The sequence below is a fragment of the Palaemon carinicauda genome, chromosome 23 (genome assembly GCF_036898095.1).
Source record: "Palaemon carinicauda isolate YSFRI2023 chromosome 23, ASM3689809v2, whole genome shotgun sequence".
NCBI lineage: Eukaryota > Metazoa > Arthropoda > Malacostraca > Decapoda > Palaemonidae > Palaemon > Palaemon carinicauda.
In genome coordinates, this window is record NC_090747.1 from 92,128,125 (window position 1) to 92,240,040 (window position 111,916).

Below are 111,916 nucleotides of genomic sequence, written 5' to 3' on the forward strand. Positions count from 1 at the left end.
CTAAAAATACGATTAAAAGAAGAAGAGTGAAGAAAATTCTTCACATATATATTGAAGGGTAGATTGTACAGAATGAAACATTTTGGCCGGAGCTAAGATAAGAGAAATCCTGATAATATATATATATATATATATATATATATATATATATATATATATATATATATATATATATATATATATATATATATTTATATATTTGTTAAAAAATACAAAGCTTAACAAAAACAGAAAATTGTGGAATCTTTGAGAGGGAATTGAATAATAAATGAATCTATTTTAAGAGACATGATAAGCCAGGTAGATTAAACTTAAACTAGAAGCATGAGGGACATAAGAAAATGGGATGTGGTTAATGGTAGACAACTCTATAGATATATCGTTAGCCTAGAAATACAGACAAAGGAATTTCAGGATAACAAAGGCTACAAATAAATTGAGAAATTCTCATAAATTGGATGAAATATTGTGGATTAGTTTTACTATATGAGGAACCTAAACGTACCAGAATTTACACTTTGGAAAGAATGCAACAGAAAAAAAACATAGAACCAATGAAGGGGTAAGTAAAAACTTGAGGGAGAAATGACGCTTGAAGGAAAAGATAAATTTTTGACCACTGATTAATTTAGGTAAAAAGTGAAATAAGAAAATTACTGTAAAGGGAAGGCGGAAAGATGTCAGATACATAAGATCAAATTAAAAGAGTTTGAAGGAATATTTGAGAGGGGATGAAATACAAGAACTTTAACCCTGAACCTGAACCCTAAACCTAAATCTTAACGCTGAACCAGAACCTTAACCTGAGCCTCAAACCTGAATTTGAACCTTAACCCTAAACTTAATGAAGAACCTTAACCCTAAACTTAATCAAGAACCTTAAACCTAAATCCCAACCTTAATCCTAAACCAAAACTTTAACCCTGAATCTAAACCTTAACTTTAAGCATGTACCTTAATCCTCGACAAGAACCTTATCCCTGAATCTGTATCTTAATCCTAAACCTGGACATATTCCTGAACTTAAACGTTAATCCTAAATCGGAACCTTAACCCTAAAACTGAACCCTAATCCTTAACCTGGAGCCTAACCCTCAACACGAAGCCTAACCCTTAACCTGGAGCCTAACCCTCAGCATGAAGCCTAACCCTCAACCTGAACCTTAACCCTAACACAATAATTTAATCCTGAACCTGAACATTAATCGCAAATCTAAACCCTGAATTTGAACCTTAACCCTGAATTGGAACCTGAACAGTAGCCTTAACACTGAACCTTAACTCCGAACATTTACCCTGAACCTGGACTCATTGCGAGCACTTGAAGACGGGAGTATGACCTTCTGCTTTGCTGTAAATAACTTAAACTGACCAGTTTGGTGCACGTGATCTCATCCATGGACCACGATACAAGAGGCAACGATAATTAAATGCTTTTCTCTGTGGCTTTCTCCTGTTTAAGAAAAATTTTTATGATCTAGAAAAATTACATATCTATGATAAAATAATCCACATTTCGCGTTATTTACTCGCTTGCTGCAACTGACAATTAAAAGAGGCTATTAAACTTCTGCTCTCTAATATTACTGCTAAGACCGTTAACCATTAAAATACGTTACAAAATTTAGTATTCTCTTCGATATACGAATGTATAGACGGTTATCTTCTTGCAAGAAAGAAAAGGAAATACACAAGGCACTGAAATTCAAACATCTTAAAAAAAATGGAAATGTTGATAATCAGAGAAACTATAAACTAAGTTACTGTATTTTACAACTTTAGACCAGCTGTGTTATACGATTAGAAAGCTTAAAAATTCATCTATTTTACTCCGTACTTAAGGAATCGGCGCACTAAAGGACCTTGAGACCTTCCATTATATTTACTAACACGTATTTTTAAATGGCGTTCATTGAGTTAACATTGTTTATCGCAATTGTCAAAAGAATTTTACCGCCATGATTAATGACAAGAATGTGTTTTCTAATAAAGTCTTTATAATTAAGAGATTATCACAATCATTAATTAATTTAATGCTGTTTTGGTATGCAATCTCATTTATGGCGTGATCTCAGAAATTCAAAATATATACCGATTTAAAAATGGAGTAATTACTCACAAGTGTCCATAAAATATGCAATTCACAAATAGTGACACTTGTGAATAATTACTCCATTTTTGTATTAGAGAGATCACGCCATAAATGAGATCGCATACCAAAACAGCACCATTAATTGTAATACCTTAACCACAAATAACGTTAATTTCAAGACCTATTGTAGGCTTATCCTCTCGTTTGCATCATGAATGGATTAAAACTCTTTCTGTAAGCTAGTGCATTTACAACAGTCTTCACTAGAAACATTACAGATCATATGTTTTTGTTACACAATATTATTCGTAACTGCCCCTTCAACGGCGCTGTATTCTAATCGCTGCAACATAGTTCCATCAGCGGAATTGAGATTGTCACTGTGATAAGACGTCATATCTGCAACTACAGTAGCATAAAACAAATGTCTACTTCATTTATTTCTCAGTAATGTGCCTTTATTTTGTTAAGAATATTACCAACAAGTTAATTTCATTAACTTAACGTAAATTTCATTATTCTAGAAATATTTATCATAGCTTCATTCAAAAAATATATTTCTCGTGAGATTATCAACTCGAAGAACTTTTTTTTTTTTTTTTTTTTCAAAACTGCATGATTTTAGACCTACGATCCTTAGTAATTTTATAATTGAACAGCTGGTTCTACAAATATATTTTCTAGTTCAGTTCTATCTCGTTCAGCAGTTGTGGTCTCGCTGTCTATAACAACCATTGCACTGTTAACGCCCTCTTCCCCTTTTAGAAATAATGTGCCTTTTCTCTAATCCTTCTTTGTAAACTGCAATTAATACAATCCGGACAGACATATGCCATTCATATATCGTCATCACGTATGTCATTGCAACGTAAGGATTTTGTTTAGGGATTTAGTAGAATTTGGTCCGTTGTTGTAAAACCGGAGTAGCCTGTAAGCCACAAGTCTGGATTGTCGTTATGAAAGTTTTTTTTTTTTTTTAATTAGATTAGGATTTGTTTCAACAATGATAGTTATTATCTAGGATAAGAGAGGCATTTAAGAGAAAAGTCAATCATCATTGTGATTTCCATTACTACATTATCATCATTGCCAAGATTTTAGTCAGAGATGCACAAGTTTCACTTGGCTCTTGAGGGGCCATTTCGTAGGGTAAATTGAATGTCAATTAGAATGCAAATATCAAATTTAAATAGATTTCAGACAAATATCAATATATATAAAATATATCCTAAAAACACGAAACAAAGATGGCCGCAGTGTGAGAATTAGATGGTTGGCGAAACGTTGGTTGGAGCAGACATGAAGGACTGAAATAAATGTCAGTAGTAGAGAGATTCTGTAAATATATATACACACACACACATACTTATTAAATACAATAACCAATACAATGGAACTTACAAGTCAATCAGTGGAGGAATGCTTTGATAGTTTCCCAACGTTTTTACATTTTCACTCTATCTTTTGATACTAAAGAAAACGAAATATCCAAGGATACAAAACCGGTAGTTGAACTTAAATCTCACGACAGCTCCATCTATTGGAAAGTGTTAGAATCTATACCTTTGATACCGTAGAAAACGAAATATCCAAGGATACAAAGCTGGAAGTTTAACTCAAATCTCACGACAGCTCCATCTATTGGCAAGTGTTAAGAATCTATACCTTTGATGCTGAAGAAAACGAAATATCCAAGGATGCAAAACGAAGTTGAACTCAAATCTCACGACAGCTCCATCTACTGGCAAGTGTTAGAATCTATACCTTTGATTCTGTAGAAAACGAAATATCCAAGGATACAAAGCAGGTAGTTGAACTTAGATCTCACGACAGCTCCATCTATTGGAAAGTATTAAGAATCTACACCTTTGATACTGAAGAAAACTAAATATCCAAGGATACAAAACTGGAAGTTGAACTTAAATCACGCGATAGCTCTATCTATTGACAAGTTTTAGAATCCCTACCTTTGCTACTATAGAAAACGGATTACCCAAGGATGCAAAACGAAGTTGAACTTAACTCTCATGACAGCTCCATCTATTGGCATGTTTGTTAGATTCCATACCTTGGATATTATAAAAATTGGATTATCTAAGGATACAAAACGAAGTTGAACTTAAACCTCAAAACAGCTCCGTCCATTGGCGAGTTAGTTTGAATCTATACCTTTGATACTATAGAAAACGGATTACCCCAAGGATACTAAACTGGAAGTTGAACTTTAATCTCACAGCAGCTCCATCAATTGACAAGTTTGTTAGAATTCATACCTCCGATACTATAGAAAATGGATTATCCATACAAAACTGGAAGTTAACTCACTTCTCCCGCCAGCTCCTTCTATTGGCAAGTCTGTTGGAATCCATACCTTTTTGATACTATTGAAAACTGATTATTTAATTATACAAAACGATGATGAACTTAAATCTCATGACAGCTCCATCTACTGGCAAATTTGTTGGAATCCATACCTTTGACACAATAGGAAACCGATTATCCAAGAATACAAAAATGGAAGTTTAACAATCTCACGGCAGCCCCATCTATTACCAAGTTTTTTAGAATCTATACCTTTGACACTATATTAAACTAAATATATTAAGGATGCAAAACGAAGTTGAACTTGAACCTCACGACAGCTCTGTCTATTGGCAAGTTTGTTCAAGACCATAAAATTTTACAATACTCCATGCCAAGAATTACAAAGAAAAAAAATCACTGGCATGAAACTCATCTATTGCCAAACGACCTCAAGTTTGGCAAGAACTCTTGAACCTTCGTAGAGCTCAATCTATGGAAAACACTACTTTTCTAATGGAAGACTAAATTTTGTTTGCAAGAATTCCTTTATACCAAGAAATTGGTTTTATGGTATAATCAGTTCCCCGTGATATCACAGCACCAACTCAAACATTTGACCCCTGTGCAGCAACATTCAGATGGGGGTGACCAGAAAGATTTAACTTTGAACTTTCATTTAACAATTCTAAAATATTCTTCCCTACCTGTGTAGATATCAGAAGGCAAAATATAATGGGATAAACTTACATAAAAAATCAGTGTAATCCAATGCCCTTTTATTTTTTTTTATTTTAGTTAATTCCGCTCTTAAACCTAGCTGAATAGCATTATCAATAATGGTGAAATATCCTATCCATAGCTAACGACACTTACACTTGTAGAACGTCAAAACTACACTTACCCAACCGTTCAACAGCACACAACTTTACTGTAATCACATGAAAACTACTTTTAACCATGGCCAGCCTAGGTCCCAAGATCACTGCTATTTGATTTTCTGTACTTCGTTTAACTTATCTCTCCGGTATTATCCAGACTAAAGTCTATACTCTAAATCAGTTTCAAACTACCACTATTACACCCATGATAAAATAGCCTTCAACCTAAAGTCATCCGGATAGAGTAAATTGCAAAATCTAACATCGCTACTGGTTCCAACAGTTAACTCATTGGTGATAAAACTTGAGAACTACAATATCTTAAAGTTCATACTTTCTTGAGATTTACTTGGGTTGCTAAAACTTACCAGCTGGTCATCTATTCCGTAGTTTTCATTTTGTTAAAATTTGTCAAATTTAAAGACTGGTACCCAACACTTCACCGTTGCAGTATTAATTAAATCCTAATCACTGGCCACTTCAAAGATTTCAGTCTTTTGAATTCATAGGAAGTTTCCCTTGGCTTTTAACGGGGCATTTGATAGGAAAAGATTTATAAGTGCAAATAAGGATTAAATTTTTTATTTCAACAGCAATGTAAAAGTTTTGGAAAAAAAAAACGTGACACCATTGAGAATTACAAGGTTAGACAGCTATTGTACAGACGTCAATCAATGAAGTCCGTCAGACTTACGACACCAAAGTTATAAAACTATTAGTTAAAAGGAGATTCTGAATTTGATAATGAGCCAGAACCCCACTAAAACAGTAAATAAAGACAGTAAATAATGCAATGCAACTACAAAGCGTCAGTACAAAGCTGCTTTGGTAGTTATTTGAAAGGCTTAATTAAACCTTGTGTTACAAGAAAAAGTTCAAACTAACCTCACAGCATCTATTGACAAAGCGTGCAACTACACTATACCCCATGTCATGAATAAAAACCCTTTACTAGACATAACAGCCCGATATTTTCAGGCCCTTTAATATACTGACTCTGAGGAAAGGTAACCTATGCTCATCAGTAATGTCACTAACTATTTAATTCGGTTAATTAAAATTTGGAAATCAAATTACCTGAAATTACACCAGAAATTAGGCTATGTAGCAGTTCAGGTAGGGGGTTGTGTGGACGAGTCATTGTATGACCATGAAAAAATAGTAAACAGATTTTGTAGATTTGAGAACAAAACCCTCAGAAGAATATTGGAAGTTAAATGGACAGGATTAAAAATTAAATTACTCTAGTGCCATATGTGGACGAGATAATGGTAAGGGGCAGATGGGTGGTTTGGGTATGCTCTTCGCAGAGTTGACCAAACTTCAATGGGCTCCACAAGGAAATGGAAGAGTTGGAAGCCCCAGACCTACATGGCTGAGGACTATAGAGCGTGAAGTAGCAGATGACGAATGGAGAAATATTTACTTAAAAGCTCAAGATAGACAGACTGGCGAAATCAGAGGTCCTTTACGTCAATCGCTATAAGAGAGTAGGTGAATGGTGTGTTCTGAAGTAAAACTTTCTTGTCAAACAAGTACTCCTCGAATCTAAGCAAGGGCAAAATCTTCCTCATCTAAGGAAGAATAAAGTTGCGAGTTTCAGAATTTCTTGCTACCATAACAGGTACCATCAGTCTTCCTGTATCACAATCCATTCCATCACGATGCATCATGTCCTTAAAAAGAAAGTATGCAAAATTGAAGACAGTGATTATTTAGCAAATGTTTAAGCTCTTTAAATTATTCGATTGACCACTGTAAAGCCAGATATCCTTAAAAAATTTAGCCAGCTTCAACTATTAAACCTCACTGAATAGACTTGTCAAATTCAGTCGAAATTTCCATAGCCATGATAACTGTAGTTCCCATAGAATAACTTTAAAATGAAAAATATTTCCATTAACCAAAAATTTGTTAGAAATACCCAAAATACAAAAAAGAAAAAAAAAAAGCCAGTCCAAAGATTAATGACCAGCCTAGGGATACTTAACACCCAACATTGGCTATTTTGGTGCTAGAAGTACTGTGAAGTATCTCACTGGGCGTGTTTACCATAAGAATAAAATACAAGACGCCAAGATAGAGTAAATATATTAAGATAACTAAAAAATTAAGTTTATTAATTAGTACCTTTAAGTCACCCATTCCTTAAATTTCCAACAGTCTTAAACTTCGAGGAACACAAAGAATGAAAACCTTCCTCTTATTTGTGAATATACACCCAGGTAATTAGTAGTGAAAAGGTAACTTGGTAATTAAAGGTTTCAACACTAATAGCAATCACATGTTACAATTAAAAGGCTTCGTTCATAATCTATAACGTTTAGTTTTCACGACCGTACTTTACATTAAAAGAATTAGCGATGTTAATCCAATGACATACTACTCACTTCGCCACTTATCAAAATTTGGTCTAAATTCTTGCAAGTTATCCTAAACTCTTCAATGACCATGTGATAGAACAGGTTGTCTTTAAATTTAAAGAGAAATGTAGTGTGTTTACAAGAATATTCTACCGAAATCTCAATAACTAGAAAAACTAAATGCATTAACAGTTGTGAGATCGCTAGATGGCTAGCGGCAAATAGTTTTAGAGCAGACATCAATTGTTTAAAAAAAATACAGAAAACTAATTATCCTAACAATAGTTAAGAAAAGATAATTTAAAAAAAAAAAGTTCACACGGTACCAGCACCTCATTATCACAGTAAAGAATCTGGATTTATATAAAACACTAAAACGCATTATTTACAATGGAACTTACAAGTCTTTCAGTGGAGGGCGGTTCTCGCAAAGAGCGGTAACATATTTACAATTTTTGTCTATACCTCTGATGCTATAGAAAACGAAATATCCAAGGATACGAAACTGGAAGTTAAACTTAAACATCATGACAGTGCCATCTATTGACAAGTTTGTTGAAAACAATGAAATGTAGACAATACTTTTGACAACTATTAACGTTAGCATTGTTATTATCAATATTATCACCATCATAATTTTTATCATCGAAACTATTATCATCATCTCACTGAAATGGCAGATAAAGATTGTACAGATATATTTGTAAAATATTAAAAATTATTATTATTATTATCATTATTATTATTATTATTATTATTATTATTATTATTATTATTATTATTATTATCATTATTATTATTATTATTATTAAAATTATTATTATTATTATTATTATTATTATTATTATTTTTAATATTATTATTATTATTATTATTATTATTATTATTATATTTTGCATAATTATAAACAGTTTTACAAATCATCACTGCAAATCACTTATTTGTATTATTACTTATCATCATCATGTGCACTAATTCACATTGAAAAAAGTTGTCAAACTAAATTTTGATACATAATAATAATCTTCCCTCTCTAATTTATTTGGGCTAGCTCTGTGAAATCTCCATTTAATAATAATAAAAGAGTTGTATAATGAAATAAGGAAACAAGCTTTCATCAGAAACCCCGAATAATAAGGAAATGAAAAAGGCCTGGTCAAATAAACAGGAACCTTAGGGGTTGATTCACGCTATCGGTCCGGTCCGGTCACTCTCCAGTCTCGGTTCGCTCTCGCTTCGGTCTAGGTACCGGGGTGTTCACACTTTCGGTCCAACCAGAGTCTTGTCAAAATATGAATATATGGAAAAAGCATAACTGTATTGGAATATTGTTCAGTGATACTAGGAAATGTATTTACGCAATGAACATTAGCCTGTTATAGTAAAAATTATTTTTTTCTATCATGACTGCAGCGAGAGCTGACCGATAGTGTGAATCATACCTAAGGATGACGTTACATTCTCTTTTAAATGGGTGAGCTTGAGCAACTGAGTATTGCCTTAATCTAAGTATGAAAGGTCAATCTGTGTGGTGACACATATAGCCTAGTCTGCACAGTGACGTCACAAGCAGGCAAGTGTGTTACCATCTACCTATATACAGTAGCTGCAATGAGAAGGAAACAGATATCAGGAAGTAGTGATGGAAGATTATTTTGGCGAAGATATTATCTATAAAGAAACACTAAAAGAAATAATGATATGAACTGAGAGAGAGAGAGAGAGAGAGAGAGAGAGAGAGAGAGAGAGAGAGAGAGAGAGAGAGAGAGATCCTGGAAAATATAGCTCTATATTGAGGAGATAGGGTCAATTTTATATCATAGATTTCTTTATTACTAATCAGTTTCACGTAAGATATTTTGTACAATTATATACAGTTTTATAAGCATAACATGTAACCTCTGCAATTATTTTCCTCTTTTCCCTCAACATTCCTCTCTACATTCAACATCAGTGAGTGGACTAGGGCTCTCCTTGCGGGTCTGTCTGATAATTTGCTTTGGGTGCTTTATACTAAAGACGATGAACAGTCTTGCTAAGAATAAAATAAATGACACTAAATGGAAGCTATTTCAGTTTATGACTTACTTGACGTTACATAGCTCCCTGAAACATATCCTACACACTTTACTTTACTTTAAGGGCTGCTTTTCTAGTCCTATACTGCAGGGGAATCCTATTCTCTAAACGACCTTTTGTAATTCATTCTATCGTATATATTCCAAGGCATTCAGCATTTCACGCCGCATATTTCTCGTTTATTGTTAAATCCACATTATCAAACCCCTAAGACGACTAGAAATATTTAACTAAAGGCGTCTTTATACAATGTAGCCACAATTTAAACTGCAAGTAGTATTTTTCTATGCATTTGCTAGTTAATTGCAGTACAAATATGTTTAGTCCTTGTTTGTATTATTACTAGCATCATCATTATGTGTACTAATTCACATTGAAAACAGTTGTCAAACTAAATTTTGATATATAATAATAATCTTCCCTCTCTAATTTATTCGGGCTAGCTCTGTGAAATCTCCTTTTAATAATAATAAAAGAGTTGTATAATGAAATAAGAAAACAAGCTTTTCTCAGAAAACCTGAATAATAAGGAATTGAAAAAGGCCTGGTCAGATAAACTGGAACCCTAGGTGTGGTGAAAAATATGATGGATAAAAAGTGGACTGTATACTTAAAGTTGTTACTGACTCAAAAGCCGCCACAAATGTCTTTTCGTAACAACTGTCACTATTCCCTTTACGGCTTCTCAGGAATAACGAGAGATTTCTCTCTCCAATAAACTTAATTATTAGTGTAACCGATATTCAAAAGCACCACAGTCATATAACTCTCAACAATAGGGCTACACTAAGTCCTTTCACTTACTGAGCTGTCATTGTTAACAGGAACTCAAATCATAAGTTTCAACAAAGTACAACGAGACACAAGTTTTTACTTTTCCCTCTCTCTCTATCGCGAGTACTCACGGGTAGACTTTCCGACCTTAGAGGACCGCAGTTTGTAGTCTCGTTTTCTATAAGTACAAAATTCTTAATATGAACACCTTGATGTTAAATAAGTATCAGATCAATTCTTAATTACCAACTGTACATTAAACCATAAATCAATAAAGGATATCGAAACGCACTTGTTACTTTACAGTCAATTAGTTTAATAACTAAAAGTTGAACATAAATGCGTGATTAAGCAAAGACAAACTCAAGGGGGTTTACAAGTCAATGGCACTTCACAAAATTACGACAAGTCCCAAAAGTAAGAGTAGATCACTACTTACGATCTTATACACACACACACACACAACCACCACCTCGACAACACGATAACAGATCGGCTCAAGTTTGAGCCCTGAGGCTCATGAGCAAAAGCTGTCTCCTTCGTCGTGCATTCGTGTTTTATACGAGGAAAAGAGACAAGTTATACAATTACAATAGATACAAGACTGCTTACAAGATTTACATTAACACAAAAAACCTTTTAGTAAATTCAAAGATTGATGTCAAAAATAAATTCAAGACACATAGTGTGCAATCTCAAACATATTCTTTAAACATAATTAACTGGTTGGTGGTGTGTGACAAATTCAATCATGATCAACGTCATAACCATATAGTGCACATACATACGCACACACACCTAAGCAGGGGCGTAAAAAGGGTGATCTAAATGTGCGAACAAATCATCCTTGTTGGTCTTCTGACCCTTGACCTCTCCTAATGGGTACTCTGGAGCAAGGCAAAACAAGATATTACACTTACAAGTTCTACTCTCCTAATCCTCTAATGGAGAGGCATTAATCAAGGTATTATTACGTTCTCAACTACTACGGCACATAGTACAACATATGAATTCAATTACTGTATCTGAGCGTTACTGTTATGTAAAACCATTTCGCTGTGCTTAATCGCACTCCAAACACTACATGCTAAAATCATAGTACACACAAATAATCAATTAATGTAAGAGTGTCATTCTCGAGTTAGATGTGGTTCTTTTAACTCTTATCATAACATGCAAAAGAACGAACATATTTCTACAAAATATGAAAACATGCAAATTTTGGTCTCATGAATAAAGACAACTGCAATAACATAATTTCGTTTGTCATTTACCTTATAAACGACACTTCCCAATAATAATCAGCCAATAATTCTTAAAAAGCATGCAATAATAACAACCTTACGCTAAGAGGTAGATTATAGTTATACAGAGGAATACACAAAACATTATATTAAATTGTTGTGAGAAGAATTCTTCACACCCTCCCCCGCAAAAGAAAGGGAAGAGCCTTACAACAAATTCATTGGGTTTTCACAAAGTTCCATCTCGAATCAGCTGTTTCCTTTGTTCATCGGCTTTAACAGCAGCTCTTCTCCTAGGCCGCCGATCAAGCCTCATCTGCAATGGTGGAGCTTCTCTCAAGTCATCCTTCGTGGTACTCTCCGACTCACCTCGAATGTCCTGGGGTTCGGCCTCACCTTTTTCATCTTCTTGGTTGTCTGTTGTCGATCTCTCATTCACATTACATTCAAGTGGAATGACATGATTCAGTGGTCTCACAAAATTCCCGCTTGCTGTTTTTATCTCAACAGTCCTTATAACATCATCAGGTCCTGCATGGAGTTGCTTGATGATTCCTAAAGGGTACTTGTGTCTCTTACAATTCTCATTAACTATAAGAACCAAATCTCCTACATTTAAAGGACAGATATTTGAAGACTCGACGTTCCTGTGTCTTTCCCTAAGAGAAGACATATAATCGTGTAGCCATAATTTCTCAAACTTCCTTATTGTTTCACACAATTTGGCATAGTTCTCCTTCAAATCGACGTTCTCATTGTAAGGTAAGTCGACGAGTTTGTTCAAGGGAGGAGCTATTGCAATATTTCTGCCGTATAGGAGTTTTGCAGGAGTGAGTGCGTCATCAGCGTTATCTTCATTGACATATGTTAGGGGCCTGTTATTGACGATGTTTTCAGCTTCAGCTACGATGGTGTTGAGTTCTGTGAATGAGATCCTTTTCCTAAACAAGGCCTTTTGCAAACAGCTTTTCACTACCCCGATCAGTCTCTCGTAGAACCCTCCTTTCCATGGGGCTCTGGGAGTAATGAATTTCCACTCTAAATTACTGTCGGTAAGGTAATTCCTTACCTCTGGCTCTTCACTGATATCTCTCAAAAACTTGCTAGCTGCAACAAAGTTCGGTGCATTGTCACTTATTAAGAGCCTTGGAAGTCCGTGTTTGGCTGCGAATTGCCTAAAGACCAGAATGAATTCTTGCGCATTCATGGACTTGCACACATACAAGGCAACTGCTCTTGAAGTAGCGCACGTAAATAACAAGACATACGCTTTCTCATTTTCAGCTTCACTCTCAGATACATTAATGTTTCCTGTATAGTCCACGCCAACACAGGAAAATGGCACTGCATGTTTCACTCGCTCTGGTGGTAAGGGGGGAAATCCTGGTACACTTAGGGGTTGATTCTGCACCTTCTTACACAGAAGACATGCTTTCAGAATCTTCTTCACGGATTGGCGAATTTTCCCTGCCCAGAACTGCTGTCGTAGAATGATTACTAATGTATTTGTGTTGCAGTGTAGGTTAAGTACGTGGTAATGTATCACTATAAGTGGCCATAAGGGGTGTCGACTGGCGACATACACTGGATGTTTAGCAGATACTGACAAATCTGCATTTTGAATTCTTCCTTGACACCTAATGACACCACTTTCATCTACATAAAGACCTAACTGTCTGATAAGATTCCTTAACTCAGAGGGAACACTAGGATGTTCTTGTAACCCATTGTTCAATGCATGATACAGTGTTGGGAATGCTTGACGTTGCATAATCCTGATTAGCACAAGTAGATTATTACTTTCCTGGAATTTCTCAGGAAATATTCTTCTTCCAAACCTAATTAATCTGCCTACAATTCTCAATGCATGTTTCAATGAAGAGAATTCTGCACAATTAAACGTAATCACATCATCATCGGGAACTCTCAAACTTGGTTCTGCTAGTATTTCATTTACGTTAACCAATTCTCTGAAAACTACATCTTCTTGTTCTGGGAATTTATTTTGGTCAATGATCCAGGTGGGACCATGAAACCACAAAACTGACTTACCCAAAAGAGACATTGAAATACCTCGTGTAACCAAATCAGCAGGATTTTCCTCGGTACATACATAAAACAGTCTGATGTTATAATTGGATTTCAAGTCCTTGATTACCTTTACTCTATTAATTACAAAGACTTCCTTGGATCTTTCATAAAAAACCCAACTCAAAGCAACCTTGGAATCACTCCAAACAGTACAATCTGAAATCTTATCCCCAAAAATCTCTAACAAATGAACAGCTAGGCGTGTGCCTACAGTTAAAGCAAGTAATTCTTGGCGGGGAATAGTGAGCGGAGGGCTCGGGGCCACTCGAGACTTGCTAATTAGCAAATGACTCGTTTGTTTACTGCTAACAACATATGCGCAGGCACTATAAGCCACCTGAGAGGCATCAACAAACACATGCAAGTTAAAACTTCCTTCCTCAAAGCAAGATCTAGGGACTCTGATCTCCTCAGTGGTTTTGAGTTGGCCTAATAATTCGTCAAACTCCTTCTTCAAATCAATCCTCAGATCGCCATCCCAAGTAGTTTTTAGTTCCCATAACTTCTTTACAAATAGTTTCCCCTTAATTGTCACAGGATTTAACACTCCTAAAGGATCAAAGATGGTTGAAAGGAGAGACACAACCTTTCTCTTCGTCAAGGTACAAATATTTCCCAAATTACTGAGATAGGTAACAATCTGAATGGGGACTTTTACTCTTAATGAATCATCACTGGTGTCCCACAGAAGACCAAGTAGTTTTACTGCGTTCAAATCCACAGTATCAGGTGTATGTCTATCATTAAATGAGCTCAAATTACTTGCCCATTCCCCCAAGGGCATATTGGCTCCCAACATAATTTGATTTACTTTATGACTCTCGAGTTCTAAATCATCACAATTCTCATAAGTTTTCATGAAGTTATCCACATAAAAGGACTTCATTACTGAACTTGCGATGGGATCTGAGTGATTCTTCAAATGGTGCTGTATTGTCTGATTCAGCAAAAAGGGTGAGCAAGTAGCTCCAAACAATAAGACCTTAAATCTAAAATTCTTAACATGCTTAAACTCTCTATCAGCAAACCATAAGAATCTTGTGAAATCCCTGTGGCTTTCATTAATTCCTATTCTAAGGAAAGCCTTACTTATGTCCGCTACTACTGCATATTTATTCTGACGAAATTCTACTAGCATATCCGTCAGTTTCATTGCCAGATTAGGTCCAGCATGCAAACAATCATTAAGGGACTTGGCTTGTTGTGACTCCTTACTGCTTGCATTAAAAACTATCCTAATCGGAGTCGTAGCAGATTCCTTAAAAACTGGATGGTGAGGTAAATAATGGTTAATGCCATCAATTGGATGAAAAGAGTCATCCTCAACTTCTATTTCCTCAATAAATCCTAACTTGACATACTCGTCTAAAACGGATTGATATTGATCAAACAATTCTGGTTTAGACTGAAAGGCTTTCTTAAGTGAATATAATTGACCCAATGCCTTCCTATAACCTGTAGGGGGCCTGGCATCATTCCTAAATGGCAAATCAACAGTATATTTGTTACCATCCTTCACAATAGTCTCACTGAAATGTTCGATCGTTGCTTGATCGCTATAAGTACGTGCATCATCACCAATGCCAATTGCATCTAATGACCATAATCTAGAAATATCATCATCATCAAGGGGATTCACAGGCGCAGAGATTTTTGAACAAACTATGCTCTGCGTACTTATTAAAGATTTCATACTTGATTCAACACTGATAACATTACATGCCCATTTTGGCATGGGACCAAAAATAACAGCACCAGCAGTACTATTAATCACACCTATATCATCATAACTGGATTGACAATATACAAATGCATTATAATAATCAGCACCAGCAATCAATCCTATGTTACTTAGAGTATCTGATTCAATATCCATATCTGCTAATTTAACACCTCGTTCTTGCAATCGCAGATATACTTTATGTAGTCCAGGGGTATATATGGAAGTATTAACATGATCACAAACAACTGCATTTAACTTAATACGTTTAGTACCCGTTTGAACCTTTACTCGTACTACATCAAACAGTTTAGTTTCAACCTTATCTCCAAATGGAATTAATGTTAGTCCCACTCGTTTTATCGGTACTAAGTTCAATTGCTCAACAACCTCTGGATTAATAAATGTTCTTTGGGATCCGCTGTCTAGAAATGCTCGAACCGAGAGTTGATTCTCTCCATTAGTCAAATGAAATGTTGCTGTGGGTAAGGCTGTCGGTCGAAGGGATACAATACTGTTAACAGTTACTCGATTACTATTAGCATTATTCTGAGGATTACCATGATTACTAGCGGTAGCCGCTTGCTGAGTAGTGTTCGAACTAGTTTGTGATTGAACAGTTACTTCAGAGTTATTATCCACTCTACTAGGATCTGATCTAGTTCCTGATTGTTTCCTAGACGAATTTACGTTAACACTAGTAGGATTAGGCATCAATCTGACACATAGGAATGTGTGATGTTTACCGTTACAGTTAAAACAATTGGACCTACTAGTACACTCAAATGAACGATGGCCCTTTCTCAAACAACCAAAACATAATTGCAGTTCATAAATGCGCGCTCTTCTAGAATCTAATGTGGCATATTTCGTACAGAGCTTGCCGCTGTGTTCGCCTTGACAAAAACAACACAAAGTGTGTTTCTTAGGAGTGGCTTGTACATTAGTTCTGAAAGCACTATTAGGCGAATGAGTCTTATGTTCGTTTTTCGGACCTTTGTTGCGATAAGGGCTGCCCTTAACAGAATTTGATGACCCTGAGGGAGGATCACACGTCTCATCTCCACCTAGAATCGCTATTAACATTTTGATACCGTCTCTCACTTCATCAATACTAAGAATGTTACTACGATACGTATGATACAAGTATTTCTTGGTTTTGGCTGATAAGCAACGGATTACAATTTCCTTCTCATAAGGATCACCACCGGGTTGACCTGTTAAAGTAACTAACTGTTGAGAGACATTATTCCATGCATTAAGGAAATCGGTCAGCTGATCTGCGTCATGTTGCGGACGTGGTAAATCCAACAACCGTCTCCTTAAACTCTGTTCTAATTTCGCAGCATTGGAAAAACGGTCTTGAAGTTGGTCTAATGCCACGGCATAATTAGCCGGAGTTATAGCTAAACCCGCAATGGCTTCACGTGCCCTACCTCTAAGATAACCATTTAGCATAGTAAACTTTACGACATCGTTCATATCTTTCCTATCATGAACAACTGCTTTAAAGATAGTCCAAAAGGGAAGCCATTGTTCAACCTTTCCGTCGAACTCAGGTATAGGAATTTTAGGCATCGCTGGTTGTGGAATAACAGGAGGAGGCTCCTCTTCCCTATTGGTAAGTTCAACTGCTGAGTGTCGAGCGCAAGTGAGGAAATTCTCAGTTCTGGCTACAGTGTCCATTAAAACCTGTCCGTTAAGCTCTTTATAGTATTCATTAGCGGTTGACCGTAACACATAGGAAGCTTCGTTAAGTGCCGCTACCTGTAGCTGTATGCTCTTAGTAGAAGACTGTCCGAAATTTGGTACCTCACTCAAAAGTCGTTCAACTTGTCTTATAGCATTATCATACAAAATGAATGCGTGACTACAATCGTCTGCAGACATCGTGATAAAATATTCAATTCAAAATCACTTACAAAACTCAATAATAATGTCAATAATGACAAGGTAAATCTTCAAAACGTCAGAGTAGACAACACTGCTTGCTACATAAACGCACAAAGGCAAACACTAAAGTCAACAACTAAGTTCTACAAAAATAATTGAGAATTCATAAAAAATTCAATTTGCAATGAGACGGAAAAATTACCCGTCGTCTCGTTACACCTGAGTACTTTCTCGTGACATGAACCACATCTACTTCAAAACAAAATGAGAATGACACTCACCTGGTTGCCGACCTGTTATTTCGGGATGTCGTGTAGGTGTGTGTGTGGTAACTCAGAAAACTATGTGCCAAAATAAACTCTTCATAAGGGGACAAATGCTTAAAAGATTCGTCAAACAAGTCTGATAAAGATCGATCTGATTCTAAATTACAAAAATCAAAATTATGTGTTCAGTATTCTGAGTACTAAAAACATCGGTAACTAATAATCTTACATTGATCCTTACACGCGTAATTCAGCGTAATTAATCTGCGTGAAATCATCCGGTTCGAAGGACCAAAAAAGGGAAAAAAGTGTGGTGAAAAATATGATGGATAAAAAGTGGACTGTATACTTAAAGTTGTTACTGACTCAAAAGCCGCCACAAATGTCTTTTCGTAACAACTGTCACTATTCCCTTTACGGCTTCTCAGGAATAACGAGAGATTTCTCTCTCCAATAAACTTAATTATTAGTGTAACCGATATTCAAAAGCACCACAGTCATATAACTCTCAACAATAGGGCTACACTAAGTCCTTTCACTTACTGAGCTGTCATTGTTAACAGGAACTCAAATCATAAGTTTCAACAAAGTACAACGAGACACAAGTTTTTACTTTTCCCTCTCTCTCTATCGCGAGTACTCACGGGTAGACTTTCCGACCTTAGAGGACCGCAGTTTGTAGTCTCGTTTTCTATAAGTACAAAATTCTTAATATGAACACCTTGATGTTAAATAAGTATCAGATCAATTCTTAATTACCAACTGTACATTAAACCATAAATCAATAAAGGATATCGAAACGCACTTGTTACTTTACAGTCAATTAGTTTAATAACTAAAAGTTGAACATAAATGCGTGATTAAGCAAAGACAAACTCAAGGGGGTTTACAAGTCAATGGCACTTCACAAAATTACGACAAGTCCCAAAAGTAAGAGTAGATCACTACTTACGATCTTATACACACACACACACACAACCACCACCTCGACAACACGATAACAGATCGGCTCAAGTTTGAGCCCTGAGGCTCATGAGCAAAAGCTGTCTCCTTCGTCGTGCATTCGTGTTTTATACGAGGAAAAGAGACAAGTTATACAATTACAATAGATACAAGACTGCTTACAAGATTTACATTAACACAAAAAACCTTTTAGTAAATTCAAAGATTGATGTCAAAAATAAATTCAAGACACATAGTGTGCAATCTCAAACATATTCTTTAAACATAATTAACTGGTTGGTGGTGTGTGACAAATTCAATCATGATCAACGTCATAACCATATAGTGCACATACATACGCACACACACCTAAGCAGGGGCGTAAAAAGGGTGATCTAAATGTGCGAACAAATCATCCTTGTTGGTCTTCTGACCCTTGACCTCTCCTAATGGGTACTCTGGAGCAAGGCAAAACAAGATATTACACTTACAAGTTCTACTCTCCTAATCCTCTAATGGAGAGGCATTAATCAAGGTATTATTACGTTCTCAACTACTACGGCACATAGTACAACATATGAATTCAATTACTGTATCTGAGCGTTACTGTTATGTAAAACCATTTCGCTGTGCTTAATCGCACTCCAAACACTACATGCTAAAATCATAGTACACACAAATAATCAATTAATGTAAGAGTGTCATTCTCGAGTTAGATGTGGTTCTTTTAACTCTTATCATAACATGCAAAAGAACGAACATATTTCTACAAAATATGAAAACATGCAAATTTTGGTCTCATGAATAAAGACAACTGCAATAACATAATTTCGTTTGTCATTTACCTTATAAACGACACTTCCCAATAATAATCAGCCAATAATTCTTAAAAAGCATGCAATAATAACAACCTTACGCTAAGAGGTAGATTATAGTTATACAGAGGAATACACAAAACATTATATTAAATTGTTGTGAGAAGAATTCTTCACACTAGGGGTTGATTCACGCTATCGGTCCGGTCCGGTCACTCTCCAGTCTCGGTTCGGTCTAGGTACCGGGGTGTTCACACTTTCGGTCCAACCAGAGTCTTGTCAAAATTATAGATATAGTGAAAAAGCATAATTGTATAGGAATATTGTTCAATGATACTAGGAAATGTATTTACGCAGTGAACATTACCCTGTTATAGTAAAAATTATTTTTTTCTATCATGACTGGAGCGAGACTGGAGCGAGAGCTGACCGATAACGTGAATCATACCTAAGGATGACGGTATATTCTCTTTTAAATGGGTGAGCTTGAGCAACTGAGTATTGCCTTAATCTAAGTATGAAAGGTCAATCTGTGTGGTGACACATATAGCCTAGTCTGCGCAGTGACGTCACACGCAGGCAAGCGGGTTACCATCTACCTATATACAGTAGCTACAATGAGAAGGAATCAGATATCAGGAAATAGTGAAGGAAGATTATTTTATCGAAGATATTATCTATAAAGAAACACTAAGAGAAATAAAGAAATGAACTGAGAGAGAGAGAGAGAGAGAGAGAGAGAGAGAGAGAGAGAGAGAGAGAGAGAGAGAGAGAGAGAGAGAGAGAGAGAGATCCTGGAAAAATATAGCTTTATATTGAGGAGATAGGGTCAATTTTATATCATAGATTTCTTTATTACTTATCAGTTTCACGTAAGATATTTTGTACAATTATATACAGTTTTATAAGCATAATATGTAACCTCTGTCATTATTTTCATCTTTTCCCTCAATATTCCTCTACATTCAACATCAGTGAGTGAACTAAGGCTCTTCTTTCTGTTTTGTCTGATAATTTGATCTGGGTACCTCATACTAAAGACGATGAATAATCTTGCTAAAAAGATAATAAATAACACTAACTTAAATCTTTGGAAGCTATTTCAGTTTATGACTTACTTGACGTTACATAGCTCCCTGAAACATATCCTACACACTTTACTTTACTTTAAGGGCTGCTTTTCTAGTCCTATACTGCTGGGGAATCCTATTCTCTACATGACCTTTTGTAATTAATTTTATCGTATACATTCCAAGGCATTTAGCACTTCACGCCGCATATTTCTCGTTTATTGTTAAATCCACATTATAGAACCCCTTAGACGACTAGAAATATTTAACTAAAGACGTCTTTTTGTAATGTAGCCACAATTAAAACTGCAAGGAGTATTTTTCTACGTAATTGTTAGTTAATTGCAGTACATTTATATTTTCTAGTTATTGCAATTTTCATGCCAGTTCACGGTCACATTATCCTCCTTGCCTTCCATGTCCAAATCCATCATTATCTTTAAACAGAAGAATAGTTAAACTAAATTTCTCGTGCAAGTTCGTGATCATATGATTCTGATTTAGTTTCGGTTACACAAGACGCCTTTTAAACAAAATATGAATCCCAGCATTCTTAATTTGGCTTACATTAAAAAACTTAGCAAAGTAATCTCTTTTCCGCCATATTATCTTCTTCAGCCGGTATACAAAATGAGCAGGCACCGGGTGAAAAAAACAAAAACAATTCGAGTGAATATTAAATGAAGTTGAAGATTGTGCTTAACATTTCAAACACTGCTATGAGTAATTTACAAGACAAAAACTTTCCCCTATGAAAGCTGTGGAATGATCTAGATATATTTCACTTGCATATTTGACATCAGCTGTTGTTCAAAATACGTAGATGCAAAGCGTTCTAGCTTATCTTCTGATCAACAAAGGAAAGAGACTTGACCATTGTGTTCCAGTTTTTGCTCGCTAACAATCCTCTGTAGTCTTACACAACTCTTAGACAAAAGCTATGTAGCATACTTAACTCGTTTTCTTTGTTTTCTTGCCACAGTAAAGTAAATATTACTTATCTTATAGAATAACCCGTCTTTTTTTCCACTGTCATTTCACAATACATTCACCAGAAACTACGTCACCATTTCATAGAATATATCCATAGAAGATTGTTTCTAATTAGTTTAATCACGTTTGGAATATCTGCAAAGACAAAAAACTTGGGGGAGTTTTGTCTATGGATGTTCAAAGGACAAACTTAGTTTCGACGGGATTTATAACAATTGTTTTCCATAGACGGAGATTAGTAGGATATAGATCATGTACTATATATATTATTTGATACCGTACGGCTTCCACTATCTAGATGAAATCTAGTAAAATATACATATCTGAGTCATCATATTGAAGATAAATAGGCTGCTTCGATCCATTGACCTAGACCTACAATGCCTCTCTGCGTTATAACCTGCACTATAGACCTTGGCTTGTATAAGGCGTGTCCCCCTTTATCATACATACAGTAGCTATACTGCTTGTTAATACAGTATTCATCCTATCAATTCATACGACTAGGCCTACTATTTTTTTAATAACATCAGGCTTTGTCTTTAGGAGTTGTAAGATGGATGCACAAAGTGCCTGGTTCAAGAGTAAAGTTCTTAGCTGTGTCTCTTGACGCTATTTCTGACGGTAACGGGAAACCTTTCATGTTTCTTAAACACCTGTGGCATTTGTCTTATGCTCTCTGATGGAGCCGTTGGGCAGAGACTAGGTCATAGGTTTTACTTTTCTTGCGAATGGATTTTATTCCACATTTATACAAATTTAGTTTAATATATGGTTAATTTTGATTTAGTTTCAATTAATGATCTTTCATTTGTTCCATACAATTTCCGGCTACTTAATACGAAATAAAGTTTTTGACTTTTACTATGAAAGTTTGCTGCTAAAATTTCATGAACTTGTTTTTATAATAGTTTGTGGTCATTATAAAGTATCTTACTTTATAAAATGTGCATACATCGGTTACTGACATGATAAATGCTAAGGAATGTTTCATTTTGAATGGTTTATGTTGATAGTGTCCATAAAGCAAAATCATTTTTTACGTCATTTTAAAAGTAAATAGTTGCAATTTATTGGAATTTATTAAAGTAAACAAAGCAATATTATCAAAAAATTCAGGTGATTAGTTAGCGTTACAGGAACATACTTTTTCGTGGATAAATATTTCATAGATATTACCAGACATTTAAATTAAACTTCTCTTTGCAAAGCTTCAGTAAATGTCAAATGAAATACAAGTTGATGCCATATATGTTAAATATTGAGAATTCAAAACAAGGAAAACATTTGAAATTGTTTTCGGATTCGGTTTTAAAGAAAATTTGCTTATGAGTGCATTTCTACCTTCGCCAACTTCGTTGCGAAGATTATGTTTATTTGTTTGTGTCTGTCTATGTGTTTAGGATTCGCATAACTCAAAAACTATTTGACCAAATTTCATAAAATTTGGTGGGATGATTGGCCAAGAACAATTTTATTAGATTTTGGGAGTGATTGGGCCAAGAGTCAAGGCCAATGTCACGAAAAGGTGAAAAACGTCTTTTTGCCATATCGTGATCAATTTTCATCTGATTTGCATGAAACTAGTGCCAAAATGTGCATAATTTCATCGCCAATCTTTTGATATACAACATGATATAGGAGAGGGGGTATGCTATCTACTGAGTACCCGCTCTAGTTTTAGTCTGTGCACGGTCAGTTTGATTGTTTGATATTTATTTTCTTATCATTTCTAATATAAATTGGTTTATTATATTTTAGTATATTCCAAAACAAAGTATTAAAATAGATACTCAAAATCCAGTTACGGATTTTTCCTTAAACTGAAAATGTCTAAATTTTGCAGTGAGAACAAAAAATATTCGCAAATCTATGATAACCATGCAAACGTTTGCCAAATAGAAATGTAGTGCATTTCTATTTATGATAACTGTTACACTTAAAAGTATATACATACTACAATGGCTGCATTTGTAGTTGCTGTATATATATAAATCATATTATTATTATTATTATTATTATTATTATTATTTGCTAAGCTACAACCCTAGCTGGAAAAGCAAAATGCTATAAGCCCAGGGGCCCCAACAGGGAAAATAGCCCAGTAAGGAAAGGAAAGAAGGAAAAATGAAATATTTTAAGAAGAGTAACATTAAAATAAATATTTCCTATATAAAATATGAAAACTTTAACAAAACAAGAGGAAGAGAAATTAAATAGAATAGTGTGCCTGATTGTACCCTCAAGCAAGAGAACTCTAACCCAAGACAGTGGAAGACCATGGTACAGAGGCTATGGCACTACCCAAGACTAGAGAACAATGGTTTGATTTTGGAGTGTCCTTCTCCTAGAAGAGCTGCTTACCATAGCTAAAGAGTCTCTTCTACCCTTACTAAGAGGAAAGTAGCCACAGAACAAATACAGTGCAGTAGTTAACCCCTTGAGCGAAGAAGAATTGTTTAGTAACCTCAGTGTTGTCAGGTGTGTGAGGACAGAGGAGAATCTGTTAAGAATAGGCCAGACTATTCGGCGTATGTGTAGGCAAAGAGAAAGAACCGAACCAAAGAGAAGGATCCAACGTAGTACTGTCTGGCCAGTCAAAGGACCCCATAACTCTCTGGCGGTAGTATTTCAACGGGCGGCTGGTGCCTTGGCCAACCTACTACTGTTCTACGCACTATTCTAGTTCCGTGCAGGTATCCAATTGTGACCATAGTATACTTTTAATACACAGCTAATAAAGTCTAGCAGAATTGCTGTCAACGACATTATTATGACAACTATCTAAAAGGGACAATATAAATATCTGCGCATATTGCACCAATTCTCTTAAATCCACTGACTGACACAAACACGAGAAACTTTCTAGTGTGTTTTAGTAATATCCAAACGTTCCTAATCCACTCTTATCATATTCATCACATCATATCACCCGAAGCTTCCCAAAATAGCAGGGTTGTAGTGGCCGATGTGTTAACGTCCCTGACTAGTGAACGCCGGACTGGGGTTCGAGTCCCACTCAAATTCGTTAGTTCCTTTGGTCGCTGCAACCTCACGAACCTTGTGAGCTAAGGATTGGGGTTTGGGGGAGCCTATATGTCTATCTGCTGAGTCATAAGCAGTCATTGCCTGTCCCTCTTTAGTCCTAGCTTGGGTGGGGAGGGGTTTGGGGGCTGATCATATGTATATATGGTCAGTCTCTAGGGAATTGCCCTATTGATAGGTCAATGGCATTGTCCCTTGCCTCTGCTCATTCATGAGCGGCCTTTTAAACCTGTAAACATCCAAATAGATTCCATAATCAATCAAATCTGGGGTCTTGAAAACTAGGAAATGCAACATACAGGAGGTCACCTTTAACAGAAGCTCAACCCCACATTTCTGCAAAAGGAGGCAGAATTGTGGGAAACGGGTAAATGCGAGGCAAATGGTAAAATGCATATATAAAAATTACATTGATGCAGCGGGCCTGGTAATTATGGGAGAGGGGATGTGAGAATGGTAACCTGATCTACGTTTACTTAAAGAATTCTTCATGAAATATCTGTTAAGCATATCTGTCTTTAAAGTCTGTATCGAAGTGCACCCTATTTCTTATGATTTTTTTTATGACTTTTCAACACCATTAATTTGCAGAGACAAAACCTTTCCTTAATCGTTTAATGTTTATTTGTGTTTTCTTGTATATCTCATACAATTCTTAACCATTCTATGATGCAATCATAGAATCATATAATAACATTGACTTGCAATCTACGGTGCTCAAATGAGTAACGTGGAAAATTCACACGATACTAAAGTGCAATGTAAGTGCAAGGGAAGAGCTAGCAAAGTGGATTTGCTAGACCTCTTATGAATTTGTTATGCAAGATATTTCTGGGCTACCTATAACGTATTGATCAGTCTAAACAATACGCCCACACTTACCAGACTTGCCAATTTTTACGATTGATCAGAAATACTTTGAGAATGCTCCTGCTCTCATCAGTTTTCTATCATTAATCGTATTAATATAACCTCCCATGCTAGCAGTGTAACAAATTATGGTGTTATCATGACGATTAAGGTGGTAAATAAACCAATTTGAAGTAATCATTATCTACACCCATGGAAGCAAAGGGTCATGGTTAGATTTCACTAGTCGTCTCTATCTTGTGCTTTTAATTCAATACTTCTCCATTTGTCATCTCCTACTTCACGATTCATAGTCCTCAGTCATGTAGGCCTGGGTCTTCCAACTCTTCTGGTGCCTTGTGGAGCCCAGTTAAACGTTTGGTGAATTAATATTTCTTAGGGAGTGCAAAGAGCATGCCCCTCGCCATGATTTCATCCACATATGCCAGTCGAGTAATCTCTCTTACAGTTTCATTTCTAATCCTGTCCTGTTATTTAACTCCCAATATCCTTCTGAGGGCTTTGTTCTTAAATCTACTAAATCTGTTGGAGATTGTTTCATTGTCATACCATGACCAATGTCCATACAGGAATACCGATCTCACTAAACTGATATATAGTCTGATTTTCATATGTAATTTCAGGCAATTTGATTTCCAAATTTTACTTAACCTTGCCATTGTTATGAATTGCTTTTTTCAATATTTCATTAAACTCTAATTCTAAAGACCCTATATTGGAGATCATAGTTTCTAAATACTTAAATGATTCTTCCTCATCAATCCTTTCTCCTTCCAATGATATTTCATCTTCCATTGCAAATTCCGTTCTCACCATCTCTGTCTTTCTTTTATTTATCTTGAGCCCATTCTCCTGTGATATTTTATGCATTCTGGTGAGCAAGCATGGTAAATCCAGTGGTAGGCCTACTCTTCTAATAAAAACAGCATCATCAGCATACTCGAGGTCAACTAATTTCCTATCACCAATCCAGTCCAATCCTTCTCCCCTATCTGTACCTGTTCTACGCATTAGAAAATCCATGAGGAGGATAAACAACATGCGGATGTTATTTCAAAAATACTAAATACTAGTACTAGGGAGTGTAAGTATCCTAAATATGAGAAAGTGCCTATAGTTACACTATCTTTAAAAGGCGCTCTCAATAATCAGGACTCGAGTACATACATATATATTTTGAATCTATCTTTCATGTTGAAATATATTATGTAATTCTTGAACGACTGAGTGCTAGCAAACATACAATCATATTCTGTGGAGACAGCTGTGTGTTCTGTTGTAAACGATTTGCTGGAAATGATTGATGAGGGAAATTGTGGCATTACGGTTTTATTTGATCTCATTGCAGCTTTTGACACACTTGTGCATGAATTAGGTAATTTACGTTACATTAGTTTTAGTGATGAATATTTTGAGTGCATAAAAGACTACTTGATTGACAGAAACTATAATGTACGAATTGGAAATTCTTATTTTTCGTATGAACCATGAAGAAAAGGAGTGATAAAAGAGTGTACCAGACCAAATACTATTATTACTATTATTATTATTATTATTATTATTATTATTATTATTATTATTATTACTATTAATATTGTTATTGTTATTATTATTATTATTATTATTATTATTATTATTATTATTATTATTATTATTAAATGCTTATCTACAACCCTAGTTGGAAAAGCAGGATGCTATAAGCCCAGGGGCCCCAAAAGGGAAAATAGCCCAGTGAGGAAAGGAAATAAGGAAAAATAAAATATTTTAATAGTAACATTAAAATAAACATTTCCCATATAAACTATAAAAACTTTTAACAAAATAAGAGGAAGAGAAGCTAGATAGAACAGTGTGCCCGAGTGTACCCTCAAGCAAGTGAACTCTAACCCAAGACAGTGGAAGACCACAGTACAGAGGCTATGGCATTATCCAAGACTAGAGAACAATGGTTTGATTTTGGAGTGTCCTTCTCCTAGAAGAGCTGCTTAGCATATTTGTATCTATAATGTTGGTCTATCAAATGTATTATAGATATATAAAATACACTTCAAGCTACAACTTTACTTTTCCATAAATGATATTGATGATGCAGTCGATCATTTAAACCACGTTCTTAATAGTATTTGGGAATGGGTGACATTCGAACAATTAAAACCGAAAAACTGCCCCAAAAAACTTTGTTTACATACAAATAAATATTCATGATAATTTGGCCCCGATATCTAATAGGATTCCTAACCTGTGTGTATTATTAGCCTTTTTTTTTGTCTCTAAATGCTTAAATAGATATAAGAATAACTGAATATCATCTCAGAAACATTTCTTTTGTAAATAAACATCTGGATGTATATTCTGTTAAGAAACTTGTGATTATATCTGTTATTTAAAAAATGGATTACTACAACTCGTGTTTATTATAATTTACCCAAAGTAAAACGTAAGAAGTTACAAAATATAATCAAGAGGAAGAATTACCCTGAATGCTACTAATTGAACTACATTGTAAGTAGTAAGTTGGCCAGGCCACCAGCCACCCGTTGAGATACTACCACTCGAGAGTTACGGCATCTTTTGACTGGCCAGACAGTGCTACGTTGGATCCGTCCCTCTGGTCACGGTTCATCTTATCTTTGCCTACACATACACTGAATAGCCTGGTCTATTCTTTACATATTCTCCCCTGTCCTCATACACCTGATAACATAGATTACCAAACAATTCTTCTTCACCCAAGGGGTTATTGCACTGTAATTGTTCAGTGGTCACTTTCCTCTTGCTAAGGGTAGAAGAGACTCTTTAGCTATGGTAAGCAGCTCTTCTAGGAGAACAACACTCCAAAATCAAAAGCATTGTTCTATAGTCTTGTGTAGTGCCATAGCCTCTGTACTATGTACTTCCACTGTCCTAGGTTAGAGTTCTCTTGCTTGAGGGTACACTCGGACACACTATTCTATCTAATTTCTCTTCCTCTTGTTTGTTAAAGTTTAAATAGGAGATATTTATTATATTGGTGTTACTGTTCTTAAAATATTTTATTTTCCTTTTTTCCTTTCCTCACTGGGCTATTTTCCCTGTTGGAGCCCCTGGGCTTATAGCATCCTTCTTTTCCAACTAGGGTTGTAGCTTAGCAAGTAATAATAATAATAATAATAATAATAATAATTAAACTTAAAATAAATTTTAAGATATATGCATTAACATCGGATTATCAGAACTGGACATCCAAAAAATTTGTGACAATTGCTACAGGCCGTGCAGCCAACAAAATGTGTCAGCGTAAGAGTAATTACGGTTACCAAGATGCTCCTCGATTGTTGATTCTAGTTTTCAAATATGCAAACCTCAGACTTCATAACAAGCTCCCACTTTACATCAGAAAGATTGATGATATCAAATCTTTTTAAAAATTTAGACTTTTATGTCTTTCAAAGTGCTACAATAACATGAATTTGACAGTCTACGCTGACTATATTTTTACTTTCAAGGCAGTTTTCCTGGTTCTGTCACACACGGAAAAGGTCTGCGCCCAGCGGGACCTTTAAGATTTAGTTATCGTATATATCATTTAAGTAATTAAAGAATCATATACGCTATATGTTTCTTTAGATACTTGAAGACCGTATACAACAAACAAATTCCGTAGGTCCTGTGTAGCGCTGAGTTGTCCGTGTATGCCAGGACTAGGAAAACAATTTTCAAAAGTAAAGTAAGTATATATCGATTGCACAAGCCTTGCGAAACTTTTAAGGTCGTTTTCAAGGCAAGCATTTTCTCCTAGTTTTGTTATTATATTCAATTGCGCGTGATTAGTTTGAAGTAACTTAGGTTAATTCAAGAGGTTGATTCTGTTGACGTTGTTGTTCGTAAAACTTAAAATAACATACACCGAAGAGAGAGAGAGAGAGAGAGAGAGAGAGAGAGAGAGAGAGAGAGAGAGAGAGAGAGAGAGAGAGAGAGAGAGAGAGAGAGAGAGAGAGCTATCGGACACCAAGTAATGAGGGCTAAACATTCTAAATACTTCGATAGTTACAGCTCAGAGCTTTTAGCCGTATCTCCTATATCCACTCAAATAACATTTCAGAAAAACTCATGGCAGGAAACAGAAATGTTTTTTTTTATTATAGTTTAATATATGACATATGGACATATTCTTTATTCATTTCTAGGTATTACGCCAACACACACACACACACACACACACACTCACACACACACACACACACACACACACACACACACACACACACACACACACACACACACACAAGGATTTAACACACTCTCGAATGCAAACCTGAATCCGTGAGAAGGTAGGCCAAAGGTTGTGAATGCACCTACATTCAGTCATCCATCTACGGACAGTTTCACAAAACTCGGTTGTATTTCATCGAACATAATACATTATTGTTTCTTCATGATTAACATTTTACCTTTAATGACCACATTTATAGGGTGTAACACTTTATCGGGGATACTATTCTAAAATTTTTCTCTCTTGTTTTTAGAGTTTTTTTTTAAGGTAAAATTATATCTATATATGCATTTTACTAAGTATTTATTTGCGATGAAGTGTCATTTTCGAAGAAAACATGCGTTTTTCTATAGGAAAAAAAACTTTTGTAGAAGGAAAGTTTTCTCCACCCGTATCTATAATAACCCCGTTTTTATCGATTATATGTTACTGTTCTTAAAATATTTTGTTCTAATTGTTTACTTCTTTCTTGTAGTTTATTTCTTTCCTTTCTTTACTGGGCTATTTTGCACTGTTGGAGCCCTTGAGATTATATACTTCTGTTTTTCCAATTAGAGTTATAGCTAAGCTAATGATAATAATAATAATAATAATAATAATAATAATAATAATAATAATAATAATAATAATAATAATAATAATAATAATAATAATAATATAGGTTGTAACGCTTTATCAGCTGGCCAACGGGATTATCTTTAAAGCTCCCGCTTACTCGTGACTTTGACGTCATTCTTGTCACAACTCAGTGTTTACCAAAAGTATAAGTACCACAAAAAGCTCAAAAGTTGAATAAAACACCCTATAAAAGGAAAACTTATCATCCAAGAAGAGCATCTTTGTATTATTCCGATGTTCTTTTGTTTTTATCAGCGTTAAGTTGCGAAGTATTTTTGTTGAATTCTTGAGTCTATACTTTAAGACGAATGATTCAGGACCAGGAAGGGCAGAAGCAATCATGTCTTCGTCGTCGGCTTTACAGGTGATTGTGGAATGAATTATTATTCAAATGTTATGCATGATCAAATCATTAATCACAATGAAGTTATGAATTGTCAGAAGGATGAAAAACTATTATGTTAAATGTATATAAATGTGTCTCTTCTATGTCCGGGCGCTCGGCTATTCCTGGACTGTTATCTTTTTGCTCTATTTTTTTGTTTTTATTTTTATTTGGGTTTATCAGAATTGTGTCAGCGGTGCCATTTTATACACACGGATGAGTGATGATTGTAAATTGAGATTTCTCGATACGAATGTAATATTATTATGACGTAACGTTACCTTACGTGAGGACTCTACTGCCGTAAGCTATCGTTGGCCAAGGCAGGTTAGGTTAGCCAAAAATACTTGCTAATGCCACACCCCCTTAGGGTCTATTTTAAGGAAAGAACTGTTTGCGAACTAATTTTACGTAAATAATTCTCAAGGTTAACCTCTAAAATCCTTGTCACTGCTAATTCTCTGCATATCGTTTAACCTTGAATAAATCACAATTGTATAATTCTTGTCTATCGTTTAGTGGTAGGTTATAAATATAAGCGTATCTCAGTTACGATGTCAATGATTGTGACATGACCATTATTTGTCCCAGTTCACTTGTGATACTATATTTCTATGAACTATGAAATTATAGAAATCATGCTAAAAATCTGGTAGCCTAACATCAAAATGCTAATTTGGTAAAAATGTTTGAATTGGAATTATTTATTAGGAGCTCTTTTACTTTTGTCTGCACCCCAGGTTTTACGGTATATACCATTTAGTTTTTGGTATCAAAATTGGGAGCCTGTGTATATCGGCGGCCAGTTCCTTCCGCGTGCATATAAAAATGTACACCAACTAACGTAAACTCCCCACCCCTAACCTAACCTACAAGCTGTGTCATTACCTACTTATTTAATGGGGAGCTAACGCCCCCCTGCGACCCCTCTTACACTGCCGTATTCTTAGTCGGCTGTTGTCATACATATATTACAGGTGGCCACAGTCATACATACACCCCTAAAATTGTAATATTCTGAGCCAGTAAAAATTGGTACGCAGAATTACAGTAGCAGATATGTTAACACTAATACTGCCCGGATATACAGTACGGTGTTTCGTAACTTCTAGACGGTGTTTTCAGAATCACTTTCTTAAACCTAACTTTTGTTGCAAATGAAATATTTCCCTTTAAAAGTTATTTTTAATTACCGATTTTCTCCTATTAGAACCAGACCACCATGGCAATCCTTATCTAAATGACCAATCAGTCCCTTCATTAACACTTGACATATTTTGGGATGGGGAAGTCGTCTACCTTCACTGTGGCACTGACTCATCTTCAATTTTATATTGTTTTCAATTCTTGTGTTTTGGTAGGCTGTTTCCATATAGCTGATCTGAGGTCATTGCTGTGTTAAGGGAAAAAACATTTGGAAGTGCCACAAGAAATTTTGTTTATTCTTATTTCAAAGACCAAGGATTGGTGGTGGTGTTCCTATTGTTATGTTTACAACTTGCTTTAAAAAAAAAGAAAAAAAGATTGAGCCTTAGAAGATATTTTAGTCCTTTTCATGGATCACTTTCTCTGCCACAACTTGAGGCAATCAGGCAGTATTGGATAACCTGGGATTCACACTCCCAACATTAGGGTAAGATACTTAGGTTAAGGTATAGGAACAGCATCCTATGAAGGTTGCCAAGGGATGAATAACCTCCCCCGTGGTAGGCAAGGACATGGCTTCTTAATTAAGTTAGGTTAAGTGGGGAGCCTTAGGTTAGGTCATAACCTGTGTTTTCGTTCTTGACAAAATATGGTTTTTCAGGCAGGAAATTTGTGTACTTCTTGAACTGCAAGTGGCTTCAATGCCCTAGTAATAAGGATAAATGGGAAATTGATGCAATTATTGTGATGAAACTGTTAATTTGGAAAAAATATTAAATATAGGAAAGTGATTTGGTAAGAGCATCGAGTACCTCTGTATACAATTTTAATCAGATCAAGGAGCAAGGTTGTAACCCAAAATGCTCATAAGCCAAAACAATTCAACCACAGGAAATAAAGGAAATTCACTCGATGCATTCTCCATGTTTAAAGGCTTGTAATGGTAACATTCCAAATGAATACAAATTAATAATTCACTATAAAAGGAAGAAATAACACTGTTAAACAATTTAACTGACATGGAAATTAGATGATAAATACTACATGGCAACTTTCCCTCCTTGTCGGATGGGAAGCAATGAAGGTAGTTCACGTCATTTCTCTTGCAAGCATGATGGTACACTTACATGCAGTGTTTGCTGTAGTGATGGAGGGCTGGATTGATGCTACCCATTTTGTAGAGCCTGTGCGAGCGAGCAGTTAGGTTCTAACTGAGATGAGGTGAATGCACCGAAACTATATTAAACAGACATCGAGCTTAAATACCAGGATTTTCTAGCAAGGAGGTCACAAAATTTAAGTGAAATTAAACATGAGCTATCAGGTTTATACAAGTTGGTTTATTAATAGTGCAGGGAAGAGCGAGTGATAAGATAAAAAAAAAAAAAAACGTTATAGTGTACGAGCGTGTATGGAACACGTGCAGTATGAGCCTCTTGGATTGGCACACTGAGGCAATTATTGCCCTCTGAATGCTGATTGTGAGTGCAATACAGTAATCCCGTGGATATTACACGTATTTCAGCTGGTCTTGCTAGCGGGCTTAATATGTACGGTAGTACAGTATGTATGTATTACATAACTCATTGTACCCATAGTTAACCTACCTGTAAAGGCACAATTTCTCTGAATTTCAAATCTTAATCATCCCAATACTGTTATTTTTATTTTCCTTCTTCAAAAGCTTTCGACCATTTCCCCTAATGGCTATCGTCAGTGCCCTCCTCTATAAGAAAATGATGATGATAAAGATGCTTCCAAGAACCCCCACACAATTTTGTTTTAGTCTTACTTTACACCTAGTTCAAAAATTAATTGCACACAAAAAAGGTAATATGTACTGTACCTGTTGGTGGTATTAATATTTACTGAATTGATACTGGTGTTGACCAATTAAAACACAAGAGCCTTAAAAAAGCAGTACAGTCCCACTTAGTTTCATAACTATAGGGCTAGGGAATGATATTAGACATAGCAGCTGAAATAAAAATTGTAATATTCTGAGCCAGTAAAAATTGGTACGCAGAATTACAGTAGCAGATATGTTAACACTAATACTGCCCGGATATACAGTACGGTGTTTCGTAACTTCTAGACGGTGTTTTCAGAATCACTTTCTTAAACCTAACTTTTGTTGCAAATGAAATATTTCCCTTTAAAAGTTATTTTTAATTACCGATTTTCTCCTATTAGAACCAGACCACCATGGCAATCCTTATCTAAATGACCAATCAGTCCCTTCATTAACACTTGACATATTTTGGGATGGGGAAGTCGTCTACCTTCACTGTGGCACTGACTCATCTTCAATTTTATATTGTTTTCAATTCTTGTGTTTTGGTAGGCTGTTTCCATATAGCTGATCTGAGGTCATTGCTGTGTTAAGGGAAAAAAACATTTGGAAGTGCCACAAGAAATTTTGTTTATTCTTATTTCAAAGACCAAGGATTGGTGGTGGTGTTCCTATTGTTATGTTTACAACTTGCTTTAAAAAAAAAGAAAAAAAGATTGAGCCTTAGAAGATATTTTAGTCCTTTTCATGGATCACTTTCTCTGCCACAACTTGAGGCAATCAGGCAGTATTGGATAACCTGGGATTCACACTCCCAACATTAGGGTAAGATACTTAGGTTAAGGTATAGGAACAGCATCCTATGAAGGTTGCCAAGGGATGAATAACCTCCCCCGTGGTAGGCAAGGACATGGCTTCTTAATTAAGTTAGGTTAAGTGGGGAGCCTTAGGTTAGGTCATAACCTGTGTTTTCGTTCTTGACAAAATATGGTTTTTCAGGCAGGAAATTTGTGTACTTCTTGAACTGCAAGTGGCTTCAATGCCCTAGTAATAAGGATAAATGGGAAATTGATGCAATTATTGTGATGAAACTGTTAATTTGGAAAAAATATTAAATATAGGAAAGTGATTTGGTAAGAGCATCGAGTACCTCTGTATACAATTTTAATCAGATCAAGGAGCAAGGTTGTAACCCAAAATGCTCATAAGCCAAAACAATTCAACCACAGGAAATAAAGGAAATTCACTCGATGCATTCTCCATGTTTAAAGGCTTGTAATGGTAACATTCCAAATGAATACAAATTAATAATTCACTATAAAAGGAAGAAATAACACTGTTAAACAATTTAACTGACATGGAAATTAGATGATAAATACTACATGGCAACTTTCCCTCCTTGTCGGATGGGAAGCAATGAAGGTAGTTCACGTCATTTCTCTTGCAAGCATGATGGTACACTTACATGCAGTGTTTGCTGTAGTGATGGAGGGCTGGATTGATGCTACCCATTTTGTAGAGCCTGTGCGAGCGAGCAGTTAGGTTCTAACTGAGATGAGGTGAATGCACCGAAACTATATTAAACAGACATCGAGCTTAAATACCAGGATTTTCTAGCAAGGAGGTCACAAAATTTAAGTGAAATTAAACATGAGCTATCAGGTTTATACAAGTTGGTTTATTAATAGTGCAGGGAAGAGCGAGTGATAAGATAAAAAAAAAAAAAAACGTTATAGTGTACGAGCGTGTATGGAACACGTGCAGTATGAGCCTCTTGGATTGGCACACTGAGGCAATTATTGCCCTCTGAATGCTGATTGTGAGTGCAATACAGTAATCCCGTGGATATTACACGTATTTCAGCTGGTCTTGCTAGCGGGCTTAATATGTACGGTAGTACAGTATGTATGTATTACATAACTCATTGTACCCATAGTTAACCTACCTGTAAAGGCACAATTTCTCTGAATTTCAAATCTTAATCATCCCAATACTGTTATTTTTATTTTCCTTCTTCAAAAGCTTTCGACCATTTCCCCTAATGGCTATCGTCAGTGCCCTCCTCTATAAGAAAATGATGATGATAAAGATGCTTCCAAGAACCCCCACACAATTTTGTTTTAGTCTTACTTTACACCTAGTTCAAAAATTAATTGCACACAAAAAAGGTAATATGTACTGTACCTGTTGGTGGTATTAATATTTACTGAATTGATACTGGTGTTGACCAATTAAAACACAAGAGCCTTAAAAAAGCAGTACAGTCCCACTTAGTTTCATAACTATAGGGCTAGGGAATGATATTAGACATAGCAGCTGAAATAAAAAGTTGTTCCGTAACCGAAATACAAACCACGCTATTTACAAAGGGTATTACTTTTAGCGTAGCTGAAATGGCGAGCCATTAGAATTTAACGAGGGTGTATTACCCCGCGCTAGTTAGCGGGGGGGTAGGGGAGTGGTAGCTAGCTACCCCTCCTCCCCCTCACACACAGGTGAATACTCACTTTCACTTTTGGCTCGGACTGTGACAGACGTCTCTGTCTTGGTCCTCGCTTGGCAGCCATTGTTTGTTTTGTCTTTACTTAATCGCTTACTTTTCATTTACTCAATATATATGTAAACATGTTTTCATGTTTGTATATATATTTGAGTATAGAAATGAGTAAGTTTCCTTTTCAGATTTGTGTGTGTAGTGTACGATATCTACGTGGAGGCCTCGGCAGTTAGGCCACCACGGCGTAATTTTATGGGTGGCGATCGAGTTTGACTTATGTCTTTCTCTCTCTCTCTCTCTTGAGGTCGTTCACCCTTTTACTACGTGTTACTACGGCCTTGTAGCCTAGCTTCCTTTCCGTGGGGGGGGGTTTCTACGCCGTACGTTTGTCTCAATTAGTTATGAATCTAATTGTAGTTGTTTTTTGTTTTTCAGCTTGTAGAACGATTCCTTTCGGGGTTTTCGTTCTTTCTTTAGTGTTCATTCATATTTAAAATTTCATAATTACATAGTTACATAATTATAATTGTTATAATTCTGTTTTGGTTACAGCTCTCCTTCCACGAGTGTAAGTGGTTGTGAGGGCACGTGCCTGTTGTGTAATTCTTGTTCCTTTCCCTCGGCATTCCTCTTCGGAGCCTTCCCGGGGGAATGAATGTGTACTAATATTATTTGTTTTATTTTTTTTACAGTTACCGATCTAGTTCGTTTCTGTAATATAGCAACGGTGTGAGCTGTCTGGTTGAGTCCTGGGGATTCGGCTGTTGCTGCCTACCCCTTGTATTTTCGTCAGGGGCGTGTCTCCTTCTACTGGTAGTACTCCCGTGACGACGGACAGCTCTCCAGTTCATTTTAGAACTCTCAGGAGGCTTGCCTCCTTGGGCGGGTAACTTTCCTTCCGAGGGAAGTTTTTCCTGTCCAGGCTTGAGTTTTTCTCCTTTTGGGGGGTTCTTCTCTTGCCTTTTTTTCGTGCGACTATGCTCTTGGTGCTGAGCGGTCGCACCTGCAGTTTCGCTCAAGGGGCTGGGCAACTGCAGGAGCTCCTCTTCGGAGGATTGCTCCTTTTAGGTCACTGGCTGACCAGTCTCTTCCACGAAGTGTTTCTCTTTCGTTCGCGAGAGAGTACACTCATAGAGACTCCTCTTCGGAGGTTTCTCCTGTTGCTGTTGCTGTTGGCCTCCCTCGCCGTAAGGCCCACCGTCCGCCTCGTCGTAAGGGCCTCTCATCTCCCTATAAGGGTGCTTGAGGCGCCTTTTTAGATCTCCGTTTGCAGCCTACAACTCCTTTTTCTCGATCTTCCGCCTTGGTGCAGATGGACAGCAGTCTGATCTCGTCTTCCGACGGGCAACGGTCTTCCCGACGGACAACGGTCTTCCCGACGGACATCAGTCTCCCGGCGGACAACGATCCCTTCGGGGCAAAGGGTTGCCCCCACGGGGGTTCTTCCCTTGCGTGTCAGGGTTTCCCTGCGCGCCCTTCTGCTGTGTTCTCTCCTGCTCCTGCTCAGTGTGAGCACACAGCCGCTCTCCTGTTCGTCAGCGCTTTCAAGATGATCATCCCTGCGGTTCCTGTTGGTTCCTGTTACGCGCCCTGTGCGCCCACGTTCGCCCTTGCGATCTAGAACTTCGGTTCAGGTCGGGGTCAAGGACTTCTTCTTTGCGCAGGCTTCCACGCGTAGCCTTCTGCTCGTCAGCGATCATCAGCTCGTCAGCGATCATCAGCTCGCCAGCGATCATCAGCTCGTCAGCGATCATCAGCTCGCCAGCGATCATCAGCTCGCCAGCGATCATCAGCTCGCCAGCGATCATCAGCTCGCCAGCGATCTCCGGGTCGCCCACGTGTGTTACAGCCGGCACGCCAACGTTCTCCAACACTTCTGAAGGAACATGGTTCGCCAGCTACTAGCTCACCTGCGCATGCTGATCGCCATCGCGCGACCCTCAACTGCGGATGCTGATCGCCATCGCGCGACCCTCAACTGCGGATGCTGATCGCCATCGCGCGACCCTCAACTGCGGATGCTGATCGCCATCGCGCGACCCTCAACTGCGGATGCTGATCGCCATCGCGCGACCCTCAACTGCGGATGCTGATCGCCATCGCGCGACCCTCAACTGCGGATGCTGATCGCCATCGCGCGACCCTCAACTGCGGATGCTGATCGCCATCGCGCGACCCTCAACTGCGGATGCTGATCGCCATCGCGCGACCCTCAACTGCGGATGCTGATCGCCATCGCGCGACCCTCAACTGCGGATGCTGATCGCCATCGCGCGACCCTCAACTGCGGATGCTGATCGCCATCGCGCGACCCTCAACTGCGGATGCTGATCGCCATCGCGCGACCCTCAACTGCGGATGCTGATCGCCATCGCGCGACCCTCAACTGCGGATGCTGATCGCCATCGCGCGACCCTCAACTGCGGATGCTGATCGCCATCGCGCGACCCTCAACTGCGGATGCTGATCGCCATCGCGCGACCCTCAACTGCGGATGCTGATCGCCATCGCGCGACCCTCAACTGCGGATGCTGATCGCCATCGCGCGACCCTCAACTGCGGATGCTGATCGCCATCGCGCGACCCTCAACTGCGGATGCTGATCGCCATCGCGCGACCCTCAACTGCGGATGCTGATCGCCATCGCGCGACCGCACACCTGCGGATGCTGATCGCCATCGCGCGACCCTCAACTGCGTATGCCGTTCGCCATCGCGCGATCGCCCACCTGCAGATGCTGTTCGCCATTGCACGACCGCCGACCTGCGCATGCTGATCGCCAGCGCGCGACCCTGGCATGCTGATCACCATCACGCGACCCTGCGCATACTGATCACCATCGCACGACCCGGCGCATGCTGATCACTGCTCGCGATCGCTCACCTTCGCATACTGCTCGCCAACGCACGATCGCTCACCTGCGCATACTGCTCGACCATCGCGTCGGCATAACACAACTCGCCAGCTCACCACCGATCGCTTGTTGATCCATATCGCCAGCGGTCTTCCTCGCCCACGTGGCAGCGCGTTTCCTCGCCATCGCGCTAACGCTTGCGTTCGCCGCCTCGGACTCGCTCTCATCCACCTGCCCACCCTCACGACCGCTCGCCTGCGCGCCCGCTCGCCCGTGCAACCGCGCGACTGCTCGCCCGTGCAACCGCGCGACCGCTCGCCCGTGCAACCGCGCGACCACTCGCCTGCGCGCCCACACGCCCACGTGCCTGCACGTCTACGCTCATGCTCTCCAATGTTCGCCCACGCGCGAACCAACGGTTTTTCCATCGCGCGGACGGATGGTGTTCCGTCGCGCGAACCTACAGTGTTTCTTCGCACAAATGTCTGCTTATTTCTTGCAGTATCCATTGCTCGTCTATGGGTTATTGCTCGCCGACCACCAGGAATTCCCGTTGCGCGAGCTCCAGGGCAATTGCAACCACGATTCCCAATGGGGTTTTCGCAGCATGACCAGCCTGGCGAGTTCTTCTGGAGCGTATTTCCAGAACGCTGCCTCACCCCGTAAACACAGAGCATGGCACTTGCAAGAATAGGAGAAACTTAAGGGAGATCTGAGCAACACTCCTCTATTCCTGAACCTGGGTTAGCCCTTCCCCGTCATTCCCTGGAAGGATTTTTGGCGGGGGGGCTTTCCGTTCGAGATTTCTCCATCGGACAAGGGGTGACTGCTTACCTCTTCCTCTGGGAGCTTACCAGGTTCTTTCCCTCCTCGGTTATGGCCCGAGGTTTGGTTCAAGGAAGCTACATGAAGATCAAGGGTACTTTCCTCCTCTCGAGCTCAGGCACCTTGGCCTTTCGTCGTTAAGTATCTAACTTGCGGACAAGCTCGATGTTGTACCATCTGGACGCGCTGACTGAGGGCTTCTTTCGGGTGTCTCATCTGTGGAGGTCGACGACCTCAGACACCCTTCCATCCTTGAGAAGAGTTTGTTTGTGCCCAAGGACAGAGACTTAGACAGCTGCTGTGCGGAGTAAATCGACTTCCGGTTTCACTCCTCCAAGGCGCTTTCTTCCAGACTCTGCAGGGCTCCAGCGCCCTTTTCTTTCAACCACGTCGGCCTAAGTTATCGGCTACGACAACTGGGACAAGGTGTCCAATTGCAGTTTCCTCCTGTCAGGAACAGATGGCACGGGAGACTCCCCCGGGGGGCCATAGTCCTAAAAGGAGTTCACGAACTCTAGGATTGCAGGTTTTTTCGCTGGGAGGATGCTTAAGGTTACTCATCCGAATGACTGCTTCCCGATGCCCATTCCCGCACAATCTCTGTGAGTAGCCAAGGATATCGCGCCTGCCGTCTCTGTCAGCGAATTCAGTGTCTCTGAACCTCTATGCCATAGCGTCAGCAGAGTTGCCCGGTTGGGGCAGAATGATCCATACCTTAGGCGAAGGTCTTCCTTAGGATCATCGACGGCTTCACCCCCGGCCCCCTCAGTCGATCCTTTCTTGTAAGGAAGGATCTGAGAGGGGATGTCCATAGTCGACCTCTCAGCCCTGATCAAGTTTGTCGAACAAACTTCGGCCAGCGTAGACCAGCAGAATCGATCAGACTGGTAACGAGGCGACAGGACTCCTTAAACCCTGGATCGGAAGGACGGGTACTTTCAGTTTCCATTCCATCCATCTTCCAGGGTGCTCGTCGAATTCAGCCTAGACTGCAAGTATTCCTGCTTATGATGCAGTGTGGCTATCCCGCCATGGCATAGCAGGTTTGTTTCCCCAGAGAACTCTCCCTGCCTTCCTCTTGGCCGCTCAGGTGCAGGCTTCCGCCTCCTCTGCTGTTTGGAGGGCTGGTCAACTCCGGTAGGCTCGGGTTTCGACCTTCTTCAGCGCCGGGACAAGCTTCCGGATGCTTACCATGAGTGTGGGCTCATGGTATTTTGCTTGGAGCCTTCTCTTCCTCTGCCTCAACATCTGGAGTATCTGGCCATGATATTGAGTCAACCGCCTTACCATATTGGAAACCCCGCTTCTCGTCCGTCCAGCGAGGTTAAGCAACGTCGGTACTTGGATGGGTGACCACCTGGGGACGCCAGATTCTGTTACCACATCCTCCGAGCCTTCCTTTCGGTTGACTGTGGCAAGACTGAGGAGAGTCGCAGTGCCTGTTCTCAGTCAAGCAGAGCTTTCAGCCCTACCTTGGAACGTTTCCTAGTTCTTCTTTCCTCATTGACCCGTCTATAGTCCGAACGGTCGCCTCAGGATAAGTTCCATGTGGGGCGATCCAAGTTCCGGTGGCTTCAGGCAATGTTTAAAAGGACTCCCTGGCCCTATGGGACCAGCGGAACTATTAGACCTGCAATGGGTGTTGACCTATGGAGCCTCTTGATGGTAGTGGATATTCTCGTCCTTTCCCCACATTCTTGATGCGGTTCCCGGACTCGTCAGAGGAAAAGGGGGGGGGGGCATGTTCCGGTCCAGGCCTATGGTCAAGACCTGAAGGATACCTCTCCATCATTCAGGCAGGCTTAGGGGCCTTAGTCTGGCCCCTCTTCAGATCCTACAGCTCCTGCCGAGTCGCCCCGTTGCACGTCGACTTCATTCTAACCAGCAGGGGACGCATTTTCACACCTTCACATCTTGCAGTAGAGATACCGGGATGATTGAGATTCTCTCAATACCACCATCGGCTCTCTCATTCCAGGCAGGGGAATGTTTCTCTCAGACTATCCGAGCAGAGCCTCATAGAGAGAGTGTACCTGAGGGTCTTTGACCTTGGGTAACCAGCAAGTGCTGGTCTGGGGGACCTGAACGCGACAGCTTGGAACCTCAAGCTTCCGCTATTCTTCCCCCCAGTCTCAGACCCCGAGACTCGGCAAGATGCATTCCGGTGATGGTGGGACAACTTCGACGCCTGCGTCTTCCCTCCTTTTTGTCTGTGGACAATGGGTCTCAACAAGACCAGGTTGTCTGTCAACCTTTCAATGGGAGAGCTCCACTGGGACTATGTGCAGAACGGTTTCTGGACCCTCTGCTTCCCCTGACGGAACTCCCGGGAGAGCTTCTCCCACGGCGCAGACTACTCAAGCAACCACACTGCGACATCTCTCCCGAACCGGGGCGTCGCTTCGGCTTCATGCCTGGAGACACTACGCTTCCTCCTCTAGAAGAGACAACCCGGAGGTCGCGTCATCTGCGATAGTCATCCACAGGGGTCTCCCAGGCAAAGTGAAGAGTCTTAGGGGGTTGGTGCCGTGGGAGATATACCTCTTCCCTTGAGGCCTCTTCTCCAGCAATAACGGTCTTATTGCCTTTCGGCGGGAGGAAACTCCTTTCCGCTCTCGGCAATGAAGCCTGTCGCTCAGCCTTTCCCTGACCTTCAGGCTTAAAGGAATAACTTTTTCCTGCCCGCTGGATCTATCCTCTCTCAGCGAAGCTACGATCGTCCCTGCCCTAGTTGGAGGAAGACCTCCAACTTGGAGCATGGCTCGGACTTTTAGTCCTTTAAGAGATCTTCTCAAGACCCTTTTACGACAGGCCTCGGATTGTATTCCGCCTTGGGTCTTCTGCTCACTCTGGCCACGGCCAGTGTGTAAGCAATCTTCTTGGTCTCTTACTACTCCCCCCTTTCTAAGGAAGAGGGGAAGGCAACATTCAGGCTTGCTCCTGAGTTGTTGGCTAGACTCAGAATCTGAGGGTCCCGGCCCTTCGGTCCGATTCATTCAAGATTTTGAGTCTCCATTCTGTTTCTGGTGTCCCAAGACCTTCTCTTTCTTGCCAGTAAAGGAATCGAGAGGTTAGCGCTGGGAACAGCTGCAGTTTGTCCTCAGTTGCAGCCGATTTGGGAGCACAAGGAGGACATGGGGGGAGAGTCACCAGTATACCTCTTCAGCCCGGACTCAAGGACATTCATCTCGACCTGTCTTCAGACCCTCCCCCGTCACGTCGCCCTACAGCACGATGTTGGATACATCGCAACGTCCCTCGCCTTCGAGTAATACTACTCTGTGACGCAGGTGCTACAAGCTGGAGTCTGGAAGCGTCTGATGACCTTCGCAGCCCGCTTCCTGCAGGGCGTGACCCACAGGAGTCTCGATACGTTTTCTATCGCTCTGTGGTGGCTACACAACAGCTGGTCTAACCTCAGGCTCCTTTTTGGACAGGTAGCAGAAGGTTGAGGGCATTGTTATCAGGTTTTAGTCTGCATGAACGAAAGAAGTATGTCTGGCCCTTACTTCTTTCTTCATCATCCCCTCTACGGGGAAGCAGCATCCTGGTCTCTGCATAGCTGACCTCGAACCTCTGCAGGTAAACCATGCTTCCTTGTGTTCCGAGTATTGAGTCAATACTGTCGCGTCCCCCATACCCTGACGAGGTGGTATTGGGAACGTCCTAACCCAGAGTTCCTTCTGGAACTCCAGGTCAACTGCCTAGGACGGGTCACACTTCTTCCTTCACACACAAGCTTACGTAGGCCACATGGTTCCTTGCGGAGCAAGGAACTTGTGAGGTGCAGGGACTCCTTTTCTCAAGTGCGACTCACTCGGATTCTGAGTCCCCGGATAAAGCCAAAGCCAGTATGGCTGGGGACTTTCCACCCTTCCTAAGGGATAAGTCACCCTTTGTAAATAGCGTGGTTTGTATTTCGGTTACGGAATAAATGACAAATTCGAAGATAATTTGTATTTTTCCTAACCATACAAACCTTAGCTATTTACACATATTTGCCCGCCAGCCCTGTCCCCCAAGACAAGTCCTACCTCTAAGTGAAAGTGAGTATTCACCTGTGTGTGAGGGGGAGGAGGGGTAGCTAGCTACCACTCCCCTACCCCCCCGCTAACTAGCGCGGGGTAATACACCCTCGTTAAATTCTAATGGCTCGCCATTTCAGCTACGCTAAAAGTAATACCCTTTGTAAATAGCTAAGGTTTGTATGGTTAGGAAAAATACAAATTATCTTCGAATTTGTCATATTTGAAACTTGACAAGCTGGCATAAAAATATCTCAGGGCTAAAGTAGGCATGTACTCTACTAGTTTTGTAATTAAAGCAATGGTCTGATAAAATTCGGTGGCAGCAATTGTATATTAAATGGGAGACATAGTCTGCCGCAGCTTAGAAACCAGGACTTTCAATTCTGTTTTCTATGGAATAGTAAACCATGTCTGTTGTTGTGCTGGATCCGGTTAGTGTTCAAACAAAATTAGAAGGCTATATCATAACTTAAAGTATTCCCACCTAACCTGACTTAGGGCTCCAAGTCCTAACCTGGCTGAGAAAAAAGTTATAATGTACTGGAGGTCCTTGGGCCATGGTGGTCTCGAGTTATGATGATTTACCGTCACGAATAGGCTACCACAAGGTATTTAAAATAGTCTTTGTAACTCAAGAGGTGCTTTGTTTGATTGGTACGGTGAACTACTTGTAGATGCCGAGAGCAACTAACACTGCGGAATAGTGCATTACGAGTCGCTTTAGCTTTAGCGTAAATTCACCATCTCTATGATACGCATTTAGGATTTCAAGCAGCTTTTTTTTTTTTTTTTTTTATACTGTGCATTATGTCTGGAAAGTGTAAGGGGGACTTCTAGTGGCAGATAGCAAGCCAGCCACAGAAATACTGTAAAGATGAGGAATTGTTATATTCTACTGTATCACTTATTGGGGATAAGTAGGGTATATGTGTAGGTACACTACAGTACTGTATAGAACCCAGCCACTGAGGTTGGGGGGGGGGGGGGCAGCCTCCACTTGGTGCCGGTCAGAGGTAGATGGAGAAAGCTGACCAGAAACATCTACCCCACATAGAAGGGGGAAAAGATGTAGACAAAGAAGAAGACACTACAATACTGTATAGGGTACAGGTATTTGTAAGTATAGGGTATAGTAATTTATGAATGGTAAGAGATTGTTTTCTCTTTTTTTTTCTTAGTGTATTATACATATAGAGTATGTACATACAGTAGGTTGTGTACTGTCTATAAATCTCAATTACGACGAAAATTGACTTCCAACATATCATAAGAACAAATCTCATTTTTAACGCAAGGACTTCCTTTATGTACTTACATTACTCAAAGTTGCCGGTGTTGTAACTTTCATGAGTCCTTCAAAGTCCTCTGAAGGCCTACTGTAGTTGATAGAAAAAACTTTTGAATTATCTTAAGTTTTGTAAAATTACCTTTCTCTCTTGAGATGTACCCCACATGGCACTGAATTGTGCACAAGGCTTATAAAACTGTATAAGGTAAAAAATTATTGGATAAACTATCATTTTGTAGGGTGAAGAACAATGAAAATGTTGCCACAAACAATCTAGATCACTGATTGGGTAGAAAAAAAATCTTGGATGAACCAGAAGTTGTATTGGTTTATTCTGAAATGCCTTCAACCTAACTCAAAATGAGTACATTAACAATCCATCTATCAAGAATTAGAACTGCAGGATAGATGGATACCTGTAAGGAGGACCTCAGCAACATTAAACAAATTTTGTGCAACAGAAATGTTATTTAAAAATGTGAATAATTAACTGTTTAAGATAAATTGTTCTTACATGTCTAAAAACCATGGTCGTATAATACTGTACATAGTCTTTAGAGTACCTTATCTTTGATCAAGCGACTTGGTGAACTTTTGACATCTTTTATGTCACTTTACATTCCGGAGAATGGAAGGTTTCCTTAGCCTGTTCCTGAGTTTGTGGCCCACGATATCAGGTTCAAGTCTGTTTTCATCTCCTCTTGGGAGGCATCCAGAGGGGATCTGAAAGACTGGCTTCTCTGTCCTGCAGGGACTCCATAGTGCTATCCTAAGAGGACTTTGCACTTCATGCCTGATCTTCAAAGACTTTTCTTAGCACTGGGAGGAGAAAGAGGAAAGGTGTCAAAGATTATAGTTTCTTCTAGCTTTGTGAGACCACTAGTTGCCCCTATATCTCAATCAGTGAAGAGTTAAAGGTCAAACTCGGGCAAGGGCTCCTTAGATTAGGTATATTGGGTCCTCCTTAGCACTCATAAACAATCCTCTACCTCCCACTATCTGCAGGAGTACAGTATACCCAAAGGTCCTAGGGTACCTTGACCCTTGTTTCTGTGGTTGTTACTCAACAGGCTATGTAACCAGCCAAGCTCTCTCTTGAGACGATGCATCTCGTCTACGATAGCGGTTTCGACATAACCCTGGAATGAAAAGTAGACTGACTGGCCTTCTTCCCTTTTTTCTTCCTCGTCTCTTGGGATTGCAGGAGTCATGGCCACTTTAGCCAGAGTGGATGGCGGCAGATGCTAATAACCGAGCAACCTTTCTTTTCTGACAAGATCTTTGGAGATGTTCAGTAGTATCTACCCCCATTCTCCCCAGTTAAGAGGAGGATGGATATTATGTATCTAAACTCCGTTCTTAGAAGGGTATACATGCAAACAACATATCCTATACAAAGATGTAGGGTGTCACGTGACCAATTACCTTTTCTCTCAGTAGGGACCTAACCTTATGTCTATATTATCTCCATGCTCAAACTGTTAGGTTGGCAAGTCATTACCATCATTACTAAAGAGGACCAGGGGCTCTGGCATTTTCTGTGAAAGTTAAAACAGCCAGAATTTGGTTCATTTGGATTTTCTCCCCATTAAAATGAGTCTCCTATTAAAGGGCAATGAATTTTTCAAGTAATTTGTTTATTTCCTAACTATAGAAACTTGAGTCCTTAAAGTACTCTTTCCACCTTAAGATCCAGCCGAAGGGTCAGAATGAGTGTATAACTGATTGACGGGGGGAGCTGGGCTTCCATGCTACCTGTTGGTAGTTATAATTACTGTACCTTATTGAAGTTTCAAAGGCCCTTCCATCTTTTTTGAATTCATAATCCTATTAAAGCACTTAGGTATATATACTGTACAGTACTGTACAGTAGTTAGGAAAGTTACAAATTATTTTAAACATTTGTGATTTTTTAAATGTAGTAAGGTACTGCATTCAGTAACACAAATTGTCTTATGCTTTTAACTAAATACGTGATTTTTATTTATCTTTCAGAAAGCGATTGATCTTGTAACAAAGGCAACAGAAGAAGACAAAAACAAGAACTATTCTGAAGCATTGCGTCTCTATGAATCGGCCGTGGAGTATTTCCTCCATGCGATGAAATGTAAGTTTTGAAGGAATTTTTTTTCGTACAACTACTGTATATGCTTTGCTTTAAGTAGTTAGTCTTTTGCTTGTTGAGAGTTGGTAAAATTCGTACAGTATATTTTATTTTCCGCATTGGGGCCCCTGGGCTTAAAGCATCCTGCTTTTCAAACTAGGGTTGTAGCTTAGCAAGTAATAATAGTAGAAATAATAATAATAGGGAAAAACTGTCTTATATAAAGATATCCTCCATTCAGTACTGTATTTATTGAATTGCAAGTTATCATCTCTACTTGATTTGTTAGTTTTGCACAAGGAGACCACTACATTAAATACCCTTGTGATGAGTACAGCATTGTTAACAGAAAAACTTGATGTTAGTTTTCATAATAGCGGAAAAAGAAAGACAAGTTAATGATTAGAATAGAGATTAGTTGTCTTTTATGAGTGGATAATGATTTTTCATGGGAAGAAGAAAATGTTTATTGTACCTTGGATTGCACAATGAATTTTGCATTTATATGGAATGTGAAACTCGGGAAGTGTGAGCAGAGTAGCCTAGCGTGGCCTGTCAATTTTCCACAAGGCATATTATTGGCTGTTAGAGGAGACACGACCAATCAAAACACATTGATCAGTATCCTGGTAGCTGATTGGCTGTCAGACCACAGGATCACTCTAAAGTATCCCAAGTTATCGAGTATGCTTGTATGCATATGTATGACACATTGCTATGCAGCCCTATGATGCCAGCTAAATTTTCAGCACCATCTAAGGTTTCAAGACTTCACATATGCTTACGCACTAAAAAAGTTCTCTAAGCTCACTTGTGCATATAATGTCAAATAGCCTATTAGTTTAATTTGGAAATGATGGCCAATATTGTGTGGGGATGTTTTATTTTTAGGGAATAGCCTGATACAAAGGTAGTTTTAACTATTACCCAGCATTCTCGCCTCAAAGATTTCCAGTGTTAAAAAATTGAGCAATTAGTCAACTTCAATCAGTAACTATAATTATACCTAGATCACAGGAGGGCCTAGATTATGTGATTTTTGAAAATCGATAGTGTACTGTATTTCAAGGGTCATAAGTGTAACTGATAATGTGAAACCAATCTAAATGTTGTTATTTTCTAAAACAAATTAATATTCCTTTTCTGCACATCCAGCCTTTCATAGCACGGATAATGGTTTTTATCACTTGTACATGAATCTTCAAACACTGGTTATCAAATTCTTTAATATTAAAGATATTATTTTTATCTCCTCTATTAGATGAAGTCCCAAATGAGCGTTCCAAGGAAAGCATCAGAGCAAAATGTAAGCAGTACCTTGACCGGGCCGAAAAGCTCAAGGATTACATGGAAAAGAACAAAGATAAAAAGAAGCCCGTAAAAGCAGGGGAGGGACATTCAGGGTAGGTATCTCAGGAGTCTATTGTATGTTTCACATGCACTGGCAATGATTCTACATACAGTTTTTGAAAGAAATTAAGTCGCAAAGGAATATTGTATTAAGCTAGTACAAGTACAGTTATGGAAAGCTCATCAACGAGTTGAATTTTGATTTTCTCTGTATTCAGTATTATGTACTTTTAATCATTTGCTTACATTTATAAACAGGAAAAAGAGTGGAAAGGACTCGGATTCAGATGACGACTCAGATCCTGCCAGAAAAAGGATGGAATCCAAAATGGAAGGTGCTATTGTTGCAGAAAAGCCTAATGTAAGCTGGGATGATGTGGCAGGCTTGGAAGGAGCGAAGGCAGCTCTGAAGGAAGCGGTGATATTGCCTATCAAATTCCCACACATGTTCACAGGCAAGAGACAAGCATGGAGAGGCATTTTGCTATTTGGGGTTAGTACCTTTTTGTAACTTTACAATTCATTGGAGCCATCCACAAACATCAAGTTTTTATGCTTTGTTATGAACAGTATAATAATTGTAATATATTAGAATGGCCAACAATCTTCTTTGGGATAAGTCTAATATTTTTTTTTTTTTTTTAAATTTAGAAGAAAATTAGATTACCAACCAATCCACTCACTTTTTATCATTTCTTTCTACAGCCTCCAGGAACTGGTAAAACATACCTAGCTAAAGCTGTTGCTACCGAGGCAAACAACTCTACTTTCTTCAGTGTTAGTTCAGCGGATCTAGTTTCAAAATGGCTGGGAGAATCAGAACAGCATGTGAAAACATTGTTTGCAATGGCTCGTGAACACAAACCATCCATTATCTTCATTGATGAAGTCGATTCTCTATGTTCCTCAAGATCAGAACAAGAGTCGGAATCTGCCAGACGTATCAAGACAGAATTTCTTGTACAGATGCAGGGTAAGTTTTCTGTCCAAATTTGCTTTACAAATACATTAATGGTTTATTGCTAGTTAATCATTGAGTGGAGCTATAATACCAGCTAGTTTATTTCAATATTTCTTGTTTTGCAAGACAAAGTGTATAAAAAGTAAACACTATAGTTACTATATCATCATTTTTATTTTTAGTTGGCTAACATTTTGGGGGATATTTGCAAATTAGAGTACATTAGTACCTCGGTTTACGAGTATCTTTGTAAACAAGCAAATTGGTATACGAGCTTGCAAATTAAAATTGGTTTGCAAGCATTGTATTGGTCCCTGAGCAAAAAGTTTGTGCTGTATAGGTGTTTTTTGTTTATGTCTAAATATTAAGGAGACTAGTATGAAACCAGTCAAATGGTGCCCATACACCACGCAAGCAGTGTTCACACTGTGTTCACTTGATTTTTACCACATTTTCATGCCATTTTAAGGATAAGGCAAAAGCACTTCTAAATTAAACTACAACTAAGTGTCCGTAAGGTGTAAATTAAGTGATTCAGCGAGAGTGAACATCATTCAAGAGAGAGAATTGATATTTACTCTCCTCCTCTTCCTCCTCCTTTCTTATGTAAGGGGTTATAAATTATTTAATAATGACCATTACAAAATCTTTAAGAAATAATTGTATATATGTATTTATGGACTTTTAGTTTTAGAATGCATCAAGTGAATTTCCTTTATTTCATAAGTGAAAATTTGTTTTAGAATATGAGTATTTTAGGTTGCGAGCTCTCCCCCACCTTTGAATGAATTAAAACACTTAAACCGGGGTACTATTGTGGATGGTGATTTTAATTCAAAATTTTATTTCTGTTTGGTGTTCTCTGTGCAGGTGTTGGTAATCAAAACGATGGAATTCTGGTTCTTGGAGCAACCAACATACCTTGGGTGCTAGATTCTGCCATCAGGAGACGATTTGAGAAACGTATTTATATTCCACTCCCTGAAGCAAATGCTCGTACAAGTATGTTTAAGCTGAACCTTGGAGACACACCTCACAGTCTTAACGAAGATGATTTTAGGGTACTAGGTTCCAAAACAGATGGGTAAGTAAAAACTTGCATTGCCATTTAGAAAATTAAAAGCAAATTTGGTTCTACGGTGATAGGAGCACTTAATAGGTTTCACTTTGGTCAGTTCATTTAACCATATTAAAGTACAATATATTAGTGCTTTATCAGCAGTTGTTAGTTTGCCAGTGTTTTATATGAAAAAAATATTGTTTTGATTTAGTGTATATGCAGGATTAAAAGGTACTTTTCTGTTCAGGTACTCTGGTGCAGATATCAGCATAGTTGTAAGAGATGCTTTAATGCAGCCAGTCAGAAAAGTCCAAACGGCCACTCATTTCAAGTACATTCGTGGACCTAGTCGTGAAGACCCTAATAGATTTATTGAGGATTTACTTACGCCTTGCTCTCCTGGTGAACCTGGTGCCTTTGAAATGACCTGGGAGCAAGTTCCAGGAGATAAGCTGTTTGAGCCAGTAGTATCTATGGTAAGTGCACTGCTCTTATATCCAATACATTAGAAGTGTGACAAGTGATGAAGGAAGCTTAGAGTTATATTCTAACCAAGTTGAAATATCTTTATTTTAAGAAAATTTAATTTCTCATTGTCGCTTGTTGCTATAGAGCAAGGGATCAATCGAAAGTTTTCTACTTTAAAGTGAAAATACATTAGGTTACTCTATTATGAAATTTTGCATCGTATATCTTTGTTGTTAATTTTTTTCCTAACTTGTAATTTCCTTGATGGTCATGCATTTTCAAGTTACAGTATTGGGTTCTGTTAATGAAAAGTTTAGTGTGTAACCGGGGGTGCTTTATGATAGTTTACTATGCTATACATTAGTTATTTTCTGGCAAAGAGTAATAAGGTTGATTTATTATAGGTTGGATTGGCTTTTAAATATTAGGCCCGAGGCCAGGTAATGGGACCAGCGAGTCATTCAGCACAGTAATGAATATTTAAATTGATTAAAATTTTGACAATTAAAAAAAAACATGTTTACTGCTTGCAATTCACTTTCAAAATGAAAAAAAAAAAAATATAAAGAAGAAAGAATTAAATTTCATTAAAAAGATTTATTTTATGTTGATACCTAAAAAGAGCATTTATGGGTATAGCAACATCATCTAAAATATTGGCAACAAATTTACCATCAAGATGGTACAGTGTGTTTCAATACGAATGCAAACCTTTGTCCATTTAAATAGGAGTATTGTACTTCAGCTTCTAATGACCCAAATGGGAGAAAAAATGCATCCTATGGCCTTGCAGTATCGGTAGTGCGAGGGAGAATGGGGGACTTGGCCATTCTACCGCAAGGCTCGACTTTCCATGCTAGTCTCGACCGTTGCCTTGGTCAGACAGCCATTTTCTATGACCCGAGCTGACATTGTTTTGTGTTGTGTGCTTTCTTATCACCTCTGTTTTTGTTCTGCAGCTGCTTTATGTTCTTGTTCATTGAGTAATCCCTGCGTGATGGTGCATAAGTGCCCGGCTGTAACCATCACTGTTGTGGCGTGTGCATGAGTCGCCACGAGGTCTGTGTACAACAGTATTCCTTCTTGTCCACGTGGCAAGAGTGTAAGGACTGGCCAGAAGATCAATGGGCATGGTACAACAAGAGGAGGAAAAAGGCGAAGAGAGATTGATTGTCTTTGAAGATGAAAGCGGGTTTGGCTGATGGCTGACCCAATCCCTTCATTGCCAGAATCAGCTCCATGTGTGTGTGTCTTCCCTACCTTCTCTGGTTAGGGCACAGGTTTGGCTAATACTCCCCACGCACCCACGCATACTGGGCAAAGTGAGGTAACCCAGAAGTCCCTGTGAGTGGCGGTGCCCTCTTTTTCTAATCAGGTTTGCACTTCAACTTGCAAGGAGGCACTCCTCAAGCTATTCAGGTCGTCCTTTGGCCTCCAAGACTCTCCTGCTTGAAATCCTTTCTGGATCTCCTCAGATGAGATGTTTCAGAAGATGATACGTTGTCTGGAGATGGAGCAGTGTGTTCATGGACAAGACTCTTAAAAAAAGCAGTAAAGATGAATATGGTTCTCCAGGTCAGAGCCATCATCATCTCGACGTCACAGGCTACCAATGTTGAAGCTGCTGCCATGCCGAACCTTCAGGCCACATCTTGGCTGGACCACTGCTTAGGAGCAATGGTACTCATTGCCCCTTCTTGGGATCTGTTAAAGCCTGAGAACAAAAAGGACTTTACCAACCTAGTTCTTTCAGGGGCAAAAGTTTTTGGCTCCAGTCAGCCAACCAGTGGACCAACTAGGTCCTCTAAAGGAGAGACTGTGGCAACGAAGTTTGCTCAGCAGATGAGCCAGCGAGAGGCTTTATCCTTAAGGAATGCTTCAATTCATAAGAGTTCAGCCCTCTTCCATCCAAGGGAAGTGGAAGAGACTGGAGAAATGGAGGAAACAAACACAGGATTAATTTTCAATGAGCTGTCTCCTTCAAGGGTGTAAAGCTCAAATTCACAAAATTAATAACACCTTTGAAGTCGGCTCTAAAGAAGCTATCATTAATTCCAAGGACTAAATAGACGTCTCGTCCTACTTCCTCCTCTTATAGAAACCCCAATCTGAGTCGACCCTTTCAACTCCAAGGTAGATGAGGAGTCAGACGATAATAGGACTTTCAGCCTTTGCTCGGTGCCATGGTGGGGGAGATACCTATCAAGCCGTTGGGCAAGGTGGTACAGTAACTTTATTGGGCTAAATAATGGACAGTAAATGTCCTGCGAGATGGATACTACATACCATTCATTGGCTCTCATCCTCTCCTCACTCAGACTCCAACAATGTTATTGCCATGCCATCCAAAGTTGGAGAAACACCTTGCCCTCCTATCATAGGTGGACAAATTGTTAGAAAAGGGTACACTACAGGTCCTACTGAACGTATCGCCAGGCTTTTACAGTCACACGTTCCTTGTCGAAGAGGCAACTGGGCCATGAGACCAGGCGTCAACTTATTCCCCTTCACTGTGTATGTTGTACATACTCTGTTCAAAATGGAGACGGCGAGCACCGTACGAGCAGCAATCAGGAGTAACAACCTGAGAGATGCGTACTTTCAAATACCAGTCTATCAGTATTCAAGTTGGTTCCTCCGCTTTGTCCTCGGTTGAAGGTTTTTCAGTTCAAAGTCTTGTGCTATACTGTACTGTCAATCACACTCTGTGTTCACTGGCATGCTCACACTAGTGTCAGCTGTGGTATGTGCTAAGGTACCTAGAAGATTGGTTGATCTTGTCCTCCTCCTGAAGAAAGCTCCTTCAACATCAGACAAACTACTCACCTTTTTCCATGATGTAGGGATCATAGTAAACCTAGATTAGTCCAACTTCTCACCTAAGCAGGGGAGGAAGTACCTGGAAATCCTGACAGATACTTCAATAGTTAAGAGTTTTTCCATCTGACAATCGCATCAGCAATCTCAGAGTAGCATTACCTTTCATGTCCCAACAACAACCCAACAAATATTGCTGGCTAGGCAGTGGCAACAACTTCTTGGACACCTCTTGTCCATGGAGAATCTAGTTTCACACGGGCATTTCCCACTAGAGGACCGTTCAGTGGTGTCTGAACAGGTACTGGACAGCAGCCACCGACACCCCTCATTTCCTGGTACTAGTGGACTAAGAGGTTTGGGATCATTTAACCTGGTGGCTAAAGGATAAGAAATGCATCGAAGAGTAGATGTTTTCATTCTTCAGTTTTCCAACGCTGAATTATGTCGTCATAAAGGTTTTCGAGCTGTCTCGTGTGAATTAACCTCAAAGACCTTGCATTAAAATTTCTGGATTTATATTCTAAGATTTTTAGTGTTTAGTTGTTGTGGTAGCTTTTGAATCTGATGCTGTACTGCAATCAAAGTTGTTCTCTTCTTAGATCTAGGGGAAGCGTTTGAGTCTACACATGTTCTCTAAACTGGGGATGTTTTAAAGGTGCCAGTGCAGATTCTAACCCCCTGTGTTGTGCTCAATATCAAGTTCCTTCAGCATTGATGGACACAGAATAGCAAATCTGATAGCCATAGTCAGGCTTGGATCTACAAATTGAGTCATATAAAATTAAGTTTTTTTATCAGCTCCCCAATCAAATCTTGATGCTACTTTCGGAATGTCTAAGGACTTGTTCACTTTTACCTTTAGATTGTGGATATGACTTGAACAATTCAGGTTTACATTGTCATACCTAAGCAAGAGTTGGAATTTTCTCAGTATTGCATTTGAAATTTTTCAATTCTGGAGACACTACTCACTTCATGATAAATTCAAATGCAGCTATAATTTTGACATGTTATAATCATGAACATGATTGTAAAGATCAGATAAGTTAATCGAAAGGAAGCTAATTCTGACTGAAATGATACTGCAGATATCTTTTAGGACTGTCGGCTGAAATGCAGGCAGTAGATTGGTACTGTCTGCTCCATTCCTTCAAGCCTAAGAAGGATATTTTTGGGATATATAAGATGTAATTTTGGAATGTAATCTTTCTTTACAGACTCCACAAAGTTACAGGTAAATGTAACTACAGTACCACAAAACATTGATTTTACTGTATTCTCTCTGTTCATGCATTGCAAAGAATACAATCATGAGTAATATAATGCTTTTGTTATTGATGTATTATTATTAGATGAGAGATGTCCCCTTTTTTATTTCATTTGTTTGATGTCGGCTACCCCCTAAAATTGGGGGAAGTGCCTTGGTATGTATTATTAGATGTGTAATACTTGGAGCCCTATCTCTTGAGCTATTTTCTCGAGGGATAGATGATAAAGAATCTCCAAACTTTATAACTATATTTATTTATTTTTTTTTTTTTGTAAATATGAAAAACTATTACTGTACCATGTAAGATGGTTTGATTACTCGGTAGAATTACAGTTTAATAATTTTTGTTCTTCTTTGTTTTACTTTTTCTCAGAGTGATATGCTACGATCCTTGGCCGATTCCAAGCCCTCTGTAAATGATGAGGACTTGGATAAACTACGTAAATTTACTGAAGATTTTGGACAAGAGGGATAAATGTTCTGAAGGTCATCTTTATGGTAATACAGTATGAATAAGATAGTATGCAAATTGCAGATTATGTCCATAGTGAGAAACTTTGAGCTGGTATTAAAACTCGTCACCTTTATTTTGAAATCAGTGATGTCATTTTATCCCACAGTATGGTTTATTTCAGCACTGTAGGGAAGCTTGAATGAATGACCTAGAAATGTGTTGGGGTTGTGATATCTTAGTAGTCGTGTTGTTTGTTGAATTTTGACTGAATCCAAATCTTTCACACAGTTTAAAACAACACAAAATTATGAAAACTAAACCTTATTAATTTTTCTTGCCTGCCTATTTTGTAGTCACTTGATCTGTAACATTAAATGAAACAAAATGGATTAGCAGTTTTGAAAATTTCTCAGGTTTTCGAATGTAGATATTTAAGAATCTTTTTAAAAGAAAATTTTCAATGTTGACTGCATGTAGCACATTTTCATGTGTTGTGTCTCAAGGAGACCTAATGTGCTTAACATTTTGTATGACAAACCTTCTTTAATACAAAGCACTCACACAAGCTTCACAAGCTTTATTACCAATCAATTCGGCAGTTTTCGGGTGAGGGAGGAAATAATATCACCTCAAATCATATAAAACGTTTGTCTGCTATTTTAGTGGTGTATTCGCTTTGATTTGCGTAATTTTTTGTATTTTATATACAGGTACTGTATTTCCCTAGCGAAAGTTCGCAATATTTGATATATGAGAAGTGATTACGATACTGTATACAGTTTTACCTTACATTTTTTTATAATGCTTTAAATTTAGCTTATCAACTTCATCTTCATTGTAAAGTAAAATTAATTTTGGAAAAAACTCCAAGTGTTTTGGTAGGTTACATGTTTTGTTGTTTAGTGTTTTGTGTGTTTATGCCTATATCAAGTGATTTCATAATGTACATACATGAAACTGGTTTTGTTCATCGTCATTTCAGAGTGGTTGGGATAAAATAATGAAAGGGATTAGATTGTCAATCATTCATTGTCAATTTTCGTAGACATTTTATGCCTTTGCAATGAACTGTACAAGAACTGCTTTGGTTTGGTCAGGGTACCACGATTCTTCTCATATATAATGCCATATGCTGTATTTTGGCTTTTCTGTTATATATCTGATAAATTTGTTACCTATATAGAAAGCAGTAAACAATCATTGGCAATAATTGCAGATTCTTTAGTTTGTGGGTTACTTATCTTTTTCTATGAATATTTAATAATTTAAAAATATTTTCGATATCCAATTAAAAGATAAAAGTGGTCAAGTTACATTATCATAATTAAGTAGACTTATTGCTTGTTAAAAGAAACAAGTGTTGGACAAGAATGGATGAAATACATCATGGAAAGTTACATTTATTAGTTTAACTTCAGAGCTGTAAAACTAACATTTAATGTGGTAATGAAATAAAATTTTTATATACAAAATTTACAATAGCACTCTAAAAAATACTCTGAATCATTGATAAGGAAACATGATTTGAAATTGGTTATAATGTTTTAATTATTAATTGTGTTTAGCTCGGTTTATTGATGCCTGTGTCCTCTAAATCAGTGTGATAAATTTAGCATTCATCCTAAAGAAATATTTTACTTAGTAACTTTCTCATCCTCTCAGTGAACTAACCATTTTGGTTTGTACATGCAGTATTGAAAAGTCAAACATTTTTTTATATCTACTTATATATCCTCTTTTCATTGGTTTCAACTGTGTAAATAAAGACATTCATTTTTGAAAACTAGGCATTGCTTTCATATATAGATTGTTTCATTATGGCCTCACAGTCTGAATATAAATTACCTTAACTCATTTCTTGTTTTACTGGCCATAGCAAAGTATCAGATTAAATGGTTTGATTTAGCAGACTATTTTAATGATACAAAATTGTTGCATTTTTTTAATTAAAACTTCCAGTGGGAAAATTGCCATAAGTTGAATTTGATGAAGGTGATTAGTGATCCTGTAAACTTTGTGCGAATGTGTGAACCGTTCATTATTGGGTGAATGAAAACATGACGGAAGTAAGATACCATTTCTTGGTTATATGTTTAATGAAAATTTTAGCTTTGAAGATGCTAAAGCGTATAGAAAGCTTAAGTAAAAGCATGTTAAGCTAAGCTCTGCCTGATATTTGTATTTGATCAAGTAAAACTGGACAAAGAATTTTAAAATGAAGAAAAAGAGGTTTGCATTCCTTCTTCAGTGTACATAGCTTGATATATTCCCTAAGATGCTGGGTTTCATTGCTTTAAAAATATTGTCATAATGGGAGAAACCAGGTATTGCTTCATGTTTAAGGCATATGAAATGTACTTAACATTATTCTGTAATTACCTAAGTTTTTTTCAAGGTCCATACATTAAATATTCTGGCCACCAAATTTATAGTCCTAGAATAAATGAGAAACTCAAACTCTGTACTCTGAAAAATTATTCTATAATAATATTTGCCCGATAAATGTTTAAGAAGCGATAGAAGTACTGGAGTTGATAATTTTGGTTTGCATTGAAATGTCTAATTGTAAGTTGCTATTATTTTTTCATACTTGATAGATAAGGAAGTGTATTTCAGCCCATTGACAGAAAAAGGTTGAAGTTTTTCAAGGATAAACTTTAAATCTGGATTTTTAATAAGTAACTTTTGTATTTCCAGTTTATTTTTATTTTACTGAAGCTGAAAACTAATGAACACATGGTGGTAAATCTTTTTGTCCTTTTTGCAATTTAAAAGTTAAGTAAAACATTTGTGCATGAAGTCCATATATTAAAATGTGGGGGAGAAATAGCGTTACTCTCCATCTTCACCCTCTGAGGCGGCAAAGAATATTCATACGATACTTTGCTACACACAAGAAGTAAATCTGGATACGTGCTTATTGCTTAGTATTGAAATTGGAAAAATGCTTGTAATGGTATTCCTGATTAATTACATAGAATTTATTTATGCATTCTCTATAGATAAAAAAACTGTTACCCAAACCTTTTGCCCAGATCGCAGTATTTTACATCAATAATTTACATACTTAAGAAAAGTGGATCACAGAAGTACCAAGGTGAACTGTTACAAGATTTAGATTTTGTTCCCAGGAAGACTGTTAACCCAGAACTCCAGGATGCAGCTAATGAAGTGTCTTACCCTTTAAAGGTACCAATATATGACTTTCAATCTGATACACTGCCCTTGGAATCATTCTATTTCTAATTGCTCTCTGGTAGTCTATTCCCTTAACTTGTGTCAAATATTAGTTTGTTGTATTGGTTCCACTCTGTACCACATTATTCCAATGTTGTCTCAATATATGATTTTCAATCTTTGATACACTGCCCTTTGAATCATTCAATTTCTAATTGCTCTCTGGTAGTCTATTCCCTTAAATTGTGTTAAATATTTGTTTGTTGTATTGGTTCCACTCTGTACCACATTATTCCAATGTTGGCTCAAACAAAATATAGTAAGAAACATAAAAGTGCTAATTTCCATCGATTGAATATCACAATATCATAAAATTTTATTTACATTTTATTTAAGATTGAAATATAAATATTTTCTTTTTTAAATACTCTTGATGAAGGAAGTTGTTCGTTTTAAGGAAGGATGTGTATGTAACACTAGTGCAATTGTAGAGAAGGTAAGACTATTTAATTTTGCTTGCTTTCTACAGTAATTAGATTATATTTTGAAAGTCTGCAGTACACTGCAAACTGTTCCAACTGAATTGGAACAAGTCAAAGTTTTCTTGAAGGGATTTAGCAGTCTTTAGTATATTCAGAGGAGGATTTTGTGGTTTATTGCCAGGGTTGTCGAGAATGATTTTTCTCAAGGTAATTTGAAGGGCGATGATGCATTTTTCCGGGAAATTAAACGATTATCAAGTGGAATAGTTTTTGTAATAACCGATGGAAAAAAATCGTACTAGTCTCCAAAACAAGTTCAAAATATTTTCCAGTAATTTTTTTTTTCCTTTTTTTTTTTTTTTTCAGTAGAACAGGCCAGTCTCTTCTGTATGATGTTATTTCATTTTGCTTTCCTTTACAGTACATGTGAAATAATATTATAGATAAATTTTGATATGTACTGTGTTGAATTTTTTTTGTACAGTAATTGCTTGTTTTTTTTTATATTGATGAATTTTTATATAAAGATTATTTAATGTTTGGCCTTTATCTCTATATTATGGGACTTGAATGATTATCCACTTACTGTACTGTACTTATATGGAAGAAAAGCAGATAACTAACTATATCAACTACAGTATATTGCTTTTGGATCTGTTATCAGGTGCTAATTTACAATCAGATTGCCAGAATTAAGTTAAATGGTTGCATTGTAGGTTAGGAATACAGTAAATTGGCTGACATTATAAAAAGAATACAGTATTGTATTTGCTGTGTATATTGGCCTTAGTAGGAGCTGAACCTTTCAACACAAGATAATTGTTAAGAGTATGTTTAAAAAGATGATAATAACTGTCGATCATTTCGTATTCAAGACCACTCTTTGGTGTTGCTCACTTTAGATACAAGAAAATTAATAGCTTTGTAGATCGGTTCTGATTTCAAAAGAAAATGGCCTGAAGCCTTAGTTAGAAGTTTAATGATAATTTTCCAATCACTGCCAGTAGAGCTTGAGAATACAGGTTGCTCTGAGTTAAATGAGTGGGATAAATGATAGCGTACTTTTGCAGTCTCAGTATTTGATTGTAGTCACATTTTTAGTATCAGTTTTGAGGAAATTATGGGAAGGTATCATGCTAAAGTTTTAGACAAAAGGTTTTAATTAGTCAAGATATTGACTGTAGTAAGTCAAACTAAATGAAATAGTTCATTAACAAGAAAAAGTTTCATTAAAATACTAATCAAGATCTTGAGCTAAATTTGGGTTTGGAAAATGATTCAAGGTACCATGACAGCTAGGTTTAAGATATATATTGGATTTCAATATTAAATTTCATTAAGGGAACAATGAATCAGTCCGGTAATGGAAATACTTATCCTTTTTTTGCCTCTTCACCTGATTTGTAGATACATGTACCATATTAAAAATTTTAAATGTCAAGTGACATTTAGGTGGATATTTTGTTAGTAAGAATTTGAAAATTAACTAAAGTAATGTCAAAACTTAGCTCAGACTTATTTTATAAGTTTGTAGTGATATTTTTTAAATTTCACAATATTATCCCGCTCTTTCTCAGGAATGATTTTTTCTGACAATCCAATACCAGATAAAATACCTAACTCTTTCTTGGGCTCTTTGTTATTTATTGATTAGAGAATTACCATTTATGCACTTGAACAATTGATAAGGGTTTCGTTCCTTACGAATGAAATTTGAAAATTGCCTCTTGATACATTTTAAATTATACTTGATGGTCCTTAGATAATAATGGCCTTTAAATAGAGCGAGAGGCTCAGTTGATAAATTTTGCGGACTCGGAAGAAGGATTTCGGTGAAATTAAGAGGTGGAGATGCTTCTAGATATGGTACATGTAAGATTTCATTTTGTTAGTGATGGTTTTTCATTATATAAATAAAATTTCATAGTCTATGCTGTGGTACAATATTTGCTAATTATTATATTTTGTTCTTTTATTGAAGTTATGTGTATGGTAGGTATTATCTCTTGTGCCTGATAGGAAAAAATTAGATTATACTTTATATTGCTTTAAAAAAACAGCTAAGGGTTTTTAAATATTTCTATAGAAACTAGTTATAAAATGTTCCTTCCTGTTGATAAAATGTATGGATTTTTTTTATTTGCATTTTTAATGAACTTTTCATGCTTATTGGAGGGAATATAAAATTTGAACATGTATGAATCATTCTTATAGTAACAGATTCTCATTTGGAAGTCGTTTTATCAAAGTTACAGATTTCAGTGTGATACTCCATTCCTGCTCATGTATGATCTAGTTTAAAGTCGCTGAGAACAGTTTTAGTACATCTGGAATGTAGCAAGATGTCAAATTGAAGTTGCATCAGTATTATACAAGTCTGTCTTTCACAAAATGTTCCAAGTTTGATGTTTTATATTCTTCCGTTATCACTTTTGTTGTCAATATGGCAAAGTCTGTTTAGTTCTTAAGAATTCTTACCAGAAGCACTTTTAAGTACAGGTATCGAGACTAACCCAAGCTTTATTGCATGCTGTTATAGTTAGAGCAGTTGGTAGGCTTCCTTAGGATACTTTTATTGTGCAGTAAATTGTATTTGGAACACACCCACTTATCACATCACACTTATTTCAGTTTTATGCCTATTCCTTGAGTACAAGACTTTTTCCTTTTTCATGTTACAAGTTTGGGTTTAGAGCTTTGTTTAAAAGGTAAACCACTAGTCTGTTATTTGAACTAGTTACTTGGAGTGAAATTGTTTTACATGATGTAGCAAGACTAACCAACTATTCAAAACTTGTGAAATTTGCAAAAATAAAGGACTTTTTCCTGGAATCATAGATAGTCGAAGTCCTCAAGGGATAATTACAGTCAATCTCTTAAAAGTCTTAATGTCAAAGTTTTAGGAAATATTTTATTGACATACTGTATTTAGTTTCATAAGGGATTGGTGAAAGGTTAATATGCCATATTGCCCACGATGTAGTGCTTTGAGATACCATTCATGTTTCATGTAGGTCTTTGCTAGTTTAGCGCAAAAGTAACTGCTGCCTTATTATAGCAGTTGCACAGAAAAAATCTCAAGTTACCAAGAAACTTTGTTAACTACTTGGTTGCTGGACAACCCAAATTTACCTTTGGTTTTTAAAGCAGTTTATCAAACCAAGTGTGTTACTGCATTTTTTTTTTTTGTCAGAATAACCAATGATTCTCAGAAATTTTTATTGAAAGGTGTAAAATTTGAAAATAATGATGGTAAAATTTATTGTTTGTTTGTTTATTAATTAGCCAGTGTGATTCTCAGAAAAACTTACTCTGAGTCTAAACTTTGGAAGAGAGACATATGTCATAGATTTATTTACTTATAGTTAATGTCTTTACAGTTTAATGTGTTTAGTGATTCTTAACATTGTATAAAGCCAGTTTTTGTGCTTCTTCCCTGTATTGGTGATATATTAGTTACTCATACTAGGGGAAAATAATCAAAGTTTGTATAATTTAGTTTCGCCAAACCATTTTATTTTTTAGTTTTCATTCACATGTTTATTTTTTTTTTCAAGGCCAGCCCAGCTTTCGGCCATCATTTGGTCCATGGGGTGGACCTCTTTGTTGTTCATGAAGAGTTTTAGTTTTCTTTGAAGCTGGGTCAGCAGTGTGGTGTTTAGATACATATAATTCTTGAATAACTTTTTGCATCATTTAATTCTTGGGGCTTATCATTTAGTAGTTTTAAACGTCTGTGGTATGCATAAATTTTTCCTTTTTATCAAAGGATCAATAGTTCTCTTCAATTCATTTGATCCTTTCCAAAAGCTATCAAGCTTTAATCACCTATTTCTATTTTTGTATTAGGCCAGCCACTTCCCCCCCCCCCCCCTTCTAATGAAATGACTTAATTGTCAATTGGGCTGATTATTTTGTTACAAAAAATGGTGAAAGTTTGCACTGTGATGAAATTATTATATGATAGCAAGTAATATATACCTACAGTATATTGAATAGAATACCTTTTTCAAGGGTTTTTCTCCTTTTGATAGAAAAATACCATAGTTTTTGTCTGTAGGTTGTACTTGGTTTGGCTTGTTTTCATACATTGTCATTTTATTGGCCTCACAACAACTGTTAAAATTTTAGCTTACACTATTAGCTAATACGAAGATTATACTGACTGATATAGTTGTTTTTGACTTTCTCATGAACATCATGCTCAGGCCTCGGCCCTCTGAAGCTCTCATATGTTCATCCTCATTATCATCACATACAGTATATGTCAATTTAATAGATAATGATTATGTAATAAATGATATATTATATATATATACAATAATCCAATCATAGTTTTATTTTGACTCCAGGTGTATTGTATAAATTGAAAACTGCCGTGATTAAACAGCACCCTTTTTATGTTATTACACTGAGATTGACACAGTACTGTATCAACTGTCGGATACAGTAGTCTGAATGGAACTCTGATCATGATTTGAATGGAATATTGCTTGTCCCTGCAGTGTACTAACCTTTATTAGGTTCAATACTGTACCCAACACTAAAAATATCCTGTTTCCTTCTTTTCGATAGGCTTGGGCCTCTAGTAACATACAGTACAGTATTGAGACAATCTAGCAATTAATGAGAGTAACATCTGCTGCAGATACTTTGTCTTTTCAGTTCTCTTGTCACTCTGTGTTTAGTCAGCATTTTTAGCCCCTCCTTATAGTGTTTTTGTGTGTAATTTAGTTTGTTGCATTAATAAGGAATGTCTTTATCTAGATTTGTTAGTAATTCCGGTGACAGTTGGTCAAGGGTGTTAGTGCTGGACGATTATGTTCCTCATTCTCTGTCTTGTGCCTAAGGCAATACAGTACAAGTATTATGATGTAGACAATCGTGAAGAATGGGATCGCTTACTGTTCCTCTTGTCAAGAGGTGGTTAAAGTAAAAGGAAAACTGATGATTAGTTGTTCCTACAAAAATACAATCCTTCGTTCTTTACTTTGGAGTTAGATTCAGCGCCAGCTGGTGTTACGGCCATAAAATTTTAACGAGGTGTCAACAACCTTACTGGTTGTTACCAGTGGTAGCAGGGAGAAGCACCACCCCCACCACTCACTACCAAGTCCCTTATGATTTCAGTCTTGTAGAGAGCAGATGTTTCTCTCATCTTTATTCACTATCTATATTAACTTTGCAAGAGTATATGTTATTTTGTGCACGACATGAAGGGTCCTGGCTTTTTGGGCCGGTCTTGCGGTCCCTTCAGGTCAGCAATGGAGACAGTTTTGCCTTCTAGCAGAGGGTATTCCTCCTAGTGGAGGCAAAACAAGTAGTCTTTTGATTTTCTCCGCCTAAGGGTAGAATCCTCAGCGTCGGAGAAGTAGCAACTTTTGCCTCTCTCTCTTGTACAGCATGTTCCTGCACGGAGGCCTCTCTAAGCCCAGTGTGTCAGGAGTCCTCTTCCTAGCGGGATCGGGTACATGGAAGATGATTGGGTAAGAGTGATAGCCTTTGTAGGGCAACCCTCTGGGTAAGGAAGTCTTCCCAATTTCTCCTAGCGTAGCAGCAAAGTCCTCCATCCCCCTCGCAGGAATTCCTCAACTCGACACTGCGTCTCCGCTGCCATCCCCAGAACTTAAGGGTCACCCAGAAGGATAGGCATTGGAGATGTTGAGTGAAAGGGCACTGCAGGTAGCGATACTGTTCCTGCTGAGGTTGGCTCTAGCCTACCCCTTCCTGAGCTGACAGAACAGAAGGGAGTCCCCTCTGCTCATTCTTGTGCCCGCAGTTCGTCTTCTGAGGAACAGGAGGTTTATGCTTAGTACTATCATTGTACGTGCACCCATCGGGGCAAGCGTGCACACTGAGCTTGCTTGGCAAGAGGATACTCACTATTCTCACCCCTCCAAGCATTGCGTCCCTCCGGCCTTTGGCGGACACCACCGCAGGTTTGACAGGTCTTGCTCACTTGACTGGTCTTTCGCTCAAGCGGCTCAGAAATGCCACCGTGATTTGTTGCCAGTGCATGTCATCTCTTCGGAGCGGAGCTCCTTGTAGCTTACAGGTGTTCATGTACATGATACTACTGCGGCCCAGGGTGCATTCCATCTCGCTGTTGTGGCCTTACGAGACTCCCCAGGTCTCCTTTACGTGCAGCTTGCTGTTTGTACGCGTCAGGCGAGTCTCCTGCAGATTCACGGTGAGCTCGAGAGGGTGACAGCTGTGCACGCACTTCGTTATGATTGAGGGGTATAAGTGTGCTACCTTGTTTGTGACCAGTAAGCTTTGTATCGCTGGTAGAGCGACACACAAGCTTCTTCTTCTCAAACACGCACCTCCTTATGAGGGAGGGTGAGGGAGGGGCGTAAGTCTCTGGCTTGTGCGCTAGCTATACGTGAATGTTAGGCAAACAAATTATCGAGCCTACATTCACCATTTATTTTTGTACTGCCTTGTTTGCAAGTAGCCAGTTCGCATTGCTGGTAGAGCGAACAGAAAGCTCTGTGTCGCCAGTAAAGTGAATGCATGTAGTTCTTGTTTGCAAATAGTAGCCTACACCTTGCGTTGCCTATAAGGGGTGCGCACGTGTGTAGCGTGCACTCATTTAGTTGCTCTTGGGTAGTCTCGGAAGTCTGGTGGTTGCAGGAGATCGTGACAGTGATTTAATCTTTAACCACACCCTCTGACCCAAATGTTGCTGCAGTTAGGTCTGAGATTTCCAACTCTTTCTTTAGGAGTGACAAAGTTTCCCAAGGGCTGTAGGCTTAAGTACGTGAATGTTGCTTTATGGGCCACCGAGCCTTGTGAGCCTTGCTGGACCAGAGGTGTACGAGGTTTGGGAAGCCCATCAGTTCTCCTCCAGAGGACACTTCTTCCCAAGGTCCCATAAGGGAATAGAGATCTCAGAGAGATCTTATATCTTATCAAGTTCAGTCCGGTACCGCTGCTAAGCCCTGTCAAGCTAAGCAGAGGATGTTAAGGACTCCGGGCTGGGTAGCTTCATACAAACTTTCCAGAGTTCTTGGATGTCCCAAGTCTGCAGAAGTAAATTCTTTAAGTAGTGGCTGTTGTAGTGGCTTGTCCCACCAGTGAAATTCTCCCCGGCCTCTATCCTCTATGGCCTTGCCCAATAATGACAATGACCCACTCCAGATTGGGCCTGGTACAAAATAGATGTGGATTCCATGGAGGATAAGTCAGATTTTTCAGCAGGTGGTCTTCCAGCCCTTAGAATCAGGTTTCTGTAGAGGGTGAATCTGGGTCAACCTTCCTGCAGGCGGTGGATGAATACACTCGCTAAGTTCCACCCCTTACTCCAAAGGGGAGAGACACGGTCATAGTCTGTCTAGGGTATGCTCTTAGAACCAATAGATAAAGTTGGCTGCCAGGTCCTTTGCTAAGGTTGACTTGCAGATCTCAGCGAGGTATGCCTCCCTGAGGGCAGCGAGATCGACCAGTCTATTTCCTCCTTCATCTTTTATTTAAAGGAAGTACTATAACAGCCTGAATAACTTCCCCATGCAACTAATTCGGCATTACCAGTCTTGTCCCAAGACTCTACAATGGAATACTGGTGGTGCAATTGGTGGTTGTCTCCGCCGCCAATACAGTGAATATGAAAATAATTGCGATAGTAGTTCTACAAGCCTTCTGCTTTAGTCGACACGGAAAGACCTGTCAGACCCTGAAAAGCGCTGTGTCCAAACATCGTCCTTATAAGTAGCAAGGCCAATGGAGTTTTACTCATAAGGCTAGTAACCAATGGACCAACTAGGTCCTGCAGAGACGAATCACCGTTGTCTCAAAATTCGAGACAAGACGTGTCGTACCGGGTCTCCTCTTCAGCACCTGCCCAGCCTAAGCTTTCTCTAGTGATGAGACATGCACATTTGGCCAACAAGGGGGAAGAGCAGTGTTCCTGCTAAAGGGAGCAATTCTCCCATGGTACCTCCAGAAGCACGGGTGGCACTGGGAGTGCCACAGGGTAGAGTTCTGTGTGGTCAGTGTCCTCCGTTTGAGGTACATCGCCCTATCTTTCAGCTTACCTCCTCCTTTATTTGTCCATCAACGACATCTAGGTCCTTCGTAATGGGTTCAACGAAGGAGAAGTCCAGACTATGTTAGAAGCAGGCACTCTCCAAGAGGTCCTCTATGAGTCCCTAGGCTTTTCCTGTTGACTCCTAGTAGAGAAATCATCTGGAGGCAGGAGACCAGTCATAGACCTCTCAGCATTAATCAGGTTTACCATTCAAACTCCACCCAAGACGGAGACCGCATCCACGGTCAGACAGGCAGGCAGACATACCAGGGGGCTTCATGGTCACGTTGGACCTAAAAGAAGCATACTCGCAGATCCTATTCCATTCTGCTTCAAGGAAGTACCTAAGAGTCCTCCTGCGAGACAGGATACACTGTACTAGTTCTAAGTGCTGTGCTTCAGCCTTTCGACAACACCTAGGAGTTCAGAAGAGTGTACACTTTAGTTTCAGCCTGGATCCTTCACTATCTGGATGACCGACTGATCGTGTCAGTCTCAGTAGAGACCTTTCTTCTCTACCAAGACAGACTTATCATGTTTTACTACGATCGGGAGGGGTTGTCGCGGTAAGCTATGAGAAGTCGTCCCTGTACCCAAAACAAAGTCTGGTATATTTAGGAATACAGATAGATACCCGACTAAGGTAGGCTTCCTATCGCAAGCAGAATCAAAAGACTCAAGGAAGTGACATTCTTTTCTTAGGTAAGGCTTGTTGCGAGCCAACCTGTCAGCGTCGTCTCCACATTCGGTCACATCACCGGCAGCCGAAGACCTTATGGTCTTTAGATTCTTCTTCTTCTTCTTCTACATGGTTGAAACACTGGGCTCTAAGCTTTAGCAGCCTGTAATGGTCTTGGAGCAGAGACCCTCCAGAAACGTAGATTACAGTAGGGCTAGAGCATATGAAAGACTTGATTTGGTGGAGGCTTGACTCCAAACTTCTTTCTCTTCCTCCATATTTGAGAAGGCATCAAAAGAAAGGGTGGGGGCACTCGCTTGCAACAGCACATAGCCTTGGGGCTATGGTCCAATTCAGATTAGCAGTTCCACATAAACTTCCTGAAGAGGAAAGCTGCTTTTTTAACCCTAATACTTGTCAACAGATCCTTTCAGGTCACTTGGTAGTGTTAAAAATCATCAACACAACCATAGTGGTGTATCTAAACAAGAAGGTTCTTTTCATGGCACCTCTCATCTAGCTCTCGAGATTCTGCAATGGACAGAAGACAGAGAATCTTACTGTTGAGCCGGGTTCATACCAGGCAAAATGATCAGCCTGGCAGATAGTCTGAGCAGATCTCAGTTAGATGGTTCCGGGTAATCTTTGGATCCTCGGATAGCAAAAAAAATCCCTACTTGATGGGGTTCGCCACTGATGACTGGTTCGCGACGTTCCTCAACTGGAACGGCTGGTGTACCATTCGTCAGCGACCAGGCCCGCAGACCCCGGTCCAGGACACATCCTGGCATACTTGGGGCAATCTGGACGTCTATGCATTAACCTGTTCTGCCTCATGATGAAACGCTTATCAAGGCGAGATAGTTTCTCAACGTGTCGATGATGGAAACAGCCTTTACAACAACATGCAGAATGGTACCCAGACTGTCTGCTGCGTAGGCGAGGAAGCTCCCACACTTACATGTTTGGTTACTCCAACCCCACGTGAGTTTTACCTCATGACAAATGTATCCTATGACTTCATGCCTGGAGGTTATCCAGGCCATCCACTTTCTCAGAGTCCATTGCCTAACAGCAGGTGCAAAAGGTTACTATAACTGTAGACGTGAACAAAGGAGAAGGCCTTTAGTTGCAAAGGAGAGGCTAATGAGGAAAAGCTCGATTGATGAGCTATCTCTGTTTCAATTGTCAAGCAATAAATGCTTTAATCTCGAGTTAAAATAAACAGTAATAAGAATGGTGAAGTAAAATTTTCTTAGCTGCCTTGCTATAAAGATGGCACCCACAGTCCCTCCCTCCATTCATATTCTAATGACCTCCCCCCATTAAAATGTTGATCCTTGCTCCATACGTCAAACCCATGATGAGAAAAATTGCTTCCTTATTGGAATTTACTTAATATCAAAGTTTATAAAGTACAGTAATCTGTATTTTTTATAATTATGCAAACCCGATTCTTTTAATAGGAATATGATTTTAGTGTAGCTGGAACTCTGCTGTTAAAATGAAACAATATGTGGGTAGCTACTAGCAGATGGTAGGAAGCCAGCGCACCGAGTACCCACTTTGACGTTTACCTAGAAACTGCGGGGTGGATGAGTCGGAAAGTAACTTTAAAGACTCAGGTTTGAATACTTAAGAAAACTACAAAATACTTTTAAAATTTGGCATTCGTTCTTACACGAATACAAACCCTCAACCTTTAATAGGAAACTAATCCTTAGAAAGAAAGAAGTTCCAAACCAAACTGGCTAGTTTGAAATCCCAGGAAGTCATGCACTTGTACCTGAACCGGTCCAAGAATGTTGACTCCAATCCATCTCCTACCAACCTGATTAAAGATACTTCCTAAGTTATCGACTAGGTTTCGGTCAGGGGAGAGAGTCACAAAGGAACCCATGTCTTTTCTAGGATATAAAGTCTGAAATATATTGTTAATGGAAAGTGATGGATTTACATTTCTGTCCATCCTCCCTTTCATAAAGATGAGGGACCACCCACATACTGTATATACAGAGCAGTTGCTTAGTATGGCAGCTTACCTGTATCAAGTCCGAGTCAGCGAATAACAGCATGACCGCTACACCACAAGTGATTGGAAATAAAAGAGGAAAAATGGCAGGACATTTTTACCTCTTGTCATAGGCTAACTTTCCTGTGAAAGAGATAGGTACACACACAACCTGCTGAGCAGCTACCACAGGTCCCAGTGAGAAAGTGTTCTCCCTTAGGCAGTGGGTTGATTAGGTTGTCTGGCATTTCCATACTACTGCCTTCAACACTTGCCCACTGACAGGTTATTCTTGAAAGCTACTATCACACCAACCCCTCATACATGCACATTTCAGCCAGTTCTTTCAGGTTTTCTGTGTGTGGATAGGATAGGATTAGAAAATTTAGGCATCAGAAGATGCGCTTTCCTTACAATTTTCTGAAGTCAGAAGGAGATGATGTTGCTTAAGATTTTTTTATTACACCTGCCTTAACTAGTAAACGGATTTTGAGCGAAGCGAAAAATCTATTTTTGGGTGAGATAGCCATGGCGTCCTGATGGAAGGTTCCTGTTTGGTAGCTTCCTTGGGTATAAGACTACTAAGATATTCCCAGAGAATTTAACCACAGGTTATCACAGAATTCTAACTTCTGGAGCGAGTATCTCAAAGGTTTCCCTTTAAGACATCGTAATACAACAGGGGACACGCATGTCTGGTCGTGCCACATAGCTATCTCCACCCCGAACAGAGTTAACGCTTCGGTGTGTAAGGGCTGAGAATAGCTGGGAGCCGTTCCACAGCTAATCTCACTCGTGGCTACTACTGATACTCGAGACGTAAACAAACGGACGCCATTGCTCTAATGACGTCACGCGCGTCTTTATCCTGGCGCCAGTTGCTGCCCATCACCATGATACAATTGTGTAGGGTGGGAACAAACTGAACGAAGTAGTAGGGAGGGTCCATCAGGACGCCATGGCTATCTCACCCAAAAATAGATTTTTCGCTTCGCTCAAAATCCGTTTTTTGGGCTCAAGCCATGGCGTCCTGATGGAAGAGTACCAGAGAATCAATGTATCGTGGTAGATTTTCCCCCAGAGTTAAGTGCCTAGGCATTGACAAAACAGCAAAGTAATCTTAGGTAAGAACCATAGGAACGAAGTATCCTGCCCCCCATTGGTAGGAAGTTCCCATGGGCTATGCCGACGTCAAAGTGGTATTGAAGGGCTATTCATCTTGACAGAAGAGCTTTTAAGAGCTTAGAGATGAAGCAGAATGTTTGATATTTGTATAGGAACATTCTGAAGTAGGCCAGTGGTGGTTGGGCACTGTGTGTAGAGTTCATCTCCTGATTATCAGAAGTAAGTATTCGTGTAGGAACCTTACTGAGACAAGGTGAATATAATTTAAGAATAGACATCTTAAATTCTTCATGACCATAAGAAAGGAGGAATAAATAAAACTATGACAGTATGTATTTCATAGTAAGTAGGAGCTGAAAGAGACGCACAAGTAATAAAATAGAAATTTTATTTCACAATGCAGAAATTAAATAATTTACAGCAAAAGTAAAGTTCATTTACAGTAATAATAATGTACATAGAAATAAAGGCTTGCTCTTGAATCTGAAAGGGAATTTCAGGATTAGTAGGTACTCGTTCTCGAGGAACGCAAGTCTTTAAATAACACATCATGCTCAAGGCATGCGGCACTTGTGTGACACTATGACATTTCACCTGGGATAAGAACAGTTATAAAAGCACTAAGTGTTTTTAGACATCACTATGAATCACTCGAGGGTCAACATAGGCACCCGAAGAGTTAGAGTCCCAAGTAACTCACTGTTCTACGCAGAGTTAGGTGCAGGTTTCATAACACTACCTGCGGCTACCACAAAATGTTTGATTTCGTGCACTTGTTTCGCATAATGTTTAAAGAAAACTCGCGAGGACTTCCAGCCCGTAAAGTTCTTAAGGCTCTCGAAGTCCATGCTCTGAAAGAAGTTCAGAGAAGATGCCACTTTTCTAGGATCATGACCAGCGGGTGTACTGTTCGGATCCGCTCTGCGAATGAAGTAGGTGATTTTCGCTCTTAATTGTTTCAGTGACAGGTCGCTGCCCGATGTTTCTCCTTTGAAGAGTTGGCCTCCACCAAAGTTTGAAGTTCTGCGAAGATAGACCTTGAGACTCTCTACTGGACATAGAGAGACATCCTCCTTCAGGGGGCATATTCTCCAAGGGCCCCATCTTTTGGTGGGTAATTCATTTTTGGCGAGAAACGTCGGATCGGGGGAGAGGGTCACTTCTCCTGAATCAGCAAACAGGATGTGTCCCTCTTCTCTTGATAATGCCACTATTTCGCTGACTCGAGCTCCCGAGGCGAGAGCAAATAAAAATATAACTTTCTGAGTCAGATCCTTGAGGGGGCATGAATCATTGTCCAAGTTGGAGGCGAAATGGAGCACCTTGTCTAGTGACCAGGAGATCGGTTTCGGAGGGGGTGCTGGGCGTAGGCGAGCACATGCTTTCGGCAGTTTGTTAAAGATGTCGTTGGACAGATCAATTTGGAAAGCATATAGAATTGGTCTAGTCAAAGCCGATTTGCAGGTTGAAATCGTATTGGCTGCTAATCCTTGTCCATGAAGGTGAATGAAGAAGGACATACAGAAATCAATGGTGATTTCTTTAGGATTTTTTGCTTTAACAAAGGAGACCCATTTCCTCCAGGATGATTCGTATTGCCGTCTCGTGGATTCGGTCTTGTATTCCTCTAGGAAGTCTAGACTTTTCTTCGAGATCCCAAACCTCTTCTTTGCGGCAAGGGAGAGAAAATCATGAGATGAAGGTCCTTGATTTTCGATGATGAAGCGAAGACAGTCGACTTCTGTACTTGTTGAGAGAGAACTGGGCCCGGGAGAGGGATCAGCTTGGGCTGCAGCTCCAGGACCAGGGGGTACCAGTTGCTCCGGGGCCACTTGGGAGCCACTAGGGCCGCTGTCCCTTTGAAGGTTCTCAGTTTGGAGAGGACTTTCAACAGAAGGTTGGTGGGAGGGAACAGGTATATCTTCGACCATCTGTTCCAGTCCAGTGACATGGCGTCCACCGCTTCTGCTTTGGGGTCCTCGTACGGGGCTACGTACAGAGGAAGTTGATTGTTGTCGCTCGTTGCAAAGAGATCTATCTGAAGTTCTGGGACTTGATGAGAGATGAAGGAGAATGATCTTGCGTCTAGAGACCATTCCGACTCTATCGGGTTTGTCCGAGATAGAGCATCCGCTGTCACGTTGCGGAATCCTTGTAGGTGAACTGCAGACAGGTGCCACTTCTTCTTCTCCGCCAGACGGAAGATTGGGAGAAGCACCTGATTTATCTGGGGCGATCTTGAGCCCTGGCGATTGAGACAACGAACTACCACCGAGTTGTCTAGGGTTAGACGGATGTGGATCGAGGGCGGCGGGGATAGCTTCTTCAGAGTAAGAAGGACCGCCATGGCCTCCAAGATGTTTATGTGGAACGTCTTGAATAGTGGAGACCAGGTCCCTTGAGCTTGTTTCAGGTGGGAGTGACCTCCCCAGCCCTCCAGTGAGGCATCCGTGTGGATGTTGAGTGATGGAGGAGGGTGTTGGAGAGGAATGGACCTTTTCAGGGCCATTGCTTCCGACCACGGCTTTAGGAGGCGTCGAAGTCTGTTTGGAAGCCGTCTCTTGAGGTCTCTTCGAGCGATGGATGCCGATCGTCTCCAGACTCCCGCGGCATCCTTTAGCTGTGCACGAAGCACTGGGTTTGTCACTGAGGCGAATTGTAGAGAGCCTAGAACTCGTTCCTGCTGTCGTCTTGAAATGCGTTTGGATTTCAGTAGTCGCTTGACAGACCCTGCTATTTCCTTCCTTTTCTTCTGGGGGATGGAAAGGCGGTGTGACTGAAGATTCCAGTGGATTCCCAGCCACTGAAACTTCTGAGCCGGAGAGAGGCGAGATTTCTTCTCGTTGATCTTGAATCCCAGGTGTTCTAGGTACTGGGTAACTTCGTCGCAAGACTTTGTACACTCTTCGGGCGATGGAGCCCAGACTAGCCAGTCGTCGAGGTAGGCCATCACCTGGACGTTTCTTAAGCGGAGCTGTTGTACTATGGCATCCGCCAGTTTTGTGAAGATCCGAGGGGCCACATTGAGGCCGAATGGCATGGCCCGGAAGGCGTAGCTTTTCCTTTGGAGTCGAAATCCTAGGTAGGAGGAAGCGTGATGGTTCATTGGAATGTGCCAATAGGCATCCGCCAGGTCTATAGAGACCGTGTAGGAACCTTGAGGCAGAAGGGTCCTTATTTGTTGAAGCGTCAGCATCTTGAATTTGTTGTTCTCTATGAACTTGTTGAGGGGGGATAAGTCCAGAATGACTCTGAGCTTGTCTGAGTCCTTTTTGGGAACGCAAAACAGTCTCCCTTGGAACCTGGTGGACTTTACCTTCCTTATCACCTTCTTGTTCAAGAGGTCTAGAACATATTCTTCCAGAATGGGGGTTGATGGTTGAAAGAACCGCTGGAAGATTGGGGGTGGTTGCACCCAACTCCAGCCTAGACCGTTCTTGATGATGCTGTGTGCCCAAGGATCGAAGGTCCAACGATCCTGGAATTGGCGGAGTCTTCCTCCCACCGGAAGCACTTCATTGCTTCTGGTGTCCCGAGGACTTGTTGCCTCGGCCGCTAGCTCCCTTTCCTCCTCTACCTCTGGAGGGACGACGAGAGGCGTCTCTGCTTGCACCCCTGGACGAGCCTCTACCTCTGGCATGAAAGGTAGTGGATGGCTGCTCAAAGGCAGGGGTGAAGACCGGTGACTGTGACAACACCGGTTGGGGGACCAATTGAAAGGTCTGTTGTGGTTGGGCAACCACTTGGGAGGTAGCGGGTCCCGGAAACTGACGTCGTTGTTGACGTTGCTGGGGTTTCGGCTTCTGAGGTTTCCTCTTAGGCTGAGGTCCATCGTCCTGAGAGGTTTTCCTTTTTCTGGACATGCCCCACTTGTGGAGAAGGTTCCTATTCTCCGTGGCGGCTCTGTCAGTTATTTCCTTGACAAGGTCAGAAGGAAACAGGTGCTTTCCCCAGATGTTGGAGGAAATCAGCCTCCGGGGTTCGTGTTTCACGGTGGCACCGACAAACACGAATTCACGACAGGCTCTACGAGCCTTTATGAAATGGTACAAATCCTTCATTACCGTGAGTAAGTGGGATTTGGCCAGTACCATGTAGTGATCAGGTACTGCTGTGTCACAGGCCATTACTTCAAGTTGGACTTGATGAGAAAGCGATGCTGCAAGCCTCTCCTTCGTGTCTTGTTCCCGGCGAAGGAGGTGATCGTTGAGCTTAGGGAGGTCTTCATTAAACTGACGTCCGGCGACGTCAGGATCGAGCCTACCCACGACGAAAGTATGTTGGACATCTTTCCATTGCCTAGTGTCAGGGGGTGTCACGATGGAGAAGGGTCTGCACTCCTCCAGTGCAGGGCAGGGTTTTCCTTCTTCCGCCGCTTTAAGGCATGCAGCTAAGGCCTTTTCCAAAAATGGAAGAATCGCAGTGTCAGGTGCGACATAAGTAGGATGCTTCTTGCTCAAGGCAGGAAGCTTAGAGCAGGTAAAGCCCCTGCTCTTAAATGCGGAGGCTAGCATAGCCTGGGCCTTTGCGAGATCGAACACTATCTCTTCTTTAGGTTCGGTCTCCTCCTTCGAGGCAGGTTCGGAACGAAGTCGGACGTAACAGTCCGGGTAGGCCTCGAAGCTTGGGAAGAACTCCACATCTTCCAACGGGACCGTGCCGATCTTGTCACTAACAAAGATCCTGCCGGTCGCAATAACCATATGCTCTGCATACCTCCACGGGTTGGCATGAGAGCAAGCTGGGAGATCCTTGACCGAGATCTTCTTCGTGTCTCTGGATCCAATCATAGACCTGATGGACTCCTGGTTCTCCTTCAGTCTGTCGTCCATGACAGCTCTAATCAGTCGGATCAGTTCTTGGGTAGAAGAGGAAGGATCCGGGGTCGAGGAGGTAGACGGAAGGGACAATTCCGTCGGTGTAGGAGTAGGCGGAGGGATGGACGAGGGAGTAGCTCCAATCTCCGACTCGGTGTATTCCACCTTGTCTTCGTCCTCTTCGGCTCCTTGAGCCATAAGCGTCTTCTCCGTGTCTTCCGAGACGTCAGAGATCTGTTCATCATCCTCGGAATCCAAACGACACTCGTGCATGGACTGAGCCATGACCACATCAGGTTCCACCGTAATTTGGACAGTGGGGATTGCTTCCTTTGGAACCACTGAGTCAGGGGAGGCCTTAGGGAACAACAGGGACCTCAGTTCTTCGGTGGCCAGGTACGGTCCAGTAGCATTTCTCTGAAAGCCACGCACCCACTTGCGCAGTTTCTCACGAGCAATGTCTCTAACCTCCGCTGAGGGAGGGTTATGGAAGGCCTCAACTAGGTAGGCCTGGCAGACCGTACATTCCAGTGGATTCCAGAACTTCCAATCCCCTTTCTTGTCTGAGCAAGGGGCGTGAGTCCTGCACGCCGTATGTCCGTAAAACTGCGAGCGTTTCACAGCACAGTAGGCGAAATCGCACTTCATCTGCTCCTCCTGTGGAAGAAAGAGAAAATGAGTATGGGGGAGTCATAGGAATGGCTCTTAAATTAAGTTAATATTAATCATTAATTTTAACTTAAGGAAGGTGTGATGCATAGAGAATGAAACAGTAAAGGAGAACACGCTCCATGCATCTCGCCCGGCTGGTTACCATAGGCTTGGTCCTGGGATAATCCAAATGACCGAGATCATTGGATATAGTTTCCTAGGATTCCCATTATATTGGAACTCCATGGAAAGCCAAGGACAAGGTTGGGATCGAATTCATTCGGTTCCCAGATAAGAGCCAGAAGGTCTCATTAAGGGTAACTGCTTCTGGCAACCAGCCGCGCTAAGATGCACATAGCATGCTGGAAATAGAAGAATGCAAAGAGACAGCATGATCACTAATAGAGCAGTACTAGGTACTGATCTCAGAAGCAAAGCAGCTTATCTATTTGCAAGGTAGGGCTATCTAGTCTTATGATAGCTACAGAGAGGGGGTGCAAGTATTCTTGACGCCTCCGGGGCATCCGGCAAGCCGCCGGCACGCCGGAGCTCGCTCCAGCATAGATTCTGGCACTAGAACAGACAATTTTCAAAGTCAGTTAGATACCAGTATGGCGGCCGCCGGCACAACGGCGGCACGCCGGCAGGGAGCGGCAGCTCCGGCAGCCGGAGGATGCCGGATTGGTGACTGGGGTAAGGATGGTACAGGTAGTATCGGGTTGCCGGCAGTATATGCCGGCACTCCGGAGATCGACCGGCAAGCGGACGAATAGATAGGAGTAGGAGAGCCGCCGGTAGTAGCCGGCGGCAGCCGGCAGTCCCTCGGTACACGGGGGGCTGGCGGCAAGGGTAGGGAAGTCACCAAGAGGGAGGCAGGTATTGCCGGCAGTAGAGGCGGCAAGAGACCGGCACCCGGATAGAAAGAGAGACAGGGGGAGGGAGGAAGGGATGCAGGAAGTACCGTCAGGGTTCCAGACATCCCTCCCCCTCCCTGAGGGGGTGTACCCATGATAGAGACAGGCTCTAGCATCCATAAGCAGGGGTCACTAGGGACCGGGGAGCAGGTAGCCCAAGGGAGGACTAGGGAACACCCAAGAGGGGGGGAGACTCCCCTATGCAGAGCTACACTAGTAACTAACCTTATAGGACACTATGAAGGTATATGTACCAGAGCGGACAGCACAGGGAAGCTCGGGAAGCCCTACTCATCCACCCTAAGGAGGATTTGTAGGACAGGGGACAGATGAGTATAAACTAACCTAAGCATAGGCTAGGCTATACAAGAGATAGGTGGGGAGGGAGAAGAGAGAGGTCTTCCCAGGAAGGGTTTCTGTACCAGAGTGGCCACTAAGGGAAGGGAGGACACTCCCTAACCTAAGATTAGGCTGATCGGCTAAAACGGTACCAGAGTACAGTTTCAGCATGGAACAGAGAAACCTTCCTAACCCGACCTAGATCAGGGCTAAAAGTCCTGAACTAGGCAAGGAAGAAGACGTATCGCTATCGCAGGAAAGTCATAGACTATCCTAGCCATAGAGGTAGGCTAGCCTAACCTCACTCTCAGACGCAATCCTAAAGGGGGTTCATTCCTTTAGGGAGGACTGAGAGGCGATATATATACTCTATTAGACAATTAATCCCTTTACTCAGAAAAGGGATCAAGGCTAAATAGAGGGAATGCCAAGGCAGGGGATGAAGGAAGCATATAGGGGTCCTAAGGTTAGGTTAGGCTAGAAAGAATCACTGACTAGCCTATCCCCTATATGGTCCCTGAAGGCGAAAACATTTGCATCACTAGTCAAAAGTATTGTAAAATAATAATGCCACTATCTTCATAACTTAGTCTAGGATCACTGATAAATCATGCATGAACACTTGTATATAGGCTCCTGGCCTGGGGGCTATAGTAGCCGACTGGTATGAGGTCAATCGATGACCGATAAAAAAGCGTCTAAACACGATATAAAAGTTCCTAGCTATGAAGACTAAATAAACTAATGTATTCGATTAGTATATAATGCCGGAAGCGTTGTTGTGGCTAACTAAATAAGACATGCAAAACAACAACGACGCCATAAAATGGCGGGTCCGGTAGAGGCACAGCTCTGCCACAAAACATCAATTATTTCGCGAAATAATATTTACTTTACGGCCAGAGCTTAATTAAACAATACTGGAACCTTGTACTCAACTTTCCAGAAGAAGGCGAGGCTGAAGGTAACGACATAGCGAAGATGCAAAACGATAAAGTTCACACAAGGGAAAATCCGTCTCAGTAGGGCAGCTACTAAACAAAGGATAAAGACGCGCGTGACGTCATTAGAGCAATGGCGTCCGTTTGTTTACGTCTCGAGTATCAGTAGTAGCCACGAGTGAGATTAGCTGTGGAACGGCTCCCAGCTATTCTCAGCCCTTACACACCGAAGCGTTAACTCTGTTCGGGGTGGAGATAGCTATGTGGCACGACCAGACATGCGTGTCCCCTGTTGTATTACGATGTCTTAAAGGGAAACCTTTGAGATACTCGCTCCAGAAGTTAGAATTCTGTGATAACCTGTGGTTAAATTCTCTGGGAATATCTTAGTAGTCTTATACCCAAGGAAGCTACCAAACAGGAACCTTCCATCAGGACGCCATGGCTTGAGCCCAAAAAATAGGTTTTGAAGCTGCAGTCTGAAGGACAGAGTTCGCTTCAGGTAGCATCTTGGTGCCCTCACGTGATAAAGAAGCAAACCATCCAGATCATTGGTCACATCTTAAGTTAGGAGATGGAGAATGTCTCCAAGTTTTGGCAACAAACTCATGGCTAAGGACATTCCTCCATCCCTCAGTGCGACTTATAATACATGAGATGCCATGGAGTTAGCCTACTCACTTTGCTGATGCTAGGGCAAGCAAGAAAACAGTCGTGTAGGATATTTGTCCGACAATTGCCTCAATGGTTCATAAATGGCCCTTTTCAGAGATCTGAGGACTGGTTACATTCCAGGCGAGAGGTTTAAGTTTTCTTAAGATGACAAGACTGGTGAAATTTCTTCAAGAGCATGGACAATTCCTGTTATGAAGAAAGGTCTAAGCCTTTCTAAAGTCTAAAGACCTGGCTCAAGACTGAGCAATTGCCATTCACTGTCAAGACTGAGAGTTTTCTTGGTAAGAAAGTAAATAAGTAAGTCAGCTATTACCCCTTCTAAGATACAAATCACAGGTAGAACTGCTGCAGAGGTTTTGCCAAGATATCCAGACGTTTGTACAATGCCTTGTGTAAAGTCTTTCTCTTCTTAGGCTCATGGCCATTTGAGAGCCGCCACGGTTAATGAGGTTCAGGGTAGTCAATACTGTCCCCTGTTGACTATCCTTTGAATCGGGCAAAATGGCAATAAAGCATGTGTCCAGGTTGTATGGGACAACCTGTTGAAAAGCCTCCTTTAGTGCTGCTGACTGGTCTTGGACTGCTGAGCAAAAGACCAAATTTTTTGTTTAGCCATGGGGTGAACATATCTATTGACAGGAGATGCCAAAGTCAAAAGGCTCCTCATTACTAGAGAATGAAAGGACCATTCTGCTCCTAATAGTGTACTAGTTCCTGGTGACTGAACTTATTGGCTATTACATTCTATAAGCCTGGGATAAATCTTGTTGACAGCTCTTCTGCCTTGTCTAAGCCAGTTTCTCCAACATGCAGAGATACTGTAAAACTGTACTTCCTTGCTTGTTCACATACACCATGGGTGTTGTTGCTTATCAGCGCCACCATTAGGCCTATCAGACTGATGAAATGTTTGCAGTGTGAGGAGTGTTGCCTTTCATCTACAGGAGGTTAATGTGCAGTTGTTCCGTAACTGGAATACAAACCAACACTATTTATAGGGGTATTAATTTCAGCAAAGCTGAAAGATCGAGTCATTAGAATTTAACAAGGGTTAACTACCCATTCCGCTAGTTAGGGGGGTTAAGGGGGTAGCTAGCTACCCTTCTCACTCACACACCTGTGATTGTCCTTCACTTTGCTTGAAGGTAGGACTTTGATGGACAAGTATGTATCAATAGCTACAGGTTTGTATCCTTAGGAAAAATACAAATCACTTCCAAATTTGTCACTTGTTCTGTAACTGAAATACAAACCAACACTATTTATAGGGGTTAACTCGCCCATTAGGAGGGTGGATGTCCCTGCCAATCTGGCTTTTGGCCTTAGCTGGGGTTTCCATATTGTGTATGTTAGTGCACAAATAAGGAGACCATAACACCTTGCTAAACCTTGCTAAGCTTGGTCTGCGCCCTACATAGGCTGTACAAATTATTCCGAGTCTGTAGGAAATAACCGAGTTGACCAATAACACCTTGCCAGGGTATGGGGATGCAAAAGTATTGGAACAATACTAGGTTACACAAGGGAGCAATGGTTTACCTGCACCAGTTAAGGCCAGTTTATGCAGAGGACCCAGGATGCTGATTTCCCCGAGAGAGGGGAGGATAAAGAAAGGAAAAGAGCCAGACATTCCTTTTCATTCACTCAGACTAACACTGGGTAACCAATGCCCCCAACCCTCTGCAACTTGTCCAATAAGGAGCTTAAGGTACTAAACTAGCTGTTCTGGAGCCACCACAGGACTGATAGAGAGCGTATCGAGTCTCATGTGGGTCACGTCTTACAGGTAATGAGTGCTGAAAGTCGTTTAATGTTTCCACACGCTAGATTGCAGAACCTGCGTCACAGAGTAGTTTCTTTTGAAGGCCAAGGATGTAGCTATGTCCCTGACATCGTGCGTTCTGGGTTGACGTGTTGGAGGAGAATCTGGAATCAGAGCACGGTCAATGACCCTGCGAATCCAAGTAGAAATTGTGTTTTTTGTGATTATCCTCTTATTTCTACCCGTGCTGACGAAGAGCGAGGGCACTAGGGGTGGCGCCTCAAACTTCTTACTGGGCGCATTAACAGATTCTCTGCATCATCGGTTAGAGAGCTGGAGCCTCATTATCCAGAAGAAATCAAATCTAGGATCCAAACCCTCAGATTCTGAATCTTGGCAACAAACACAGGGATGAAGCCGAAGGTTACCTCTCCCTTCCCTTTGAATGGGCAATTTCATTCAAGAGACCATGCAGCTCATCAACTCGTTTAGCCGAACTCAAGGCGAGTAGGAACGACTACTTCCATGTAAGGTGGCGATCTGTTGCCTGGCGTAATGGCTCATAGGAAGGCCTCTTTAGGGACCGAGGAACCTGAACCACGTTCCAAAAAGGTGGTCCCACTTCAGACGGAGGACAGGTAAGTTCGTAACTCCATATGAGGATGGAAAGTTCCAGCGATGAGAAAATGTTCACTTCTTTCAGTTTAAAGAAGAGACTCAAGGCCGAGCGACAGCCTTTCACTGAAAATACCTGAAGAACTCCGCTATTGCTGGAATAGTGGCATTAAGTGGAGAGGTACCCTTTCTATGACACCAACCACTAAAGACGTTTCACTTTGTCTGGTAGACTGATGCTGACAAGCTTCATAGATATCCAGACATCCTCTTTGCAACTTGTTGTGAAAATCCTCTCTGAGTGGGGAGATGCTGGATAGTCTCCAGGCATGAAGATGTAGTGAAGCTACTCTTTTGTGGAAAATGTTGGCTTGTGGAAGTCCGAGTAGACTGTATCGTGAAAGAACTTTTCTCAGAAGTTTGGACAGGAGCTGCAGAAGGTCTCTAAACCATTCTGAGTGATGTCATATTGAGAGGTTATTGAAAAGTTGACCGATGCTCTGGCCTTGTTGAGTACTCTTCTCACCGTACAGAATGGGGAAAACCCGAAGCGTCGATGTTCCATCCTTGCTGGAATGCATCTTGCCAGAGAGGCTTGGGGTCCGGGACTGGGGAGCATTATAACGGGAGCCTGAAGTTCAAGGACTTTGCAAACAGATCTACACTCTGAAAACCCCACAAAGTCAGGACTTTGTTGTCTACTAGATGATCTAAAGACCATTCAGTACCCACTATCCGAGTTGCTCTGCTCAGGTTGTCGGTGAGCACATCACTTTTGCCGGGAATGAAGCGAGCTGATAGTAAGACCGAGTGGACTTCTGCCCATCTCAGTATCTCTACTGCCAGATGGGATAGGGTCTGGGAAAAAGTACCTCTTGCTTGTTAATGTAAGCCTTACTGTGGTGTTGTTGCTCATTACCACCACTGAGTGACCTGCAGGAACTGATGGAACTTTTGAAGGGACAGGCAGACATCCTTTGTCCCCTAAGAGATTTATGTGAAGGTACTTTTTGAACTCTGACTAAAGGCCTGAGATCATGTGATGCAGCACATGACACCCCCCCTTTCTTTTCATGCGTCGTAACACAGCATAAAGTCATGGGGAAGGACAAGAAGATCGACACCCTTCAGCAGTATTTCTGAGGTCACTCCAAGGGAGTCCCCTTGATGAGGTTCTCATATCTTGACCCTAAAGCCAGGTCATCCCAAACTTCCTGATCTACTGGAATAAGATGGGGAGGGGGATCATTGGCTGGTAATCAATGTTTTCAGGCACCACTGAAGGGATAGCTAATGAAGGCGTTCATGTGGAATGAGCTTATCCAAGAATGAGAGTTATCCAAGAATGAGAGTTATCCAAGTACCTATTGCCACTTTCGAGACGGTAGCTGATGCTGGGTAAGGGAAGGTTCCGAGTTAGCCGATGTAATCTCCTAATGGAAATGCTTTCACTGCTGTCATTTCTCTTAGCATTTCCAGGTACTTCGTTCTGCATGGGCACGAAACTGGACTTTTCTCGATTTACACAATCCCCAGTTTGGGGTAAAAGGAGAGAAGCTTGTCCCAATACTAAATATTCCGTTTCCGAAAGGAGAGGATCAGCCAATCATCCAGATATCTTAGGACACGTATGGTGTCGGCATACACCCAAGCATAGAGGAGTGTGAACACTTGAGGGGCAGTGGATTAGCACCTAAAAGTAGAGGTCTTTCAGGTCCAAGTCATAAGTTGTTTCTCCCTATGGCATCTCGCAGAGTGCTCATCGTCTCCATCTTGATTGAGGTATGCAACACAAACTCGTTCAAGGGGTTGAGGTCAATGCCCAATCTCCAGGCCCCAGTTGACTTCTCCACTAGGAACAGACAGTTGTAAAAGCTTGGAGAGCTGTCCTTAAAATCTGTAGAGTGCCTTTAGGCAACATTTTCTTTACTTCAGCCTGAAGGGCGAGGTCCTTTTCCAAAATAGGGAGCTACTGTATAAATAATGTCAGAATTTGAGTGATTGAAGAATCAGAGCAAATGAATGGGATGCGGTACTTGTCCCAAAGAAGCTCTACCGTCAAATCCTCGGCCCAACGATACTGCCACTTTACCCACTGGTTGGACAGGCATCCCACCACTCGTAACAATTGTAGGAAGATAATGCTGGCCCTAGTACCCTCAGGTTCCTCTCCTGCTCGTTCATCTTCTGGCCTGGCCAGAATAGGAAAGAAAAATCTGAACAACTTCCGATGCTCTTCTACCTGTGCTCTTGGAACACAGTTAGACTTCTATATGCTGTAACAGTTTAGATGTAGAAATAAACGAGTACTCTCAAAATCTGGTCATGAATCCAAATGTTAATAATTCTCAGTTAGGAATGCAAAATTGGCATTTAGGGTTTAAGATGAGGAATCCTTTTGATATTCTCTGTGGTTATGGTAACAAATAATTGCTGACAGTGAAGATCATCTTATGGTTAACCCCCCCAAAAAAAAAATTTTGGCGCTAAAAAGTGGTGGTTATGTTGATGATCATGACAACTTGAATCGAATGCGAAATCTATCGGTTAACTGTATTAATGTTATTTGATATAATGTTAAAATAAGTGAAAGGGCCCTGAAAGAAGTGTTAGCGATGAAATGAGTGAGGAGGTCATAGAATAAGTGTTGAAATATGAGAAGGGCCTGAAATAAATTTTGAAATAAGTGAGGCCATAAAATAAGTGTTGAAACAAGTGAGAAGGCTCTGGAATAAGTATCGAAATTGGTTAGAAGGTCCTGATATCAGTGTCAAAATATGTTTAGAAGGCCCTGATTTAAGTGTCAAAATAGGTTAAAAGGCCCTGAAATAAGTGTCGAAATAAGTAGAAGCCCCGATATAAATATCAAAATAGGCTAGAAGGCCAAGAAATAAGAGTTGAAATAGGTTAGAGGACCCTGAAATAAGTGTCAAAATAGGTTAGGAGGCCCTGAAATAAGTGTGAAAATTGATTAGTAGGGCCTGAAATAAGTGTGAAAATTTATTAGTAGGGCCTGAAATACGAGTCAAAATAGGTTAAAAGGCCCTGAAATAAGTGTTGAAATAGGTTAGAAGTCCTGATATAAGTGTCGAAATAGGTTAGAAGGCCCTGAAATGAATGTCGAAATAGGTTAGAAGGCCCTGAAGTAGCCTAAGTGTCGAATAGGTTAGAATGGCACAAAATAAGTGTCAAAATTGATTAGAATGGCCTGAAATAATTGAGAAGGCCATGAAATAATTTTGAAATAGGTTGGAAGGCCTTAAAATAAGGGAGAAGGCCCTAAAATAAGTTAAAATAAGTGAGAAAGCCCTGAAATAAGTTAAAATAAGTGAGAAGGCCCTGAAATAAGTTAAAATAAGTGAGAAGGCCCTGAAATAAGTTAAAATAAGTGAGAAGGCCCTGAAATAAGTTAAAATAAGTGAGAAGGCCCTGAAATAAGTTAAAATAAGTAAGAAGGCCCTGAAATAAGTTAAAATAAGTGAGAAGGCCCTGAAATAAGTTAAAATAAGTGAGAAGGCCCTGAAATAAGTTAAAATAAGTGAGAAGGCCCTGAAATAAGTTAAAATAAGTGAGAAGGCCCTGAAATAAGCGAGAAGGTCCTGAAATAAGCGAGAAGGTCCTGAAATAAGTGTTAGATTATGTAAGACCCTGAAATAAGTGTTAAATTAAGGTAGAAAGCCCTGAAGTAAATGTTAAAATAAGTCAGAAGACCCAGAAATAAGTGTTAAAATAAGTGGGAAGGCCCTGTAATAAATGTTAGAATAAGTGATGAGGCCCTGAAATAAAGTGTCAGAATAAGTGAGAAGGCCCTGAACTAAGTGTTAAAATAAGTGATAAGGCCCAGAGGTACATGTTAAATTAATGAGAATGTCCTAATACAAGTCTTAAAATGAATGAGAATGCCCTAAAATGTTACAGTAAGCGAGTGCAAAGGCCCTGAAATAGAAGTTAAAATAACTGAGAAGGGCGTGAAGTAACTGTTAGAATACGTGAGAAGACCCTGAAATAAGTGGTAAAATAAGTGTGAAGGCCTGAAATAAAGTGTTAAATAAATGAGAAGGCCCTTAAATAAGTGATAACATGAGTGGGAATGCCATGAAATAAGTGTTAAAATCAGTGAGAAGACCCTGAAAGAAGTGTTAAAATCAATGAGAAGGACCCGAAATGAGTGTTTAAATGTGAAAAGGCAATAAAATAAGTATTAAAATAAAAGAGAAGGCCCTGAAATAAGTGTTAAAATTAAGTGAGAAGCCCCTGCAATATGTGTTAAAATAAGCGAGAAGCCCCTGCAATACGTGTTACAGTAAGTGAGAAGCACCTGCAATACGTGGAAAAATCAGCGAAACGGTCCCGAATTAAGTGTAAAATCTGTGAAATTGTGAAAGCCCCGAAATAAGTGTTAAGTGCAAAATAAGTTAAAATAAGCGATAAGGCCCTGAAATAAGTGTTAAAATAAGTGAGAAGGCCCTGAAATAAGTGTTAATATAAGAGGAGCAGAGAGATGTTTATTTACAAGAAAAGCCAACCATGGTGGAGCAAAATCCATTTGAGGAACGCTGTGAATCATGCTGTAGGTAATTTTGATACTTTAATTTCTCGCCACTTACAAGAGCCATATTTTTCCACCTGGTAATCTTATATTTACTATTTCTAACCAGTACTATCGCTGCAAATCACTCATTAAGGTGGTTTCCTCACCCCTAAACCCAATTTCCCACTGGAAACGGCCATAATTACCTCTGCCAACGAAGTTAGAGTTGACGTTATGTTTTCGCCGTTGTTTGTTTGTGTGAACAACTTTACCGGCCACAATTTTATTCAGTGTTACTTTCAGGGATTAACTGATATGTTCAGGCGTGGAAGTGATTCCATTTTGAAGGTCCTAGGTCAAGGTCGACAAAAAGGTCTGGAAATAGGCTGCCGTGGCGGAGGTCTGTGCTCTACAGAGTGGCCCCTCTCGTTGTTAATGTAAGGGGGGGGGGTACTAATGAACGGGTGGTTTGCCCAAATAGTCTGGTCCGAAATTGATAAAAAAAAAGATAACGGGCAGGAAAATGCAATTAAAATGTATTTGGCTAAATACGACAGTTTCTGCTAAGAAACTTAGCATTAATAAAATCATTATCAAAGTCTACTGTACTTAATTACGAAGGACAAAACTAAATCGCTGCCAAAAAAAAAAAAAAAAAAAAAAAGGAGAAAAATCAACAGGGAGTTTGCACCTTGGGATAAGATTACCTACCTCTGTACGTCTTTGGTTTGAGATACACTCAGTTCCCATAACAACAAATAAGATTAGTTTTATGACTAAAGGGCTATATGGTCAAAGAGTTTTTGGGGCCACTGTGCATGCTATACGACCAACTAACCATGTAAACAAATAAGCAAAACATGACTCAAGTTAGCAGAACCAAGATAATCACCCACTGATTATGGAATATATTTCCTCTTTTTATTATACAGAGTAAATATATAAAGCCTTTCTTAGAAGAAAATTGTCTTTTTCTCTTGTTAATGATTTATACTATGGATTTGACAGCCAGTGCAAATGTGGCAGCCACAGAATGCTTACAATTCGTCTGGTTAAGTAAGTTTAGCAAATAAATGCATGAATTCTGACGGGAGCCTTGGGCGTAGTGGAACAGGGTTGGAATAATAGCCTACAGTAAGACAGTACTTGAATCCTCCGTTACTTCGGATAATAGTTACGCTAAGTACTGTATTCTTATTTACGTCTATCGGTTTGGGATCAAATAGTAATTCCCATTGTTACCACGCGACTATGCATAGATATTTTTTTCAATCTAATCAGTAACACACTAAGTTTAACCAATAGTCATTGACTTGAACTTCAGCTATAAACGCAGAAAATAAACCTGGTAGGCCTACCGTAAAATTTTGCACTAGTGCCCTACAAATTGGTTCGACTTATGCATGTCGATTATATCATCGCTTACAGAAGAATTGAAGACATTATACATATATTGTTTGTAATGAAAAGCAATGGAGACTTACATTACTATTGAAAAACTACAAATCATAAATCATATATAAAGGATTAGCCTAATCGATAATATCAATAACCAATCACAGCATAGCCGTAGACCTACATTTGTTAAATACGATAGCCAATCATCAATGCACAATAGAAAAAATATTAAGGAGTAATAATTTAGTTAAACATAGCTTGAAGTAACCATCAATCAATTACTTCATTCTCCATAGCATGAAGTAACCACCAATCAATTACTTCATTCTCCATAGCTTGAAGTAACCATCAATCAATTGCTTCATTCTCATTAAGCCAATTTATTATTATAGTCATCATCGTATTAACTTATTTGTTATGAACCTATAAAAATCGAGCATATCCTTAACACTTACTTTGACGCTGACACCTGGCGCGTAAAACTGTTGTAAACATCATGTAAACAAACCCGCAACTTCGTATTCAGTATCTCGGTTACTTTCAAACAAACGTTCAAACGCGTAAACGATTGTTGACACTTTCATTACGCAAAGCACGTTCCTTTTGCGTAATCAGTATAAAAGTTTATCGTCACTAGCTTCAATCACTACGCAAGGGAGACTGCCACTAAGTGCTATGAACATGCTGAACGAATCCAAGGATAATATAGTTTTCTAACAAGAGGAAATCTCAGCACAAACGTCATTGGGTGTGGGATTGACAGCGCCATCTATTGATTGCAAATCGAGAATTGTTATCGTTTGACGAGAGAGAGAGAGAGAGAGAGAGAGAGAGAGAGAGAGAGAGAGAGAGAGATGTCAAGGGCAAAATAAATAACATTCTTCGATTATTTCGAGTCTTGGTAGGAAATATTTCTCGTAATTATTATAACAATCTTACCTTCATTCTCTCCATGAAGATCACAGCAATAGGCCTAGATTTAAACTGTATTAAAGTAAAAGCATGTAATGAACCCCGATTTCCTTCATTCTACCAATCCAATAAATAATCACCAGGACTTGAAATTAAAAGATAAATCAATGTGTAAGTTTATTGGACATGTTGACCATTATAAAGCGACTTTACACCTTTCTTATAAACAAGATTACAACAGAAAGCAAACAGGGCCGGAAGTTTCCTGGAACCCGTGAGACGAAATAAAAAGCATTTTTAAACATTTTTCTTTATCATATAAAAGGCTAACATCTAGGACAGTACACCTTACAAGAGATAACATATAATGATTATTCATTGATATTCATGACTACACTACAGTAATGGACTTCCAATATCATTGAAAACAGAAATCATAATATACACGATGACATATGACAAAATTTTAATCGCCTCTTGTTATTGTCTTTATAAAATTCAATTGGTTAAGCAAGTTTAACAGTTTACTGTCCAGGAAATTCATTTGATAATTTCTCAGTATTGAGGAAAATTTGGAGAAAATGGATACTTTCACAATGCAATTTGTTCATTAGTTAGCACATTAAGTTTATTGATCAAAAAGAAAATGTCACAACATAAACAGAAATTGATTAAATAGAATTTATAAATGAAATTAATCCAAACATGAGGATTTTTAATGTGACGTCCAGGGAATTATATATATATATATATATATATATATATATATATATATATATATATATATATATATATATATATATATATATATATACATATATATATGTATGTATGTGTGTGTGTGTGTGTAAAATTTGAGCGATAGGAATGACTCCGACAACTTAGTCTAAATAACTTGTCTATAAAGTCCGTAGTATACAGACTAGTGCCAAAGTAAAACCAACATTATTTCCAGTATCTCTGGATATGAGCCAAGCACCACATTCATAAACTTTGTAAAATACGAATTTTCTAGACAAATAAAAACATTGTGGTCGACTTGAAATTTGTCACAAATATAATAGCAATAACGGATAAAAATTAACTTTTACCTCAGTGATGGTTTTTAACATTAACTTTGTAAAATAGTCTCGGTTGTTGTTGACTCTGCCAAGCAATGTTGCCAGGAAAATGGCCTCCACTTGAGTCATTAAAATCGAAATTACTGTGATTTGAACATATTCCCTTTCTAAAATGATCTTTCTCCATAACAAACTGTTAAGCAGTAATTCACTCTCGGGGTAAAATATAAATAATCTATCAATTGAGGGTTTTCCGTCCATATGTCAAAGTAATTTTTAAGTTAATACGGCTATTCATGATTCCAAAACTCTCCAATCATTAACACCCACCAGGAATTCGAACAAATCATGTAGCCGTCATAGAACGAATTTAAACAATGAAAAATATTCACAATTTGAACGCTATACAGTCTTCATATATAGCTCATTTGTTGTTAGCAAGTCTTGCACTTAAATTGTTCAACGGGACAGGTTAATCAGTACTTTAGTGATACCCGCAAAACAGTACATTAATTTTTCGTACCATTTTTTTTTTTTACAATATAAACATGCTCGAAAATCCGTACATACCCCGTTTTTCCTAGTGCCTTCGTATTCCAAAAGAGTATGTAGTATGGTTCTGGCCGTACCTGAACTTCTTCAATTGCCCTACTGTAGCATTCTTCAATGTTGTTAGAACAATTCTCTCCAAGATTCTGCTAAGAAATGTAAACAGTATTCTTCCGCCCAATTTTATGTTGGTCCATAGTCTTTGTAACGGCGACCCTATGTCAGTTTTCTTTGTTAAAGTTTCACTAGTTCTAACGTAGGCCTAGAATTCATTTAGAATTTCTTTTCTGATACTCCATAATCTATAAATTACATTTCTATACTTAAACAAGTTTACCCCATTTAATAATAGTAGCAGCCGACGTAAGGTTCCCGGTACCTCGTTGTTCATTCCAAAAAATTTATAATTGTTGGCACATTACTAAATTAAAAAATGGTTACTGCGAAGTTGGTAGTATAAGTAAACTTGTCATATTTGTAACGGGTTCCAGGCGTAGCATAACCTTTCATTGCAAACTTTATTATATTAGCTATTGTACAACCTGCTTTCGATAAATTCTCTCTGACAAATACTTCTCTTCACAGGTTCACGAACACTAAAATTTCAACTAACAAGCTTCCCTCTTCTTCTTTTGGTTGCCGAGTTATACAATTCTTCCATCCTTAATTTCAAGTTGGCCAAGAAAGGAAAGAATTCTTGAAACTGTCTTTGTTTTAACACCAGGGTACGGTGATCACATCGGAAAGGCGATTTCGGTTATCGTGAAAGTATGCTTCAGATTTGTGGTTTATATATTGCATCTCTTGAGTAACTAGTTGAAGTCATCTCACATGGTGTGGATAAAGCTGCTTTATTTCCTGGTGCATTCAATATAGTTATATATACTTATACATCGATATTTTGTAGCACTTATTTCTTGTTCGGTATATTATGTACCATTCAATTCTTGTTCGGTAAACTTCCTTGTTCCAAACTGCGGGCGTATTTTTCGGCCTCCCTATCAACTAAAATAGATGGAAAGTTTCTTGGGTTATAATAAATTGTAATTAAACTTTTCTCGTAACAAAAGATACAAAAAGGTCTTATACGAAAGCCTCAAGTTTTACTTTAATCTTTCTCTCTCTCCTTTGTAATACGTTGGGATAACTTGATTGGCTACCTATTGTGGTATTTTTTACATTCTTCCAGCTTTATGGCCTGCCTTTTGTACTACAACTCCGCCAGCTTTTTGCTAGGTTTTTACAACATATCTATTCTTATATGCTGATCTCTTAATTCTAATTTCATATGTCCATTCTATTTTCTCAGGTTACGTCTATACAACCCATGACTCTCCCTTCATTTCTTTACGATTTGTCGTCCTATAAGCAAGTTCTTACTTGCCCTGTATCAAAGACCTAGGTCTTGTCTGTATCAGATGGGGTTATTCAGTCTTACAATAGGGCTTTCATTTAAACTAGACTCGGTACTCGGTAGAGCACATACCTTCGCCCACATCATGTTGTATATCACAAGATAGGCAAATTAATTCTGCACACTTTCACGAATATTTCATGCAAATCGGATGAAAATTGACCACCACACGATATAGAAAAAAGACGTTTTTTTACCTTTACTTGACCTTGGTCTTTGAGACAATCACCCTCAAAATCTGATCAAATTATCCTTGGATCATGGCTTATCATCCAACCAAATTTCTAAGATTATGTCAAATAGTTTTTGAGTTATGCGAATCACACACAAAAAAACATACAAACAACGGGTAACAAACATAAATAAACTAGAACGGCCACTCGGTAGAGCGCATACCTCCACCTATATCATGTTCGGCAATTAAATTAAGCACAGCTTGGCACTAGTTTTATGCAAATCAGAACAAAATGGCCACGATATGAAAACAAAGACGTGTTTGACCTTTTGTGATCTTGGCTTTTGACACAATCCCTCTCAAAATCTAATCAAATTGTCCTTGGATTATGGGCAATCATCCCACCAAATTTCATGAGATTCGGGCAAATAGTTTTCGACTTATGCGAATCACAAACACACAGACAGACGTAAAACCATAGGCCTATGAAAACATAACCTTCGTAACGAAGTTGGATACTATACTCAATTTTTTTTAATGAGGCGTATTTGCACCGAGTCGTAGCGGTGCCCTTTTAGTTCGGAAAAGTTTCCTGCTTGCCGATTGGTTAGAATTATCTTGTCCAACCAATCAGTGATCAGGAAACTTATCCGAGCTAAAAGGGCACCCCTGCGAGTCGGTGCAAATCTGCCTCACTAAAAAGAATTGCCTATAGTATGGTCATCTGAGAACTGGATTTAGCTGGTAAACCCCGTAGGCCTACATATGAATAGCTTGTATGAATTGCTTAAAATGATATAATTATGGATGTAAAATTGTGATAATATTGTGTTTTTTTTTTTTTTTTGGAATATGGAGCACAGAATACAGAACGATCTTGTTTCTAAAGAAAACAAATATTTAGCCCGGGATAAGAAATAAGACAATTATGACAAGATAAAATATTAAATGAAGTAAATATAAAAAATGCATTTGGCGTATAAACAATGAATTAAAAGCAATAAATAATAATAAAAAAAAATGAAAGTTTTAAATCGTTCCGAGGAATAAGATTTTAAAAGGCCTGATGGCAAAAAAAAAAAAGAAATATCTCACTTTTGACAATGTATTATACCTTATTTTCATATGTTAGTTTCTTTCTTATATATATATATATATATATATATATATATATATATATATATATATATATATATATATATATATATATATATATATATATATATATATATATATATATATATATATAATATATATATGAATTATTTCAGAATATGAATTTTAGTAGTACTTTCCTAGCTTTAGAATTTCATTTCTGGTTATATTTCGCTAGATTTCGCCAATGATTTGGTAAGTGAAACTAGAACAAAACTCGAATGCAGAACACACTAAAAATTAATTCAATAGATGTTTTGTGTATAGGAAGCTCTTATTTCAGCGGTATATTTTAGCAAAGTGATGTGAAAATGACAGGAGAATTTCCATCACAAAAAAAAAAAAAAAAAAAAAAAAAATTTACTGGCATTTGGAAAAAAAGGACAATTAAAAAATATGTGCACTTGTATACACATGACATACACCTTATGTAAGAACACTGGAAATACGTTGGTAAAGTTGTTGATATAATTGGCAAAATCGTTTAATATATTGTTAAAGGGAGTGAGCAAATCACCCAATTCCAATGAAGATTTTATGAATGTTTTTACAAAATCGTATATTTGTGTACAGACAGACACGTTATAAAATCGAAAATAAATATTCCTGCTAAGAGATACACCTATAGTCCATTTCTTTTATCGAGGCATATTTGCACAGACTCGCAGGGGTGCCCTTTTAGCTCGGAAAAGTGTCCTGATCGCTGATTGGTTAGAATTATCTTGTCCAACCAATCAGCGATCAGGAAACTTTTCCCAGCTAAAAGGGCACCCCTGCAAGTCGGTGCAAATATGCCTCGATAAAAGAAATGGACTATAGTATTCCTAAGAGAAGTTTAGTCGAACGTACACTGATTTAAAAAGTGTATCGCTATCAGTAACTTTTTTTCCTTTAGAAGTATAGAAGCTGAGAAATTGTTGTAAGATATTACTATCTTGGATTAGTTATGTTTAAAACAACGATTTCTGCTGTAAATTCTTAAATTCTTGCTTGAGGGTACACTCAAGCACTCTATTCTATCTGATTTCTCTTCCTCTTGTTTTGTTAAAGTTTTTATAGTTTATATAGGAAATATTTATTTTAATGTTGTTACACTTCTTAAAATAGTTTATTTTCCATTGTTTCCTTTCCTCACTGGTCTATTTTCCCTATTGGGGCCCCTGGGCTTATAGCATTCTGCTTTTTCAACTAGGGTTGTAGTCTAGCAAGTAATAATAATAATAATAATAATAATAATAATAATGATAATAACAACAAGCAAAGGTTTGCTTGCTCCTGTATAGCCGATAGTCATACTAAGTCAAATTGAATCGAATTAAAAAGTATGTATTTCTGACAATTCTCATTTTTCAAATAGGAAAGACAACCCGATTCTCATACGGCAAATTGGATGTTTATTGAAAGGGGGATTGATTTTATTTAGTTTTTCACAAAGGAAAACCCTCAATGAGTTTAGTGATGAGATTTTTTGAAGGTAATTATGCCCTATATTACATAAGTTAAACTCTACCCGCTGAAGGCTTCCTAGTATACTAACCTTTAATCTAAAATAAAATGATCTCATTAAATTGTATTTACTAAACGGTATAGCTTACATTTTCAGTATGCCTAATTTTAGTTGCTTGGATTTCTGAGCCAATCTTCATCCCTTTATACCTAGCTAAGAAATTCTAGGTTTTCTTTTCCATTGGTTTTCGTACGAAGATACCACACATGCATGAACACTCTACTTTACATCGAAAGATCATTTCATAACCATGGCAATTTCTTTATTATTACTTTAACACATATTTCTGTCCCGATTTCCGAATATGAAAACTATTAGGGAGGAAAAATATTTTAAGGATTTACTTGAAGTATCACTTCCGTATTCTACTCCACCCATTGATAAACTAAAATATCTCTTCCACTTCTCTCAATCTGCATTTGCTCAGCTTTTCTCTTTATTGACATTTTGCTGAAAATGCTACTGTACAAACACACGAATGGGGTTTATCTTTACCCTCACGTCGATGCGTTACGTATGTCTTTAATTATTCATGCATAAAGTGTTTATATAAGAATGTATGTCTTAGATAAATTTGCAACCTAAATACCAAAATGAATCGTCTCAGGATTAACTTAACTTTTGTACCACACTGACCAAAGCAGGTTCATTACACAACAATAACTCGAACGGGTCCACTCCAATTTCAAGCGACCATTATGGCTTGATTCGTTTCATCACCAATTTTACTAAAATTTGTTTTTTCTACCCTGGGGTGAGCTGAAAATTCAATTATTTTGATGAAAAGGTAAAATTCATTCAAGAGGACTATGAAATATGGTGAACTAGGCCCTACATAATCAGTAGTAACTATCTAGACTTTCCTGATATTTGGCTTCGAAATTTGTAATAAAAATGTAAAAAAATATTCCCTCAATGTGAATCATGACACAATAATTCCTAAATTATACTGCAGTCTATCTTTAGAATACAGACACTGAGATTTATATATCCTCTGTTATGAAAAACGGACATTATATGTATATAATCTTTGATTTTCAAACAAAATATAAAGTATATTGTACCTCACACTCAACAAGAGGCTGAGATATATATGTGACCATCCTAGACATGCAAATCATAATTTCGACAAAATACCCGATTGCTCATTATACAAGACCTAATTTTACTTCGAGCGAGGGGTCAATCCTTGAGGTCATCAGCATGACCTTTGATTGTCTGCTTTAAATGTCATGGGGACATGATTTCTCTTACTGACTAAAACATGCAGTGCTCAGACAACTTTTAACAAGGCTGTATTACACTTAACATTACAAAATGGAGTTACCCTGGGTATTGTATTTACATGTTGATAGGGGAATCATTTATAAAGATACTTCCAAGTACAAAGCTGTCGTCTGTAAGGATCATGAGTTCACAGGAGAAAGGAAGAGGAATTTGTCGAAACACTTCGCTAAACAGAAACATGTAACCAGTATACAAAAACCTGTAACTGTCCAGAGGAATTTCACTTTACCTAAAATTACTGGTCCAGAGAAAACTAAAGAAACTTTATTTGCGGCTCAAGAAAAATAGATAAGACTTCTCAGCATGATTTCTAAATTGCTGGTTGGAAGAACGGATTGGCAATTTGGCCTAATTTCGGTGTAAACGATACTCACAACTATATTTTTTTTTTGTGAGATATCAGAATGTGGATGACATCGCTAAAGGCGGTGAGATGGTTATGAACAGTGTGGAGTGCGTTTACAGATTTTCAATCTTCTATCTCATCTAACAAACGAGCACCTGGAGCAGCCATTCCATTTGTACTTCCATATATGAATCTCTAGTACTTCCTTATGCAAATTTGAGTTCTTAAAAGGTTTTACGAAAAAATATACGTTATGGAAAGAGATTATAATTACGTATACATACTCATAATCATTTAATAATTCACCTAAAAAGTGTTTTGAGGTTTGTTAACTATTGCGAAGATGATTATGTTCGTGGTTTGGTTTGAATGGCTGTTAAAGAGAATCTATAAAAGTTAAAGCTAGGATTTCAATAGATTTTTAAAGATTAATTTCTAAGTTTTTTCAAATATTCCTTTTGCTCCAGGGAACAATTAATAGAGTCTGTTGATGTGCTGAGTCTGGAAATGGAGCAATGACCTTTTGCAATTACCACATTTATTATTATTATCACGACTATTTCTTGATGTTGGTGAAACAAAATTGGGACGCCAGATTAATTGTGTACCTTATCAATTGATATATGCATCCTATTCATGAAGGAACATTTAAAAGAGGCATTGCATTTGGGTAACTATGCTAACCCCTTTTGCTTCTCCTAATTTATTCCATTGTAGCAAAGAAAAAATGTCCATTCTCTATCAATTCTTTCGTTGGATCACATGAAACATGTGCAATTCATGTGCAACTTACAGTATCTACAGACCAATTAAGATTTAAACTTTGCTTTTACTTATTAAAGTTTCTTCATATAACAAAAATGATACCTGCACGCAATTAAGCATAACAACGAGAGCACACACAAACTAAAGTTGAAAAACTGAAATCCATTAGCATCTCTATACTGTTCATAATTTTTTTTTATATATGTTCATAAGTTAATGGCCAAGGGTTGTTTTCCAGAATAAAAGAGCCTTTGAAAAATCAGTACAGAACAGTAAATTGTTTGTTTGTGAAGTAACAGTTATACATTACTGCCTGAAAAAAAAAATAGAAGAATGAATAACAGAGAAGCTCGTATGATACCCTTACTATAGATAAAAACACGTCATACATACACTTTACATCCTTACTTCTAAAAAACGACTAATAACCTTTTCAGCACAATTCTTATCCTCTAACAAGCCTTGTAGACATCGTTTAGCGGATGACGTCACGTGCAAAAATAAGCCGGTGATTTAGTAATCTCATATCAAAAGTATACGGGCTTGATTTTATACCCACTCTGAGTATAACTGGAAGTCTGAGAAAACACTGTCTTTCCTTCAAAAAGCCCTCTTGTAATGGCAACACCGAATACGTCACGAGGGTAAAGGTAAGCACTCTCCGTTTCCTTTCCGAGCAAGCAAAAAACGGAATAGGACACATCGTTTTAGCAGTCATCATCTCTGCCACCTTATAAAAATAATGTAAACATAAAAAAAGTGGGTTTCCAAGTCTTCAGCGATGCTTATCCTCTTCCCTGAATAAGTAGGCGCTCCAGTAGGCGACGTTGAAGAGGGCGAAGATTAGGGGGAACGTGATTCTAGCGATGACGTCGATGCGCTTACTTCTGGTGGGGAACTTGGCCAACCAAGAGCGCCAGCAGCTGACGGAGGGGCCTTGTAGATGGACCTCACAGGATCTCAGGCCGTGTGGTCCTCCTTCTCTGAACGGTGGCACCAGAGGACGCTGTTGGGAGTAACGGATTTTGTTATGGATCTTTATATTATTATTATTTTTATTGCTAGCTAAGCTACAATCCCCGTTGGAAAAGTAAGATGCTATAAGCCCAAGGTCTCAGGGAAAAATAGCCAAGTAAGGAACGGAAATAAGGAAATAAATAAACAATATAAGAAGTAATGAACAATTAAAATATTTTAAAAACAATAACAACATTAAAAAAGATATTTCATATATAAACTATAAGATTTATGTCAGCCTGTTCAACATAAAAACATTTATATGACAATCCTGATAGTACGGGGATTTCAAATCAAAATGAACGAATTGCTTGGTGGGTAAGAAATACGGTGCTCTTCTGACTTGACTCTGTAATGTCTAGGGATTACTTAGATGCAAATGTAACAATGAATTTTATGGGGGGGGGGGGGGGGGATTTGTGTTGAAAACACTAAAACAAAACTATGAAGTCAACTGAAATATTGTTGTAACATTAAAATTTGTTATTAAGAACGAGGGATTCTACTGATATACGAAATGTAAATCAACTCCTCACCAGAGACTATCATTTTAAATCTTTATAGAAATGAATCTTTTTTCAAGCACATGGGGATCATGATTTAATGCTTGAATCTTCACATTAATTACACAATCCATACACACACAGTGACACATAAAGCAGGCGGGCGCCAGTTATCACTAAAGCTTTGAAAAAAATCTGAATAAATATATTCATTTATATAATCATAAATCAATTTAATATCAATCATATTCTTCATCGAACTTAGAACTTTTTAACCTTAATAATATATAGAGCATTGAAATTAAAACGTAATAAAATTAAGATAAGGTTATGGTTGTTCCAAAGCATTGCCCATGCATCTGCAAGGACCCCAATAAAACGAGCACGAAAATACACTGTTTAACTCAACAAAATATTTTGAAAGGATTGTTTTCAATTACTTTTCAGTGTACCGTGAAATGGCAGTTGAGGATTAGAAATGATACTATAAGAAAGATTACTCGAGTGCTATATGTGGATGAGATCATGGTGAGGGATAGATGGAGATGGTTTGGGCAAGCTCTTCGCACTCCCCAAGAGAGATTAATTTATCAAACATTTAATTGGGCTCCATTACGCACTAAAAAAGTTGGAAGACCCAGGCCTACATGGCTGAGGACTATGAAGCGTAAAGTAGGAGAGGATGAATGGAGAAGTATTAATTTGCTCAAGACAGAGACGACTGGGGAAATCTAACCAAGGCCCTTGACGTCAATAGGCGTAGGAGGAGATGATATTCAGATGACTAACATCTAGAAACAGTTTAATTATTATAATTACTAAGAGAAATAGATAAAAAAAATATAGTGAAATCTGAATTTATTTCTCTTCGATGGTTTCAATTCCCACCGTCCAACGCCACCCCGCCCCCAATCCGAAGCTCCCCACACTTTTAATAATGATCAAAACTGGAATTTACAGAATTGATTTAGCAGTACTATAAAGTCGTCTTGTCATTAACATTATTGGTGTTTATCAAAATACAATGCAAGAACAAAACATCGATATGTAATAAATGTATTAATAAAAAAGTATGACAAAAACAGAGATACTGACAAACAAAATGCAATTATAGAAGTTATCATATGAAAAGTGCTATTTAGAAAGCTGCATACACGGTACCCTCATTTCACTTTATTATTATTATTATTATTATTATTATTATTATTATTATTATTATTATTATTATTATTATTATTATTATTATTATTATTATTATTATTATCCTAAAATTCAGTGTGCATTGCCTGAAAAAGAGGCAATGAAGCTTAAAGAGGAGAAAAAGTATGTGCTTTAGATAAGCTGTCAATTGAAACAATTAAATATTCACAATAATTTAACAATGTTTCAGAAGTCTTATATTTCCAGTAATATTCTCAAACACATGAATATCAAAACAACACTCACCATGGCAAATGCAGGAACTCCATTTTCCATCTGCAACATTAAAATCACCTTATTTATAGTTCATTATAACTGCCACAATAATCAACATGAATTTCTTAAATTACAGATATATAACGTAGCAAGAAATCTCAGATATCAACTTCTCAATGTAAACAAATTCTCATTATACATTATTGATTCAGAAAAGAAATCATATATCTCAGCTTCTCAATATAATCAATTCTCATTATACATTTTTAATTTCAAAGAAGAAAACACAAATCTCAACTTCTCAATATAAAAAATTCTTATTATACATTATTAATTTCAAAGAAGAAAACACAAATCTCAACTTCTCAATATGAAAAATTTCATTATACATTTTTAATTTCAAAGAAGAAAACACAGATCTCAACTTCCCATTATAAAAAATTCTCATTATACATCATTCATTTATAAGAAGAATCCTGTTCACAGGCGTTTTATTGCATCTACAGAATCCACCTACCCTCTCTCTCACGATGCCATGATAGTCCGGAATCCGCCCGTCGTTATCCGGGGAATGCAAGTTGTCATGATGGTAATCTCTGCTGTGGCCGTAGCCGCCCTCGCCTCGGTCAGGAGGGCAGGCGATCATGGAGGCCGCCTCGCAGGCTGAAGGGTTGTCCTCGTCCCAATGTCTTCGGTTGATTCGACTGGCCGTGGCCTCGCAGGCTGCGTGCGCCGCCTCCTCCTCCCAGAGTCTGTGGTTTCTCTTGTACTGGTCGCGGTGCATGTCTGATCTGGAGGCGTAGTTGACCAGGGCGAATTCCAGCAGGGCTCCGAAGACGAAGGTCAGACATACGCCCGTCCAGACGTCTATGGCCTGCGTGATGAAGAGTGATAGGGTTTTTTATTAGTAGAGCAAAACATTTATGGTAAATGTACTGATTTTCTTCCTTGAGGGTAGGCAAGATGGGATAATAATCCAGTATTTAGGCAAGATACGTAAGATAAATAAAAATATAAGTAAAAATACATAAGAAAAATGGGTTCCAATGATTTTTTTTATCATTACAGCAAAACATTTACAGTAGACTACGTGTAGTGTTTTTTTTTTGTTTTTTTTTCTTTTTTTTTGTGAGGGTATCCAAAATAGGTCAAGACTTACGAATGCATTATTTAGCCCAAATACGTGAGCTAAATAAAAATTAAAGTAAAACTTCATCATAAGAAAAAATTGTGTTCTAACTCAAATGAAATATCTATTCCCGATAAAAATCCTACTATCATACCGAAACAGAAACTTACCTATGGAGATTACAAAATTTGTTAACTCATTCCATCAAAATATCCCACTTTAATCAGACCTTTTTCCGGCCCCGCTTTGATAATCTGACACGATAATGCCTCTAATTTCTCCTACTCTAATAATACATAAAATTTTAAATAGCTCTAATGAAAGGGCGAAACTTTTTGACATTAATATTCGGTGCCCAAACGCTCTTTGATCTCTGCAAAAAAAAAAAAAAAAAAAAAAAAAAAAAAAAAAAAAAAAAAAAAAAAAAAAAAAAACTCTCGGTAAAATGTAACATTATGCATAAAACGACGTATCTTTATCCGAATAAGAGTAAAATGAAAGTTCAATACTAATGGATTCGCTTAATCTCTCAACAGGCGAGTTTAATCAAGAGAGAGAGAGAGAGAGAGAGAGAGAGAGAGAGAGAGAGAGAGAGAGAGAGAGAGAGAGAGAGAGAGTCAACGTTGAATCATTGTAAAAACTGCTGGGCCAATCATTAACCATTTCGCGAAATGTATATATATAGTTCAGGCCAGTTTAATGAGAAGTTTTGATTAAAAAGACACTAAAAGGAAGAATTAGCTTTTAAATACTATTTTTTTTTGTCCTCGTTCAACAACATACTTAAAATCACACACATATATACATATATATATATATATATATATATATATATATATATATATATATATATATATATATATATATATGTATATATATATATATATATATATATATATATATATATATGTGTGTGTGTGTGTGCGCGCTTGCGCGCGCAATTACTGTACAATACCCTTGACTAAATAAGTACCAATAATATCTAGATTATAAAATGATCACGATAACTAAATTACTTACTGACTTACTGAACTTACCAATACACTAACACATTAAGTCTACAACCAAGTTCAATTCAAACCTGAAACTCAAAACCTATTCTATAAAGTTGCCAGAAACTACACAAAAAATAATTCTCTAACTAATTTAGAAATCTGGCATAAATTGAGACCATAAAGAAACGTGTTAAAACAATTTAAAAATTAATAGATACAATTATCCACATTTTATTTAGAAGCATGAATATAAACTTTGACATAAAACAAAACTACAAATATAGAGAAACAATTCCCAAAGAAAAATGAAAATTGGAGTATGATTCCTTCTCAAGATACATTAAGGCTTGCTTCACACAAGCGGATTGATGCCGCGCGGATTAGAACTCAATGATCAATATGGCCCTTCACATGCTGAACACTGCATGCGCTGCTAACGGTTTCAGTGTAGCGGCTTACAGAAACTACAAAACCGCTCAGGGGAAAATCCTTTCGTGCGAAGAAATGCCTCTTAACGCGCGGAAATATTTCCACATGGAAAAAATCCGCTCGTGGGAAGACATGCCTCTTAACGCGCGGAAATATTTCCGCACGGGAAAAATCCGCTCGTGTAAACACATGCCTCTTTAACGCGCGTAAATATTTCCGCACGGAAAAAATCCGCTCGTGGGAAGACATGCCTCTTAATGCGCGGAAATATTTCCGCACGGGAAAAATCCGCTCGTGTAAAGACATGCCTCTTTAACGCGCGTAAATATTTCCGCACAGGAAAAATCCGCTCGTGGGAAGACATGCCTCTTAACGCGCGGAAATATTTCCGCACGGGAAAAATCCGCTCGTGTGAAGCGAGCCTAAGCCCAAAAGAACACTGCTGACCTTTGTGTAGGAAACAGGAGGTAAACTCTGATTGATGCCGGCATTCTGGGTGGACATGGTGAGCAGCGTGGTGACCCCAAGAGCGACCCGGGCAGGCACCGCATGCTGGTCCAGCCAGAAGGACACCCAGGAGACGATGACCAACATGCAGCAGGGAATGTAGTACTGGATGAGGTAATACGAGAATTCCCTCTTGAAGATGAGGTTTACCTGGAGGCAGCTGTACTCGCCTGAAATGATTGGGTCACTGGGTCACATGTGAGGCTGAGTTTAGAGATCCAAGATGGATGAGAAACTGTTTTTATTTCAATTAATTTAAGCGAGGAATGGGGGATTAAAAGGAATGCAATTTAGGGCACAAAAGAAAGGCAAAATTATTAGGACGCATTCATGCATACAGTGCATACATACATACATACATACATACATACACACACATATATTATATATATACATATATATATATATATATATATATATATATATATATATATATATATATATATATATATATATATATATATATTTGTTTTTTCTTTAAATTAAAGGTAATTCAACCTTGTTTTCTCACCCTCTAAATGGAGAACATGAGACGCAAAGGGGACATAAATTCCTATAAAAATTGTTAATAAAGAGTCAGGCATGCTGGATACTCTAACGTTTTCCATGGGTATTGTATGAAGAAATGGTGATAAGTAATATCATCAAACTTAAGCGTCGTAAAAAAGGAAAACAAAATATATCTCAACTGTTGGTAATATCCAGTTTTAAAGCTTTACAAAGCCTATCTTGATAACATCTGCTTTAATCATTTATAAAGTTTTGCATAACACCAAGTTATCTTTGACGAAAATCAATTACCAGGAGACAATGAACGTTCAAAACAAAACAAAATGAAAGGGAATGAAAAGTGTTTTGGCATCTGAGGGAAAAAAGTTATTCATGCTGAGTTTGGCTTTATAAAGGAATACTTTCATTAAGTGAAATTCAAAGAGGCTGTAAAACCCATTAATAAACTTCCCCGTTATACTTGATTAAATCCTGTCATGTTCACCCCTCTTGTTTATTCAGATATCTAATAGGTGATATTTTCGTCTAGCTTGTTAGAAAGAATAGGAACTGGTTGACAACTATCTAGAATAAAAAAGACTTCGTCGAAAACTGTAGTCTCTTAGGATTGGATACAAAAGGAATTGCTCCTTTTTGAAGACCAAGAAATTATTGACTGACTTTATATTCATCTCTACAATTTTAATAAATCTAATTTCAAAACTTTTAACCGATAGTCTTTGAATTTGTCACGTTTCAAAACTTCTTGCTGATAATAAAATGCACGTGTTTGACCAAGCATGATGGCATATGACCTTACTGAAATCAGTATGGACCGGCAGGGGTCACTTGCCTTAAATAGGCAGTGTGCATCACAAGAAACTGGCTATCCTTTGATGAATCTAGACAATGAATCCTCTGAGGCCCTTTGCGTCAATAGGCGTAGGAGATGATAATGATGATGATGATGATGGCGTAGTAAATGGCACTTACCCGTATTAGTCTTGCTATTGCAGTACTTTGGTATAAACTTCTCGAGGGTGAAACGTGGCAAGTGAAGGTTTTTGGTGACCTGAATCGGTTCATTTTTCTCCCACAGAAACAGAAGATCCTCCGTGGTCCATCCATCTGCAAAGGTCAAAGAAAAGCAAATTCACTATACTCCAAAATTCTACTTGAAAAATAAAGTGCGGAAAATCCAAGTTTTTATTGTGTTTCTGTTAGATTTCCCTCTAGTGTTTTTTTTATCTATATTAAATACAAGCTCTAAACTTTAGTCTGTCAGATTTCCTTCCAGTTTTTTTTATCTATTCAAAATACAAGCTTTAAACTTTAATCTGTCAGATTTCCTTTCAGTGGTTTTTTATCTATATTAAATACAAGCTCTAAACTTTAATCTGTCAGATTTCCTTCCAGTGTTTTTTTTATTTATGTTAAACACAAGCTCTACACTTTAATCTGTCAGATTTCCTTCCAGTGTTTTTTTTATTTATGTTAAACACAAGCTCTAAACTTTAATCTGTCAGATTTCCTTCCAGTGTTTTTTCTTATCTATGTTAAATATAAGCTCTAAAATTTAATATGTCAGATTTCGTTCCAGAGGTTATTTTTCATCTATGTTAAATACAAACTCTAAACTTTAAGTCTTCTATATACTGAGCAATAAAATAGAGAAAAACCTGTATAATAAGAATTCTTTATATTAATTGGTACATCAGAGATGATTTATGAGATTGTACAAAAGAATTTTCTTTCGCATATATTAAAGAACTCCTAAACAATATTAATTGCAGAATGGTATGGTAAAAAGAAAATATAATCTAAAATTGGCTAAAATGAATGAGAAAAAAAGTGAATACTTTATTTGTATGCAATCGCTAACAGAAAATGTTTGCAGAGTATAACATTTTGCAAAACAAGAAACATTTTGAAGAATAAAACATGTTTTTATGAGTGATCTGCTTCAGTTTTTTCATAATGGAGGTTTCCTGTTATCTCATTACCAACAAACGATAATGGGAAAATTGCATGAAAATATGATATGCCTTTTTAAAATGTTCATCGCATTATATATGTAGCCTATACATATACTTCCATGTAAATGTCAACCATAATAGCATTTAATATCGAATTCTACATTGAGAATATTTATCTACTGGAATTCATTTATGATAATAGCTTCTAGCTGGGTAGAGATTCGAACCCCTGCGTCTCAGCCAGAACCATGGCTGCGAGGACTCTACCAACTGAGCTGTCTCTTGATAGCTCAGTGGGTAGAGTCTTCGCAGACATGGTTTCGGCTGAGAGACAGGTGTTCGAATCTCTACCCAGCCAGAAGTTATTATCATAAATGAATCCCAGTGGATATATATTCAACAAGGTAGAATTCGATATTGAATGCAATTGTGGTTGATCAAAACTACGAATGTTTGTGATATATATATATATATATATATATATATATATCATCATATACTTCCATATTTAATTTCTATTTACGCAGAGGCTTATATTCTATATAAACTTTTGTGATGGGGTTTATTATCATCAAAAGTAAATATGGAGAAATGGCTCCATAATCAGCAACTCTAACAAAACATAATTACAGACTTTCTTATAAAGAGAATTGTAAACATCTCTAAATTTCTCATCAACTAACATTAATCAACAACATCCTAAGGGCACTTACAGGAAGCCATCAGAAGTTGACACACCTGAGTGTCCAGCGGATACAGCTTCAAGTTCATAGGGCAGGACAAAGTCAACGATATTCTGAAAAGGAACATAAAAAATTTCAAAAAATATATATCATAAAATTTCCCACCCTACATAGTTTCGTCTTAAACACTACTATCTCTCTCTCTCTCTCTCTCTCTCTCTCTCTCTCTCTCTCTCGGATTACAAATTCCTCCCACCAGCTGCCTCTCCACAAATTCTTGATCACAGTCATGAACTTTTCCTGCCTTTATCCCACCCTTCTCTCTATTACTCTCTGCGGGTTATGGAGGCCACAGTCAATATAAAGCGATATGGGATACGAATACCACACGAGATTACAGTCCCCCGGGTGGTGACACTGTGAGTGCTATGATAAAGAAAGGGTCACTTGGAAAAAAGATGAAATGTTTTTTTTTTTTTTTTTTTTTTTTTAAGGGGGAGGGTAATTTTGTAGTGCTAATCGAAAATAAAAATTGCTTTAGGATAAATGTATATTCTACTTACAAATCCTAAATAAAAAGAACTTGGAATTGTTGAAACTAAATAAAATGAATCTGGAATTGTAAAAAAAAAGAAAAAAAAAGAAAATGAAGCTGGAATTGTTAAAACTAAATAAAATGAAGTTAAAATAGTTAAAAATGAATAAAAATGAAGCTTGAATAGTTGAAATTAAAGAAAATGAAGCTGGAATTGTTAAAACTAAAATAAAACATACCTAGAATTGTTAAAACTAAATAAAATGAAGTTGGAATTGTTAAAATTAAAGAAAATGAAGCTGATTGTTGAAACTAAATACAATGAAGCTAAAATTGTTAAAATTGAAGAAAATGAAGCTGGAATTGTTAAAACTAAAGAAAATGAAGCTGGAATGGTTGAAACTGAATAAAATGAAGCTGGAATTGTTCAAATCAAACAAAATAAAGCTGGAATTGTTCAAATCAAACAAAATGAAGCTGGAATTGTTCAAATCAAACAAAATGAAGCTGGACTTGTTCAAATCAAACAAAATGAAGCTGGAATTGTTCAAATCAAACAAAATGAAGCTGGAATTGTTCAAATCAAACAAAATGAAGCTGGAATTGTTCAAATCAAACAAAATGAAGCTGGAATTGTTCAAATCAAACAAAATGAAGCTGGAATTGTTCAAATCAAACAAAATGAAGCTGGAATTGTTCAAATCAAACAAAATGAAGCTGGAATTGTTCAAATCAAACAAAATGAAGCTGGAATTGTTAAAATCAAACAAAATGAAGATGGAATTGTTAAAACTAATCAAATGAAGCTGAAATTGTTGAAAATAAATAAAAGGAAGCTGGAATTCTAAAAAATAATTAAAATGGAGCTGGAATTTTTAAAACTAAATAAAATGAAGCTGAAAAGTTTGAAAATAAACAAAATGAAGCTGGAATTGTTAAAACTAATAAAATGAAGTTGGAATTATTTAGGAACGCCCAATTAATAAAAAGTAAAGTTTGAATTATGCTTTTTAGGGTAAAACTTAGGAAAAATAAGAATTTAAGAATGTCTCCTTAAAAAGTACAAGATAGACTTAACGTAACATTAACTAGAGGGACACTCAGTAGACCGCAGACCTCCGCCGCGGCAGCTAATTTTCCTCGACCTTGACCTTAACATGTATTAATTGGCGTTGATTTTCATACACTCAAATATGAACCAAGTTTGAAGTCTCTAAGACAACGATGTCCAAACTTATTGCTGTTTACGTGAATTGGACATTTTGCTTGACCGTGACCTTGACCTTCCAAAATTTAATCATTCCCATCTTTTACACAACAGTTAATCCCTGCAAGTTTCATTACTCTACGATTAAAATTGTGCCAAGGAAGCTGTTCGCAAACAAACATACACACTAACAAACACACAAACAGGGGGTAAAACATAACCTTCCAACTTCGTTGGCGGAATTAACAACTAAAAACTCCAACTTATCACCTCTATGCAATTCATCAGTATAAACAACAACTAACATTAAGTAAAACGGGGAAAAGGCTCACCTTATACTATAAAGAACGTCAACTAATATAAGTAAAACGGGGAAAAGGCTCACCTTATACTATAAAGAACGTCTCCATTCGGGAAGATGCGGATGTAGGTGTTGGGTAAGATGATATCGTGGAAGTGTCCCGTCTTCTCGTTCTTGAAGAAGAGATCTGGCATCCATATCTTATCCGTCTCTGTCAGCGTAAGGTAGTTGATCTTCCCTGCCGGGATAGAGGGATGGTAATATCAGCTAAAAATGTTCGTAGGATAAATAGGGGCAATATCATCGACTCGCTTTCTTGAAAACGGGAGGGGGTCATAGAGTGCATGTATGTATGTATGTATGTATGTATGTATGTATGTATGTATGTATGTATGTATATATATATATATATATATATAGATATTATATATATAATATATATATATATATATATATATAAATACACACAGAAGGTGTCATATTGCGTGTATATATATAAATATATATATATATATATATATATTTATATATATATATATACATATATATATATATATATATATATAAATACACACAGGTGTCATATTGCGTGTGTATATATATATATATATATAGTGTGTGTTAGAAAACTAAGTATGATTTTATTTGGTACAAAAACAGTCTATCAAAACTGCATCAATTGCGAATTCATTTCAAAGGGGGCAGTTTTAGTCACGATTTATATTTCGTTTACATTCGAAAATATCATAACCTTTCCAAATGTTTAAGCGTTACTTCAATTGACCAAAAGGTTTTAGTGGTGAGGTTTCAAGTCGGTATAGATAAGCATGTATCACTTGGAGGATATTGCGTAATACATGACGGAAAGCAATGAAAATCATGTGTATTCCGGTTAGTTGTTAAGTTTCCCAGAACACTTCTGCAAATAAGATTTGAACAATCAAAAGAATCCATGTATCAAAGTATTATAGATGCCATGTATAATTACCAGTTTGTTAAGACTGTTCAGTAAAAAAAAATAATAAGGACATTTTTATACTTTGTGGTTATTTTCATGAATTAAAAAAGATAATGCATTATAAAGAATTGAAACAAAAATATTTGCATTGATAAAAATTCTATTTATAATTAAATTCTTAAAGGATGATGAGAGACTTATATGTAAAAGTGAAAACACACGCAGAAAAAAAAACAAAAACAAATGCTGAATGCAAATAAAAGTAGTGAGGCTAAATTAATGACGATCTTCAAAAGTATGTATGAAATATACAAATAAGTTGAAATAAGTATACAGTTCACCATAAAACTTACAAGGTTTCACTTTCTTACTTTATGGACATATACATATATATATAAGTAAGTGGTATGAGAATAAACAGAGGCCTCCAGTTCACATATCATTCCCTCATATGATATTTATTCAAGGCTTAGGAGCCGATGCTAGATAGTAAACAATAAGGAATAAATTTCTTGAATTTATCTTATAGAAGCATTTCATCCGTTGTGATGCCATATTTAATTATGGCCGTTTATATTTTGGTATTTCTTCCCATGGAAATTTTACATCGCAAATATAAAGGTTTACCGATGTATTTAGTATGTAAACTTAGAGAGAGAGAGAGAGAGAGAGAGAGAGAGAGAGAGAGAGAGAGAGAAAGAACTAGTTATACCGGGTATCACAGCTTTAATTTAAATACTTCAGATTGTTTCTCAACTAGATGAGTTATTCCTCAAGAACCTAGCGATTCTTATTAAGTTTCTTCTCTTAGAATACTGTTTGTCAATTAAGACCAGCCGGCAAAGATTCCGTCAGATTCTGTAGACGTATAAGAATCTCATACATTTAATTAAAACGAAGAAATTTTCCATAAAAATAATATTAGGTCAACATTTCTATTTTGAAGATGATATAAATATTTTCGACATCGAAACACACACACGCAAAAAAAAAAAGAAAAAAAAAATCTTTTATCTTTTTATCTTATTGAAATATTAAAGAAAAAAAACTAAGTTTATCGGGGACTTTCTACGTGCATTACACCACCGCTCTTTCCCCCTCCTTGAGGAAAGCCCTTGGGAAATTTTGGCTAATGACAAACTTTATGCAATGCGAGTGACGATTTTCCGGACATTAAGCAAAGAGTTTGCAAATAAAAGGATGTTCTGATGGCAGATTTCCAACTGGTTTTTAGCAGTATTTCCGTTGAGAAGGTAATATTATTATTATTATTATTATTATTATTATTATTATTATTATTATTATTATTATTATTAGCTAAGCTACAACCCTAGCTGGAAAAGCAGGATGCTATAAGCCCAGGGACCCAACAGGGAAAAATAGCCCAGAGAGGAAAGGGAAGAAGTTAACAGATAGAATAATGTGCCCGAATGTATCCTCAAGCAAAAGAACTCTAACCCAAGACAGTGGAAGACCATGGTAAAGAGGGCTATGACCCTACATGAGAAGTAATAACAATATAAAATGTTTTAAGAACAGTAACAACATTAAAATAGATCTTTCATATATAAACTATAAAAAACTTGAAAAATAACAAGAGGAATAGAAATAAAACAGAAAAGTTTACCCGAGTGTATTCAAGATGTATCAATTTACATGGTAAAAATATTACACATAGAAAATAGAAAGTCAATAATACCACTCTAGAAGTATTTCCGTTTAGAGGGTGATGGTGATACCTTACTACTGGAAGATTATTATTACTATTATTATTATTATTATTATTATTACTAGCTAAGCTACACCCTAGCTGGAAAAGCAGGATGCTATAAGCCCAGGGGCTCCAACAGGGAAAATAGCCCGGTGAGGAAAGGAAAAAAGAAAATTATTTTTTAAGAAGAGTAACATTAAAATAAATATCTCCTATATAAACTATATAAACTTTAACAAAACAAGATGGGAAATTAGATAGAATAGTGTGCCCGAGTGTACCCTCAAGCATGAGAACTTTAACTCAAGACAGTTGAGGGCCATGGTACAGAGGCTATGCCACTACCCAAACTAGAGAACAATGGTTTGGGTTTGGAGTGTCCTTCTCCTAGAAGAGCTGCTTACCATTCGTCTGAATAAATTGAACTTGGATATAGAAAGAGAAAGAGAAAGAAAAAGGGAGATAGAGAGACTAGAACACAATAAAGAAAGTACAGTGCCATCGATACCCAAGGCACGTTCCAACTTCCTTCTTTCCGCAAGTATCGCCTTTCGTTTTCCCGATCCTCCACCAACGGGCCAAAAAAAAAAAAAAAAAAAGTGTTCTTCCATTAAAGAGTGTTTAGGTAAGTTTTATTGTATTTATATAAACTTTTCGGTTACTCACGAGTACTGAATTCTCACAGTCGTTAACACAAAATACATGAAATGAAAAACGTTGAAAGGAAAATTCTGCAAGCATGACATTAAACACAGAAGTGTATAGAACTCAATTTCTGTCCAATGTTATTTGATCTACGAATTCTTTTGAGTTACCGTTCATATTTATCGAAACGAAAATATGGTTAAGTTATATTCTAGTTATCGTCCGAAAAATTCCCATCAAACTTATTTGGAAATGAGCGACACTTAAAATTATCTATTGTTGTCTTTGACCATGACGAGGAGTAATACCAAAACCGGCTACGCCAAGTTCATCAAACCCATCATTCAATTTAACGTAGAATGTACTCCGACCAAAGTTACAGAAGCTGTATCATATCTTCCAAAGTAACTAAAGACTACAAAGCAATTTTGAACAACAAATGAATGACTGACATTGTTCATTCTTTGGGTGAATGATCCTGTTACGT

At 38.4% G+C, this 111,916-nt stretch overlaps 3 protein-coding genes across 7 annotated transcripts in view; 1 reads left to right on the forward strand and 2 right to left on the reverse strand.

Moving 5' to 3' along the window:
* Window positions 1-11,963: 11,963 nt before the first annotated feature.
* Window positions 11,964-17,435, reverse strand: LOC137617682 (uncharacterized). Its single transcript, XM_068347681.1, has one exon. It carries the CDS (start codon window positions 17,433-17,435, stop codon window positions 11,964-11,966), a length of 5,472 nt encoding a protein of 1,823 aa, XP_068203782.1.
* Window positions 17,436-30,543: 13,108 nt separating this feature from the next.
* LOC137617238 (vacuolar protein sorting-associated protein 4-like) lies at window positions 30,544-63,030 on the forward strand. Its single transcript, XM_068347199.1, has 8 exons — window positions 30,544-30,673; window positions 47,120-47,231; window positions 48,490-48,631; window positions 48,837-49,071; window positions 49,284-49,551; window positions 50,410-50,623; window positions 50,847-51,075; window positions 55,531-63,030. Exons 1-8 carry the CDS (start codon window positions 30,650-30,652, stop codon window positions 55,630-55,632), a joined length of 1,326 nt encoding a protein of 441 aa, XP_068203300.1. The 5' UTR covers window positions 30,544-30,649; the 3' UTR covers window positions 55,633-63,030.
* A 30,373-nt stretch (window positions 63,031-93,403) lies between these two features.
* Window positions 93,404-111,916, reverse strand: part of LOC137617241 (glutamate-gated chloride channel-like) — a 959,538-nt gene continuing 941,025 nt past the window's right edge. For all 5 annotated transcript variants that reach the window (XM_068347202.1, XM_068347206.1, XM_068347204.1 and 2 more), the window contains 7 exons: window positions 108,200-108,353; window positions 106,103-106,185; window positions 104,407-104,541; window positions 102,865-103,094; window positions 100,382-100,738; window positions 99,895-99,924; window positions 93,404-97,934 (listed from right to left, as the gene is read on the reverse strand). In XM_068347202.1, the coding sequence (XP_068203303.1) occupies window positions 97,704-97,934; window positions 99,895-99,924; window positions 100,382-100,738; window positions 102,865-103,094; window positions 104,407-104,541; window positions 106,103-106,185; window positions 108,200-108,353 (1,220 nt within the window). In that variant the 3' untranslated portion in view covers window positions 93,404-97,703. The remainder of the gene's footprint in view (window positions 97,935-99,894; window positions 99,925-100,381; window positions 100,739-102,864; window positions 103,095-104,406; window positions 104,542-106,102; window positions 106,186-108,199; window positions 108,354-111,916) is intronic.

Bases quoted from the DNA above. Each gene is read 5' to 3' on its own strand.
- LOC137617682 (XM_068347681.1), bottom strand. From the start codon at position 17,435: ATGTCTGCAGACGATTGTAGTCACGCATTCATTTTGTATGATAATGCT.
- LOC137617238 (XM_068347199.1), top strand. From the start codon at position 30,650: ATGTCTTCGTCGTCGGCTTTACAG. The intron at 47,232-48,489 runs GTAAGTTTTGAA...CTCCTCTATTAG, and splicing joins TTTCCTCCATGCGATGAAAT to ATGAAGTCCCAAATGAGCGT. The intron at 48,632-48,836 runs GTAGGTATCTCA...ATTTATAAACAG, and splicing joins GCAGGGGAGGGACATTCAGG to GAAAAAGAGTGGAAAGGACT.